The 121,896-nt window shown below is 40.0% G+C and overlaps 8 protein-coding genes, 1 non-coding gene and 1 pseudogene across 24 annotated transcripts in view; 5 read left to right on the plus strand and 5 right to left on the minus strand.

Annotated features, from left to right (window-relative positions):
• The window catches only part of ahi1 (Abelson helper integration site 1), a 10,443-nt gene extending 5,588 nt beyond the window's left edge, over nt 1-4,855 (minus strand). For both annotated transcript variants that reach the window (XR_013903930.1, XM_026151805.2), the window contains exons 1-13: nt 4,697-4,855; nt 4,300-4,378; nt 3,417-3,535; nt 2,567-3,147; nt 2,389-2,477; nt 2,102-2,288; nt 1,690-1,882; nt 1,511-1,606; nt 1,232-1,417; nt 982-1,134; nt 719-851; nt 401-524; nt 1-138 (exon numbers count right to left, since the gene is read on the minus strand). The exon at nt 1-138 is cut by the window's left edge and continues 92 nt beyond it. Coding sequence is in view for 1 of the 2 variants with exons in the window: in XM_026151805.2 (XP_026007590.2) it covers nt 1-138; nt 401-524; nt 719-851; nt 982-1,134; nt 1,232-1,417; nt 1,511-1,606; nt 1,690-1,882; nt 2,102-2,288; nt 2,389-2,477; nt 2,567-3,147; nt 3,417-3,535; nt 4,300-4,309 (2,009 nt within the window). In the remaining variant the exon portion in view is untranslated. The remainder of the gene's footprint in view (nt 139-400; nt 525-718; nt 852-981; nt 1,135-1,231; nt 1,418-1,510; nt 1,607-1,689; nt 1,883-2,101; nt 2,289-2,388; nt 2,478-2,566; nt 3,148-3,416; nt 3,536-4,299; nt 4,379-4,696) is intronic.
• Nucleotides 4,856-5,444: 589 nt separating this feature from the next.
• Nucleotides 5,445-11,364, plus strand: LOC113012459 (uncharacterized). 3 transcript variants are annotated; one of them, XM_080294203.1, is made up of 13 exons: nt 5,445-5,818; nt 5,933-6,052; nt 6,693-6,812; nt 6,968-7,087; nt 7,364-7,483; nt 9,219-9,427; nt 9,513-9,558; nt 9,639-9,772; nt 9,984-10,115; nt 10,222-10,336; nt 10,432-10,566; nt 10,651-10,776; nt 10,856-11,364. In XM_080294203.1, the coding sequence occupies exons 1-13, from the start codon at nt 5,530-5,532 to the stop codon at nt 10,906-10,908; spliced, it is 1,719 nt and encodes a 572-aa protein (XP_080150329.1). In that variant the 5' UTR covers nt 5,445-5,529; the 3' UTR covers nt 10,909-11,364. The 3 variants fall into 3 exon arrangements, with proteins under 3 accessions (XP_080150329.1, XP_026008477.2, XP_026008476.2); XM_026152692.2 differs by having other exon boundaries at nt 5,459-5,818; nt 10,881-11,364; XM_026152691.2 differs by having other exon boundaries at nt 5,463-5,719; nt 10,881-11,364.
• map7a (microtubule-associated protein 7a) lies at nt 11,216-17,514 on the minus strand. Of its 3 annotated transcripts, none has more exons than XM_026152688.2 (15): nt 17,043-17,514; nt 16,313-16,408; nt 16,132-16,203; nt 15,850-16,013; nt 15,643-15,742; nt 15,340-15,456; nt 14,970-15,097; nt 14,734-14,867; nt 14,413-14,651; nt 14,150-14,327; nt 13,906-14,074; nt 13,705-13,809; nt 12,870-12,920; nt 12,493-12,721; nt 11,216-12,079 (listed from the first exon to the last, which is right to left on the minus strand). In XM_026152688.2, the coding sequence occupies exons 1-15, from the start codon at nt 17,167-17,169 to the stop codon at nt 12,069-12,071; spliced, it is 1,920 nt and encodes a 639-aa protein (XP_026008473.1). In that variant the 5' UTR covers nt 17,170-17,514; the 3' UTR covers nt 11,216-12,068. The 3 variants fall into 3 exon arrangements, with proteins under 3 accessions (XP_026008473.1, XP_026008471.1, XP_026008474.1); XM_026152686.2 differs by having other exon boundaries at nt 14,970-15,121; XM_026152689.2 differs by lacking the exon at nt 15,340-15,456 and having other exon boundaries at nt 17,043-17,513.
• Nucleotides 17,515-24,883: 7,369 nt separating this feature from the next.
• LOC113012551 (otoferlin-like) lies at nt 24,884-42,574 on the plus strand (annotated as a pseudogene). Its single transcript, XR_013903927.1, has 36 exons — nt 24,884-24,994; nt 25,089-25,151; nt 25,259-25,343; nt 25,433-25,592; nt 25,669-25,855; nt 25,974-26,160; nt 26,294-26,517; nt 26,818-26,926; nt 27,159-27,336; nt 27,477-27,597; nt 27,683-27,783; nt 27,868-27,958; nt 28,049-28,165; nt 28,277-28,429; nt 28,542-28,731; nt 29,443-29,567; nt 29,673-29,807; nt 30,699-31,070; nt 31,167-31,328; nt 31,461-31,784; nt 31,863-31,893; nt 31,983-32,137; nt 33,420-33,492; nt 34,081-34,199; nt 34,297-34,434; nt 34,547-34,678; nt 34,963-35,090; nt 35,202-35,372; nt 36,224-36,384; nt 36,700-36,842; nt 36,960-37,048; nt 37,197-37,295; nt 37,402-37,643; nt 37,810-37,988; nt 38,233-38,333; nt 41,499-42,574. The product of XR_013903927.1 is annotated as an otoferlin-like (transcript).
• Nucleotides 42,575-43,430: 856 nt separating this feature from the next.
• trnaa-agc (transfer RNA alanine (anticodon AGC)) lies at nt 43,431-43,503 on the minus strand. Its single transcript has one exon. It is a non-coding gene; the product is annotated as a tRNA-Ala (tRNA).
• A 1,092-nt stretch (nt 43,504-44,595) lies between these two features.
• LOC113012201 (serine/threonine-protein kinase PAK 2-like) lies at nt 44,596-61,588 on the minus strand. Of its 8 annotated transcripts, none has more exons than XM_026152257.2 (15): nt 61,262-61,588; nt 53,254-53,441; nt 53,022-53,125; nt 51,371-51,518; nt 51,259-51,275; nt 51,049-51,159; nt 50,748-50,868; nt 50,580-50,643; nt 50,405-50,453; nt 48,458-48,570; nt 48,246-48,363; nt 48,055-48,154; nt 47,744-47,940; nt 46,610-46,747; nt 44,596-46,449 (listed from the first exon to the last, which is right to left on the minus strand). In XM_026152257.2, exons 2-15 carry the CDS (start codon nt 53,423-53,425, stop codon nt 46,363-46,365), a joined length of 1,539 nt encoding a protein of 512 aa, XP_026008042.1. In that variant the 5' UTR covers nt 53,426-53,441; nt 61,262-61,588; the 3' UTR covers nt 44,596-46,362. The 8 variants fall into 8 exon arrangements, with proteins under 8 accessions (XP_026008042.1, XP_026008039.1, XP_080150319.1 ...); XM_026152254.2 differs by having other exon boundaries at nt 53,022-53,128; XM_080294193.1 differs by lacking the exon at nt 61,262-61,588 and adding an exon at nt 57,887-58,022 and having other exon boundaries at nt 53,022-53,128.
• A 961-nt stretch (nt 61,589-62,549) lies between these two features.
• hltf (helicase-like transcription factor) lies at nt 62,550-73,616 on the plus strand. The gene is made up of 25 exons (XM_026151895.2): nt 62,550-62,680; nt 62,980-63,182; nt 63,314-63,480; nt 63,864-64,006; nt 64,101-64,186; nt 64,396-64,467; nt 64,703-64,894; nt 64,997-65,071; nt 65,165-65,225; nt 65,297-65,351; nt 66,090-66,157; nt 66,263-66,310; nt 66,732-66,842; nt 66,965-67,056; nt 67,171-67,314; nt 67,480-67,612; nt 68,145-68,280; nt 68,858-69,037; nt 69,209-69,324; nt 69,678-69,862; nt 69,979-70,101; nt 70,552-70,664; nt 71,742-71,922; nt 72,801-72,881; nt 73,036-73,616. The coding sequence occupies exons 2-25, from the start codon at nt 62,982-62,984 to the stop codon at nt 73,177-73,179; spliced, it is 2,907 nt and encodes a 968-aa protein (XP_026007680.1). The 5' UTR covers nt 62,550-62,680; nt 62,980-62,981; the 3' UTR covers nt 73,180-73,616.
• Nucleotides 73,617-75,319: 1,703 nt separating this feature from the next.
• gyg1a (glycogenin 1a) lies at nt 75,320-84,645 on the minus strand. The gene is made up of 7 exons (XM_026151896.2): nt 84,236-84,645; nt 81,353-81,488; nt 81,095-81,269; nt 80,777-80,939; nt 79,391-79,517; nt 77,505-77,739; nt 75,320-76,226 (listed from the first exon to the last, which is right to left on the minus strand). The coding sequence occupies exons 1-7, from the start codon at nt 84,375-84,377 to the stop codon at nt 76,056-76,058; spliced, it is 1,149 nt and encodes a 382-aa protein (XP_026007681.1). The 5' UTR covers nt 84,378-84,645; the 3' UTR covers nt 75,320-76,055.
• An 8,135-nt stretch (nt 84,646-92,780) lies between these two features.
• pls1 (plastin 1 (I isoform)) lies at nt 92,781-100,962 on the plus strand. 2 transcript variants are annotated; one of them, XM_026152097.2, is made up of 16 exons: nt 92,781-92,917; nt 93,234-93,324; nt 94,063-94,223; nt 94,309-94,438; nt 95,320-95,452; nt 95,883-95,964; nt 96,693-96,858; nt 97,339-97,481; nt 97,562-97,657; nt 97,828-98,023; nt 99,036-99,114; nt 99,532-99,646; nt 99,742-99,875; nt 100,008-100,131; nt 100,209-100,342; nt 100,437-100,962. In XM_026152097.2, exons 2-16 carry the CDS (start codon nt 93,255-93,257, stop codon nt 100,573-100,575), a joined length of 1,902 nt encoding a protein of 633 aa, XP_026007882.1. In that variant the 5' UTR covers nt 92,781-92,917; nt 93,234-93,254; the 3' UTR covers nt 100,576-100,962. The 2 variants fall into 2 exon arrangements, with proteins under 2 accessions (XP_026007882.1, XP_026007883.1); XM_026152098.2 differs by having other exon boundaries at nt 92,791-92,928.
• Nucleotides 100,963-101,881: 919 nt separating this feature from the next.
• Nucleotides 101,882-119,422, plus strand: atr (ATR checkpoint kinase). Of its 2 annotated transcripts, none has more exons than XM_026152282.2 (48): nt 101,882-102,085; nt 102,237-102,328; nt 103,350-103,502; nt 103,627-104,534; nt 104,632-104,774; nt 104,885-105,061; nt 105,266-105,432; nt 105,601-105,753; nt 105,840-106,038; nt 106,152-106,408; nt 106,504-106,700; nt 106,856-106,956; nt 107,216-107,387; nt 107,600-107,755; nt 107,849-108,043; nt 108,155-108,250; nt 108,417-108,506; nt 108,745-108,840; nt 108,945-109,075; nt 109,210-109,353; nt 109,750-109,843; nt 109,957-110,082; nt 110,480-110,686; nt 110,847-110,960; nt 111,070-111,185; nt 111,402-111,522; nt 111,608-111,745; nt 112,084-112,252; nt 112,577-112,743; nt 112,930-113,094; nt 113,445-113,536; nt 113,641-113,732; nt 113,835-114,012; nt 114,093-114,278; nt 114,430-114,589; nt 114,780-114,959; nt 115,138-115,280; nt 115,628-115,725; nt 115,846-116,075; nt 116,679-116,813; nt 116,916-117,116; nt 117,220-117,363; nt 117,705-117,855; nt 117,957-118,113; nt 118,307-118,460; nt 118,604-118,755; nt 118,842-118,947; nt 119,105-119,422. In XM_026152282.2, exons 1-48 carry the CDS (start codon nt 102,033-102,035, stop codon nt 119,276-119,278), a joined length of 7,830 nt encoding a protein of 2,609 aa, XP_026008067.2. In that variant the 5' UTR covers nt 101,882-102,032; the 3' UTR covers nt 119,279-119,422. The 2 variants fall into 2 exon arrangements, with proteins under 2 accessions (XP_026008067.2, XP_026008068.2); XM_026152283.2 differs by having other exon boundaries at nt 105,269-105,432.
• The last annotated feature ends 2,474 nt before the right edge of the window (nt 119,423-121,896 follow it).

A 121,896-nucleotide genomic window follows, 5' to 3' on the forward strand; every position in this document is an offset into this window, starting at 1 on the left:
CACACTCGTATCAGGCAGTCGTAGCCCCCAGTTACCACCAGGTTCTGGGCTGTAGGATGGTACCGAGCACTGTACACAAACGATGGATGAGGGAGCACCTTCTGGGCTGTTACTTGAAGCCTCTCTACATTCCACTCCCTGAGGGAAACAATGTAAAAATACAAAAACTATTTTATATAAAGAAAATGCGTTTGCTAGTTTTTAAATCAGAACATCACCAGTATTGTTGAGGCCGTTTCTCAAAAAAGCAATATATTACACACACTACAACTTAGGTAACTTTATTTAGAGCTAAAATATAATAGATTATACAAAAACTGAGTCACTACAAGAAACAGTGAAACCTCATTCACTTCTAATCACTTTTATTTAATCTTACATTGTACAATGACAAAGTTACCTGACAGTTCCATCAGAGGAGGCAGACAAAAGGCTGCAGTCATCTCTGGACCAGCAGAGATCATACACTATTTTGAGGTGACCATTGAAGGCAGCCAAAACCTTGCCAGAGGGAATCTCATACACTGAAATAAAAACAGCATTTTATTTTATTTATTTATTTTTTACCTGATTTTTTAAAAATATATATGCACAGACAAGGAAGAATCCAGATGTCATCAAAGAGGTGTTCGTGGCATACAAACAGCAAAGAAATTACCTGGTTGGAGTCAACAAAGCATTAGAAGGGGGACTTTTACACCGATGAGATGTGACCTACCTACAACAGGGAACGCATCTTTGTCAGCACAAGCAGCAGCCAGTATGGTTCCAGCGTGAGAAAAGAGTACTGTGAAACAGCCCATCTGACCACCACGAAATGCCAGCATTGGCTTGTTAGGAATTCGACAGATCTGCAACAGTAAAACTCTCTTTAGTTCTTTGACTGCCACTCTTTGCTACTTACCCATGTTCAGGCTAAAAATATGAACATGTATATTTGTATGTAATATTGATAGGAGCAGTTTAAACCCTTCTACAAACCTGACCAGGCAGCCTGCTCCATCTCAAGGTTAGAGGTTTGCTGTCTAGAGGTTGTGTCAGACTTCTCTTGGTGATCTCATTCTGCAGTTCACTATAGGAGGTGCTGCCTCTCTCCTCCTGCAGTGCCATCATAGACCGAATACTAGGGTCCACCTGAAGAACATAACCAGCTCAGCTACAACATACTCCATCCATGTACATATGAAGATTTATTAACCTTCCAACAACTAGACAGTAGCAGCTAACTTACATGCTCAGGGAGTTTAATGCCTTTTACTGTAACATAGAGGGTAGATGCATATTTGGTTCTTGGGTACTTTCTCCACCATTCAACCACCTCAACTGTTTTAGGTTGGCTCTTTGCCCGATGTGGAGGGCAAAAGAGCTGGAGACGAAGTTTACTGTCAATATTCAAGACACCATTTGTGCCAACAAGCTGAAAAATGGAGGGGCATACATATTAACAGGGGAGATTAAAATACAACCAGACTGATCTTTTCTTTCTAAATGATCAGATTAAACACATTACCTTCAGAAATGCCCAGGCAATCTTTCGGAAACCTCGATCATGCTTGTCAACATCAATGTTGGCTCTTGCTTCTTCCATAGTCACAAAATCAAGGATCTTTGCAAAACATTTCAATAAAGGAAATTACTGTCACAAATGTTAAAATATGGTTTATTAACTGTTATTGAAATAACTCTTACTTCAAAGAACAGTATGACTTTGGGGCCTTCGTCATGTTGTTGAACAAAGTAGCCAAAACGTTCATTGAAGATGATCTGCTCCTGCCACTCAGGGACGACTGATTTGTTCTTCTTGAAGTCATAAGGCTGGGTCATGATGGGGAGAACATGGTCAACGTTTTCCTGCTCATAAAATGAGGATACGGGGCGATGACTACAAAAAAGAAAAACAAATTGAAGGCAAAATGTGTTATAATTCAAAGGTTTTGGCACAGTTAAGTGGCTTATAAATACAAATATCTATAGATCGTGCCTAAATTTAACTGAAAAACAAGTAACCATGGTCCAATTATTTTAAGGTAAAAATTTCTAAATAAAAAATGTGCCCAGAAATTGAAACACACCACTAAACTTAATAGCAGAAATGTCTCACCAGTCTTCTTTCTTCACATATTGCCCTGTGGCTTCATCAACAACGTGGATCTTCACCATGGGGTGTGAAATCATCAAGTCGGTCTTGAGGCGGTCTGTTCTGTGAATGTACACTCCAAGAACAAGGTTGTCATCAAAAACTGGTTTCTGAGGTGCTTCTGACTCCGCTTCACTCTGGTCTTTGACAACTACAAGGGGAGAAAACAAAATATGAAATGCATCACCATCAACACCTTTCTTCACCTTTAACTGGAACTTGGTGAATCCTGAGAATTATCGTGCAATCACCATGTTTTTTCTTCCTCTTTTTCTTCTTTCCCTTGGATTCTGTTTTATTTTCCACATCAGCATCCAGGTCTGTATCTTCATCTTGATCCCTGGAGGCAAAAAAAGAAGTAGAAAGAAATCAAACACTGTTGCTTTATCACTAAATATAACTCCATAGTACACTAATAGTTATACACACCCTGCATCTGAATCTGTGACTACAGATTTCATCTTTTTCTTTTTCTTCTTCCCCACATCATTACTAAGCGTAACACTTTGTGAGACAGCACTCTCATCTTCTCCTTTGACCCTTGTCCTCCTTGAAGTCCTCTGGTCCTCCTTTACTATCTTTTGCTGGTATTCATGCAATAGGTTATCTTCTGTGTCCTCCTCCTGGCTTGCTTCTTTAACCTCTGTATCACCTTTGCTTTTTCCCTTTTTATTTTTCTGCTTTGGGGCCTTTCCACCTACAGAATCATTTGGATCCAATGGAATTTCAGACTTTGATGCATTTGCATCCTCTTGGATGTGACTTCCGATGTCCTCGGGCATAGGAGGAGAGGGAAGGTCCCTCTTACTTTTTCTTTTAGATTTTGATGTTTTAATCCCCTCTTGGTTTCTATTGTTGTTAAAATTAACCTTCTCTGAAATTTCTCTCTCCCTTCTTTTATTCTTTGTGTAGCGAGGGCTGCCCTCTTCTGGGTCATATGTGTTCTGGAGGATGGTCTCATTGTCTTCTGTGTCCTTCTCAAGGTTGATATTTTTTTTTAGATTCTGAAGCTAAAGAGGAAAAGGTAAAGAGGTGTCAGTACTTACAGTCTTTTTATTTTGTTATTTATTAAAACTTCCGCAATTAAAATATGTCCGACATGTTGTCTGTTTTGGAAGAAGGGCATCATGACAGCCTTGTTTACATAAAATGCAGAATCCACAAGGATTCGGAACTATTCAGAAATAGTTTTAAGACATGTCCTGCAAGTTCTATATGTTTTTGCCAACATATAGAGCATCTGATGTAAAATTATCAATAGAACACAAGAATGACATACCACAATAGTCTCCGGAGTTTCAGTGCTTTTCTTTTTCAACTTTTTCTTCTCAGATTCTGTGTACTTCTTGAAGACTTCATTAAATCTTTCCCGGGTTTTTGCCCGGTCTTCACTCTCACCTATAAAAGGGAACATTTTAAATAGATTACGTGACAATGCAGATTAGACTTTATAACATAAATAAGATTAACTACACGTTGTTGATAACACTTCTGTAGATTGATCAAATCTTTTTGCAAAACTTGTAACTGCATTTTTACGCTACTGCATCACACCAAGTAAGAGAAGTAAGAGTAGCAATGCAACAGACAGGGGGCAAGTGAGGTGAAGAAGAGAGTGCAGGCATGGTGGAGTGGGTGGAGATAAATATGAGAGGAAAGAAGGACACCAACAACATTTTGCAACATTTTAGTGAGACCTAATATGATGTATGGTTTGGAGATGGTGGCACCAAGAAAAAGACAGGAATCTGGGCTGGAGCTGGTGATGGAGTTGAAAATGTTAACAATGTTAAGGGAGTGACCAGAATGGACAGGATTAAAAATGAGTACATCATAGGGACAGCTCAAGTTTAAGAGTTTGGAAACGCTACCGAAGTTAACGAAACAAGACCGAGGGGGTTTGGGCATGTCCAGAGGAGGGGACAGCGGATAGATTGGAAATATGTTAAACATAAAGCTACCAAACAGGAGGAAAAGAGAAAGACTACAGAAAAGATCCGGGAATGTAGTGAAGGAGGAAATGCAGAGGGATAAGGAGAGATGCAGGCAGATGATGTACTGTGGCGACCCCAAATGGGAGCAGCCGATACAAAACGACATTGCTACTTTAATTTAAAGAACCTTCCACCATTGGAGTGAGGAGGGAACAGCAGGAAACGTACCTGCTGGCATTCTCAGACAGCGTGATGTTTCTCTTTCCGAGCGCAAAATGAGAATAATCCAGGACTTAAGACTCTCATTCTAAAAGAAATGCATGACAACGACGTTAAAGTTGCACAACAAAACCTCTACTGGGTTAGCTAGGTTTTGCTAGCCAAGCGTTTAATTATATAGTTTAGCACTCTAGTAAAATAAACCCGTATTAAGTCTCCCATGGTGTTTTTATTTGCTGAAGTCAGAGTATAGGAAAAAGTACAGTTTGTGTGAACCACTAACCTTAGCCACTTTAGCAGCTAGCTTGCTAAATGCGTCTGATAGCTCACTGACTTTACAGGGTTACTACATTTGGTAAGATAATATTTAGGAGCTTCAACGAACAGTCTGAGTATTAAAACAAACCTCGCCCCACAGAAGCAGTCCGTAAAAGTATGTATAAGAAGCAGAAGAGTTGGCCGAGGGTCAGCGCATGTATCTACTCTGCAGTGATTGTCCTGTCCTCCATCTTTAACAACAACGCTTCGACGGTTTCCAAGTCAACAAATCTGAAAAAGAGAGGCGGAGCCGGTCAAACGTAATCTGACGTACATACAAAAACAATAACCAATCAAGCTGAAGACAGAATTTCATAACAGAAATACATTTTCATGTTTTTTCTGTTATGATTAACTTCATTTTCTTCTTATTTTATGTCTACCTCTAAAAGCCTGATGTTTATCTGTCCATAATGTTAAAAATAGAAAAATAAGTTATTGCATTAATACAATTGCCACAAAAGAAGTATCCTATTAATTTATTCAAGTAATGTAATATTTTTACCCGTGTTGCACTTTTTTTGTAAGCTGATATATACTTTACGCAGTTCACATGGAATATCATACAATTCTACATCACAGTCACAAAGGCTTGCACACAAAGACAGAATACAATAAATTTGTAGCCTAGAACAAAAGAAACGCAAACGAAAATACGACCAACTTAATATGAAGGCTGCACAATTCCACAAACTTGCACAGCCACGAAACGCCTAAAATATTTAGATATTAATATTTATTAAGTGTCACAATAAGTTTTACTTTTAAAGTTGTGTCGAAATGCAAAAAAAAAAAGCTAGAAGAGCAAGATACTTTCCATAGTCTAAATTTACCTTGCAGTCACGTGACACAGCAGTAGGCGTGTCTACGTGCAGGTTGTGTAAAATAGACAGGTGTGGGGACCTTGTGCAAGATGCAGTCATGGCTTCAGGGTTTTGTAACACCTGCTCGCAGTTGTTGAAGGAATTTGCGGATCACTTGAGGAGCGCTTGGAGAGAGCTGGAGATCAAGATAAAGGAAGCTTTCAGAGAGATTGGACGGTGCAATTGCTTTAGGATTTCATCCGAGAGAAGGACGGCTTTTGATTTGCCTTCCTTACGCCTCAACTGTGGTAGGAAAATTGCAGCCATGCGTATTTTTTTTATGGAAATCGCAGTGGAAGAACAAAAACCGAGGCAGTGTGTTATTTGGAAAATTGAAAAGCATCAAAGTAAACGTTTAGACAGCAACTTCTTTAAACTTTCATACTGCATGTGCTATTACTCTTCAAAGTTGTACACAAGTTTATATGATCAATTCAATTAATCTCTTTCCCCCCTCCCAGACAACGAAACTCAACTTCTCAGCCAGGAAAGTCTGCAAACACTGAACAAACTTGCAACCTCAGAAAACACTGATCTACAAATGACTTCAGCCATGTATTATCTACACCTCAGTCATCATCGTGAGTATAAAGATTTCACGTTTTTGTTTCATCTGACAGTATTCCTGATAGCATTGGCTTGCAGATGATCAGCTGTTGTTTGCACTTCAGGTTTCTTCATAGGCCTCTATCAGTTACTGCAGAGATATTTTCTCTAACGGGTGTGACCAGCATGCAAATTTCCAACTGTATTTTTTCCCCAAGGTTGGCAGATAAAACGCCCACTTATGGACCCATGTGTTACAAAGAAGGAAGAATAAGAGGATTTTACTGTGGAATTCACAGTATGCTTTATTATAATCTGCCAACCAAGAGCCCTATCGTGTATATTAGGCTGAGGCTTCTTCTTTCAATACAGCATAGACAGTGTTCTGTAGTATGTAAATGGGTGACCAGGTGTTTTGTGTATAGGTGGCAGTTGACAGATTGCTGTGTTTAGATGCTTGAGATTATAGCACAACTCATGAGGGATATATCTTTTGAATTCATAATCAGCTACAAGTATGTAATTCAAATTTGTAACATTTAGCTTCTCCCAGTAAGACTGACTGACATACAACTACTATAAACTGGTCTCAACTCGAACATTGTTCATTCTGACAGCAAAAAATATGACTTAAGTTTCAAAATGTGTTATTTTTCCCTTGTTTGTGTGTTACAGTGAACTGTCCATTACCAGATGCCTTCATGGAGCCCATCGTGGCTCTACTTTTATCATCTGATCTCGATGTTCAAAAGACTGTCTCTCTCGCCCTTGTAAATCTGTTACTAAAGAATAATGGTAAGAGATAATAATAGTAAGATATTTACATTATTATAATTTTTTTTTAATTAATCCAGAATTTTAGTGATTTTGATAGTATGATTCTAAAAACTCGTGTTCTTTTGGATCAAATGGCTTATTTATCATTTGCCATTCATAAAATTTGATTTCAGTGTGTAAAGAATTGGTGATAGAAATGGGGATGCTGGTGCCCATAATTGAGTTGTTCCGGTCAGGTGATCCCACTGCTCAGTGTCACTCCTGTGCCTGTGTTGCCATGTTGGCCTCCTCAGGTTTGTACAGACCTTAATTTTTAAAGTATTTTTCGACACGGTTTAGAAAGTACAAACACTTAATTTTAAAAACTTATTATGTATTGCAAAATAAATAGCAGGACTTTCAGGATGGCAAGAGAACTGAAGCCTTATGAGAAAAGTAGTTATTTTGTTCCATATGCTTCTTGAAATGACCTCTCCTCTGTCTTGCTGAAATTCTGCTAATTTGTTTTGGGCCACTAGCACTCCAAATTGTCCCTGCATGCATGGTTGCTATTTCATCTTTCTTTCCAGAGTCAAATCAAGATTCTTTGATGGTTGATGGAATCATACCACTCTTGGCTTTAGCAAAATCTTTTGATCCAAAGGTCCAACGGAATGCAACTTGGGCTCTATTACACCTCACGCAGTCAGGTGGGACCATTTCATTTGAATGTCACTGTGCACTTACAGTTGTGTTTAGAAGTTTAGATACACTCATCATTGGCATCAATGCCATTGTAATTTAGGGATTACTTTGAACTGTTCTTTTTCTAGGAATGATTGTGCAGTATACATGTTTATTGAGTTTAAAAAAACAAAAAACAAAACAAGGAGTCTGTGCACAGTTTTGAATTTATTTGGGGTTTTGTCTAATCGACCCAGGGTCAAAAGTATAGATACAGGCTCAGATATACACACATCCTTACATTAGTGGAGGTACTAATGTTTTGTTAGATGCCCTTTAGTAAGTTGCACCTCAACCAGATATTTTTAGTAACCATCAACAAGCTTCTGCAATAATTCTGGATGGATATTTTACCAATTCTGCCAAGAGAGGTAGTTGAGTTTTTATTTGTTTGATTTCTTGTGGGGTTTGTTTGTTTGTTCGTTTTTGTTTTTAAATAGGGTTGAGGTTTGGGAAACCCACTCCAGAACCTTAATCTTAGCCTCCTTCATCCTTTCCAAAAACCAGTTTTGATGTGTGTCTTTGAGATCATTGTCCCTTTGGAAGACCCAACTGACTCCAAGTTTCAATCATCAAGTTGTTAATTTTAGGTGAATTTGAAGGTAGTCCTCCCTTCTTTATTATTCCACCCACTTTGTGCCATGTACCAGTACCACTGGAAGCAAAACAGCCCCAGAGTATGGTGATACCACCACCACCATGCTTGACAGTTGAGTTGATAGCCTCACCTTTATTGCTCTAAGCACACCTCTTGTCTTTGTGGTATTCTCTTTCTTGGTCAGCACCCCCTCAGCCCAACTGATGTAAAACTTGCTTCACATGAACAGTGATGCTGACGTTCCTGCGGTTTTCAGGCAGGCTTGAGCCTTGGTGGTTCCTGGGTTGCTGAACCAATTTCTTCTCATCTGAGGGTGATAGTTTAGGTCTTTTTGTTTTCCAGAGATGGGCAAAGTGGTGACAAATCCTAATAACTTGTACTTATGTACAGTTGTTTGAAGTAATGCTCTATAAACCCGCAGTTGACTCCAAGAGACCTTCCTAACTTGTGCAACAGTTCTCATTGTTTGTTCTTCACTGAGTTCCCAGGAGTTTCCATTGTTCTGAGTATTGGTCAGTCCAACATATGCTCTCAAACAAATGCTCCTTATGCAGGCAAAAAGAAACTGAGTTGTAGTCAATCATGATCACTAACAAGGAGTTAATTTGCCATGGCCTTAGGCCTAGAAGCTTGTTGATGGCTACTAAAACCATCTGGTCGATGTGTAACTTAGTAAGGGAGGATGTTTACCCATTACCAGGAAAGCAGCAGGACCAGACCTAAGCATTTCACTGCATATCGTACTGTGTATGACTGTGTACGTGACAAATAAAATTTGAATTTGATTTATTGGGGGTGTAATTATATATTTGAGACTTTATCTATACACTTTTTTTTTTCTTGGTGTGGATTAGAGAACTGCACCCAATTTGTGTGTTTTTTATTTATTTATTTATTTTTTTATATAAATCATTAAAGACGTATGCTGTACAGTCTTTCCACCCTGGAAAAGAACAGTTTAAAGAATTAAAAAGCCAAAGTTCCCGTGACATCCATGCCGATGACGAGTGTATGTAAATTTTTAAGCACAACTGTATTTTCCAGAAACTTCTCAATTTCTTCCAGTGTTACATTTCCTTTTATTTTATGTTTTTACTCTTCAGATTGGTCAACAAGGCTGTTATGCCAAGCAGGAGCGATTCCTGTTTTGCTTCTTCTCCTACAGTCCTCAGATTCAGAGGTTCAGTTTTATAGCTGCACTGCTCTTTGCAACATTTCTGCTATCCACGAGCATCACCCAAGATTGCTCAGAATTGGGGGTCACTATTTATCAAGGTCTCTTTTGACTCTTATGTCTTCACCTGTGAAAAAGGTAACTCTGAACATGAGTTATTTTAACTTAGTTTAAAGAAAATATATTTTTAAAGAGGGGAAAAAAAAACCAACTTCCTTTTCAGAATTCAGCCCAAGCGTGCCGGTGCCTGCAGACTCTTTCAAAGAATGGTAATAAAAATGGTATAAAAAGTAAATTCAAAAAAGGTATCATACCTCTGGCAGATGGTGTTTATTACTTTTATGTGTAGTTCTCATTCAGGACCAGCTGATGGAGCTTGACTGCGTGTTGCCTCTGAAGGCGCTGTTAAAAACCTCTACTTCAGTGTGGATTGAATCGGCACTAACGCTACTGTCTACACTGTCGGCACACCCGTCAAACACCGTATGTTAGCCTAAATAAATAATTAACAATAAAGCTGGAAGCAGTCCTGGTTTTATTATACAACTGCTTAGTGGTTGAGTATGGTTTTATTTTTGCATTGTGCCAATATTTATTGAAATTTTACTTTAGTGGCATTCAGTGTCACCTAAAGTAATTGCACAGTTTTTATTTAAATTCTAATATTGACAGTAGTTTTGTAATTTGATTCCAGGACATCCTGGTAAGTGAAGGACTATTGGAGGAAATTGGTCAGGTGCTTCATCATCCCAGATCAAACTCTGTTATAGTCACATACAGCTGCAAGATAATCACCAATCTGTGCACTTCCCACGTTGGTGAGCAGGTACTTGCAGACTACAATTCTTTTTTTCTTTTTGTTTTCCTACCTCTGCTTTATTGATTTGTCCAAGACTGATAAAGTTATCCTAAATCCAACCATTGTAATCTAGGCTGTGATGGAAAGTCTGTGCTTACCAGGACTCCTCTGTGCGCTTGTGTCTAACACCCTGTCAGATGAGACATTGCTTCATGTGACATCATGCTTGCATCACCTGATGGCCTGTGGTGAGAGATCTTGACTTGAAATAATGACTTATTTATTTTGAATGTTTGCGGTGGAAAACTTTTTAATAATCTATTACAATTACTCACTGTTTCAGATGTACTCCGGACAAAATTGTCAGCAACCATAACATCAGAAAAAGTTTCAGGCTTAGTGAAGCTGTCAGAGCAAATCAGAAATTCCCAGCTGGCGTACAACTCTGCAGCTATCATAAGCGAATTAGAAATGACTGGTAATGCAATGTGGCAAGAGAAAAGAATACCTTCCTTTTGTGTTTTTACGCTGGATGTATTAAATGTTTCTGTTTTCATTACAGAAGAGATGATCCGTTTGTTGAAGCCACATTACACTTCCATATCCAAGTACCTGTTGGGATTCCTCAAAAAGAAAGATGTTAAATTCCAGCAGCTTAGCGTAGTTACCATATTTAACCTCAAGAAAGGTTTGCATTAATTGCACATTTATTTAAGAACTGAAAATACTGCATAAAATTTAAACAGTCTGTCATTGTAAGAGTTCAGAGTTTCTTCCTGTCTTCCTCTGCAGATGGAGACTTTTCATCTCTGTTGACTAACAGTGAGCTAAAGGTTCAGCTATTGAAGGTGCATGCACAGACAGAGGAAACTAGACAGCTGCTTCAAATGATTCAGCCCCTTTCTCCATCTCCTGTCAACTCTGGACTTTCTCAGTGAAGTTACAAAGAGACGCGCACAGACTTTGCATGAACATAACCACGTTGCATGTAAAAGCTACATTTTTATATAATGTGTTGTTTTTTTTGTTTTGTTTTTTTGTTTTTTAGCCTGGGGTTTTAAAATGCTTGGTAGTTTTTATTTTTACAGTTTATTTATGTTTTCAACTGGAAAAACAAGGCGAAGACGTGGCATAGTATTAACTTTAATCAAATATGGCATATAATAGGCTAACGTGATAGTCATAAGCAGTACTTGAACTATAAGATCAAATATTGTGGCTCAGATACATCTGGTTTTGTTTTATGCTTTTATATTAATAAACTCTATGCATCAGACATTGCTTGTAAAGTGATTATGCAATATCAAACAAAGCAGTCAGTGCAAAAAAAAAAAAAAATACACTGTGCATTGTATCCTCTAAATTGGCACAAATACACACACAACAAAAATGAAGCACAGTCTTTGGAAACTATATTCCATAGCAGCTTTGAATTACATGATTGCTATACTTTACAAAATCCAAGGTTAAGGTACAGTGGGAATGCAGGAAGTCATCTTTTGCTAAGACATTAAACTCTTGTATTCTCTGAGCAAACTGCCACTTTTGCTATTCTAACTCCACAGTGACAAAACCGAGGAAGAAAAAGTGCAAGGGTGGCAAGAAATATCAGGAATAAGCAAAAAGCATACGGCATATTGTGACTGTTTAGAGTTCCTATTCCTAATATTTCAACAGAGGCAACACTCTCCTTAACTGATACACTACGTTTGCCAGCACAGTCTACATCTACTGCTTTTTGGATAGTTATTAGATCAGAAAACTGCTGTACTGAAAAAGCTCATATGCGATTCGCTTTATGCTTGTGCCACTGGTTACACACAGAAAAGTGACCAAATGCTGACATCCTCATCGGGAGGCAAGGTTATAATTTTACATGCTCTTTCAAAGTGCCGAAGGGGAGCAAAATAGCTGTGCAGCAGTAATTCTTGTGTATTCACCGGTCTCCAACAAAGGCTTTGAAAGTCATCCTGCAGGCATTCAGATGACCTCTAAAAAAAGCAAAGGAAGACGACGAATGATAGATATTAAATCAAAAACAGCAAATATAACATTTTGAAAGCAGCATTATGAGCATAGAACTGTTCACCATCAACCTGAATACGTTTTTTTCAAAGCTTGCATAACTTTCCCCCATTTATAACTGAGTTTTTATGAGTTGGTTGCTGCGGGCCTGCCTGCACAAATCACTGTGGATCATCAATCACGAGTGAGTGAGCCTACCTGTGTGGGTAGTACAGCCAATTGGGAATTAATATGGCAAATTATAACATGTAAATGAGTAACTGGTAACTTAAGGTGGGTGATTCTACAAACACACTCGCTGATTATTAGACTGATGGTTGGTTTCGCTTTCCCACCCTGAGGACAAGTGTTTTTAAATACTATGCTGGTTGTTTCTCACCTGCACGTTGGTGGGTCTGGATTTCCTCCAGGCCAGTGAGAGTTCTAAGAGACCTGCGTTCTTTGAAGGCCACAACAGGTAGCATATCCTCCTGACTGTTCAGGCCCAGCTGTGTGGTTTTATTTCCCACTGGCACCTTGGCTGTATCTTCTATCGTTCCATTGTGCACAGGCTGCGTGTTTTCCTTTGGTTGGGCATCATTTGACATAATCCTCACTGGAACAGATTTCTGTGATAAAAGACATTAATCATTTTAGTCAAGGACAAGTTGTGTGGCTTTTAAAAGTTAAACAGATTGTTTAATAGCTGATGCAGAATGTGCGTCATGACAGACCTGAGGCAGTAGACTTTTTAAAAAACGAAACACTTAATCTCACCGTATCTGGAGAATCAGTCCTTCTGGTTCTCCGCATGATCTCCTCAAGTCGCTGCAAAAGAAAACAACATTCACTAAAATACTTTCACTCAGAGAATACATTCAGTGTCTTTCATAAAACAGATTTTTCGGCACATCTTGTTTCCATAATAAATTTAAAAATGCTTACAAGTTAAAGGTAAAATAGTAAAACATCCACTTTTAAAAATACTGTTTGTAATATATTTTTTTGACAACCGTGGCAATGGCTAAAAGCTAAAATGAGGCAACTTTTATTGCAGAGTCTCCTGATGTTCCAAGGAACAAGGGTACCGATTTTCAGCCTCGTCCCTTGTGTACAGAAATGTCTTCGGGCTCTGTAAAACTCTGAAAGATATTAGTGATCACAGTGGATGAAATCTCCAAATTATTTAGAATTAAAAAGGTTCTTCTTAAATGGCTGAAATATTTTGTCCATGCAGTCTTACACAGAGTGATGAACCCCAGTCCAGCTTTATTTCTCAAAGTTTCTTGCTCTTTTTATACTCATTGATTTTTCTTCTTAACTTTATAAGTTGTCAGATTTTGGTATTTCGTTTTTTTTGGGGGGGGGTTAGCATTATACAACAGTGCCATTTTCAACATGTTGCAGGAATCAAGTTCAAACAATGAATGGAAACAATAAAATCTCAGTTTTTTAAGTCTTTTAAATATTTTCAGTTGCACAGTGTCCATTTTTATCATTGTAACTTCTTTTGCTAAGTGGGGTGTATTATTATTTTTTGATTAATTCAGTTAATGTGTGGCCCGAGCTGTATACAGAAATGACGGCCGTACTTTAAAATCCTAGTTGTCACCTTTTTCCTTGCTTGGCGCTCTGCCTCCTCTTTCTGTGCGAGCATTTCCCGCTCTTGTTTCAACTGCTCTGCTCGTGCTTGCTCTTTGGCTAGTTCCTCCTCTCTCTGCACAGACGGGTAAAAAACATTAAGTAAGAACGTGAATAGAAAACCTATCTACGAATATAATGCATGATAACAACAAACTTTTCTGTTTCCCACCTGTTTCTGCAAGAGGGCAGCTTCCCTCATAGCCTGAGCTCTCTCTTCCTCAGCTCGTCTCTGCTCTTCTTGCTCCCTTCTCCTCTTCTCCTCTATGAGACGCTGAGCCTCAGCCTGCTGTCGTGCCCGCTCCTCTGCCCTCCTGCGCTCAAGTTCTTCATGGCTCTGCCTGGATGTTATTTCTAATGTTCTTAAAAGCTTGCTAATGAATATTGTTACCATATACTTGGATGTGCTTTTTTACCTTTCAGCCTCCTCCCTCTGTAAGCGCTCCTGCTCCTCTTTCTCCCGCTGTAGTCGGGCCTCTCGCCTCTTTTCAGCCAGGAGACGTGAGGCTTCCTCTGGGTCAGTAGTTCCAGCTGAGGGGCGGGACATGACTTCAGGAGTCTGTGGAGCTGGACAAGGAGGCATTTTGGAGAGACCTAAAGAGAAATAATTTACACTTCACTATAAATATCCCAGAAACACATTGACACACTTTGTGCTAGATACATTTTTCTAGCTTACCTCCATCTCCTGCTGTTCTCTTTGATGTCACTTTGTCTTTGTCAGGCAAGTTTGAACTTGGAGTCTCCTGTGGATTTTTACCCCTCAGTTTCTCTTGCTGAGATTCAACTGATTTCCTGACAGGCCTGGAGTTAGCAGGAGAGAGGGCAGAGTTGCAAGCAGCAGCATCTTCCTCAGGGAGTGATGGGAGCTCAGGCTGGAGCAGGGTTGGCTGTTTGATGACTGATCTTTGTGAGGTCCTTTAAGAAAAATTAAAAGGGAGCATTTTGTTCACATTACTGCCGCTCTGTCTCTGATGCACAGTTGTGGCACTTTACCTACCGTTCTGATGATGGAGAGGATGTTCTGCTCGGCATCAGAGCTGATTTTACACAGACGCTGATGGTATTTGATTGAACGTTAGAGAGAGTACTTGAGGTCCTCTTAACAATGTTTTGCTGCTTTGCTGCTTTTATCTAGATCAAAAGAAAATGTTATTTCCGATTCAAAACTGACTGAAAAAAGAGACAGCTGGCTGATCGTAAAGATTTCTAATGAAAAGAAACAGCTAGCTGTACCTGTGCCACACTGATGCTTCTGTGCTGGCTGTTGTGAGAACCAGAGGAAGCAGATGGCCTGTTGTGGACTGAACCAGAGTGATGCCGGGGTTTGTGAGTGGTGGTGGTATTCATGGAGTGGAATGAAACTGCACGGCGACAAACATGGACAACTGAGCCAGTGTTTTGCGCCATAATTATGGCAAATTGGAGAGCAATGCAGAAACGGTGGGAACAGTGAAAAGGGTGGAAATATGAAGTAGTGTATCAGCAGAGAGAAAAACAGCAGCGTTAGAGACCAGAGGGCCCTGAGATATTAGTTGTTGTAGCAACAGAAGTTCCTTAATGTTAAATTAAAATAAGTACATTCTTCTGTTATGGGGGAGAGTACCTTGTTCTCCTGACTGACAACCAGCACTCTTGCTCCTGGCCAGATAAGAGCATGTGGGGGTAAGGAGACGACTGACCAGGTTCTTCTCCCATGTGGTCAGTGGCAAGCGATGTGGAACTAGTGTATTAATCAGTGTAAAGTTTTAAATGCAGCAAAAACAGAAGATAGGGTTTGCCAAGAATTGTTGTGTTAAGATATCGTACAGAGACAACAGATACTGCAAGCAGGTTGTTATGAGTTTAGTAAGATTATGTTAGAAAAAAAGAAAGGAGAGAGAAATGAAAGCACATTCGCCTAGCTTACCATTTTTAGTGAGTTTCCTTCCTCTTGCATTTTGACTGAGGCTCTGCTGGGCCTTTTGGCTCTTCTCGAGTGTCCTACGCACTGCAGATTCATATCGTTCCTTAATTCAGAAACACCTTTGAGTTAATTTTACTGAATTTAGCCTGAACAGTGAACTCATCAGCATTGCTGGAAATAAAATACTCGATATCCACCATCAAAACTCACTCTCTCCTCTTTGAGCCTCTGCTTCCGCTTCTCTTCCACAGCAGCACGCCTCCTCTCCTCTTTGAGCCTCTGCTCCAGGAGTTTCTTCTTGCGCTCCTGCAGTTGTTGTTCATAGTAAAGCCTAGCCCGCTGCTCCCGCTCTAACCTGCTCAGTTCCCGAGAGGCTAAGAATGAACAAAGCAGTACAACATGGATTTTTGTTTATGTAAATATTATTAGAAATTGAGGTAAGTGTACTTGCAAGGACATGTGAATATTACCATCATGTAGGGGCCCACATACCAAGTAGCTTCTGGTGCTCTTCTCTTCTTTCTCGTGCGGCTTTCAGCCTCTCGTCAACATTTTGTCCATTACCTGCCAGGATGCAAGGATACGATATAATAGCAATTTTACTTACAGAAGTAAAAAAACATGGCCTGACATCCTAAAAATATGACAGCGGGGTGAGTGTGCTCTCAAAAACCTGCAGCAGCCCGAGGAGTAACTGTGTTGCAGATGTTGACAGAACAGGTTGCTTTCTTCACTGTCGCTGAAATCGGTTTGTGATAAGAGCCATTTTCTGTCAGAGAGAGGAAAAAAAACTTATTCTGTAGAATATTCCTTCATCAAGGCTTTATTTTTTGTAATAAAACTCATACTCATTACACAGATACTTGGAATTGTCTCCGTCTGTAAACAGACACAAGTTTATAAAACTAAATTGTTTGAGGTGGCCCTTGGACACAAACTCAAATCAAATCAGCTTTTAAGAAGCTGTCCCAAACAGTGGTGGTTCAGGACTGTTTGGCCCCAGGGTCAGCTCCACATGAAAGAGCCTTTATAAATTGCCTACATATAAAAGGCTAGCACCTGATCAGTCCTCATGAGTGCAGCTGAATCAAACACTGTAAAAGGTTAAGATGGAGTGGCACACGTAAGACTGAAGAGTAATTAGTTTAAACAAGGTGTTTCTTTAGGGCTGTACCGTGTACTGGTGTTGTTAGTTTATTTTGTAATATGTACAAACAGATGCCTTGTTATTTAGTTCACGGTAGTCATGTGCAAAGATTTCTTAAGAGAGATGCATAATCTATACGATCAACTAATAATCGATATGGTGCAATGATCCTATGGTTCTAATCTACAATCTCTGATTCAATGAAAAGGCAGGTTTGATAAGATAATCATAGAAAGCGCAGAAAAAGGCTACCAACCTTCTGTTTTTTCATATCTGTTTCTCTTCCTTTGGCTTTCGATGGTACGTGTAGAAAGAGGTCCCTGCGATGGAGGGATGACACACTGTTTCTTCTGCACAGCCATGCTATGTACTGAACCTGGCATACCAATGCTCTCCCTTAAAAACCCCCTTCCTTTCTCTCCTCCTCCTCCTCTTTTGAATTTCTATTTCAAGATGCCTCTGGGTCCTCGGTTAAGTGTGCTGTGCATGGAACTGCCTCCTGCATCAGCTGCTTGTCCATCTGTGCCTCACAAATAAACAGGGAGAGAAGCAAGAATACAAAGCCTTTAGTTATACCCGTGTCCAATGGATTCGAAAATATTAAGGCAGGGTTGTTCACATTGAAAATTTCCTCCAGTCTCGTTCAGGATTACGAAAGTCTGAAGAGATTCTGAGCCTCTGTGAGTCTCATCTATAAAAAGGCTACTCCCCCTTTAAAGATCTCACCCTTGTGAGCTGCTCTGCTTTACTTTCACATAATATAGCTGTGTCACTTTAATTCCCCCACCTCACTGCCTGTTTGCTGGATGGAAGCAGGCAAAGGGATGCAGCATTTCCTGGAGGCCGTAAAAAATTGAAGCAAACCTCAGAGCTTGCCATCATGCATAATTACCATTGCATCACGGCTGCAATATCCAATGACATATATTGCCTGGACATTAACAGGCAATATAGTGATGCAGTTAGTGTTCATAACAGATGAGACGAAAATTGCCTTTTTCCCTATGATTCATCCTTGGCGAATGAAATAGTCTGGCCACTAGATGGCGGGCTTTCTTTAAAGAAACAGATTCAGCTATAGCCACCCAGATTTGACACGTGATATTTTTACATGTGACATTTTTACTTAATGGTTTGTTGTTGTTAATTTATGTGCTTTACCACTTGGATTTGTAAACAGTGCATTATAACTTAGCTGACCAGCAGTCCCTGTGCTACACTTATTTTTAACCTTAACCTGTCACCTCAATTTTTCTTACAAGTTTAAAAGATAGCAATGCCATTCAATAAATTTTCAATCTACTTAGAAATCGACTGAAAACAGAAAGTGTGTATATCTCACATGGATATTTAATTTAAGGCTACAACATGATTTAAATGCAAAGTTTGATACCAGAGTGTTGTTTTCTAATATTCTTTGTAAAACTGTTATTTATGACAAAGCTAATCACAAATGTATGAAAGCTTAGTGGCATAAAAATTGCTTACACGTTTTTATGCATTTAATCTTTGATTATTTTGCAAAGTTTATATGCTGATATGTAACTTTTTTAAAGTATTATTACAAAACAATAAATGAGTACAATCAAATGAATGCATTCATTTTACATTACAGCCTTGTGTTCAATAATCAATATTAGCTGAGAACAGGTTGTTTAACCTGCTCATTTCTTCCTTCCTAGTTGCCATCATAACATAAAACACCATTAAAGATGGAAATCATCTGCCAGCTTAAGCAAGAGATAATTCTCCATCCATGGTTAGCTACAAAAACACTAAGCTAGCATGCCTATTAGCTTACTTTCTTCATGAAGCTAAACTATCAGCTGAACTTTTTCTAAAAAGTATAAAACGTTTAGCTTTTTATTAGCAAATATCTACTGATAAATAGTTAGTTTTGAGAGAAAAGAAAACATTTTATAGGCATCTTACATACAACTGTTAGCATTAGATTTAGCTAAAATAAAGTCTATACTGTCTCTGAGTAAACTTAGAATGACCCAATCAGGAACCAGAAAAGAACTGTGCTGGTGCAGTTTGAGTTGAACTGTTAATACTACTACTACTACTACTACTAATAATAATAATAATAATAATAATAATGATATTGATAATAATAATAACTAGACAATGAAACTGTTTTTCACTAGGGTAAACTAATCCATATCTGTAGGAAATAATTACTAATAACACTAACAAGGCTGGCAATGTTGTGTTATGTGCATAATTACATGCAACTCCACTATTTTAGCTAGAAGGAACGACTGCTACTAACAGCTGCAATGAAAACAACTTTACAGCTTCTCAAAATGTATTTTTCTTTTCAAGCCCTACATACTTTATGGTGAATGTGTCCCCGTCTGGCAGCTTAAACATATAAACTTTCTTTTGTGCTCACTATAGAGACACAAATGAGTCCAAATTATATGTTATCTTGTATAACATATCTTGATTTGGATCAGAAAACCTTGCCTTTTGACTCTCACTCCAAAGGCTTTTAAAAAAAAAGTCAGGTATGTTTAACAGTCCTTCTAAATTCGGTCTCCTCTGCACTGTGAGCAGTATTTTGGGTATCAGCTGACTGTTAAGAGTAGTGAAAGGATATTTGTTCCTTGTCTTTAGTTCCCTTCCAGGTATGGTCCTCTTTTTTTCAGCTGTGTAGTGAGCCAAACACAGTACAGCCAACTGCAGTGACAGTTCTTCGGCCACCAGGTGGTGTTTCCATTCCTTTCTTGGGGATTAAAGAGAGAAACATGGTAAGATGCAAAAATGTATAGACTCTCCAAGCACTGTCCATGATGTGCTCACACAATTTGACAACACAAACGCTCTCACATGATTTTTGTTTGCCCATTATATGATAATAGGGTGTTTTATTATATATAGTACACATTTCTATCCACAGACATTAAAAATAATCACTCAGATTCTGAGTATTTCTTTAGTTTCTGAGGTCATATAGGGTCAAATACACCCAGGCCCTACGTGCTGACTAGTTAGCACAATGCCAACTCAACACCACCACCAACAATGCCCTGTGGCTGTGTTTCACTGGTCAAGCTTGCCAGAGTCGTCATCCAAACAGTCTGAAATGTGCCCCAACGATATAGTACACCACAGTCAGCTGGTGTCCCCACAGAGTCAGTGGAGCATGAATAAGATGTTGATAACCAATCTACAACCAACAGCCAAAAGAGGTCTTTGGACACTGGACCTACATGGGATAAGGTTGCATGATTGGTATCAATTCATTCTGTGACTCATCTGTGACTCATCCTAGACGACATTGTCAAAGGTGTCACTTTCTCATGCATATTCATAAGTGTTACCTAAATATTCATCCATAATATAGATAATGCTTTCTTTTATTGCACAGATATTGTGTTTTGAAACTCTTATGTTGTATAAAGAAGTCCACTTCAATCTGATTTTATTCAAGGCGCTTAATATTGCAAGGTCAAAACCCTACAAAATTAGCGAGAAATGCCCAACAATCAGATGATCCCCTATGAGAAAGCAATTGTGACAATGGGAAGGAAGAACTCCCTTATAACAGGAAGAGACACCCAGCAGCACCTGGATTAGCCCTCTGCTCTAACAAGCTAGAAGGTAAGAGGAAAAAGAAGAGAAAAAAAGAAGAGCACAGAGACACTAGAACAAAACAAAAACTATAGGAAATTATTAAGTCATGTTAATTTTTGTTCTTTGTCAAAACAGAAACACCAGCGATGGCAGACTGGTTTGGTCCCTAGAGTCATCTTCTGTGCTTAAAGTTGAATTTGATGACAACATCCATCAGAGAATGAGGTTAGTATATGAGACAGCAGGGGCAACCAGTAACTTTGCACTATTGGTGACACGGTTAGCTCTCCTGGAGGAACTAGGACATCTCCTCAACCCCTCTTAGCTGGTATTGAATCATGTAATTAACAGCAGAATCCCTCAACAGACACCAGTGACACCACAGGCTGGTGTCACTGAGCTGACACTTCCCACTGCGCAGGTGGGAAAAGAATATATCTGTTACGGATCTAGGTAAAAACAAGGAAGCTACTGCACAAAGTTAAAAACAGTGTTTTGTTTGAAATGCATTTACCCAAAATAGTTTCATACATGCATCACTTAAAATAGTCTTTGCATCATTTAATTAAGAGTGTTATCCATAGGCATTTTCCCCTATATGATAACAAAGATACTGTGTTTGTGTTATTTCCTGCAAGCAAATCTATTTCTTTTATTGTGAACAGCGATACTGCCTCTTAATGAGGTTGCCACATGCAACACTGACTGGGCCATCTAAATAATTTAGGGACTTGTTTCATCGGATACTAGGAACTTTAGACTTTGACGTATAGCTTACAGACTGGCTGTATGTGTAATTGATGAGATGATGAGTTGTACTTCAGCATGCAAGAGAAGTTGCATTGAATAGAAGTTGCTAAAGCATATCTCAGCTCGGCAAAATAATGCAACACAATCAAGGCTTTTGGCAAATACTTCTACTCCCCCTGTTAAAAACACATGCTGGTTCCTTAATCTTTCAAGTAAATAGCCCTAATGGTAAATGGCCTGTATTTATATAGCGCTTTACTAGTCCCTAAGGACCCCAAAGCGCTTTACATATCCAGTCATCCACCCATTCACGCACATTCACACACACTGGTGATGGCAAGCTACATTGTAGCCACAGCCACCCTGGGGCGCACTGACAGAGGCGAGGCTGCCGGACACTGGCGCCACCGGGCCCTCTGACCACCACCAGTAGGCAATGGGTGAAGTGTCTTGCCCAAGGACACAACGACCGAGACTGTCCAAGCCGGGGCTCAAACTGGCAACCTTCCGATTACAAGGCGAACTCCCAACTCTTGAGCCACGATCGCCCCAACAACAGAAATAACAACAGTGACTCAAAATTCAGGTCATCTTTGAAATTGCTCAAACTTAAATGGATTTGAAACGCAAGGCATTGCAAATATGGTTTGACATCATTTGGCAATTTCACGATGATGATAAAAGAAAATGCATGTGTGCCCCAGGACCAAATTGGGCGCAGCACCTTATTAATGATTAAAGGGCAGCATTCTTTCGGCTAGGATGGGCTGACATTTTGGTTACTTCCATGAAATCCTATCACTCGTTACACAGCAATATACTGATTACCCAAAGTTCACACAGTTTAAAGCACTTCCAGTAGATTTTTTTATACAACCCTAACTTATGGTAACACTATGAAAATCTTAGAATTGTCTTTATCTTCACATTGTAGCAAACTTGATTATTATTTAGTGCAACATACTTTCTAAATTGTACTTAAAACATACTTTCCAGTAGTGGTATTGAAGCTTTGCAGGCTATGTTAGGAAGATTCACTACAATAGAATGATCATGAACTATCTCGTTCATTTGAAATATTTTAGATATATTTATATATATATTTAAAAAAAGAAGCTTAATACATATATCCTTTGTAGCAGACAGAGCTTGTGTGGATTGGCAGACAGTGACGTCTCTCAGCGGTCCCTAGTTATAGTTACCAGTCTCGGGTTCAACACTCATGCACTATTCATTGGTGTATCACATCACTCCTGCCCAACTTTAGACTTAGACAAACCAAATTCTTTTCTGTGCAACTTTACTTTGTAGCCTTATTCTTTGTGCTGCGCAAATGTCTAAAATGTTTACGTAGTGTTTCTGCCATTTCCAGAGGGAAAAAAAGAGGAAAAAATAACAGCCTGCTTAGAGGAAGGACACAGGGGAATCATTCCTTCTGTATGGTATGTATGATCAGATTATTTGAAGTCCTTAGCAACACCAAGTTAAGTGAAAGATCAGCTGTACTGTGCAAATAACTTTGGCAATTAGGCCTCAGTGTTTTTGCAATATACTTGAAAGACTGTTTCTTTGATGAGGAACCCTTTCGTGGCTTGGTAGATTAGATTCAGTTGAGTTAAAAAAAAGTTATGTTTCAGAGCTGCAAAAATATTCATTCTTTTAGTTATTCTAAATTTTCTAAGTGTGCATCTCATAAGAGTGCTTAAGTTGGTATTGGTTTGAGCAGTTTGAAGCATTGATGCTTGTTTTATACATTCAACAGAAAGTGTTGTAATATATTGCTTTGTTTTTGGATATTAGTGAAAACTGAAAATATAAAAAAGCAAAATTCAAAACAGCTAAAAAAGGTGACACATGCTAGTTAATTGACACCACAGAAATCCAATTTTCCGTATATTTTTTTAAATCTCGGATAAATGAGGGGAAAATTGAATTTTCCATTGTCCAAGCTGTTAATCATGTCCTTACGTTTTCGTTTATCCTGGCACCTGCCCCACAGTGTGCCACTTCCAAAATTAATTATTTTAAGTGTATTATTTTTCACAATGCATGTGAAATGTATCCCCTCCAATTCATGTATTAAGGTCAGCCAATCTAAATAATTGAAAAGGCCCTTTTAAAGGGTAATCCGGGGTGTGGTAGTATGGTGACACCCTTCTTCTTACACACCTTCTGTGCTGTGTTCTGTCCTTACACTTGCTTTTTGTTTGCTGTTTGTTTTAGCATTTAATTTAAACAGTCCTAATAATTTAGCCTCTATCTGCAGCACAGGCCAATAGAAAAGTGCCATGGTTTATTCTGCTGTGGTTTTGCAGGTGTGTTACTGAAGAATGGGTTTGGTTGCTGTTTCTGGCAACAGAACATGCACAGAAAATATACAAAAAACAAAAAAACAAAAAACGCACAGACCATTAGTTCACTCATATTGATAAAAAGAAAAGTACAAAATTGTTATGAAATTTTTATTGTTTTATTTTTTTCACAGAGCACTCGATGATTGTCGTGAACCATGAAGCGCAGTAAGAACCGTGGACAAAAGGAGGACAGAAATGGAGGTATTGGCCATCATGGATGATTAGGTCAAAATAACTCAAAACCCAGCAACCACTCAAAATGTATTAGTATCCTGAATATAAAATACAAAATATCAGCTTTTATATGCCAATCTTGTTAACATTTCAATAGCCTAATAGCTATTTGGATATTAGATAATTAATCCTGCACTGTTGCTTCTAATTGGTAGATGTATCATATCAAAAGGTCAGCAGGATGGGTTTCAAATTATGTTCTATGGTTTCATCTCTCTGTGTCCTCTTGGTGAAAACAACTAGTATAATGTTGCTACTATTAATGGTGTAAGGAATTGGTATCAATCTGGGAAGGGTAGTATTTTGGCTTTATTTCCTGAAGTAAATACTGGACTGCCACTGTCACAGCAGTCAGGCTACCTGCTGCATTCTCTTTTGTCTCTGCTGGGAGAGGCTGAAGGTATTTTGGGGTCTTCTCTTGTAATGACATTCTTGGAATTAACGCTGCTACTAAAATAACACGTTTTCCTCACTCTGTGTCTTTTATTTGATCTACAGATGAGCCAGCAATTTTGGAGACAGAGGACCTGGATCGCCAGGGCATGTTCATGGGAGGAGGCGTGGACCCTGACACCATCTCACTGGCCTCAGTCACAGCTGTCACCACCAACGTGTCTAATAAGAGGCAAGAGTTCTGTAGTGCATGAACAGCAACAGAGATACACACCCTGGATCTCTGTTCAAACTGTTCAAACTGCTGCCAACCTGCAAAACCATTCAGAACAATAAAAATGAGAACGAGTGGACTGAGGAACAGTTTATCCTAGCATTTGCTTCCACTACTGAAGTTTCCACCTCACTACACACTTGACTATAAACACTTTACGCTAGCTAAGTTGTGTACAATGCCGCTGTGTTTATTTTTTATCTTTAGTTACTTACCTATTTGTATTAATTCTAATTATTTATTATTTTTATTTTAATTATACATTGTATAATGACAATGAAGATCATTTATTTGCGTCTGTCTCACTCTACATTAACCACATTCACATTGCGATGCAGGTCAAAGCCAGACATCAAGATGGAGCCCAGCTCTGGAAGACCAGTAGACTATCAGGCAAGGGAAAGTTGTTATTGAGTGTATTTATGTTTTTATATTTAATGTAGTGCTTCTTAAACAATAGCAGACAAACATTTGATTATTTAATTCCAGGTCAGTGTGACAGTGATTGAAGCCAGACAGCTGGTGGGCTTGAACATGGATCCAATGGTTTGCGTGGAAATCGGAGAAGATAAAAAGTACACCTCAATGAAGGAATCAACCAACTGCCCATATTACAACGAAGTGAGTCTGTCATTACATCATGTATAATACTTTATTAAAGTTTATTAAAAGGGCAACTGTGCATCATTGTCATTAAAACTCTTTTAATCTCCAGTATTTTGTGTTCGACTTCCACGTCCCTCCAGATGTTATGTTTGACAAAATCCTGAAAGTGTCTGTGAGTCGTCCCGTTCCTTATAGTTAAACGTAAAAGTCACTGATAGCAGTTCCTTTTCACAAGCGCACTAAACCCTGTGTTGTTTACTTCCCTAAACCAAACTATAGGTAGTGCACTCCAAAAATCTTCTGCGTAGTGGGACCCTGGTTGGAAGTTTTAAAATGGATGTAGGCACAATCTACTCCCAGCCTGGTAAAGAATTAATCGAGATCAGCTTTTTAAAAATATCACTACGTTAATGATACAAATGCATTAATAAATATGTCTCCCTTGACTTGTAGATCATCAGTTTTACCACAAATGGGCTCTCTTGTCTGACCCTGATGACATCACAGCTGGCTGTAAGGGCTACGTTAAATGTGATATTGCAGTTGTGGCTAAAGGGGACACTATAAAAACTCCACACAAGGCAAATGAATCTGAAGAAGATGACATAGATGGGTAAATAAAACACAGATGTATTCTTTTTTTTAACATTTGAAACTAGTGAAGAAAATATATTAACTCTCTATTTCAGGAATCTCTTATTACCTGAGGGGGTGCCTGCAGAGAGGCAATGGGCTCGTTATTACTTGAAGATCTACAGAGCTGAGGGGCTCCCCAGAATGAACACCAGCATCATGGCGAATGTGAAAAAGGCCTTCATAGGAGAAAATAAGGACCTGGTTGATCCTTATGTCCAAGTACAGTTTGCTGGGCAGAAGGTGAGTGCTAACAAAGCTGCCATGCGTTCGTTCCCCTATGTAGCATTTTTTTTCTCATCCAGCTCAAAATCTAAATCTCACTGACATAACATAAGTTTACAATGTGTGATTGCTACAGGGGAAAACATCAGTTCAGAAGAGCTGCTATGAGCCTATCTGGAACGAGCAAATTGTTTTCACTGAGATGTTTCCACCACTCTGCAAACGTATAAAGATCCAGCTCCGAGATTCGGATAAAGTGAATGATGTTGCGATAGGAACGCACTTCTTAGACCTGCGCACGATTTCTAACGATGGGGACAAAGGTGATGCAACTTTAAATGTTTGAAGAAATATCTTCTCCACAAATTAACTGCAGAAGATTTTCTTTTGACATGTCAGTTAGTTTTGCTCTTGCAAATTATTAGATTAAAATCCCCTTTTCTCTTTGTTTTTCAGGCTTCCTTCCGACTCTTGGGCCTGCTTGGGTGAACATGTATGGCTCCACTCGTACCTACACCCTGATGGACGAATACCAGGAGTTAAATGATGGACTTGGAGAGGGCGTGTCCTTCAGAGCCCGTCTGCTCATCAGCCTTGGCATGGAGCTCCTGGACACCTCCTCCCCTGAAATTACCAGCTCCACGGACGTGCAGATGGAGGGAATACCCAACATCTCAGAGGTGAATGCCTGACTGGATGGGCAGTCATGCAGATGGAGCCAACTGTTTCTCCTACTGATGGGTTATGTGCCTGCAATTACTGTGAATTATTAATAGTACCTGGTGTATTATTAATAGCTGTTTGCATCAATGTGGCTAAACTCAGTGGTATCCCTCATAATATGGGATAAATTGATTGTTGTCAATATGTAATGAATTACAGTGCTTTAACCTTTTTTTTTGTTTTACATTGATGCCACCTTTATATAAGTCTTTATTCTTAAACAGATGATTATACTTGTCCATTTTTTGATTTCACAGACCGCCACTGGAAAGGTTGAGGAATTTTTCCTCTTCAGTTCCTTCCTGGAGGCCACAATGGTTGATAGAAAGATTGGTGATAAGCCCATACACTTTGAGGTCACCATAGGTACTTTCCATCACCTCGTTGTCAGTTTTAGTGTTTAGCAGACTTTCTTTTGAGAAATTAGCATGCCTAATGACCTTTATTAAATATCTTTACACTGTTTTATCCTTTACTATATTAGAATAATAGCTGTGTTGCTGTAGTTTTTAAAAAATATAGAATCATATATATACTATTATTGTAGTAAGTACCGCATCTTTTATGGTTTAACTGTTAACATCATGGTTGTTGCCAGGTTATTATGGAAATGAGAACGATGGAGTTGTCAAACCAAAAACAAAGGGGAAGAAGGGTGATGGAGATGAAGAGGAAACTGAACTGATCAACAATTCCAGTGAAGAGGAGATGGACGACGATGGAGACCTGCAGTCAGTGGCAACAACCCCACCCATGAAACCTGTCATCACAGACCGGTCAGAGCAATAATATCACATACAATACAAAAGTTTTTAGTTCTTGCTTTGATTTAAAAGATTGTAAAAACAGTTTAGAAGTATTGATTTAGGTATTTTAAAAAACAACATGTTAGATACGCTCTAATTTTAATCCACAGAAATTATTTCCATCTGCCATATTTTGAGAGGAAGCCGTGCATTTACATCAAGAGCTGGTGGCAAGACCAGAGAAGGAGGCTGTATAATGCCAACATCATTGACAACATTGCTGATAAACTGGCAAGTCATGCATTAACTTAAAGCTAAGTTTGTCTAAGTCAACGCCAACATAATTTAAATCATTATCGTTATGTTGCTTTCATAGGAGGATGGGCTGAATGATGTGCAAGAGATCATTAAAACAGAGAAGGCCTATCCCGAGCGCAGGCTTAGAGGTGTTCTTGAGGAACTCAGCCAAGGATGCAGGTCCGTGGTTACAAACCTAAGCTGCACATGAAGTGTTTTTAATGATTGTAAACATTTGCACTCACCAAACCTTAACTCTTTCAGTCAGTTTCTTTCATTGGCAAACAAGGACCAGAGTCAGTCGGGCAGAACCAAACTTGACAAGGAGAGACTGAAGCTGTGCTTGTCGGAAGTGGTACGTAAACTCAAAAGAGTAATCTTTATTGTTCCCACCTATTGATTATATTTGTACTGTGCTAACTGCTGAACCTCTTCCTCCTTTTAGGAGGCCATTGGTCAGCAAGCTAAGACCATGAGGTCACAGGTGAAAAAAAGCACAGTGAGAGATAAGCTGAAGCTGGCTCAGAACTTCCTGTCGAAGCTGCGCTTTCTGGCTGAGGAAGTGAGATCTATGTCTATGTCTTTATTTACAAATAATCTTTTTTGGTGCATTTGTATGTTCTATAGTGGTTATTCAGTAACATATTTAAATGAGGACTCATTCTTATTGCAGCCTCAACACAGCGTTCCAGATGTTTTCATATGGATGATAAGCAATGGAAAGCGTATTGCTTATGCACGTGTCCCCTCTAAGGACATCCTTTATTCCAGCATATACGAGGAGAAGGGAAAAGACTGTGGGAAAGTCAAAACAATCTTTCTCAGGGCGAGTACCTAATCTATTCTGATACAAACTCCCAGTCTATAATGAAACTTTTCCTTATCTGTATTCTGTGTTCTTCAGCAGCTAAAGTGTTTTGTATTTTCCTCTTGTAAAGATTCCTGGTAAAAAGGGCTTTGGACCAGCTGGGTGGACAGTGCAATCCAAGATAGAGATTTATCTGTGGCTGGGTCTGAGCAGGCAGCGCAAAGACTACCTGAGTGGCTTACCTAATGGATTTGAGGAAAATAAGTTGTCCAGAGGACCCGGCTTGCCAGCCTCACCACCCATCAGCCTCACCTACATGAGTAAGGCCATTTTGCAGCTCACCTTACACCAGCTTTTCTCATAACAAATATCTACCATTCACACTGTGGCTAAAGGGACAAATTATACCCATTCACAGCTGTGTAAATTTATTCTTCAACTTTACTAGATTAGCTTTGTGAGAATCTCAGTTCAAAATTATCCTTTACCATATAGTTATATTTACTCTTTTTATGGCCTTCCTCGCTTTAAGCCAGCTTTCTTCTGATTGGCTGCAGGTGGGTGGACATGCTATGCTCACAAAATAGACTCTGTTTAGATTGTCATAGTCACTATGCTGTCACCCACTGGATAGTGAGGTCTTGTCATGAAGCCTTAGAGAGATTTGTATCTTGGTGTAAAACTGGTCTTTATGAGTGAGAGGTGGCTGTGACTGACATTAATCACCCATTCAATAGAAACTCATCAATCACAAAGTTTTCATTTCTTTAAGGTGGCCTTTATTGTCTTTCTGAACCTTAATAGTAACGAACAATCACACATAATTTCCAAACCATAACAGCACCTCCTGCTGGTCATTAGAGGGATTTGCTACTTGGCTTCTTTTTTTACACCTGGAAGCTGCAACCTGTGTTTTATATGGAGTGCATGGCAAAAAAAGAAAAAGTATATCTCTAAATCTAACGTAGGCAAGAATTACATATACTGTTATATACTTCTATAGTCACTTATGAGACTTTACTTCTCTGTAGTGAAACAAATCTTCCAGCTGAGGGTCCACATGTACCAGGCTCGCAGCCTGTTCGCCGCTGACAGCACAGGTCTGTCCGATCCATTTGCAAGAGTTTTCTTCTCATCACAAAGCCAAGTCACTGAGGTGGGCAAGATCAAAAGTTGTTTTAATGAGATCACCTTTTAGCATGAAATTTTATGTACTTGAAAACCTGTCCTCGATCACTTTAAACGTTTTGTCTTCTTGCAGGTGCTGGCTGAGACCCTCTGCCCCACGTGGGACCAGCTGTTGGTTTTTGAGAATGTGGAGTTGTTTGGGGAGGCCAGTGAACTGAGAGATGACCCTCCTATTATTGTCATTGAGCTCTATGATCAAGACACAGTGGTAAGGGTTATTTTGATATACAGAGGCCTCTCTGTTTATAATAATGTGGACAAAACCTCGACAGCAGTCTTACCATGATCCTTCATCTTTATATGTTGAAATGTATGACTAACCTAGTCACGAGAGACTAAAAGTAGCATGCGGTATACCCGCAATATTTTTATTTTTATGATTAAATTTTTTTTGCATAAATGGTTGTGGGTTGATTTCATTGAGTTTGTCTTTGTCTCCATAGCAACCTGACATGAATTATATCTGAAGGAATTTGTTTGCTGACTGACTATTTTATATTATCTCCTGACAAAAACACCATTGTTTTGGATGACCCTTTGGATAAGTAGAGTGTGGATTGGCTTGATGTACTGTAGCAGCACTGTCATGTGTGCAGAGTAGATTCCTTTGAAAGGCATGCAAGAGGAATAAGGACCTGATGGACCCTCGTGATTAACTTATCCCTGTTGCATTCCTTTAAGTAAAACTTGTGCTTTTGTATGTGACCAACAGGATTTTTGACTTTTTTATAACCACTAACTGCAAGAAAGATTAAGTTGCTTTTGTTCTTTTTTTTCTTTTTTCTTTAGAAACAATGATTAGATATTCACTCATTTTCTGAATGTGCATAAATGCATATCTGTTTTGCAGTTCACTGGTTATTTTAGGGATCTTTCATTGTTTACTTTGTCTTTTATCTTCAGTCCTTTTTATCTAGTGTGAAACATGTGCACCTTGAGCCATGTTTCTTCCTGCTAATGGGACTACTTACTTCACAATCAGCTCTCTAATTGCTTTTTTAAATGCACTCATTGTAATATAAACACTAATAGGGTAAGCCAAGAAGAGGATTTTTTAAAATAATCAGATTTTTCACTGCGTCTGGTCCTTTGCTTTCAGGGTAAAGCTGACTTCATGGGCAGAACCTTTGCTAAGCCTGTGGTCAAAATGGCTGATGAGCACTACGGTCCCCCACGTTTTCCTCCCCAACTGGAGTACTATCAGATCTACCGTGGAAACTGCACTGCTGGAGAAATGCTGGCAGCCTTTGAACTGCTGCAGGTTAGCTTTCCAAAGTACAGACAACATCAACCCGTGAGCTTATGCTTCCATCACTTCATTTGCTTCATAGTTCTTTATATCGTCCTTTAGATTGGCCCCAATGGAAAAGCTGACCTACCTCCCATAGATGGTCCTACAGATATAGACCGTGGCCCAATCCTCCCAGTACCACTGGGGATCAGACCAGTGCTCAGCAAGTACAGGATTGAAGTAAAGACTTCAGAATAGCTTTGACTGTTAACTGATGGACATTCACTGAAAGAAAGTAAAACATCTGTAATGTCAGCTAACCTTTCTTTTCTTTAGGTTTTGTTCTGGGGCTTGAGGGACCTGAAGAGGGTGAATCTCGCCCAGGTGGACCGGCCTCGTGTGGACATTGAATGTGCTGGAAAGGGAGTTCAGTCTGCCCTCATCTCCAACTACAGGAAAAACCCCAACTTCAGCACTCTTGTCAAGTGGTTTGAAGTGGTACCGTACTGGCACTATTGATATATTTTTCCGTTATGCATTTGCGTTCAAACATAGAACTGAAGCTTGGGTTGACTCATGTCAGCCACCACACCTGCTCTGCAAGAACTCACTCTGGATTTTGTGTGTCAGGACTTGCCTGAAAATGAGTTGCTTCACCCGCCGCTGAACATCCGAGTAGTGGACTGTAGAGCTTTTGGCCGCTACACTTTGGTTGGCTCTCATGCTGTCACCACTCTGCGGAAGTTCATCTACAGGGGAGCTGACAAGCAAGCCAACAACTGGTCCACTACAGGTATCAAATAACAGAAAAGTAGAATATATGTTTGCGCCACACAGTATTGTCTGACAGTTTGTGATGATGATTTTTTTTTTCTTTCAGAGGAAATTATTGTTGTCAGCATGGATTCTGAGCCTTCTTTTAAGAAAGTGGAAACTGTTGTCAAACTTGACTGTGTAAGTGTAACTTTTGAAAATTTGAAAATTATAGAGATAAAAAATACAAAGTAAACACAATCTGGTGTTCCTTTGTAGGGCTCTGATGCTGTGGTCAAAGTTGAGGTAAGTAGAGATCTGTACTTGCTTGATTTATAAATCAAACTGCATTATTTTATTTCACGGTGAATCAAGATGTCTCAAAGCCTTAATCAAAAGATCTGTGTTACTTTTATACAAAGGATGATGACAAGGATGGCAAAGGGAAGAAAAAGAAGAGGAAGAAGGGTGATGAGATGGAGGAGGAGGAACTTGACGAGAGCATGCTGGACTGGTGGTCCAAATATTTCGCTTCCATTGAAACTTTGACAGAGGTAACAAGCCTTCTTTTGACTGATTATATAATGTTAACAATGTTGCAAAGTATGATGATGCAGTACTACACGAAAGTTTTGAGTTGTGTCTCATTTCTTTATGTTTTGCTTACTGCCTGTCTTTTAAATTTTTTTTAAAGTGTTCTTGAGCAATAGTGCTCCAGGATTTCTGTGGGACTTTCAGAGTTTTTCTTTGGATATTGGCTGCTTTTTCACTTATTTAGAGTCCAGTTCTTCTATGTGACCATTTTCCGAGAAACTGCTTTTTCTTTATTTGGTATCAATGACCTATATAACATAAAAAGACCTAGGGTGGAACGAGGGATGAACAAGTGTTTTGAACGAAAAAGGCGTTTCCCAAAGAGTTATTAGCCAAAAACTTTGCATATATCGCCATTATGTGCAATGTGTCCTTTAAAAAATTATAGAAACTGGTAAAAGTGGAGGACAAAATCAAAAGCAGCAGGCCTAAAGACTATCGTCATATCATTAAGAAGTAGGAAAAAAGGCCAGCAAGAAATCACACAGAATCTGCGAGATGCATCTCCTTAGGTCTATCTATCTACTGCTCATTCAAGCCTCATCAGAAATGCTCTCGGTGGAAGGATGGCTGTCAAGAAGCCATTCTTAAGGAAGAGAAACAGGGAGAAAAGGCTGCGGTGTGCCAAATAACACAAGACCTGAGCTGAAAATCAGTAATAATATGTCTAATTTGAAGCTTTTGGATCAAATCATTGTCAGTATGGATCAAGGAGATCGGGAGAGAGGTACAACACTGAGACACTATCAGTCATGGACTGGCCTTCCCGGACCTCAACATTACTGATGCATTGTGGGATAATCTTTGCAAAGAATGGAACAAAAGGCAGTCAACATCCAGAGAAGAGCTTTGAATGTCCTTCATAAATCCAGGAGAACTATTCCTGAAAATGATTTAAAGAAATAACAAGAAATCTTGCCTAAGAGAGCTTTGGCTGTGTTGAAGAACAAAGGCGATCGTATCAAATATTAACTTTCAAGCTCATTCAATCTTTACAAACAGTTCTTTCTTTATATACAACATTTCTGTATTTGTTTTCATGTTTCAGTAAATCATTGCAACTATTTTCAAATTTCCTTTCAAAATAAAGGGCAGCTAAAGACTTTTGCACAGTGCTGTAGATTGAATTTTTCTTCAAGACATTTTTTTAGACTTAATGGATCTTAACCTTGATACTATAGCTGATAAGTAGGAGGTTTTGTTTGGTCTAGACAGTTAAGAAATAGAGCTTTACTCTTTCAGTCACTCAAGGCTCAAGAGGCAGCTCTCTCAGACTCAGAGGACAAAGATGACATGGACATTGCAGATGGTGGAGGTAAAAAAAAAAAAAAAAGAAACCTTAAATTTCTTCTTTTTGTCATCAGTTTTAAAATCCACTAATTGCATCTCCATATGTTTTTGTGTTTGCTGAATATTGTTTTTATGTGCTTTAATAAAAATCTGTGATGTTCATAGTTTGACACGTGTGCCTAAGTTTAAAATTCATCCTTTATTAGCTCACTAACTCTGTTGTTTTGTTCTACAGTGCAGTAGTGAACCTCATAGCCTTCATAGCCCAAGAATGCCTCCATGTAGATGCTGACATGAATCCAAATTTCCATTCGTAGGACAATTGCTTGTTTTCTTCTCCCGTACATGCATATTTGTCATATGCTAGCCATGAAAGTTGTCAATAACAAGACAGTGACTAAAAACACAAAGATGATGGAGCATGGCACACAATAAAGAATTAGCCAATACCTACAGCGTCACAATACCAAGCATTCTCACTGAACTCTATACTTCAGGAGTTCAATGGCATGCTTGCTTTGTACCGTAATGGCAACTTTCATGTGGAATTCATGTCTCGAGCGCTCTGCTCCTTCTCCCTGTCCCTGTGTCCTCACCACTAACCTGTACTCAGATATCAAACCTGATGACTCTCCTGTGAAAGGCACAAAGAAGGGAAAAGGAAAGAAAGATAAGAAGAAACCGGCAGTCGACCCTTATGAGAAGAAAAAGCCAAAGCTGGATGAGCTGAAGGTATACAGTTGTGACTGCGACATACAGACACGGTCTTAGAAAACAAGTCATTCCAAACCTAATTTATGTGTTTATATATACACTTATCTGTGTTCAGGTGTATCCTAAAGAACTGGAAGGCGACTTTGGTAACTTTGAGGACTGGCTGCACAGTTTTAACCTGTACAGGGGAAAAGCAGGTGATGATGATGATCAGAATGTGACAGATGAAGATAGGATTGTTGGAAAATTCAAAGTAAGGAATTGTCTCTTCTTTTTCATTGATGATGAAAGTCAAAGCTCTTTAAATAATTCTTTCATATTTTCCTCTGAATGCCCATTTCATTTGTATCGCTGTGTCAATTCAGGGTTCGCTGTGCATGTACAAAGTGTCGGATGATATGCCAAGAGACATGAACTTTGATTCCAACATGGGAATGTTTAATAACATTCCTAGCAATGATCCCATTAACGTCCTTGTTCGGATCTATGTCATCAGGGTAAGCTATGTGCTCTGCTGTGAATATTTATTTCAATATCCTGGGAAGAGGTCCTTTAGCTCCTTTGAGTGCTCATAGTCAGGTTCATACCAAGGGTGCTAGCTTGTGGATGGTTCTGAGCTCTGCATACGTTAGCTTTAGCCACTTTGCCTTTGAGAGTTTCTTTCAAATACCCACCCACATTTGGAAATGTTTAAGGCTGACTGGCTGGTTACCGGTCATAGCCGAGAATGCTAGACTTACTTATTATTATCATACTCAAATTTATCCATTTTTTTTCGTAGGCAACTGATCTGCATCCAGCAGACATAAACGGTAAAGCCGACCCCTACATTGCAATAAAACTGGGAAAAACAGAGATAAAAGACAAAGAGAACTACATCTCAAAACAGCTGAACCCACTGTTTGGCAAGTAAGTAATTTTAGAGCATGGCCTTATCTATACGATCTTACAAGTTTTTATTTTTTGTGAATATACTGAATTTTAATTAAAACCTTAAAACTAAAATCTGTCTCTTATTAGATCTTTTGATGTGGAGGCCACATTCCCAATGGATTCCACATTAACTGTGTCAATTTATGACTGGGACTTGGTGGGAACTGATGATCTCATTGGAGAAACCAAAATTGACCTCGAGAACCGTTTCTACAGCAAACACAGAGCCACGTGTGGTATCACACGCGCCTACGCAATGTAAGGATCACACAATCTGTTTGACTCAAGTAGCATTAGCCAACATGAAAGCAAAAACAAAAAAAAACAGTACTTTAATTTGTTCATTTTCAATAGATGCACTGCTCTTCACCACAAACTTTACTACAAATTCAATCAAATGAAAGCGTTCAGCTAGCTAACATTAAAGCTCACAGCCACCATTAATAGTTAACCTGTTGCTAGTCTGTCTCCATAGATGTCAAGAAAAACCTAGTTCCTGTTGTACTTAAAACTGCTTATGATAAAGTTTGGAGCAAAGACATCATGATTTCTCGAGAAGCCCAACTGGGTAACAAGGCAATTAAATTCATCTCCAGAACTGGGCAACTTACATCAAATCAGTCTGGATCAGGGGTGTCACAAGCCAAGGCTCGGGGCCCAGAATTGGCCTCGCAAAGGGTCCTAATCTGGGCCACTGGATGGGTTTGTAAAATGTGAAGGAGGCATACATTTTGTACTTTTACTTTCATACGTTTTACAGCTTTTTCTGCTGATAAAGACATCCACATGGCCAGTTGTACTTTACCAAAGTAGTTAAGTCACGGTTAATTAACATAAAAGTGGGCTGTGGCCCATGATGTAAAATGAGTTTGACATCCTGGTCTAGATGAATTTGATTTGTGTTAAAGTCTTCCTTTAATATTAAACCCAACATATCTGTGTGTGTGTGTGTGTGTGTGTGTGTGTGTGTGTGTGTGTGTGTGTGTGTGTGTGTGTGTGTGTGTGTGTGTGTGTGTGTGTGTAGGTTTTTTACAGTTTTAAAATGTCACCATTTACTTTCATTTGATTCTAGTTTTAAAAATGTTGTTTTTTTTAACCCTTTTTTGTAGCCATGGTTACAATGTGTGGCGTGACCCGATGAAACCCACCCACATCCTGGCTAAGCTGTGTAAGGATGGCAAACTGGACGGGCCTCACTATGGTCCTGCAGGAAGAGTGAAGGTGGAGAATCGTGTCTTCATGGCGCCAACAGAGATAGAGGATGAAAATGGTATTCAATGACCTTCTGTTTCTTCCACTTCATTTTCTCAGTAACTTACTAAAGAAAGGCAATATTGCTGTAGTGGGACATACTCTCTCCAATACTTGTTGTGTGCTTGTTTTCATGCTGGTACTACTGACAAACTGGTCTGATAAATGCCAAAAAAGTTGATTCTGTTCATCAACTTTTTGGCATTTACTTACCTTGATGATTGAGCACGCATCAAGTCTGATAAATGCTTAAACAGTTTAAAGGGAAAGCTTAATTTCATTTGCTAGCATTTGCTTTAAAAAATACATATATTTTTGTGATGATGTTTGTCAGGTCTGAAGAAGCAGACAGATGAACACCTTGCCCTTACTGTGCTGAACCACTGGGAAGAAATTCCACGAGCTGGCTGCAAGCTCGTCCCAGAACACGTGGAGACCAGACCGCTGCTCCACCCTGATAAACCAGGAATTGAGCAAGTGTGTAAACTTATTTAAATATAAAAACTTTTGATGAAAAAGGCTTGTATGTTGGAATTATCTTCTACAGATTATTTGCATATTGAAAAAAAAATCTCATCCTGTACATTTTTTTAGGGAAGAATTGAGATGTGGGTGGATATGTTCCCTAAAGATATGACAGCACCTGGTCCTGCACTTGACATTTCACCAAGGAAACCAAAGAAGTATGATTTCAACAGTCATCTTGCAGCTTTAACACACACAGTATAAAGTTCAAAACCATCTTAATGTATTTGACTAAATTATGCAGTTTAATTTGAGGTTTTTACCAATCACTATTGATCATTGATTAGTGTTTTTGCGTTTGTACAGGTTTGAACTGAGGGTCATAATTTGGAACACAGATGAAGTCGTTCTGGAGGATGATGACATCTTCACTGGCGAGAAATCTAGTGATATATTTGTGCGAGGGTAATAATGTATCTTTTGTTTTTTGTTTACTTGTTTATGAGCAGAAATCAGTCAAATCAGATTCCCGATACGGAAACATTTACAAACCCTCCCCCTTTTCTCACAGTTGGTTAAAAGGGCAGCAGGAGGACAAACAGGACACTGATGTTCATTATCACTCCATCACTGGGGAGGGGAATTTCAACTGGCGCTTCATCTACCCGTTTGATTACCTCATGGCAGAGGAGAAGATCGTCATCTCAAAAAAAGAGTCCATGTTTGCTTGGGATGAGACTGAGTACAAGATCCCTGCTCGTCTTAACCTGCAAGTGTGGGATGCCGACCATTTCTCAGCAGATGATTTCCTGGGTATTGTCAAAAATCATTAAGCTAAAAAACATCGCTACTCATAAGAGATTGTTTGTGAAACACCACTAACACAGCAGGCAACATTGTAAATTTAGGCGTAATGACATTAAGATGGCTTAACCTTCGTACTTATTCGACATTTACTGTAGAAAAAATGTCTTCATAGGTGCAATTGAGCTGGACTTGAACCGTTTCCCACGTGGCGCCAAGACTCCCAAGCAGTGTACCATTGAAATGGTGACAAATGAAGGAGAGATGCCCATGGTCTCCATCTTCAAACAGAAGAGGATCAAAGGCTGGTGGCCCTTTGTGGCCAGGAATGAAGATGATGAGTTTGAGCTTACGGTCAGTCACACCAAAGCACCACCTGAAATTATGGTTCTAAATAGGGAATGACTCATTTTTGTAATGCTAATGCAAGCAGTAAAGCACACTGTTTCGTAACATATCTCCAGGATTAAATGTGTAGTTAAACCTTTGTATGCACTGGTTCATACTGGTCTCACCCACGTTATTAAATGAGTTTGACATCTTTGCTTTAGGTAATAGCGTGAATCCACATCACTCATACTGTTTTTTGTCTTTACAGGGAAAAGTGGAAGCAGAGCTGCACCTTCTGACAGGAGAGGAGGCAGAGAAAAGTCCAGTTGGTGAAGGACGAAATGAACCAGAACCACTGGAGAAACCCAAGTATGAAGGATGTTTTCCTATCATCCATTCTTTTGATCTAATTTTTTCAGCGGCATGGTCCAGTATATTCTTTTGGCTTCTACATAAACCCCTCCTATAAACAGAAGCAGTCACATACTAAATGTTGTGTCCATGTACACATACCTTACATGCACAGATACATGCAGGTTTAAAGGTTGACAGTCCGAACAAACATCATTCAACAGGTAAGCGGAAAAAAAGAAAAACAGAGAACATAATAGATATAGTGGTAAATTGAATTGTTAAATCAATTGTTGTAAAAACAACAACAACAAAAAAAACCACCTGTTACACAGTCATTAAAAAAAACATAAAAAACAATATTAAACTTGCATAAAAAGCATTAAGAAATTTCATGAACTGAGGAAAGACAGTTGAAGGAATTTGCTTCAGTCAAACGCTGGACTTAGACCTAGGATCTTCTTTCTTTACATGGTAAGTTGCTGTTTCTTATCCTTATTTCTAACTAGAATTATTTTTCCCCATCCTGCTTTCTGCTTTATTGTTGTTTCAGGGAGTCCACTAACTTTCAAAGCATTAATTTAGTTTGTAGTAGAAAAACAGTAAAATGCTCCAAAGTCCTTAAAATCTGTAATACTGAACGTGCACATTTCTGTCCTTCTAGCCATCCTGACACCAGCCTTCTGTGGTTCCTCACTCACTAATGAGACCATTAAACAATTGTTCTGCACACAGTACAAGTGGCTGGTCATCAGGATTGTCACTGCTCTCCTGCTGCTGGCTGTGCTCACTCTTTTTCTCTACAGCATGCCCGGTTACATGGTGAAGAAAATGCTGGGAGCTTAAGATGTTCTGCACATGGTTCCAGCAGACTAATCTTAGAACCTCTGACTCACTCTCTCCTCCAAACTTCCTGTGCACTTTTTCTATTGAGCCAGCACTTTTAAACTAAATAAAAGCAATGAAGCAATACATTAAAATGTACAAAGTTATACCAAGAAAACAACATGCACTAAGAAAAGGATTCAGAAAACCATGTTCTTTAAGAAATCTACCAAATTAACTTTCACACACCCACGCTACAGTACTGTTTGGCCTGTTCATGCTGTTCATAAATCAATATCTTAATAATAGTGAAAAAAGTTGGTTGCCAGGTGGTTGCTAAGCATGTAAAATGCAATTTTTATGGATTTAAATGAGATGTTATTGTCATGAAAATAAAAGGATAGATTGGAGTTGCAGGCTTAATACACGTAAGTTTAGCTCATTGCTAGGTTAACAGGCAATGTGATGCGTCATACAGTAATATCTGGTGTAGATAAAAATCTGCAGGGGCACTTATGTAACAAATTTGGTTACTCGGCTCCTGATGATGTGTTTGTGGACAAAGAAAAACACACACACACGGATTTCTTTCAATATAGAGTTTTATTCCTAAAGTAGAGTTTTAATAAAAATGCTTTACAATGGAAAAGAAAAAAGAAGTATAGTCACTGGAAGAACGATAATCAAAAGCACCACCTCAACAGATGAAACAAGTTCATTTCTTCTGAGATATAAGAACTAAGCCTTGTGATGGATTGGCAGCCTGTTCAGAGTGTGGCAGCTGAAATTGGTTTCAGCAACGCTCACAACCTTAAACTGGACAAGCAAAGGAAAATGGATGAGTGGATCCATGGATAAGTACTAAACATATAATGCACCTGAAAAAATAAAACAGAGAGGTCAGCAGTCACTTCAGAAAAGCAGAAGCTCATTAACCCCCACCTAATACCTTTAGCAGTTGCTTAAGTATATTTTACTATGGTAAAAGTGGAAAGAAAAAGGCTGCTAAATACAATATGTTGAAAAGGTAGAAGAATTATTTTCTAGTGTTTCTATTGGTGGCTCAGGAGGTAGAGCAAGATGTTGACTAAGTAGAAGGTTGGTGGTTTATTCCCTGGTTGAATCTGTATGCCAATATATACTTGTGATACTGAAGCCCAAGTTACTCCTGATTCATTCATTGGAGTGTGAATTGCAGATGGCCCCTCCTCCCTGAGTCTGGTTCCTGTAAAAGAGAGTTCGTTAACAAACACCTGAATGCTCCAGACCAGCAAACTACCAAAATAATGCTTTTATAGAGGTGCTCACATTTGCTGATGATCAATTAGCCAAGTGCATTTTGACTAGCATCACCTGGCTGCTACTTAACTCTTAATTCCTATGGAATCAGTTATGGTGTTAAACAGGTAACCAGTAACATTTGCTTGTTATATCATGTGGGTATTTCCATCATGCAAGTAATCGATTATTTTGCATATATGTGGGCCACAATGGCTTTGGCTTCTTTAACGTCTTTTTACATCTCTGTACTCCACCAGCCGTCCAGATGTTGCCCTCCTCTGGTTCCTCATCCCCTTCAAAGCTGCGAAACACCTGATTTGTGACCAGTACAGGTGGCTTACCATCAAGATTGTCACTGCTCTTCTCCTGCTGGCCATCTTTGCTCTTTTCATATACAACATGCCTGGATACATGGTGAAGAAGATGCTGGGAGCTTAAGAGAAACAGCTGCGGTTTTTACCTTGTATTCTGTTGTGAATGGTTTCAGCTTTACAATATCATAAACTAACCACCGCATTGTTAAACAGGCGCTATCACAGTAACACTACTGATAATACTTATTACTTGAGTGTGTCTAATATTGTGTATTAATGTGTACAAATCATATTAGAGGGTTTTTTTTGTTGTTGTTGCAGTTTTTCTTGTTTGTTGAAATAGTGTTTTCTGTATTTTTAGTGCTTGTTTTTAAAATAACTGAACATTAGTCACCTTCATATGTTGTACTGGTTTAAAAGTGAGTATATTGTGTTTGAATTCAGTTTTTTGCTTTGCATCTGTGTATGATATTTTAAATTTGTGAATAAACTGAGATCTGGACAATCCATTTATCAGAGGGTTATGTCATCTCTATATGAATGCCTTCTTTGTTTAGTGCTCAATAGAAAACAAAAAAGAGTGCAGTGTTGTTTTGTCATCAGTGAGTATGAGGTTCAAATATGTTGGTTTTTTCTCATTTATATTTTTAATGTAGTACAAGCCAATTGGTGACAACCTCTAGATGTTCGGAAAGAAAATTGGTTTGTCAGTTATTTGATGTTATTTGTCTAACGCAGTGTTTATAACTCTGTACTCCACCAGCCGTCCAGATGTTGCCCTCCTCTGGTTCCTCATCCCTCTCAAAGCTGTGAAACGCCTGGTTTGTGACCAGTACAGGTGGCTGACTATCAAGATTGTCACTGTTCTCCTGCTGCTTGCCATCATGGCTCTTTTCCTGTACAACATGCCAGGATACATGGTGAAGAAGATGCTGGGAGTTTAAAAATAAACAAATAAACACGGTACTGAGTCTGTAATCCAGTGTTTTTGTATTTGGACTCTCTGGATTCTCCTTTATTTAATATTCAAAGATTTAGTGTATACACCTGGTTTTGCTTTTAGTTGTTTTTCTGGTTTGTGTACTATTTGTAGTTTCTAGTCTTGGCCTTGTCTTCATTTTGTTTGGTGTTCTCTTTCTGTCTCCCCAGTCAGTCTTGTTTCCATGTCTGTTTCTCTGTGGTTATCGTACTTCCTGTTTTATTTTGAAAATATTTCACCTTGTGTTCAGTGTGCTCAGTTCCACTTCCCCTGTCATGTTAGTCTGTATTAGTTCCAGTGTGTTTCCTCCTGTTTCCCATCCTCTCGTTATCCTGTGTGTATTTAAGTCGTCTGTCTTCATCTGCTTGTTTTTGCGTTGTTCTCTCTCTCCCTGTGTCTTTTCTTGTGTGCTGTTTCCCTTGTAATCTAGTTGTTATCTCTTAATTTCTTAGTTCCCAATTCCTAGTAGTTCCCCTTTTGCTATTGGGTCCTACCTCCACCTGTCACACAGTAATACAATGACATTTGACATATTATAAAGTTTTGATTACAAGCATATATACTATATATCATCCCCTTTTGCAAAAATTATTCTCATACCATATAATCTAATCCATTACTGTGGTGTGGTGGTGTAAAATATCATTGTTTCACAATGACGGTTATATTTGCTGAAATGATTACCATTAGTTTTAGTGTTGTGATTGTTGCTTCTCCAAGGCAAGACTGTCACATTTGTTCTGATTTATTGTAATATGAAAAGCTTGTTAAAGTGTGCAGTAATTTGTGTAGTTACGAAACAACAATAAACATTATTATCATCATCTGTCAGCACTTCTTTCCCTGGAGGATTAACTCACCCTTTCAAGAAAACCCTCGAAGTTTCAGCATTTTCTTTCACTGCATATACTGACCTGCATGTGCATGATCCTTTCCAGTCTATAACATTTTAAAATCTAAAATCTTTATTGTAAAACACTTTTAAAAGAGTTTAAAATCTCGCCACAATAGTGTTCCATAGCATGCAATGCGTGTCCAAGGAACTCTAAAATTATCAGTTGAGAGAGGATTCTGTATTATAAAGCTTCTGGCCTGTTTGCATCCATCCTGTAATGTGTGTAAATGCTCATATTTATTAATGGTTTCAATTCTTTCTGCCTTCTATTTCTATTCTTTTACCATATTTAGGGCAAATTTTTAGATCCAGGTCTTTATTTCCATTTTTCTTTCAGAATAAGAATCAGCACTTTATTCACATTTCATTTAACAGAACAGACAATCAATACCAAATTAATACCAACAATAACAAAATCACACAGATAATAAAAATACATAAAGCATATTTGTATTTCTTTGTATATAATCTAATTAATTAAACTACTTTGGCCATGTTGGTCCTCCATTTGACGTGTTCGCTCCTTATAATAAAAAAAATACACAAACCTACCTGAACACGTGGCTCTAAATACACGCTCATTTTAAACTAAATGAATATAGACAGAGGAGAGATCAATCGTTTATGAGTCTATGCTGCCATCTTCTGGTTTTCTGTGGAATTAACAGTAACAGTGCTATACACGTGCGACTGCTCCGCGTAATTCGCTGATCATTTGACACAGTTTGTTAAGAGGTCATCGGTTGCTTATAGTTAATGTATGAATGAAAATGAAAGAACAAATATTCAATAACAAAATTTAAAAAAAAAAAAAAAAACATTGGAGGATGCGGGCATCGATCCCGCTACCTCTCGCATGCTAAGCGAGCGCTCTACCATTTGAGCTAATCCCCCTGGCTGTACGAAACCTCACGTCACTTTCTTTTATCATTGCATCCACAGCCTCGTCTGCTTCCTGTTTTGAATCATCGGGTGTTTAACTCTTTATACAACACGTGAACGTTAGTAAACACCACAAGATAACTTCTGCAGAACTTCCTCACTACTCTTGTTATTATCTTACTTAAGTTTTCTGCATACCATCCTTTTTGGTCGTTTTTTCGTAGTCAAGACAAAAAATGCTAACAGTCACTTCAACTTTAGTTACATCTATGATTCATATTAACCGAGACACAAATCTTTAAGGCTCACCTTTATTATAATTTCTGCCGAAATTACACACGTTTTTACCGCATCAAGGATATGTTACAAGCAACGTTTCATTGTTTCCAGTCGTTGTCTAAACTTGAACTATGAAAAATGAGGTAGTAGAAGCCAATCGCAGCTGTTATTCCAATCACGCTAAAACAAACACTTTTTTCCCATTTTATTTCTAAATGATGCCTAACACAGGTCTGAGCATCTCAGGGTTCTCAATACATTATATGATTTTGAGGTAATATTTTATAATACGGCCATAATTTCTAATACTACAAGAAATTATATTTTCTAATACTATTATAAATTATATTTTCTAAATGAATACTTATATAGCAATTATATTTACCTACACATACTAAGTTAACTACACTAGAATAAGAGGGTAACAAATCAGGCTTTTACAGGAGATTTTCAAAACGACATTGTTGGTCAGAAACAAAGAAATCATTGTAATGTAAGTAAATTTAACTATTTTGTAATGAATGAAAGAAGAAGTAGTGCATACATAATTTGAAGTGCTCCTTAAATTTCAAAGGGAAGGAGACTCAAATTACACGCTAAGTACTGCGTAACTTTTTTTTGTAATCGTTGCAGAAAAACTATATTTCCCCATCTGACACTGTAAGCACACTTTAGTTTTGGGCGTGTGAGCTAAATTATGAAGTGGCTTAACCTTGTTTAACATCCAGTCATTTTACAGGAAAGGAGACATGCCTTACACTACTTTTCAAAATTACGTTTGAACAGTTTTTGTGAGAAAAAAAAGACTTCATCATCGAGCTTACATAAGCCTGCAATTATTGATGGTATTTATTTTTTCTTGCAAGTTGGTAAGGGAGAACAGTTCTCATCACATGTATTTTGGTAAAATAAAAGGATAATAGAACATCCATCATGCAACATCAACATAATGAGTATTAAATAAGGATGTAAAAAGGCAAGATTAATCCACTCTATAATACGGCCCCACCATGAAAAGTACGATGGGGAATCGCTGTTTGTCAAATTGCACACTGCCTAAACTTAATTATTTAACAATTTCTTTGTTTCTTGTAAAATTCTGACTGATTGCCCTCATATTCCAGCCTACCAAGCTATCTGGATCCAACTATAAGTATTTTTAGGTAAATAGAATTATATTGTAATTTCAAATAAAAAACACTAAAATTCCTTTTAATTACAGGTGAAAGACACCTTTAAATCGTGGGCCGTATTATATAGTGTTACTAATTTCTGAGCTCATAATTGCACAGTTCAGGAAACCAATGATGAGTTGATAAACAAGAAAAAAATTCTGGAAAAAAAACCCCTGAAATGCTCTTCTGTTATGTTAGTTACAAATATAAAACAATGTACATACTAAAAGCTGTTCACAATACAAGACACTACACAAATATACAAAATGTAAAAATAAAAAAAATCCTCCAGTTTAACGCTGTCAAACAACTGCATACAGCATTTCTGTTGCACTACTACCAACAATAAGGCATCAATTAGAAAAGACAAAGAGAAACAAAGAAAAAATGACGACAAAGCTTTCTGAGAAAAAGTGTGGCTGAACTGATAAGCTAAAAAGTATTGGTGATGCAGTAAACAGTGTTCAGATCCATAATCTGTAGGAGATCCTGCAGATGTGTTTTCATGGCAAAGCTGTATGCGTAATTTTGTTTTTTGGTGCCTGCAATACCCCCAACTACCAACAGAGGGCCGAAACATGAAGTGTGGACATTATTCATCTTCCAATTTAAGATAATTAAAAAAAGCAGACTGCAAACAAAAATATATAACAAAGACCCGACTTTACTGGAATGGGAATATTTTCATTCAGATACAGTACACTGGCCTTGTTTTTCACTCCATAAAGACTGCATTGTCCCATCCTCGGCCACAGTTTTAGCACACCATGATTTTTAAATGTCACATTTAAAAGTTTTGGATCCAGTTAGTCACAACGCACATGTGCAACCACAGCAGAAATAACCACAGAAACCAGCTGCATGGTCACATGGTAGAATGATAAACAAAACCATGTTGTGCTCCTGTCATAACACTGAGATCTAAAGAGAAGAAAATAATTTAAACGCGAAGCTCCTGGCATTTATTTTTCCATTTTAATTAGGATATGTCACTTTACTGACACAGTGTTCACAAATAAAAAGATCAATGTAAAGATAGCAATTTTATTAATTAAGCGTAAGGTTCACCTCTGTTCTGTTCTGGGCTTTTTAGTGGAACAAGTCGTAAACCAAGATTCTTTACGAATATGGCCCTCGGTGTCTAAATTAACAATGATAATGCATCGGTTATGCACAGATAACCAGTTTCAACATCACATACATACAAACACAAAACAAATGGATAACATATTATGGCTATATGCAGCTTTAGAACAAGGCACAAAGGTAAGATAAATATCTGTGTGGAAACACCGGGAAGAGTGGAGCAGCATTTTATGCCCTTTTGGAAAAAAATCATTAACACTAACACACTGCAGATAGTCGTCATATGTGGACCAGCAGGAGATGCTGGCTTGGAGTCTTTGCAGGCCAGGATTTAGCGATTGCTCCTGATGGCTTCCTTGGCTGCCAGGATGAGCGGGGTGAGGCTGGATAGAGGCTTCGCCACCTTCAGGAATGGATGCTGAATGGAAAAAAGTGGATATGTGAAATTTTATAAGTTAGGGGGTGAACTTAGATAACGGTGTACATAATTCACTGAGATGCATAAGAAAAAAAAAAAAATCTAGATTCAACATTTAAAGACATCTTGAATTTGGGTCGGATGAATAGGTCTTTTCTACCTGCAGCAGCTGTCTGCCTGACCCTCGTTTCTCCACGTCCATCTCCAGACAAAGGTTAAGGAAAGATCTGAACACAGGAGACAGCTTCTCTGGGTTCTGTAGCTCAGGGGTCCCATTGGTGGCGATTAAATACAATGCCTAAAACCAGGATAATGGCAAAGTAAGAAATGTAGGGCAAAATATTTTTAAGCACTAGTCTTTAAACACAAATGTAATTTCTTATAAATTGGATTGGGACAGTCAAAACACCAGATTTTTACCTTCACGGTTATTGTGATAAATTTCACATTATTGAGGTTTTTTTAAAGCAATAATGCTATCAGTTCAGTTATTTCCTATCTTTGCTTACTGTGTGTAATCTTTTGTGGAAAATCAGTAAAAACTGCCATAACTGCACAGAGCTGGATTGGATAGAAGCCAGACTCCAGTCATTACAGCCCTGCTATGAGCTCTGTAAGCCTTTCATATTTGACCAAAACTGCAACAATAACATGCTTGCGCTGACACATGCTTAGTGATAAGAAGGTGTAATGTTCCCCATGTTCATCATCTTACTTTAGGAAAGATTTTCCCATAAATTACTGTGCAAACAAAGAGAATCATCAACCTCAAGGTGGTGCTATAGGAAAAGTCAGAATTCTTCATTAAGGAATTGTTTTAAAAAAAAATGTTCCTGTCCATCTAGTAGATGCTGTCATATTTTTAGGTTTAAGTGAAGTGAAAAAGCGAACATCTATCCAAAAATAGAGGATCGCAAATGTCATCAGGGTTCAGCGTCTCAGCCACGAGGTTATAATGTAATGGTTTTCCATTCGGTAGTTGCTGAGGTATTTTAGCCTGGATCAACACGGTTGACATACTGACCAGCAGAATGTGCACATTTCCATCCACAGAGCTGTGACACATGTTCTATTTCCAACATCTTAAATGTCAGGATTTTCTCCTTTTTCTGCATTATTTCATTCTGAAAAAAATAGACTAACATTTCCTTTTTTATGATTTTCAAGATAAAACTTTAACAAAAAACTTGCAGCTTAAATCTCAGGTTCACATATTGAACCTGTAGTGGAGGTATTAGTGTAGGTAACTGTACAAACATCACAACAGGCATTGCTGCTCCTAACACACACTCACCCTGAGAGGATTTTCATTTAGGTATGGAGGCTCTCCCTCCACCATCTCTATGGCCATAATCCCCAGAGACCAAATATCCACTTTGGGTCCATAGGCTTTCCGGGTTACTACCTCTGGAGCCATCCAGTAGGGTGTACCCACCATGGTGCTGCGCTTGCTCTGCTCTGGGGTAATCTGAGCACAGAAACCGAAGTCAGCTGCAAAGAGAGAGAAAAATAAATTGAGATTAGAAGAAAAAGCAGTGTGTTGTTCTGTTCGAAGTATATTATCAATCCGTGGATGTGTACACATCTGCGTGCGTTCTCACTCACTGAGTTTGACTGATCCGTCCATCCCAAGGAGAACGTTGTCACTCTTGATGTCCCTGTGGATGACCTGGTTTGCATGGAGAAACTCCAGGGCCTGAAGGACCTGAACGTATGTAGGTAGGAAGATTATAATCCACCAAAATTGCAATAGACAAACTGTTTTCATTAGCTCGGCTGTCTGAGAAAGATCCTACCTCTCTGCAGACAGCAGCAATTTGAGCTTCATCCATACAGGTCTCTGTCACAACATCGGTTAGCGACCCGCCGGCCAGGTATTCCATTACCACGAAAAGCTCGTCTCCAACAAGGAAACTATAAACACGCACAGACGGTCGGATTTACAGAGCGGTCCACTCACAGCTGGTGTTGTGAGGTGTATTGTATGTTTTTCTGTGCAGCATGTTACCTGTCTACGAAGTTGACAATGTTGGGGTTCTTCAGCTCCTTCATGACCAGGATCTCATTGATAATTAGCTCCTTCTTTGGCTGCTTCTGCAAGTTGATTTGTTTGATGGCAACCTGCAGAAGACAAGATATTGTACATTTGCTTCAAAACACACACAAAACCTATCTGAGCAATCACAAGGTGCAACTAATTTTTTTCTGAATTTGGACAGTCAAATCTAGGAGATGTAAAATTGTAAAAACAAAAGAAAAAATAAACTGCTTTGTCAGCCATAACTGCAATATGAAAAATGTATATTCTTCTGATAAGGACTAAATGCTGGGGTTTGAAGTCTTGGCACAGACCCGGTAGTGTACTTGTACTATTAAAACACAGATTAAACAAATTTCATTAGCGATGGCTCATTTTTATCAAATCTCTCAGCTAGCAATGAGTGCGACAGCCAGCACGCCCAAGACTCGGCAGCATAAACCGCTGTAGGCAAGGACAAGATTAAAAGTATGATAAGCTTTCTGGTTTCCAGCTGTAGTCTGAGATTGATTGATTAATCACAAGATTCACAAGTTGCAAATGTTATTTGCAACTTTTTACATCAGAAATCTCTATAAGCTAATTCAGCAGAATGCCAGAATCATGAAATTCGATATCGAAATTAAACAAACTAAGTTTAATACAGTCAGTGAAGTACCACGTGTGGCTTTTGTGATAAGGCATATCAAAGTGTGTGCTGTGAAAAAAAGCATTTTTTTCCACTGTGATCTCCTAATATCTTCTTGGGGAAAAACCTACAGGGTGACGGAAACAAAACAGCAATATTGCAACATAGTTTAGTGCTTCTAACATATTAAAACTAGTGCTGTCAAAATTATCGCGTTAATTGTTAAGATCAACGCGAAATGTTTAATGCATTAAAAAAATTTAACGCTGATTTTGTTTTTTTATTAATTTCCTGTAATCTAAGACCTTTAAATTCATGAGCACCTCTGGAGGAGGGGGCAACAGTGTGCTATGCTGGCGTTTGGCCTGACAGAAATGATTAGAAGAAGAAGAAGAAGTGACACCATGCTACTATCTAGCTAACACTAGCTAACACACGCAAGCATGGACGAGGGCGGACTTTTGGGTGGAAAGTTTCTCTTTAAGAAGTTGCCTGATGGCTTGTTGGACAAAACGAGAGTAAGATGCACAATTTGCAACGCTGAATTCAAGTACCACAGAAGCAGTTCATCACTAGCGTATCACCTGAGAGCAAAACACCCAACTGAATCCACCTCTACGGGACCTCGCCAGTCTACGCTTCAGGAGTATGGTGCTTGTGGACGAATAACAAAAAATGTGAGAGAAAAGGTAACCAATTCCTTGGTTGTTTGGATAGCTAAAAACTGCCGACCAGTTAGCATAGTAGAAGATGATGGACTGAGAGAAGTCATTCGTGCTGCATCAGGAGATGAGTGTTACAATCTGCCCTCGAGAGGAACCATTGTGTCGAGACTGCACACTTTGTATGGGGACCAGAGGGCTCAGCAGTCCAGCAAGCTTGTGCAAGTAAGGAATGTCGCTCTCACCGGAGACCACTGGACTTCGGTGAACAACGATAATTACTTAAAATATAAAGAATAAAAAAATGTAATTGGAGCCAGGCTATTAATAAAGTAATTGAGATTAATCGCAATTAATAACAGAAAATTGTGAGATTAGTTAGTTAATTTTTTTTAATCTATTGACAGCACTAATTAAAACCACTGAAACTAAAGTGAGTATGTGCTGCGATTGTGTTTCTCTCACCTCAAGTAACTTCATGAACTAAAAAAACCCCACCAGAATGTGTTTCATAATATATTAATAACTTGTAAATAAATAATTAAATAAATAAATCCCAATCCAACTTCATTCTGAAAACTGAGGTAAATGTGAGGTAGACATTTTGGTAGTGGCTCCAACACTTACCTCTTGCCCTGTGGCAACATCGATGGCTGTGTAAACTGTGCCAGACGCTCTAGAAGTGAAAATTTCAACAATTACTGTACATAATTTATTCTACTAAACTTGTCATTTTGAACCAGCAACTTGCTACACATTCTCACATTTTTCAGTATACACAGTGGCCAGAATTAAAACTCACCCCTGACCGATCTTGTCATAGCGAGTGTATTTCTTCTTAGGATCTCCAATGCTCACAATCGTTCCTGAGAATCAGGAAAAAATAAATAAAGTGAATAGTGCTTCACCAGAGCCAAAAATACTGTTGGGCTGTGATTCATGATTTTTAGTGTGTGGGTGCTTTGCATACTTAGTTTTTCCATGATTTCATCATCAGTCATCTTTCTTGGCGTATTGTTCTGCTTGTCAGCTGCCTTAGAGGTGGCATTTCCAACTGGAGCTGGGATTGGTTCAACTGTCTTCGTGTACATCTGACACACACACAAAAAAATAAATAAATAAATAAAACAAACAAAAAAAACCCCATGAGTCCTGAATAAATACTAAACTTCGACTGAACCTGCTAGCAATTTTGACTATTAAATTCTTACAATATATTTATTTTAATTTACTGTCTAATTTTAGTTGTGAAAACAAAACATCAAACTCACTGATTTCGTGTGTTCTGGCCGTGGTGCCACGATTGGTGGCGGCGAATCAGCTTCATCGTCGTCGTCGTCATCCTTGCCTGATGGGGAGGTTGCAGTACCCTGCTTGCCTGGCTGCAACAATAAACGCATAAATAGCACTTTAGTCTGAATTTGCTGATGCAAATAAAGGCAGTGAATAAAAGTAGGAAAAAAATGAATGGAGCTACTCACCGACTGTGATCCTTTGTCTGAAAGAGACAAAATAATTCAAAGTTTAAGAACAGAAAAGTGAGCCTGCACCAAACCGTGCTTTTATTTATCTGCTGAGAAAAAGAAAACTAACCCGCGCCAGAAAAACTGAGGTATTTCTGTTTTCCACTGGTGGAGTCGAAGAACTTGAGAACATCAAGGACGGCCTGAGGATTTTGTTTCTGTTCTGATTTACTGATGTTGGAAGTTTGAAGGAGACGGGCCCACTGCTCTGGCATGCCCTGCACAAAAAGACCCACAGATACAATTTTTTTACAGTGAAGAGTATTTCATGCAGCTGGACATCCATTCTTTTTTAGCCAGTAGTTCCTTTCTCTCACTCTTACTTCCTTTAGCTTATGTCAATAATCTCTTTTTGAATAAAACAAGAACAAAAACAAAAAAAAGTCACCCGTCTTCTGACTTCCAGTTTTCAAGGGTTAAAGAATATAATACTTATGCTGACTCCACACAGAGGAGGGCATGAAATATTGCACGCCTGACCAAGAAATCTTACAGCAGCACAACAGGAAATTCCTGGGACTTTCCATGGCTCGTCACAGTGGAATCACTGGATCAACTTCTCTGGAAGCTCAGCTCCAGCTCTAGTTACACATGAGTGCACCAACCACCAAAAAACATCTAGAACATTTCTGAGTGAAGCTCCATGTGCAGGGGTCTTACAGTCACAAATGCATGCTACAAATTCGTCTTCTTTTTTTAAAAATCTCAGACAGCTGCAGCGATCTCATCTTGTCCCAGCAAGCACTGCAGCTGACAATCTCACAAGTTATCTTATTTACAGCAAGTATTTCCTAAGTGGAGATTTACATGGTAAACAAAGCTAGTCCAAATAAACCAGATCTTACAGAGATTAACAGTAATAACTTTTGCATACCACACTGAACTAACTGACAAATCTGAAGTTAGATTGCTGACATACCTAACCTATAATGGACTGCAAGTAAAAGATGTAATGCGATAATTGCATCTTTTACACAGCGACAGTAACTTTTAACTGCTTGCCTAGTATAAATCAGAAATCACTCCAATTATTAGATACTGAACCTGTAATTAACATGCTATAATAGAATTAATGCCTAAAATGTTTACATTAACAAAATGAATCAGGTAATTTAGTTTCTGCTCATACTACTGACTCTGAATCCACATAAGCACATATTAATAAACCAACTATGTTTAGAAATTATTTACTATTAAAATTTGCCTGTTCAACCTGCTCACGTCAAAATGCCTCTCGATGGAAAAATCATAAACTGATAAACAATTAGACCAAATAAATATATGATGTGGCACTGAGGAATGTAAAAAGATGACAGCATGCAGAGATCTCAGCTGTCTAATTAAGGGCTTTTTGCAGTGCTGGTGAAACTGGCACTGCAAAACCCGTCTCGCTTTGTTAGCCCTGTGACTGACTGCTAAGTGCCAACGATGGACGGATGGATGAAAAAAAAATTGACAACACAAACGTGTTTATTTTATTTTCATCTCATCATTTAACATTTTATCAATGAATAAGAAAAGCCATATTTTAATCAAGCCTGATGTTTACTCAAACATAAAAGAAGCATTCCCAGAGTCTTCCTTAAAGATATGATTACAGTTCATTAATTTAACACTCGATGTACTCTGAAGATACCTTAAGCCAAGGTATCAGTGAGATCAGTGCATGAATTAAAATCTCATTTTGCAAGTGAACACTGGTCATTGTTTAAGGTACTTACCGTGAATTCTCCAGTAACAGCATCAAAACCCACATGGATGGTGTGTTCAAAGTCTGATGGGGAGGAGATTTCAGGTCTGTCCTTATCCCGGTCCTTTTTCTTGCCTGCTGCAGACAAAGGTCAGAGGTCAAAGTTACATTCTTCCATGGCCACTCGTGTGGTCTTTTATTGTGGTACTGTGCAGTATATTAAATGTCTGGGTTTACTTATGTGTGTGTGCTCCACGTCTCACCTTTCTCTCCAAAGATGGAGATGATCTTGTTTCTAGGCTTCTTCTCCTCTGGTGCAGACGGAAGTGGCCGAGAGTTGTGATTGGTCGATTGGGCGTCTTTGACTCCTCCTTGGCTGCTCATCCTGACAGGGGGGGCGGGGGGCTTATCCTCACACACTCCGCTGTCACACATCTACACTCACCTCGACCTGCAGAATCAGGGTCCACAAATTTAACAGACATCCAGAAAAATCCACAAATTTCACAAACATCCAAAAAGCGCAGTGCACACTAAAACTGCGGTCCTCTTCTTCCTGTTTTTTCACATGTCGCAATACTTCTATTGCACGTTAGGCCAAGCTGTTAGAGAGAAATGGTTGCTGCTTCGAATAAAGCTTAGCATACGCCACACACAGAAAAAGAAGTAGCCAAACAATACATTTAGAAAGAAAAAAAAAAACTCACACAGACATAACTAATCCATCCATGCTGCAATGTGAGAATCGGCTCTGACTGTTGGAGCGAAGGGAACCAGCCAAATGTGAACAGGAAGCAACGCTGAACGGCAAAGTGACGTGCTGAGTCGGTTACAAATGAATGAGGAAGGAAAGCAGACAGAAAGAGAATAAGAGTGCGCAAATGAGTGTGACGCCAAATGGTATGACAAGTGTATAACAGGGGAAAAGACCAGCCCTAAAAAAGGGCCTGATCAGGGTAGTAGGGCCTAAAAACAGTGTTCAGACTGAACTTTAGAAGTTTGTTATTCCTTTCCTTATTTAGTTATATACTAGTCAAAAAAATAAATACATTTTATGTCATGAAATGTGTTTTCAACCTTTGTTTTGGTATGTCATTATAATCTCATAGAGAACCCAAACATATTCTGTTAGTTTGTTGTTTCAGTCAATTGGGTTTTTACTTTTTACCAAACACAAATGAACTCACTTGTGCAATTCAGAACTGGGTCAGTTTAGCACTTTATGTTGTCTTCAGTGCCACTGTGACTGACTCACATTAAAATCTGGTATTGGCATGTCGGCATGCTCAGACCGTTGCTGGTGGAATTCTGACTGGACAAAGCTACTGGGACGAGGTCTTCTAACCTATACTTCTGCCATTCATTCTGGATGACAAGCACATCCAGACACTTCCTGGCTAGCATTTAGTCCTGATATACCTCCTACTGAACACGCCTGAGATATGGCATGATGATATGTTCATTAGGGGCAGCCACGGCCCACGCCCACTGAACAGCTGCAGGTTGCATTCATCCAGTAATGGAGAGAAATTTGAGGAGTCCATGCACAGATAAAAGACAGTTTGGATCACATTCAGAAGAGGCTATACCATATATTTTCCATCATCAATATTTGAATAATATAGTGTCTATTTATAAAATCCATTTAAAACACAAACATGTTTCTTTTACATGTTGGATGGTCAAATTAACGACTGCCAAAGTCTCAAATGTTCAAGTACCTCCAGTGAGGCAAAAGCTCAGGATTCAGACTGTTCTAAGCACACCGTTTCAGACAGTTTCTGTACTCTTAGATCTGCATGATGTCAATGAAAGCACATGTCCTTATATGGTCATCTCAGACACACAAGTTGTCAGCACAGAAACCTTCTATTTGCAAGAAGCAGCCAATCAGAATAACGTTTAATGCTTCAGACAGAAGATGACCAAGGCTGTATATAATATAGATTAGCATTATTTTTAACTGTGAGTGATGCACTCAGAAAGTTATGCTGTTGAAGAATTCAAGAATATTAGTATTATAGAAAATGGGAGTAAGCAGAGGTACTGTACTTGTTAGGGCTGTTACGCTATGACAAAATATATCAAAACACTCGACTCCGGGTACACGACGCCCAGCTGAAAACACTTCACACAAGTTGAGTTGCACGAGATGCACAGAATTTGGTCATATCGCACAGCCCTAGTACTTGTTTATACATCCATGTTTCAGTTTTCAGGGAACCTCAGAAAAAAATTAACTTTTCTTACACCACCACATCTGAAATGCACTGTTATTAGATACTTTTAAGATCAATATTTTGCATAAAAGACCATCTCTTTAGAAATAGTGTGCAATAACAAACAAACAGGGACTAGAAATTGATGTAAGAAACTTTGTTTTGCTTCTTTATTGGCATGTACAGCATGATCATTAATCATTAAGCATCTCTTAATCTGTTGCATGAATAAAGTCCCAAACTATATAAAGCAACAACCAATGTCCGTATTTAACATGTGGCAAGTGCAAATTGCAGCTGTATTTTCTGTCCACCCCCCAAGTACATCTGACACATTGGTGCATTCATGCGTGTACCTAAATAGTCTTTTCACTCACCCACACATGCACAGACACATGTATATCATGAGGAGGCACTCCTAACCATCTAACCATAAAGAAGTGGCAAAAAACTAGCCAATCCAAGGCACAGTAGTAGCCGGCGAGAAAAATGTTTGCTTGGAGAATCACAAAAGGTCATTTCAAACGCTGGCTACAAGAGTAAAAAGTTTCTTAGTCATCTCTGAATTGTATTAACAACATAAAATTGTCTTATATATTAAGATATTTATCGTAGGGCCAATCTTCTTATGCTCAAAATAGTCAATTATTTTGGTCCCAATTTAAACACTACCACTTCTTACTTCCCCATAGGTACACATACTTGGGTTTATCCTAATATGGTGAAAACTGAGATTGCAGACAGACACGCGCAAACACAGAAACCCTGAACCTCAAAAGCACCTTTTAGGCTCTTGCAAAGCAAGAAGTTCGATCGGCTCTGAGCTGCTGCTTGCATTCTTGATGACATCACAGACAGGAAATAGGAAGCAAACAGAGGTTTCCTCACTTCCTGCGTCTGACCGCAGATGACACAGCTCGTACTAAAACAATATAACAAACGTGGCTCAGCTAGGTATACCTATGACCTCTTCTTTACACAGAAACCCTCCCCCTTGCCATAGAAGCTCTGCAGACTTGACTCGGTTGTAAAGTAAAATCAAAACACAGAAACTAAATCACTGGATTTCAACACTGATCCATTTCCATGATACATTAATCAGAGCCTTTGTGGGTATAAAATTAGTTCTATGTAACAGCCAAGCCCTCAGGCCCCAACATGGATACAGGCTAACATTTAACTGTCAAGGCTAAATACTTCCCTTTCTGCATAATGTCTGAATCACTGTACTGTAGGTGAGAGGCTTTCTCCTCTTCAGAGTGACTCAATGGATGGCTGTGTGTTAACTCTAGTTGGTTTTCACACTTTAGGTCAAGCTTTCTATTGTGGCAAGAGTAACATCAGCAACAAAGTCCACAAAAGTCCACCCACTCAAAATGAGGCACCCCCCTTGTGCTCTTTAAGCCCTGAAATCTCTTTAAGCTGTGAGCACTAACCTGTTTTGTGCTTCTTCTGCCCCTCAGAGAAGACCAGGTAAACAATAAAAACTGCTGTACTCCTAGTGGATCTGTGCACCTCTTTCTCTGGTGCTCATTTATCTACTTAGCTCTCGCCCTTTTCCTTATACCCCTCTCTCTATCTTTTCACCCTCACAGGGCAGGTCTTAGCAGGCTGCCTCATTCCTCAGTTATCCTAAAGTGGACAAGTGTATTCTTGCCCAAGCGGGAAAAACTAGACTCCATCCATCGTTGATATCCAATTCCACAGAAAATGTGTGTGTGTGTGTGTGTGTGTGTGTGTGTGTGTGTGTGTGTGTGTGTGTGTGTGTGTGTGTGTGTGTGTGTGTGTGTGTTGGGATGAATTTTGGGAGCAGGCTGTTCAGGCTGAGACACGTTGTCTCTCTGTAGGAATTCCATAGCCTGCAGGGCTGCAGCAGGAGCTGGGTGTGTTGCCCTGTTCATCACAAACACACAAGCCTTGTGCATACCTCACACACACACACATTCCCTGCCCTAAAACACACCCTCCTTCTGCCAATAGACGCTTCAATAGAGCATTTGATCGTGTTTCATGTAGCTTTGGGGTAAAACATAATAGGGTGGAGGTAAAATATCAATATGTCAGTATCACACTGCTTCCTCTTGCGGTACAATAATAAAACACAATGGTTAGGAAGGACAGCCACTATAAACCCAACAATCTGACGTACTAGAGTTACTGCTCATTCGTGGTGGAACTTCTCAAATGAAAAAGAAAGTGAAAAAGTGAAAAGAAGTTCTAGTACAAAAAACTCACAAGGGGAAAGATATCAGCGGAAAACAAATCAGCATACTAATAATCTGACATCTTTTCTTCCTGCCTAGCAGCTCCATTTTCAGCATTCCTTTATCCAGTATATCGCCTACCTTTGCACATGTATAAACCCTCTCACCCTTCCCTCTTTAACTTAATCTTCAAACCATTAAACCTGAGCTATACCTCTGATGCACTCATTTCTAATCCTGTCCATACCGGTCCCTCCCAGGAAAATTAGCATCTTTCGGTTAATCTCACCATCTCTAAGCAATCGTATTGATCGCATCATAGCAGGCCGCGCTACCATCTTGTAAATCAACCCTTTCACTCTTGCTTCTTTCCTTCTGTCATAAATCACTCTCAATTCTTGTCTCAACCTGCGCTTTCTTCTTCACTGTCCATTGCTTTGCATGGTTAAACCCAGGCATTTAAACTCACCCACCTTCACTACCTCTTCTGCTTGACCTCAACTGTCAACGTGTCCATCACCATCGCAAACAAGAAAGGGCTCAGTGCAGATCCCACCTCGACCTTAAACCCATCTGTCACTCCTCACCACTGTCTCGCTGTTCTCCTACATGTCCTGCACCACCCTCGCAAACTTCTCTGCCACTTCCTGATATAGTAATACAGTTCCTCTCTTGGCACCTTACCATATGCTTTCTCTAGCTCTATAAAGCGCAACCCCTGACCTTTTCTATACATTTCTATCAACACTTTCAAAGTAAACATTGAAGTTACAATCACAGAATGGCTGTATTACAATACCAACACTATTGTGGGCAACATGCAGTGACATTGTGGTGAGTCTCACTCCTAGCATAAACTGTGTTTGCATTTAGCTTTAAGCCTTTCAGCATAGCTTCAGGTAGCTGCTATTAGCATTTGCATTGTGCAGACTACTGAAACACACGGTGCACTTGTGTGTTTTTTACATGGCGGCATTGAGTACTGTAGAAATAATAATTTTAGACAACAGCCCAGGATCTAATGGTATTGAGCTTGCAATGATGTGAAACTGAAACAAAGAGAAAACTTTCACATTTAAGAAGCTAGACCCAATTGTTTTGCTTTTATGCTTTAAAAAAAAAATACAAAATTATTAAAGCTAGTCAGGTTTTCTTTCACCCAATCACCTAAGTTTTTAATTGAGCAGTTATTTCAGCTCTATTGAAATATGTTGCCTTTAAAATCCCGCCAAGCCAGCAACATGCCTGTGCCTATACCATTTCTATTCCTCATTCCCCACTCTCTCACTACATCAGGGTACTTTCTATTCTCTGTGGTTGGCTGTGATCAAGGGAAGCCTACTTCCTCATCCTGGAACTCCCTGAGCCACAAAGGGTCACAGGATCACTCTAGCCAACCAGAGAGCGGAGAACGCGGCCAGCAAGATGTTTACAGGAAGTGGACAACAAGTCTTTTGTATTCAGCTTCTATAAAAGGAAATTCTGTGGAGTACTTCCTGGAAGGAGTGATAATGAGTGATGGAAGGAGTGATGAAGCCATGCACACACACACAGCTTTCTTCCATCTTCCTTTCATTCAGTGACATAAATATGCAGAAACATACAGTTAGATGAGAAATCACACATTTATGTGCACCACACAGACAGACACACACACACACACACACACACACACACACAACACTGCATTTACGTTCTTCCTCTTCCCATTTACGTTCCTTCCCTGACCGTAAGTCTGACAGTAAATGAAGCATATACCCACATATGCCCAGCTGCACACCCACAATGAACACCTTATCCTGTTTTTCCAAACAGCTACTTCACCCCCGTGTCAACAGTTTAATGGCTCAAAATAATCAACCTGCAAGCAATCTGAGGGCTTTAGGCTTTGTATCAGGTACAGAACTAAACTCACAAATCAAAGTCGCAATGTTTTAGCTTCCTGCTCGACTACAAAAGTCAGTGTGGATGGAGAAATGACAGGCACAGATTTACAGATGTATAACACTTTTTGGCAAGCCCGGGTCACGTGACGCCCACATTGCTCCGATTTTCCAGGATGAAAGTTGTTTTGGCAAACACCTTTTAGAAAAAGTCATGTTTAGCTCTTGTTTTTAAAAAATGTCTAGAACTGACTATTTATAATTATCTGATTCATTTTTATACAGTCAGAATTGATCACGTGCTGGTTTACAGTGCAATGTCTACAAGTTTGTTAGAAAACTACTAAATTCGTGATTGTTCTTTATCAATTTTAATTAGAAACAACAACAAAAATACGTTTAAATGTCACAAAAATGCACTAATTAGGTTTAAATTTGACTTAAGTGTGTGATTTCTCTGCAAGTACAGGCTGTATTCATTTAAAGTAGGGCTGCCACAAACGATTATTTTGATAGTCGACTAGTCACCGATTATTTATGCGATTAGTCGACTAATCAGATCATCATCCACTGGACATAAAACTACAGCTTATTGCACCAGCAGCATCTGCTCTTATATAACTATCATTAGCTTACAGCTTTAAGCTTTTAAGGTGCTAACTAAAAATAAAGACAAGATGATAGTTTATTCAATTTTAATGAAATTTGCAGATTGTTTCGGTAAAGTTGAATAAACTCCTTGCTATCTAAAATATAACAGGACACCGGAGTATATTCTCCAGCATCTCACACTTCTGATAATCAGCTGTCTGCTTGACGTTTATTCAGCTGTGTAAAAACTATAACTTTAATCTCAGCCAAACCGATTTACTCAGGAACAAATAAAATACTAAAAAAAAAAAAAAAAAAGCCAAACAACAACATTTTTAATTTATCTAAGTGACTCATATATATTTAACCTGAGTCGCGAAAGACGGCGGTGGGTTTGAAAACAATTTGCCGGGAGTCCGGTGTTCTCACGGCGCTAGTGACCTAGCCCCCGGCTAGCTATCGAGCTAGTGGGTAACAGACGTCTCCGAAAACGTCGGAGCGCTTTTGAAAATATGTGGTGTCCTGATAAACTGAGCCGATATTTGAGGTTTACACAGCTACATTCTCGCCTGAAAATATGTTAAACGTTTATTTTGTGACCCAGAAAGAATAATAAGAGTAATATTAAAACTAACTAGCTACCGCCATTGTTGGAAACTAAGCTGGGCCGCGCTATGAATTCTGGGACCCAGCTGCTTCTTCTTCTTCGGGGTTTAACGGCAGCTGGCATCCTTGTACATGCAGTGCTGCCATCTTCTGTTTCAGTCCGTTATTACACTCTTAAATCCTGCTATTATTCCTGCGTCTTTTGCGATCTTACAAAGCTTCAAACGACACGTCGACTATTAAATCAGTCGTCGACGATTTTGATAGTCGACGTAATCGTGACTAGTCGACAAATCGTGGCAGCCCTAATTTAAAGTCCATCTTACTTAAGTTAAAAATGTGGTCCTACAGATGTAAACCACATTCAAGAGTGCAACTTCAACACCTCACTCTCGGTACCGTCATTACTAAAGCAGGTTTTGCTTATTTATAGACTCATTTTTGTAGAATACATTCCAGCGGTTTGTGTGAACACAGTCCCTGTAGACTGACATCACTTGGGTTAATTATTATATTGCTCTGACAATATGACAATGTGGCGAAGCCAGCCACAAACCCAATTCACACTGGTATTTTGCCTCCTGTACTTTATTACAGTTTTTTTTCAATCTCATCTAGTGATCAGTATGATCTAGTGCCTTCTCAGTAATTATGGAAGGAGATGCTATCCGGTTTGGGTGCTTCCTGTGCCAGAAAAAGATCTAACCGAAGCAAAAATGTTTAAGACAAGTGTTGCACTGACTAGTGAATGAAGAAGTCTTAACTTACCGGTTGCTCTCAACCGCAAAACTCAACCGCACTCCGGCCAAAACTACCGAAACTCCGCCCCGTGTCTGTTTGTTTTCAGTCCGTTTAAAGCCCCGATTTGACGCTGAGATTTCACGACAGTCCTCGCGGGTGCGAAAAACGAAGCCGTCTTTTATCACGCTACAGTTTGCCTTCTTTTCTCTCCCCGAGTGTTTTCAACTTGACTCCGTGCTCGGGCCGGGGAGGAACCTGACGGAGAGGAAGCGAAACAAACCGAGCAATCGGAACCACGCGGCTTCCGTAGTGTTTTTAGGGCAAAACTCAAAGGCGCGTAAACGCAGCTCCTGCGCAACATCCGTGGCAACCACACCGGAAACAACAGATCTTTAATTTTCAGAATAATACCAAAAAGGGCTGTTCTGATGATATAAACGTATTAATTTCTTTTTTTAAAAAGGTGTTGATTAACTCATTCATAATTCTAAAACCTGGCACAATGATCAAAAACAAGAATTAGAATTTATTTTGTGGTTTTTGAAAAAAATGAACCCAAAAAATACTGTCATTTGTTGTATTTTCTATGGTTAATAAAATATATTGGACTAAAATTATGATGAGATATTGAGCTGTCACATTAACAGTAAACGGATGTGTAAAGTAAAGTACTGTCTAGATCAAAGATTCAGGTTTTGATCCATCCCCCATTTTTTCATATTGTAAGAAAAAGGTGAAATGGTTTCTTTTAATTTCTTTAAAAATGCCATCAGGAATCGTTCTCCATGTTTCTTGAAGGACTTTCATGGCTCCTCTTTGGATAGTGGTAGATGATCCCACACTTTTTCAATAATGTTCTGGTCCAGGCTCTGGGGAGGCCAGCCCATGCTTTCTAGATGGTATTATTTGGTGGCTTAAAATCGGTTTGCACTTTTTTGTGTATCATAATTCTATAAATTTTGACAAGATCACCTGTACCACTGGGGACCAACACGCAGATCCTCCACTGTATTTTGCTGGTTTCGTTTCTGATTTCCTCTGTAGAAGTAGAGGGAAAAGAAAATATGTAGGCCCCAAAGCATGGTGGAACCTGTCAAGTGATGTGTATTATTTGGGTGTTTGGTTTTGGTGGTGGTAAAGCAGGATGTTGATACAGGATGAGAGGTGTCTTGAATAAGGTTATCGCTGTCTAATCGCTGTCTAATCTCTTTTTATTTTACAACTCATTTGATGACTAAACGTGAATGCTCTCATATAAAAATGTCTATTTATTGGGCGATCTTTTTAAACGAAATAATAATTTATTTTGAAAATTAGTACCGGATGTTATAGAGCAACTAAATCCGTTTTTACTTTTTGAATAAGCAGCGGATGAAAGTAGCTCAAACGTCAACAAAATACGTCAAAAACAACAAACTACAGTCTTCGCCGAGAGGAAGTTAAATAGTATGAACGATTTGTTTCATGTCGACACTCTGTAACAGTCTTTTATTTGTATGGACACACTACACATGCTAACTCTTAATAGCTTATAAGTCTGTGTGTAGGTATAGGTTGAGAAGCTAACTTTATTATATTGTTATTTATATTATAGTTTAATCCCACTGTTTACGTGCTATTTCTGCGTCTGCGTGTCTTCGAATTTAGAATGCGTATTTTCTGTCGTTACAGTCTGCAGCTTATCTTATCACATCAGTCCAGAGTACTCTGTTATCTAAACTCATGTTCTTTCATCTCTGCTGCAGTCATGCAGTTCAACCGCAGGTGGAAGTTTGGTTGGGGCAGGTTCAGTGAGGTGGACCTCTTCACAGATCGCCATGAATCCAATGCAGAGACTCTCTCACAGGCCATCAGAGCTGCAGCGTCTGAGGAGCCCGATGCAGACGGCAGCGTGCTGTTTGGTCAGCTCAAGGGAACCGTGGTCGGCCTCAGATATTACTCAGGGGTGGTGAGGATCAGTCAGGGTCTTTTTTTATTCCTCTAGTGGACAGAGGAGACAACACAGATCAGTTCTACCACACAGGTCAGAAACATGTGGAGAAACCTGAAAAGCAAAAGGTGTTTTTACTCTCTGGACAGGTGAACCAAGGGGAGATGGTCGGTTTAGTGCGGCAGCCTCAGAATCCATATGACCGCAACGCAGTGATGGTTGCCAACATTTACGGAAATCAAGTCGGACACATCAAGAAGGAGCTGGCAGCAGCAATGGCTTACATCATGGACAACAACTTAGCTAAAGTAGAAGGGTGAGCTGCTATGTGCCCGAAACTATTCTCCCTTTCAGAAAATAGGACTATCATTACTTGAACCCCTAAACAAAAGTACTCAGGTGTTGCAGACCACTAAAATCACATTATTAATCAAACCATTTACTCCTTTTTTTGTACATATATTCCTTATAGTGTACTGTTTTGGATAACAAATGTAGGATCCCTGGTTTGCTTCCAAGAGAAGAGACAAATCCCTTTGGGGTTGTGCAGGAAGGGCATCTTCCTGCAAAAATCTGCAAAACCAGACATGACATCGTCAAAGTGACATTGAGCTGAGGCGCATGTTCATTATTAGAGGATTAATGTTGGCAAATTGTAATTTCCTACATGTACTAGTACACTTCTCATTACTTTTTCAGGGTGGTATTCTCAGGGACGAAAAACACCTACACCATGCCGGTGATGCTGTCCTTCTGGGGGAAAGAAGAGAGTAAAAATTCTGTACTGGAACAAATGTCACGCCGAGGATATAAGCTGAACACAGAGGGAGGCAAACTGAAAGGTACGCCCTGCACAATCGCTGGACTTAATTTACTCAAATTTAATGTGTGTGTATGCTCGTGGTTCTTCATTTACCTGCATGCGTTGGATTTCAGGCGACAATCAGCAGTGGTATAATAGTCAAGATGCTCGGGCATTTTCATCCAAAAAAGGTGTGACCACTGCACTAACTGCCGACGAGGTAAATAAATTACATTAAACGTTTTAGTAGTACTCTGTAAGCCTTTATAGCTTATAATAAAATAATAATAATAATTATACATTTTATTTATAGGTCCGAAAACACTCAAGGACACCTTACAAGCAAATAAATAACAAACTCATGGGATGGACCAACATGTATCTGTGTTGAAAACAATGTTTTTTTACTTATATTTTTTTTCCTTTCAGCTAAAAAATGCATTTGATAACCTTTTCGAAGGGTTGATGGAGAGTAAGGATGGAGAGAAAGAAGCTGCTGTGGTAGGTACTTAATCTGTTTATCTGTTTTTATTTATTACCTGCTTTTGTCTGCAATATGTTTGTTTTTAAACTTCATAAACAACAGTTAAATGCAATGATTGAGATCCATTTATTTTTTTTATACTGGAGTTAAGGAAAGAGTTTTGTATTTCTCTCCAAGCTGTCACTACATTTTGCTTTTCTTTATATGGGAGTGCAGCTTTAGTGTTTAACATACAACCGTCTCTCTTTCCAGTCTGTGGCTACTCCCCTCCTGCTCCATCAGAAGCAGGCGCTGTCCTGGATGTGCGCTCGGGAAAACAAAGCTGCCCTGCCGCCGTTCTGGGAGAAGAGAGGCGAGCTATACTACAACACCCTCACGTGTTTCTCTGCCAAAGAGCTACCAGAGAGGGTTCGTGGAGGCATACTGGCAGATGACATGGGGCTGGTAGGTGACACACAGATAGACATATTAAACTGCACACATCACATGATCATATTCTAACAGCATCCACAGTCAGCGTATATTGCACTGTTTCCTTTCTTTTAGGGTAAAACACTGACTGTAATTGCACTGATTCTCACCAATTTTCACAAAGGAAAGCCGCTGCCTGTGGAGAAATGTGTAAGTAGGCGTGTGTTGCAGTCTTTTCAGGCAATATGCTTCATGAGTAACTTGTTTTCACCAATTACAAAATGTGTGTTTATATGTGTGCAGGTTGAGAAGGTTTCGCCCATTAAAGCTAAAACGACGTCACAAATGGCCCTAACACTGGAAGGTACTGAAAACTTTTAACACATTTTATGATTTTGTCGAAATTAAATAAAAGATGTGGTGTGTTTGCTTCAGGAAGCAGCAGTGCAGTTGGAGCTGGAGTGAGTGGCACATCAAGTGGTTCTAACCTGTGAGTGTATTATTGATGTACATTTCACTCAAATTATACAACCTCAATTCCAAAAATGTTGGGACTCAGCGTAAAATACATGTCTCAAAAATAAACTGGGACAGTGGGACAGGGCCATGTTTACCACTGTGGAGCATCCCCTCTACAGAACTGTAAACATCCATACACCTTTCAAATTAATGATGCCTTTCCCAATGTGCACGCTTCCAATTCCACAGGCACTAAATCTTACCCAAGTCCATGCATTGATTATAGTGGGAAAATAATGTCTGTTTTAATGCAGTGCCAGCTGAGGACCCAAAGATCACAGACTTCAATAACGATTTTTAGCCTGTGCACAGAGATTTCTCCAGATTCTCTGAATTTTTTGATGATATTATGTACTGCAGATAATGAGGTATTTAAAGTCTTCACAATTTTGCATTGAGGAACACTATTTTGAAGTTGTTCCACAATTTGTAGACAGTTTTTACAGATTGGTGACCCTCTGCCTCCCTAAGATGCTCTTTTTATGCCCAGTCATGTTACTGATGTTTTGCTAATTAACATAATTAGCTGCTAAATATTCCCCCAGCTTTCTTTTTAGTACCACTTGCTTTTCCAGAGATTTGCAAGTCATTGCATTGTGTTTTTATATACATTTTACACAGTGTCACAACCTTTTTGGAATTGGGAACCTATTTTCTGCACTATTATATTCTGTGTTAGCTCATGACCCAATTCCCCTGTGTGAATCAGTACCCAGGAGGAGGTGATCTGTGTTGATGAACCACATGCAGTGAAGGCAGCAGATAAGTCAGAGAAAAGTAAGAATTGTCATCTCCACATGTTTATTTTAAAACTTTTGTTTGTGCATTTGTCACTCACTTGCATTTTTAACCTGACTTAACCTTAACCTGACCACTTAACAGGTAAGAGCAAAGAGAAGATGAAAGCAACCAAGAGAAAACCAAGCAAAGGTATAACTGTAACCTGTAGAACTGTGTACTTGTGATGTGGCTCAGGAGGTATAGAACATCATCTGCTAATTGGAAAGTTGGTGGTTCGATCTATGGCTGCTCCAGTCTGCATGCAAAATTATCCTTGGTGTAGATACTGAACTCCAAGATACACAGATTTACAGACAGTGTATGTGAATCTGTGCAATGAGTGTGAATGTACGATAGAAAGAACTTTGGTAGAATGAATGGGCGAATGAGGCATGTTGTATAACTGTGAGTGCTCAGATAGAGTAGAAAAATGCTTTAAAAGAACCAGTCCATTTACTGGTGAGAAAGTAGATGCATGATTGCACTGAACTGATTTCTTGTTTTGCTTCTAAACACTCTTAATAATCATTTCTTGTGAGTAAAATTATTGACTTGTATGCTCTTGGTGCAGAGGGATCGGTGTTGTTTGAGGATCTGGACTTTGCTGCTGCTCTGAGTGGCTCAACATCTGGCACAGGCTCAAAGAAGAAGAAAACAGACAAGAAGTCCAGTCTCACTCAGAGTGAGTTCCAACAGTGCATTTTTATTGAGTGTTTTATGTTTCTGTTTCTGTTTAAAGAAATAGAACTTGGACAGTCATTTAATATTTGATTTGGGCTTCTCTTTATTTTTTTACATGTGCAGTTGCTGAATCCTCCATCGCTGAAAGCCCAGATGACTTAAAAGCAAGAACAACTCTCATCATCTGCCCCCTCTCTGTGCTCAGTAACTGGCTGGTAAGAAGGCACACTTTGAAAGAACTGTATTTTTGCATGCCATAATAATTGGCTACAATTAAAGTTAAGAAATGTGTAGTTTTTTTCATCATTTTCCTCTCTTCTTTTATGCAGGACCAGTTTGAGCAGCACATGGACCCTAATGTGAAGCTGAATGTGTATTTGTATTACGGTCCAGAGAGAAACAGGAGTAAAAAGTTTCTGTCCTCTCAGGATGTGGTGATCACCACGTACAATGTCCTCTCTTCTGATTTTGGGGTGAGTATATACACAAATGTGTTGCAGTGTGGACTGAAATATTCACACAAATTAAAACTGAAGATAATCCAGCCATTGGGTACATTTTTTTAAATAATTCATAAGTAACTGGACTGGATTTTTCTCCTAGGAGATCCCTAATGTACTATAATGATTTCCTTTCAGAATAAGAGTCCCCTCCATGGGATCAGCTGGCTGAGGGTTGTGCTAGATGAGGGACACATCATAAGAAACCCAAATGCACAGATGAGTAAAGCTGTACTTGACCTGAAAGCTCAGAGACGCTGGATTCTTTCAGGTATCCCATGTCTAAATACACACACAGATTTCAATAGATGACAGCGATGGTATTGCAGGGTTTCTACCGGTCATTTAAAAGTCTGAAATGAAACTCAAGGAGATACAAGTTTTAAAATATTTAATATTTTCTGTAAATTTGTTATAGGTATAACATTTGAAGATGAACTGTTTCAGACTCATAAAAATATAAACTTTGTTAAACCAGTTTTTAAAGTGTCTACTTGCATTTATTTGTAATGCATTTATTTTAATGTGTATTTTTGTAGACTGGCACAGTAGACAGCTCTAAACTAATACCATAATTGTGACTATTCTGTGCTGTTTCATTAGCGTCTTCATCTACAGAATGAAAATAACAGAAATTATGGTAATTTCTGTTACATCACAGAATGATATTGGTTTGATAGATCTTAATACCACAACTGTAAATACCCAAATAAACAAATCCTCGACGACATCACAGTACGCCATTATGTTTTTTGAATATGTAGTAAACAGGCACACTCATTCCTCTTCCTCCTTCTCTTCAGGTACTCCCATCCAGAACAGTGTGAGGGATCTGTGGATGCTGGTGGCCTTCTTGGGTCTGAAGCCCTTTGATACGAGAGAGTGGTGGAACAGAGTGATCCAGAGACCCGTTACGCAAGGAGACAGGGCCGGCCTGCAGTGAGTGCTCAGAGAGCCTTTAACTTCTAGACTGCAGCACCGCATCAATCCTGCAGAGGGTGCCATTCACTTAAGAGTAGCAATAATCTTTCTGTTTAAAGCCTATTTGCTTTGCTTGCGTCTCCTTACTTTAATTTTAATATTGTTTGTGTTCCCTACTCCTTGCTCATTGTTGCATTCCTTGACTTTTAAAGTTTTTCTTTGTCTAAAAAAAAGCTTAAAGCTCCAGGGTCTAATCTCTTGTACAGAGAGCCTCGTATCCAAGTTTTTAATCAGAATCACTTTGCCAGAATCACTTTCACGTTACTGTGAAAGATCCACGACAGACCTGACCACTCGTTCATGCTTTTCAGCATACTTTTACTATAGCTCTGCAGCTCACTGCTGGACATATACCAACAACAGTCACTCAGCACAGACTTTAAGCTGGCCTGGCGTGATTGCGGTTGCCATGCAGGTGCGCCCGCCTCCCCTGCAGTGGCACCGCAGATCATGCCCCGCATTTTATGTGAGGGTATGATAAAGTTGTTTTTTGTTTTTTACAGTATTAGTCTGTGATACTTGCTACTGTGTGCAGACACCTTCAGACACTAGTGAAGTGCATCACCCTGAGACGGACCAAGAACAGTGAGGTGAACGGGCGGCCTCTGGTGTCACTGCCTGAGAAGAAAGTCTACGTGGAGCAGGTAGAGCTCAGCCAACCAGAAAGGGAGGAGTACGAGCTGGCACGCACTGAAGGAAAAAACACCATTGGCAGGTACGTGTGGAGCGTGTCAGTGTACTTGCGCAAGCATGCTTGAGAGTGACGAGTGTTTTTGCTAAGACAGAAAGTACCTGTGTGAGATTATTTGACGGGACATGTGACTGTTGATTCATCCATTCATGTCAAATGTTATAATAAAATACGATTTTACGTTCATTTTTGCAGATATGTAGCTGAAGGTACAGTCTTGAGGAATTATGCTGATGTGCTTGCCATTCTCATGAGGCTCCGACAGCACTGCTGCCACCCTGACCTGCTGGCAAAGATGTCCTCAGATTTAGGTAAAATCTGAAATTTGTGAATTAACGAGATCAAAACTTTTGAAAACACCCGATGATCAACCTTATCAATGAGGAAACTCATTAGTGGGGATTTTGTTGTTTTTTGCTTGATAATTAGGATGTTTTTTACTTTGTTCTGCTGCTATCTTGAGCTCTAACGTGTTGAGTTAAAATATAAAGATACTTTAGGCAAACAGTTGACTTTGCTGGTAAAACCTTTTTCTTAACACTACCTGTTCTGAGATAATCAGTCAAACAAGTACTTGTATAATACAAACATTAGAAATGTTTCTCCTTTTTCCAATTACTTCGTTTGCTTATTTCTTTCCCTCCTCATCACTTTCTGGCTTTAGGTGCTGCAGCAACACCGGCAGAGCTGCGGGAGCGTCTCATAGAAAAGCTGCGGTTGGTGCTGGCCAGCGGCTCTGATGAGGAGTGCTCCGTGTGTCTGGACTCGGTCCGTCTGCCCGTCATTACACACTGCGCCCACGTATACTGCCGACCATGCATCGCACAGGTCATCAGCACTTCGGGACAGGTATATGTGCATCAGGCATTTGTAAATTAGCTGTCATTCTACATAAAACAAATACATATTCAGTTTCATTTAAATTCATATTCCTCTCTTTGCTGATGCTCCATATGTTGGCACAGGAGGTGGCGCACTGTCCTCTGTGTCGAGGTGAAATCAAGACCAGTGAACTGGTGGAGTTTCCACAAGAGGAAATGGAAGAAGAGAATATTACAAAGCCTGAGAGGTGGAGGACAAGCTCAAAGGTACTCACTTTAAGTAGGAGAAAATAACAAACGCACTCAGTAGACCCTAAAACAGGAGCCATCCCTTAAGCTTAATTTTCAACACATGGTAAAGCTTCAGCTAGTCTTCGCTTGCTTTTGGTACTGGGTACTTTTATATCAAACAGAACATGAACACAAACACTGGAATATAACCAAGGTTAAGGTTTTTCTGATTCTCAGCATGTGGCTGTTCATCACACCTTGTGTCATTAAGCCCATGGTGCACACATGGAAACTCAAGTGACTGCTAATCTCTAAGCAATCAGTGGTCTGATATTTTGTATATAATAGAGCAGATTAGTTCTCTTTCACAACTTTAGCTGAGGTGGTGCCAAAAACTTAAAGCAAGCAGGTAGCTCCACGGTTTTGATTTGGCAGGGGTGGAAAATGGGTTTGTTCTGTGCCGTGTGAAAATCTGTGTGTTTGCAGGTGCAAGCGCTCATGGGAAATCTGCTCAGGTTGCGATCTAAAGACAGCAGCATAAAGTGTTTGGTCGTCTCTCAGTTTACACGCTTCCTCACCATCCTGGAGACTCCACTCAGGTAAACAACACTAAGATCATAGATTCAGGATTTGCAGTGATTGCTGTGGCTTTGATGGAGGACGGCAAGACAATAATGACGTAAGCAGTATGAGTGACAGATGGGATTAAGTTGGAGAGGGGCTTACATCAGGGATCAGCACTGAGCGCCATCTTGTTTGTTTGGTGATGAGCAGGTTGACAGATGAGATCAGGCGGGAGTATCCGTGGACTATGATGTTTGGACATTGTGATCTTAAGTGAGAGCAGGTAGCTGGTGGATTGAAAGTCAATGGAAGCAAAAAAGAATACATGTTCGTATTCTCGTATTAGAGGGAGGCTGGAGGAATGGTGAAGATGCAAGGAGCAGAGGTAGTAAAGATGGATGAGTTTAAATACCTGGGATCAACCCTCCACATCAACGCACTGCACATAAGAGAGTGTAAGAGTGAAAACAGTAGTGAGACATGCTTTAATGTATGGTTTGGTGACATTGGTACTAACAAAAAGCAGTAGGCTGAGCTAAAAAATGCCAAGATTTATATTGGCAGTGACCATAATGAACAAGAAATGGTTATATGAGAGCAGTTTGGAGACAAAGTTAGAGAAGTACAGTTCAGGTACTTTGGACATGTAGCTTAGTGGAGGGTTAGTGGATAAATTAAACAAAGGATGATGGATATGGAAGCAGGAAGAAAAAAGGAAGACCTGCAGAGGACATGCAGAGAGTTGGTGTGACAGAAGAGGATGCTGGGGTAGGATGAAAATGAGGCGGATGATCTGCTGTGGCGACCCCTAAAGGGAGCAGCCGAAACAAAAAGGAGTAGGAGCAGCTGTGGCTTTGATGACCAGGGAAAAAATACAGTGCAATAAATAAAATTTATGAAGGAAGCTCTAAATGTGTCTTCTATTTCAGTAAAATTCAGCTAATCATTTCAGTTACTTTTACTATTATTAATGATTGCTTTAAAGCCTATTGATTTATCTGCTACAAGACAGAAACTAGCACTGAAAACATACAGACTGTGGTGTAAATGTAATTGATTGTATTAAATATTTTATTTGATTGGTCATCATGGAAGTGTTTCCTCCTCACCAGAGAGCATGGCTTCAGTTTTGTGCGTTTGGACGGCACCATGACCCAGAAGAAAAGGACTCAAGTCATCCAGGAGTTTCAGAGCTCAGCGGCCGACAGCCCCACCATCGTGCTCCTGTCACTCAAAGCCGGAGGAGTGGGGCTTAACTTGACCGCTGCCTCTCACGTTTTTCTCATGGACCCCGTAAGTACAAAGCCTGGTGGAAGCAGACATTCAACCACATAGGTTGGTGGCCAAAGACTAAGTTATGTAACAAATTGATAACATCTAGGAATCATGTTATCAAAGATTGAGATTTTCTTTGGTGTATGTAGTGGAGGTAGACTGACTGGAATAGGCGAGGAACAGGTCTCTGAACATTAATTAAAGTTTGTTAATCTTTTTTTAATCATTAAAAAAAATGAAAGGAAAAAAGAAAACAACACAAATACCATACATGGCTGTGTGACTAGGTCAGGACTTGGGCTCTTATCTCATAACTAAACTGATAGAACTGGTATGCATCAGGATCTGGCTTGCTTTACCACCTAAGGATAATGTTGAGGTAATGCTCACCGGTCATTACTTGTGCAGATGCCAACACTGTGCCACAATCATGTATATTCACACCGGATGGATGCTTGACTCACTGAAGTTTATTAATGATCAGTTCTGCTGCTTAAAATAATCATTAGTTAACTGAAATAAAGTGATGGTAGATTTTCTGCAGAACATCTGATCTTTTTCAGCTGTTGCAGCGGGGAATCCCTGTGGCTGCATTGATGTTTCACAGACTGACCTACTTGCACATTTGTACCTCCAGCCTAGCCCAGCAAGCTGCATTGGTTGCACCGATGTAGCTAGCAATGTCATGGGGGTTGCATCACAAGTCAAAATGGCATCAGAGTGCACCACTACTCAGCATTCATTACATCCCGTTAGATGTTTGTGCACAAGGATGACAAAGACGATCTCTAAGGATCTCGAATCTCGAAATCTATCTTGTCATAGAAGGTTTTCAGGAATAAATATTGCATATTTTCAGTTACCGTGAACTCTCTCTCTCTGTGTTTGTGTCTTAGGCATGGAACCCAGCTACTGAAGAGCAGTGCATTGACCGCTGCCACCGTTTAGGCCAGAAAAGGAAAGTTGTAGTCACTAAGGTCAGTAATTTGGCTCTCACTATTTATAGTATTGGAAAGACATATTTTGCTTTTTTCTGATTAGTGATTTTTTTTTTTTTTTTAATTTAAAAAAAGATGCTAGATTACTAGAGAACTAATCATGTGACCATGTTTGTGTTTTTTTTTGCTGCAGTTCATTGTGAAGGATTCAGTGGAGGAGAATATGGTGAAGATCCAGAGGAAGAAACAGGACCTGATGGAGAAGGCATTCGGATCCACCAACACTGACAGGAAGACATCTCGCATCGATGACATCGTAGCTCTGATGGAGCTGTAGACGTCTGGTACTGGACTTGAACTGAAGCGTTAACACGAGTTACAAACAATGATTTGCATTTGAACCGTAACCATCAGTTATTGTGTATTCGTTCGCCATGGTCAGGCATAGTTTCTGTTGATGATAAATGTGCTCAACGGTTTTTAAGTCACCATTTTGATACAAAGATGCAGGACGTACCACTTGGCAAGCATTCATATTATTCAGCTGTGATGTTTAGCAACTGCTACTCTTGATTTACATGTTTTAACAAGCCAATACTGTGCTGATTACTGGAAGCGGCTGATAAAGAGATTAAGGTTAATAATTAAAGGAGGTGAAGGTTGGACAAACCTAACTACCTTGTAACAGTTAACTTTTCAGTTTTCCCCATGCAAAACTGAACAGTTGTGAGAGTGTTTTTTTTTATGACTCTAAAATTAAAGAAATGCACATGACTGATGTAGTACATCTGTATCTGCTATATATAACTAAATACAACAGCTTCCAGATGTTAAATGAAAACTTAAATGAAGAAAAAAGGATCTGTGACACATCTGTTGTCACACCACGTAAAAGAAAAGTAGAACAAATGATGGCAGCATGTTCAGTAAACGTCTGAACCATCTAACCAACCTCTAAAATGGATTAGTTTCCAAAATAAAATGCAGCTTTAAATAGTTTCCAAATCTCTTAGTCAATATAAAACCAGACATTTTGGCTGTTTACACTTGATTCTCCACAGCCTTGACATTTGACAGAAATCAAATAGCACAGTTGCAGCACGACATCCAATAACAAGTACAGTAAAAATTAAACAACACAAGAGGTGGATTAAAGGTGGGTTTTTTTTGGTTTTTTTATTTGAGCTTTCAGAGGGATGTACAGCTAACAGCTGGGAAACAGGACAGATGTGCACTAACTCACAACCTAGAAAGCTACATATGGACTTCTCCCATAACCTTGCCAGCTTGTTTTAGGAGTGTTTTACAGCTGTGGGTAACAGTTTTGAGGGGCACTCGGCAGGATTGAAGCAAAGAGGGTATTGGCAACAGCAAGGGATGGAGTCAACGTTCAATCTGTTGTGCCACTAGCAGCAGTTACAGTAAGTGAGGTTTTGTAAACAGTGAACAGCAATAAGGCAGCTGGTTACACTACAGAAAGGAAGTAAAGAAGTTAAACCCAGTTAATGGCACAGACGCACTGATGCAAGTTTGACAGGGACGTACATGCAGGAGACGGATGGACGGTAACAGATGTCTGACGAGTGCGCTGTGGTTCAATCCCACGAAAACACAAGACAAACCTGACTGTTAACAAGATGTGGGTGGAAGCACCTCATTACTGATCCATGTTTTAACTCTGTGCCATGCAAATACAACACAACACGTCTTGCTCTAATACGATACCAGACAACACAAAGCTGAAGTCACAGGGAGCTGGTGAGTGTCAGAGGCACAGACAGGAACGCTCATCTGTGCACTCCAGTGAGGTGAACTGTCATGTAAAGCGGGATTTTAATAACTGTCTGCATATCTGCTTTAAAGTGGTTTAGACATAGAGGTTTATTGCCAGTAGGATAGATGCAAAAATCCTGAAGCGACTGCATTTCTGCTGAGCTGCTCAGATTTTCCAAAGATCAGGAAGACTCGGAACTGTGAGTCCGTTTTCAACAGGTGCACTTAAAAGGAACAGACATTTTAGGAAGTAGCTACAGCTTTTTTCTTTCTTGTCAAGAGTTTGGTGAGAGGATTTGCTCCACACAGCTGGATAACCTCGCTTAGCATGAAGACTCGAACTGCAGAAACAGCCAGAGCACAACTGACCAACCAGCACCTGGAGGTCCATCGATTGCAGTTCATTTTCTCATCATAAAATTCATCTGTGAACGCTAAAGAAAAAATAAAAATCAGCGTTTATGTATATATGTGGCTCAAGGTGCTTGGCCAAGAAAATTGATACGTTACAGGTTATAAAACAGAACCGTTGTTTCTTTACACTTCTGCTTTTGTAGGGAGTTTCCAATCAATCGCTAGTCTTTGTTAACTTTGGACACAGACTAGCAGCTTCCACTCAATATTTTTGACCTCGATACATCACTTGGCGATTGGGTCACATAACCTTGGGCAGGGAAATAGGATGGAAAAGAAAGTTAAAATTTAATTTAATTTTTTTTTTAATTTCAGTTGTAAAAAGCATCTCCAAAGATATTTTATACAAATTAATACATGTTCAGTCTCTACCCAGACTTTTAAAATGTTTGCATGGGGTGAAGCTGATGTCCACAACCTCTGTCTTTCATTGCTAATGTAAGGGATTAGTGAAAATACTGGATTAAGCTTTGTTTTTTTCAACATAACAAATACTCCATTATACTACTATACTGTAATACTCCAGATAGACAATACACATCTCTAGGATTCTTTAAAATATCTCTCTCTACATATTTTTTGTACCGTTAGCAATGCAACTAAATTACATCTCAGAATATACACAGCACTTAATAACGGGATAATAACGACTATTTGCAGTCTCTGTGCTAAGGGAGTTAGTTGGTCAGCTGCTGCTATAGCTTCACACTTACTATAAAACCATGTGAATCTTCTCCCCTAACTCTCAGCAAGAAAGTAATTTATCCTAAAATGTCCAATTTTTCCTTTAAGAGGAAAAAAAGTGGAAGGTGGAGTGCATGGGAATTTTGTTTTAGTCACACTTAACCCTCTGCACACTAACAGGATGCAGAGGTGGAGACCGAAATTTGCTCAGAAGCATTCATCCAGTCACCTGCCAATCAAGCCCCTGTGATTCACTGAGTGGTGGTTTACACTCCCACCTTCCACCCCCACCCAACCTCACAGAGCTTCAACTAGTGTCCGTCACGCTCCCTCGGTCGCCCACTACTTTAGGAAAGAGTTAAGTTTTTCCTCGATGTTGGCAAACGAGTCGTCACCCATGTAGTCGATCTGGCCCGCTTCCCAACGCTGCTTCCGCTCCGACGATGAAATCTTCTGAGGCACAGAAGGAGGAGAGGACACCGACTCCTCTCTTACATCCTCGTGAAGCTTACCCTGCATGACATGGAGAGTGAATGAATGAATCATCAAGTGAAACTAGAGCAATACTTTATAAGGACTGCTTTCCTCAAGCCCGGCCATGCTCCGCTGGAATTACCGCACAGAGGAATTTGCTCTTTTCTGGCCTTGAGACACGTTTGGTACGTGCAGGCATTTCTTAAGGACAGTAAAAATATAAACGAGACATTTTGCAGGAGATAAGAGTAGCACTATTTTCTGAGATAATTTATCATAACACTATAAAAATAAACAGTTCTAGATGCTGGATGTGCACTTAATAAACTGCATCAGGTGGAAGAATCAGGTAGAATTTATAACTTAAACAAATATTTTAATACCAGAAGTTGTTTCCTGATTCACAACAGTCTCAAATCAGTTTATTCCCCTTAATTTAGTTTTTTTGTTTGTTTTTTTTACACATCATAATCCTTTCAGACTATCATACTCATAGATATACAATTATGAGTATGAAGAGAAAAATCTTCAAATATCAAACTTTAAACATGCACTTTTTTAGTGAGATTTCTTGATACTGTCATTAATGCAGCTGGATCAAAAATTATGTCGAATTTCTACTCATCATTTAAAGTCTTCTATAAAAATGCCAAATAAAACAGATCCGAGTCCAGATCTAAAGAATTACACCACTATAGTCTTAAAAAGTTAGTCATAGCAAATGGAAAATTACGTTTCTCCTCCTGCTTGTCTGTATAAACATGTAAGTGTGACACAACATGGCACAGTTTCAGGCTGTTAGGCAAAGCCACAGGCTTTTGGCAGCGCTCCTTTGTGACAGAGCTATTTCACTACAGTGCTGTGACTTACAGACTGCACGGCAACTTCCTGCTATTCTGTGTTAAACAGTTGAAGGTCCCAGCACGGCTCACTGATGACAGTAAGCTATTCATGCAGTTGTGGCACTGCTGAGAGGAATGACACTAGCGACAGACATCGTCTGGTGCTGAGGAATGTGGAACCAATCAGCTCTTATTTACTATCACTATTATGACTAAACCTAGCATTTTAAATGCAGCTTTACAAGAAATTGAAACAATTTAAAGATTTGGTAATTGCTCAACATGACGGAATTTCACACTTAAAAGATATGTGCAATATAAAGAAGAGTTGCTATGCAATTAGAAGTTTTGAAACAGTCAGGAAATGCTGATTATGCAACATGCTACAACACCTAAAATCACATACATTCATAGTCATTAATGTTTCATCACATTCCCACCAGCCACACCCGAGACCCACAAACCGTTAACATACCTCATCGCTCTGCTCTATAAAGCCGCTGAGGAAGGGAGTGTCTCCGTAGGCCTTCTGCAGTAAAGGCAGCACAGATTTGGTGTACACCTGCCACCACATCAGCAGATAGTCAGGGTGCAGCACGCAGGGGTCAAGTGAGGACTGACCTTTGACCTCGCCACTCTGAGCATCGTAGGAGTAGTTCCACGGTTTCACTTTGCCCAGGAAGTGCACCACCTTCGCACCTTGGCCGTACCTGTGCAAACAAACAGAAGACCGTGAGAGGGGGAAAGGAGAGCGAGAGAAACATGCAGTGAGAGGGCTCTAAACACTTCATCCATCCATCCATTCTCTTCCACTTATTCTTGGGAGTGCTGGAGACTATCCCAGTTGGGATGGAGTGTTGTGAGAGATCAGTAGTCTAACACAGAGAGACAGACAACCGTTGACACTCACATTCACACCTATGTCCAAATTAGAATGTTGCACCAAATTTGCAACACACAAACTACAGTTTACAGCATGAGATTATTTCCTGTCAATTCTGGAAATGACCAGAATGCACAAGATTACAGATGAGTACATCAGAGGAACAGCTCGAAATTAGAGAGGCATGTGCAGATGAGGGATAGTGGCTATACTGGACAAAGGATGATGGATATGGAGCTGCAATGCAGGAGGTAAAGAGGAAAATCTAAAAAGGAGTTAATGGATATAGTGAAGGAGGACATGCAGAGAATTGGTGTGGGAGAAGAGGATGCTAGGGATAAGATGTGGTGAACATAGAAACTGTGGCTTTGCTGACAAAGAAGGGGGACAAGAAGAAGACATTTATTTTGAAGGGCTGAATTAAAATTATCACTGTACTTTTGTCCAGAGAATTTGTGAACTCCAGTAGGATTTTTTAAAAGTGGGAATGATCCAGTTTAGTCATACTGCAAACCAGTTTGAGACAACCTCCATTTCTTTCTTTCTTTCTTTCTTTCTTTCTTTCTTTCTTTCTTTCTTTCTTTCTTTCTTTCTTTCTTTCTAACTATTTGGACATGAACACAGCTTTGCTTCTGTGTATTGCTTCAACAGTGGTTTTGAAATGAAGCAATGAAGAAGTGACTTAAGGGTGCTCTTAATTCACTTTTCTTAAATTCAAGAGAAAAAAGTCCCTAATTATTTTCACAAGTTTAAAAGTCATTAAGCAACAGACTGACAGTTAGCTGTTCATGTAAACTCTCAACAGGGACCTAAAAAGTGAAAAAACATTATTGTAATCAGACCTCCTGATAGTGGAAACTCTAGAAGAGGAGAAAAAAATTGACTTGGATGAAAACAGGAGAAATATCAAGCAATGAGAGGGTTTACCCCAAGATTCAAACCAGCATGATGGAGTTATGTCGTGTTAGGACATCTATGGCTGCTAATAGAACTAGATGTTTATTGATGATGTGACTGCTGATCAAAGAATGACCAATGGATTCTAAAGTGTGTACTTAAAAAGCTGCATGACACACATCCTGCAACGGTTTCTTGCCACATTCCTATAAAACTCTACTAAACAGCAATTACATTTGTAAATCCAAAGATATGAATCAAGACGACACACTACATCCACCGATCTCCTCCAAAAGGACACATACGGTTCCGATTTAAATAAAACGGCATATATAGCTGCTCTAGTTCCTCTTATTCGAGCCAGGTTTTGGTAAAACTAGCGATCTGTTTCAGTGGCTTCTTGTAATTTAACCCCCAACCACTGACACACACACAAACACAAGACCTTTGAACTGACCTTGATGAAGTTTTATGTCACCTTAACCACATAATGAGTGCATTGAGTATTTCCTCACATGTTCACATCTACTAGTTTCTGCAGTTTTCAAAGAGAAACTGTGCGCATGTGCTTGCATACTAACTGTTTGAAAGCCGGTAGGTAGGAGTAGATGGCAATGCTGCTGAGGTTGTAGATAAAGGGGAGGTGTTTGGAAATATCTGCCGTCGCCCAGGTGTTAAAGTAACTGTTGAGAACTCCCTGATCCCCACCTGAAGGCAAAGACAAGCAGACAAGCATTATCAAATACACTTCACGATATAACGCTTTTAATTTAGTGTCTTTCTAATAAAGGATAAAGATGTTATTCAGTTTCTGGCATTTTCACCTCATCTGACCGCTCTTCTCTCACTGCTGTAATCCACACACACACACACACACACACACACACACACACACACACACACACACACACACACACACACACACACACACACACACACACACACACACACTATGGTAGATACAAGAATACCCACCACCATTGCATTCTGTACATTCCCACAGGCTGTGTCCTATCTGACATGTAAAAATAGAAGCTGAAAGGGTGTGCTGACAACGCTGTGGGAAGATACAATGAGTAACAACATATGGCAAAAGCTTTTTTAGATTTCTATGATTTAGCTATTTACTGAGTCACAGAATCAATTCTGATCATAGAAGTAGCTTTGATCTTTCGTCCACTTGATTTCTTTTTGTTTTTAATTGATTTGGGAATTGCTTTGGTTGCTACCTTAGCTAAATCATTGATTTTGATATGGGACTTCCTGAAACGACATAGTAAAATAAAAGTAAAAAGGTTAACAAAAATCTCTTCGAACTTAAACTATGCTGAAAACACTTATTCTGGTGCCATTTTCCATCACGTTCATACACTGTCCAAATAGTGGACAGTGTACGCAAACAGTTTATTCAGATACTCAAACTTGTTTATTCAAAGAAACCCTCTGCAACGAGTCATTCTGCGGACAGATAAGTCTGAGTTCCTATTACTTTCGAGAGGTGAGAGTGTTTAGTGTTCACACTAAATACCACCAGCCATTCCCACAAAAGGCTGCCTACAAGGCCACTAAGGAGACATTTGGAAACCACTTTTCACTGAAAAATATAAATATTTTTCTCCATCATGGTGCCAGGAACAGTGATCTCAACCATATAAGTTGTTAACAGCTACTCGATATATTGCAGCAGTGATTTATACAGATATTCATGATTCCCAGAGATTTACTTCAGGAATGGCTTCCTTTTGCTTGATGAGCATATAACTACAGCAATGAGGAAATAGCTCTCGTCACCTTTACTGTTGTTATAATTTGCAGATGAGCAGGTTAAATAATGGAAATTGTAAACTTTTTATCTGCAGTTTAGCTGTTAGAGTTTAAGCACGATAAGACAAGAAGGACCACAGCTGGCCCTTACTTTTCACTGTAGACGATATTATGTTTGGATGTATTTACACAGATTCACTTGCCATCAAAGCTGCCATTTTCACCACAGAATGTGATGAGCTTCTCGTGGGTCTCATTGGATGGTCTGAAGACAAATACCCCAGAGTTGAAACAATCTGGCCAACCAGGATCTGGAGCAGCAGATAACTCCTCTCTCTCAAAGAGTTCATCTATGTTGGACAGCACCTGAATGCATAAATATAGATGTATTAAGAATCATTTATAAAAACGGGAGAGGTTCGACAAGGAAAGTATTTTAGATGTCCACTGTGTCTTTACATCGCTACAAAAAAGAGCCAGTGCTGTGTGGTTTTTGTGCTGTTAACAGATCTCTTTCTCACCAGTGTGTCAGCGTCCATGAACACACACTTGCTGTACTGCGTGAGCGTCCAGCAGTGCAGTTTGGTGAACGTCACCCCCAGGTCCGGACGCTTCATCAAGGCCAGATGAGCTGAATCGCCTGAATCCATCACGTCCACCATATGCACCTCATCAAAAATGGAGCGCAGCACATCTCTATAGAGCAGACGGTATGATTTACATCAGCATGTATGTCACCTCTTATCCTCCGGTAATGGCTAAACAGCTGATGCTGTTACCTGCAAGGTTCTGCAACATGTGGCCCCACGAGAGCGACCAGCTTCCTGGTTGTGTTGTGGCTTCGTAACGACTGGCCGAGGACCATCGCTCCCTTTGCATAGCTGTCATTTGTGGCCAGTGTCACAAAAGCTTGGTCTGTTTGCGGAAACACACACATTCACACACTGAGCCAGAAGAATAATGCATCATAACATTACTGCCATAACTTCATGTGTCTTTCAGTCACAGGCTAAAAACCTTTATACATTCCGACAACTTTAAATATGAATGTCTTCAATACCATCTTTCTGCAAAAAGACAGGAAAAAGTGCATTTTATTATGTCAACAGCAGGTCCCACAGGTCTTTTCATTCAACTCTGTATTAAATTAAGTAAGAGGTGAATTATCCTTGAAGACTGCATTTGATTTCGTTTTATTTTCTTTAGTTTCTTAAGATTCTGTTTTCTTTTTTAGTGAAGGCCTTAAAAAGCTGCCCTTTTCACCACAACATTTACATAAATGTATATAAAAAGTATTACTGCTAATAGAAGCAGTATTACTAATTTTGAGTAAAACCAACTAAACCCGTGGCCCCGCTTCCACTTTTCCTCTAAAGCAGACATCAATTGAAGCCTCATGATCCCCTTCCGCAATTACGGTAATCTCCTGCATCAATACAATTCATTTTATCGAATTTTATTCATCCTAAAACCAGTTATGCAAAGGTCAGCGTATGATGAGTCCCTAGAGCATAAATTAGCAACCACAGGGGGCAAGCAATGTTGAGTGAAAGCAGGCCTGGAGCCAGCTGAGAGCATTTATCAAGCTGAACGTATGAGCTGTCGGGGGGCTTCTGGGAAACCTGACCCACGTGGCTGTGTTGTACAGTTGCTAAGATCTTATTCAAGGAATTCTAAGCGGACTGTTTCAGCGTACAAGAAAGGCTTCTCTCACCTACAGGGCAGTACAGGAAGCATGTGTTGCATTCTCACAGGGTTAAACGTGGCTACATGAAGCCTCGTGACCTCTAGGTATGATGTGAAGAATGGTGATTACCCAGTTCAAAATGTGAAGTCTGCTCAAAAGCCTCCTTTGTTTACGAAAATCACATTTGTCTTTATTTGATATAAACTAATCAGAACTGTTGCAATCAATGTGCAATGATTATATTAGATGAAAACAAGTATGGCTTTCTTTTAAAGAACACGTGATCCCAAACCTTTGTGTTGCAGTTGCTTGTTTCATGAGTAACCTGTACTGGAAGCAGACAATTGCATACATATGTAACTGTTAGTGTTACAGTGTTGTACACACATTATAATAGTAATTATATAACTATATGGTCCATATTAAATCGTTAGCCACATTAAGACTTTCACAGTAACACACAGAGAGACACTAAAGATGTTTTAGTGTACTGACAGGAAGGGGGAGGGGACAACTTCAAGCCTACATACAGCAGCGCACGTCCACATTGAGAGTTTACTGAACAAAAACAGGAAGTTAACAATGTATTTCTAAAAAAATAAAAGCACACGTAAGACACTGAGGGATAAAGTCTAGAGAAAATTGTTACCTGTTTGAGTAGAGGGGAGGGCAAGCCACAAAACAATCAAAAACAGACTGAAAAGGTTTACACGGCTTCTAAACAAGTATTACATTTTGCTGTGCACACTGATTTTTACTGAAAAAGAAAAAAATATATCTAAAAATGCAAAAAGCAGATTTGCAGATCAAAACTTGTTCAGTTTTCTGGCTATAGACTAATCACTGCATGGATACAGCCTCATGCTTCTCTACAAGTAGTTGTACAAACTTTTGGTGAAAAATAAAATACCAAAACCACTCACATTTGTGTACTGTAAATATGCCACCAGCTGGCTTTCAGTCTTGGTCCTAGGCTCATCCAACTCACTACAGTTTGTATGATGAAATCATGACTGTGGGTGAGGTAACACAGGGAATTCCCACATGCCCACCCTGTGAAATCCAGATGTACTTATCAGCTATGGGCATACTAATTAACACTAATAAACATCCATGTAAGACTAAAAATGTTAGCTGATAGGGAGCAACTACAGTAGTAATTGTATTTAAGGCTATATTTTGGTCTAAGCACCTCACGTCTCAGTATTCAATATCCTTATATTTATGCTGCTTGTATATATAAAGTAGCATAACTTTGAAGACCGATTGTTTTTAAATGACTTTAAAATTACAGTAAAGCAATAATGAAAAAACTGCAGGTGTCTCATCTTTTTAAGAATCCTTTTCATGCCTTACTGAGGCATATGTACAAATTTATGTGGCGTTTGAATGAGTCAATAAATTCAACAGTAAGAGCTTTGACTGTTATAACACGTGGTGACACAAGGTACACCTCCCGCTTTTCTAAACATTGTAACAAGTGTCTGCATATTTTGTGATAGTTTCGTCTGCTTGAAGTTTTTGGGTTGTTTTTTTTTTTTATATGGACTAATGTTGCCTGAAATAAAGGTGAATTAAAAAAACAACAACAACAACAACGGTTTGTTAGATCCGTAGTTGTTTGTACGTTTGTACCTTTTTAATCGCTTAAAACTACTCCGATTTTGAAGCTTGTGACCGGATGTGCTGCTTTTCACCATCGCCAGCTTTACTTTGGTCCAAACCTCTGCAGAAACTCATCAAAGCAACTCTATGACTACACAACCATTTAAACCACTAAATCGCAACTTCTGTGCAGCACATGAGCGTGGGAGCGGGTGCTGCAGCCACTCTAAAGCCCCAGAGTTTGACAAGTACGCGTTGATATTTCGGAGGATGCATGCAGTTCGTGCAGCTCAGCTCCGGACCGGTCCGATGCGGTGCGACCGGGTTCCGATGTCAGTGTAACGTCTGAGAGAGTCGGCCAGTCCCTTACCCGACATGGTGTGCTTAGGAGGGTCCACCCAAGGGTCGGGGGTCGTGATGGGGAAGACGAAGGGCTTGCACTGCGAAGGGCAGAAGCGCAGCAGCTGGGAGCAGTCCAACACAGGAATTAAGCCCCACATTTTCCGGGTCATGTGACCACTGACAGCCGACACGGCCCCCTACGTTTGTCTCTTTCCGTAAAACTTTATTTGTGATGGTCTTCATCACAGACAAAAGCCATCTTTTAAATTTTTTTTTAATCAGTTAGGTAATTAAGGATGGGTAAAAGCACAGCGCCATTAGTATAAAAATAGATTACAAATTAACAGATTAATAAAGACTAGATTAGTGTGTACTTAACAGTATTCTGTTGTTTAGGTCATTATAAGGGTCATATTTTATTTATTTTTTGTAAAAAATAAAAAATGTATGAACTATTAATATAATAATAATTAGACGGAAATGCGTTATTAGCTAAAGTACGAATACAGCACGCTGATTTTTCCCGATGTTGAGTTACGTTTTTTCATATGTTTAAAATAAAAATGAAATTAGAGAATTCATTTAAAAAAAATCAAATTAAATGGGGCAAACTATATAAAGTTTACAGTCTGACATTAATATGCAAAGGTGAAAGTGTAAGTCCCAAACATCATAAGTATTCCCATACGTCATCCTAAAGGAAAATTTAGCGTCCGTTGTCATGGAAACGATGACGCTGCAGTCCTTCGGGTGATGTCCATGGAAGAGCACCACTTTCACTTTGACATAATGACACCATTATACTCCCCTGCTGAGGTTATAAATGGGAACTGGCTTTAGTCGAAGGGCAGAGTTATTTCTGCCGAAATTCTCAGAGACAAAACTTCTGCTGAAATCAGGAAGTAACAGAGGTTTTTTTTGTTTGTTTGTTTGTTTGTTTGTTTTAGGTATTTTGTTCTGCAGCCTAAAACGTAGATGGCTGTGAATTTAAGCATGCATTAATTTTACGAATTTTGTGGGAAATTATGTATTTTGTGTGTTATAAGAGTATTCACCTATATATGCATTATAATATGCAATAATTATACCACTACACATTTCTTTTGTTGCTTTTAAATAAGTATATAAATATGTTCTCCACTTCAGTAATGCAGACAGACATTTGTTTTGCTGGAATTCTACCCTTGAGTATGACATGCTTAAGACTACACTCAAATGAGCAACATTTCATTACATTTCATACCTTAATAGAGTAACATTCATTAAGTTTATATATATATATATATATATATATATATATATATATATATATATATATATATATACATACTCCAATGTTGTCAGGGCTAATCATGCCTGATTGAACAAATTGACTCTTAAGTACATTTTGGTGATAATAGTTTCCAACACACAGCTTTTACAGGAAAGAATATCTGCAGTAATCTTACCTTTGCAGGAAAATGATCTGGTGATTTATATAATTCAAGGACACAGGGTAGTAACACAACCTAATTTAGGCTAAACTTTAATTTTCCTTACAGTCCTGACTACAATCCAGATTTTGTTCGAGGCCTAATAAGCCTTAGAGTGTCAGAAATGACCTTCGCTATATTTGTCCATCTTTCCAACAAAAACAGGGAGATCCTTTGTACTTCAGCTGCTAAGTAGTTGAGTGTCAGATGTCAGATCATTAAGACTGAAGCAGCACTGCCTCACCGTGGTAACACATCCTCATTACAATGGAACAAAGCATGAAAGGCTCAAACGCACACCTTTAATGGCGCTACTACTGTAAAATGAACAAAGTAAAGTTTCTGTCTGTTTTGATGCAATACATGTCTGCAATACATTCAATAAACATAAGTAACTGTCTCTTCTTTGTACTGGCGTTTGGGTGTTTTTCTAAATTTCCTTTATTCTTGAGTGCTTGAAAAAAAGACAGCTGGACAGATTTTTGGCTGATGAAGACCGTCCACCTCCCTTTCACCTTCTAAGAGGCTTCTTCATTTCTAAAAACAGCTGATGCAGAGTCTCAGGCATTAGTGCAGTTGGCCCTTTAGAGGTGGTCCTGAGGGTTGTTGACCCACAACTAAGCACATGAGCTGTAACATGAGCCAAAGCCTTAAAACAAGTGTGGGTCAGTGACCCCCAGGACATTATCCTAGTCAGGTACAAAATGCATTCGAATGAAACTGATAGGAGGCTTAAAATATTGTTCTAAGCATGAAATACGCTGTGTGTTTCACTTGATTCTGTTTTCATGCTGGGCTTCAGTTCAAGCACCAGTAGCAGTGAACAGACCATTTAGAAAATATCCACTTAAATAACTATTTCAAGCTTTGATCAGTATGTGTTTTGCCCCACTTTAATTAAAAAACTGTTTCTGTGTACAAGAGACAATTATGGGGAGAATGGTTGCTCTAATATGTCATATAATAGTCACACAAGTCAGTAAGCTGTCTCATTAGTGATACTTTCACAGCAACACATAAAAGTTAGTTACATTAACTATTATGAGCTAATAGTCCAAACATGTAAGAGTGCAGAATGTTGACTGCCAATGCACTAATTACTGAAGGGACATTTTCAAAATTTGGCCAAAGGGACTGAACTTGTTTGATATACACATTAACATGTGATAGATTGGCAACTATTTAAAAGAAAATGATGACAAATGATTAGACTAAGTCTACAAAAAGTGAGATTTGAATCTTTTAGTATTCTGATGAGCAAAAAATCTGGATTTTTATTGGATGTTGTCATGCCTGCATTCTGTGTAACAAATGAAAGTTTGATGATCTTTAAGAATTTGGGGCCTTAAAATCAAGTAATAATACACACGTAGCTCTTAATATCATTAGCAAAACAATAACAGCTGCTAAAGTAAAAGCAGCCTATAAGCCGCATGCTCAAATAATGCAAATAATTTGAATTTTAAATGTACCCTGTATTATAACTCCAAGCTATTTGAGTCTCTCTGTGTACTTTTGTATATCTGTGTGGCTTTTACTTGGTTCACCTTTTTGTGTATGTGCTTTTAGATAAAGTGAATAATGCAGGAGGCCCTTGAGAAAGTCTTTGATGGCTGGTACACTTTTACACTACCAACTAAACCAATACAGCAGCTCATACGTCAGCAGCTGACAGAGGAGTGCTTACCTGAGAGTAACCGGAGAGCACATCAGAGTCACCGAGTGAAAACAGGCCGATCAAGTGTCAGAGGAAGAAAAGACTCAAAGGGGAAACAGAATGATGGACTCCTTGGTCTGTGTGGATGCAGGGAGTAAATACTGTATCTTAGTGATCAGAGATAAAAATGCATTTAGTTCATCTTAGTCAAGAAGGGAAGATTTGTACAAACTTGTCTTTGTTCTGCCTGATTATGACACCGTATAAGTCTTTTTGACTGATACGATGGGAGAAATGGTAGAAGAACAAGCTCAGAGGTAAACAAAGAGAAAAGGAGAGAAGGAAAGTTTTTTAAAAAAAAAAGGTTGCAAGGACAGAACGAAAAGGGTTAATAAAAAAAACAGAGGGTGAAAAAAAGTGGTGTGGAAAGGAGAACACGGAAGAAAGGAGTACAGAACTGACCCTCAGCAAGCTGATTTTCAACTCTGGCTTTGCTCAGGATCTTAAGCCCTTCAGCCTGCATGGGACTGGGAGTAAGCTCATTATTTTTGGTCTTTTCTCACATTATAATTACAATATGCGACAACATTCTCAAGTAGTAGTCTCAAGTGAATTTTACTGTTAAAGAAGTGCAATTATCTCCAACACTAGGCTCATTTGAAATGTGAAGCGAGGAACATGTTTTTAAAAATTTGCAAGTGACTGAAAACTTTTGTAAAGCTAAAAAAGCACCTAGTTGAACATGATCATTAAGACTGTTCGAGTCTCACTGTTTGAGAATCTTAAAACGGTTCCCTGTATAAGTTGTGGACGTCACTGCAAGGGATCCGAATCCTTTGTCAGTGAAAACAGTTCGGGGCTAAATCAAAAGTGATCCAGAATCAGTGCAGACTTCACTGAGCTGGGTCGTTTGACCTCTGACTAAATATTGGTGCTTCTTGAGGTTAAAGACACGATTAATCCTGAATGATATTTGGAGCAACATTTGCTGTTATCCAGTTATCTTGGTCAGACAATCATTTTCTCACCCAGTGAGAGTCAGGGTGCTAAACTGGCCTACATGTATAGTCCAGACTGATAAACCAGTGGAAATATGGGGTAAGCTCAGAAAAACAGAAAAAACTGAGCCCAGCTGAAATCATGAAGCAAGTAACAGTGGGAAGATTTGGCTTTCAGAACGCTTACAGTGTTGGTAGCACGATAAACACCTGTCCCAACTTTTTTGAAATGTCCTTTGACAAGACAATTAATTTTCTCAGTTTTAATGTAATGTATTTTGCAAATTATTTCATTCTTTTTTATATGTCATTTTTACACAGTGTCTCGGGATGAAAAAACATTGACTGGACTATAGCAGGTTAAATTTCACAAATTCTGCAGCAATTTATTAATATATAAAAAAGAAAGCAGAGATCTAAAAAGATATAGATAACGATAAAGGTGGAATAAAGTTGGAATGAGGAGGAGGTAGCAGTGTTGTTGTGACGTGGACCATTTTAATCTAGGTGATGCAGTTGGCTCCGTGCCTCAGGTTACAAGGCATTGTGTGGCAATGAAGCAAGCTGTGCGAGCCTCATGTTTTAAACATGTCTAACTTAAATGCTAAATGTGATCCTGCCTCCTTAAAAAACAGCTGCAAATGCAAAATATAGTCAACATTAGGCACACATGTTTCACATTCTTTTCTTTTTAAACATGTGTTACAATTCAGTTCATTGTGTGGCTTCATGCTTGGTGGCTTTGTAAAATAGCCTTTGGTAATAAATATGCTGATTTGTGCAGCTGTTTCAATGTGACTAAATTTAATGTTTATCTCCTCCTTGAATCGCTGCCTTATTGTGGTAGAGGGGTTTGTGTGTCCCAGGGATCCCAGGGGCTATGTTGTCTGGGGGCTTTTGCCCCCTGGTAGGGTCTCCCATGGCAAATTGGTCCTGGGTGAGGGACCAGACAAAGAGCGATTCAGAAGACCCTAATGAAAAGAACATCAAGGGAACAGTTTACCTTGCCCGGGATAGGGTTACCGGGGCCCCGCCCTGGAGCCAGGCCCGGGGAGGGTGCCCGAGGGCGAGCGTCTGGTGGCCGGGCCTTAGTCCATGGGGCCCGGCCAGGCACAGCCCGAAGAGGAGACATGGGCCCATCCTCCCGCAGGAAGCGCCATGGGGGTCGGGTGCATTGTGTGCCGGGTGGCGGCCAGGAGCGGAGGCCCTGGCGGAATGACCCCCGGCTGCCAAGACTGGCAATAGGGACATGGAATGTCACCTCTCTGGTGGGGAAGGAGCCTGAGTTAGTGCATGAGGTTGAGAGAAACCGGCTAGATATAGTCGGGCTCACCTCTACGCATGGCTTGGGCTCTGGAACCAGTCTCCTGGAGAGGGGTTGGACTCTGTCTCAGTCTGGAGTTGCCCCTGGTGAGAGGCGGTGGGCGGTGGTGGGTATTCTATTATCCCCTCGGCTTGCTGCCGGTACGTTGGGGTTTTTCCCGGCGCCTTAGGGTCGGGGAACGGGTCCTGACTGTCATCTGCGCTTATGCGCCGAGTGGCAGTTCGGTGCTGGAAGGTGCTCCACCTGGAGACTCTGTTGTCCTGCTGGGAGACCTCAATGCTCACGTGGGTAACGACAGCGAGACCTGGAGACGTGATTGGGAGGAACGGCCTCCCTGATCTGAACCCGAGTGGTGTTTTGTTATTGGACTTCTGTGCAAATCACAGTTTGGCCATAACAAACACCTTGTTCGAACATAAGAGTGTCCATAAATGCACGTGGCACCAGGACGCTCTAGGCCATAGGTCGATGATCGATTTTGTAATCGTATCACCAGACCTGCGACCATATGTTCTGGACACTCGGGTAAAGAGAGGGGCTGAGCTGTCAACTGATCACCACCTGGTGGTGAGTTGGATCAGGTGGCGGGGGAGGACGCTGGACAGACCTGATGCACCTAAACGCGTAGTGAGGGTGTGCTGGGAACGTCTAGCAGAGGCCCCAGTCCGCGAGATCTTCAACGCACACCTCCGGCAGAGCTTCAACAGCATTCCGAGGGAGACTGGGGACATTGAGTCCGAATGGACCATGTTCAGCGTCTCCATTGCCGAAGCTGCTGCATTGAGCTGTGGCCGCAAGGTGGTTGGTGCCTGCCGTGGTGGTAATCCCCGAACCAAATGGTGGACACCAGAGGTGAAGGGAGACACCAGGCTGAAGAAGGAGTCCTATCGGGCTTGGTTAGCCTGTGGGACTCCGGAGGCAGCCAACAGGTATCGACAGGCCAAGCGGAATGCGGCTCGGGCAGTGGCTGAAGCAAAAACTCGGGTGTGGGAGGAGTTCGGAGAGACCATGGAAAAAGACTTTCGGACTGCCTCGAAGAGATTCTGGCAAACTGTCAGGCGTCTCAGGAGGGGAAAGCGGTGCTCTACCTGCACTGTGTATAGTGCTGGCGGAGCGCTGCTGACTTCGACTGAGAAAATTGTCAGGCGGTGGAAGGAATACTTCGAGGACCTCCTTAGTCCCACTGACACATCTTCCGAGGAGGAAGCAGAGTCTGGGGATGAGGGGAATGTCCCGCCAATTTCCGGGGGCGAGGTCACTGAGGCAGTTAAACAATTCCTTGGTGGCAGAGCCCCTGGTGTTGATGAGGTCCACCCCGAGTTCCTGAAGGCTGATGAGAGTGATGTTGGGCTCTTCTGGTTGACACGCCTCTGCAATGTTGCGTGGAGATCAGGGGCAGTACCCGTGGACTGGCAGACCGGGGTGGTGGTCCCCATCTTTAAGAAGGGGACGCTGAGGTGGTTCGGGCATCTGACAAGGATGCCCCCTGGGCGCCTCCTGTCATGGTGAAATGGAATTAAAGGACTCAGGTGCGAGACTCCTTGCAGAGTGACAGTGAATTTATTCACAGTGAAAAGGTGAGTCAATAGTTCGAGTCTGTAATCCAGAAAAAGCAGTGCAGTTATACGATGACTTCTCCCCGCAGTGACAGTGCTGTAATAATCCAAAAACCGCTCCTATGACTTCTCCCCGCAGTGACAGTGCTGAAATAATCCAAAACCGCTCCTTGTGCCGGCTCCTCCTCCGATCTCTGAATCCTGAGGGCAGATGAGAAAAGCACACGCACTGTAATACAACCGTCTCTCTTTCACAAGCTGAGTATACTAGCCACGATTACGCTACCCGGTTTAGTTCAACATTCCAGCGTTGGTTGTGACTCGACTGCACCGTTAAATAGGGCTGCTTCAGATCAGTTGTAGCCGGCGAAGTAATTACGTCCAGGTGCGACGCTTCCAGCTCCGGACCCACCCCTCGGGTCAGCTGCCGTGCCGTGCCACGGCTTCCAGAGGTACATGTCTCCGCAGCAAAACATATGCACAAGATGGAGAGGAGACACGACACAGTACACACAAACACCCCCAAAAAGTGGCAAGGTAATCGGTGAGGACCACCTAACCGTGACACCTCCTGGGTGAGGTGTTCCAGGCATGTCCTACCGGGAGGAGGCCCCGGGGCAGACCCAGGACACGCTGGAGAGATTATATCTCTCGGCTGGCCTGGGAACGCCTTGGTGTTCCCCCGGATAGGCTGGGGGAGGTGGCTGGGGAGAGGGAGGTCTGGGCCTCTTTGCTTAGGCTGCTGCCCCCACGACCCGGCCTTGGATAAAGCGGATGAAGATGGATGGATGGATAACTAAAAATTATATACTATCCTACAACTAATGGCTGCTTATTAACCAAAGCATTAAAAAGTTAAATGTTTATTTTTAGTGATGTGAGCCACAATGGTAGCAGTCATAGTTTAGGCATAGCTGCTAAAAAAAAAGGCCAGCCAGCAATGTGTGAAAGATAAAATAAAACAGAGCTTCCAAGTTATTAAAAGTACTTGATATCACTCTAATCTGATCAATAAACTGAAGATGAAAAGTCCAAAGTATAAAAGCAACAAGTCATGGTTTTGCAAGGTGTGCGCCACATTATCTCTGTACTAGGATGAGCTGAAATGCTGGGCAACTGTGCCTGCATAAAGCCAAGCTAACTGTTTGCCCATGCGTCCTTTCTTCGTGCTTCATGCTACATTAAAAGTCTTGTGAATTGAGACTGGTATTCAATTTTATTCAGGTAATTTAAGCATGCTTATCTATCACTAAGCAAACGTCAGCTCTAACAGAGAAGTCAGGGTAAAAAAAAAAAGTAATATTTCTATTGTCAAACTGCAGGCTGTGCATTTGGAAAACATTTATTTATATATGCATGTGTTTACCTTTTTTTCAGCTTCCACTACTCTGGGATGCACTGTAAGACAGGTGTGCGTTGACTGCAAATCAATGGCCCAGAAGGGGCAAACATTTGAGCTTCCACGACAGAGAATAACAGGATGAGGTGTTAAATGTTAACTGTCAGAAGACGCTTGTCTCAGGGTCCAGGCAGGCCAAAGGTCCATCGTGTGCCTCCACCTACTGACTCCTCCTAAAAGACATAATCAGCTCTCCGGTGACTCTACGATCCAGCTTCCTCTCTGTTCCGGTTTGAAACCTTGCAGAGCTCTGGAAGACTAGAGAGGCTTACTGCTCGAGACTCGACTGAGAGGGGAAACACAGGTAATGTGAAGGTAATTGTCCTTGACTTGTCTCACTTTGCCTTTTTAGTCCCTTAAGCAAAGACTCGGAGATTAATGAGGAATCTTTAACGTATTTTGGATGCTGATATAGTTATGGTTTGGACAAAGAGAGATGTTAGTTCAAATGAAACCTACTTTTTTAAAATTTAGATTTAAAGTGTATAGTAATTATATGTCTTTGCAGTAATAAAGTGTTACAACTCTCGTGTTAAGTTGTCAGGTTGATCAGACTTTGTGTCCGTTGCTGAAAACTGCCCTTGTTGTGTGTGTTTTGGGGTGGTGGGCGTGTATTTCAGGTGCACAAAGCTGCAGCTACTATGGACAGTCACATTATACAGATTTCCCGAGATGACTTGGAAGATCTAAAAGAAGCCTTCAACAAAATCGGTCAGTTTCGCACAGAGCCACGAACATGCATACACAAACACACAAACACAACACACACGCAAACTCTAACATGACCCTATAAAGGTACTGACAGTAATTCTGAACAAAGTAAGAGTTTTACTGCCATCATAAAATAAAAGACTCTTATGTAAGCCAGTTTTACTGCTTGTGTTGTACTTGTGTTTCACGTGTAATAAACGGTGCCAAATTTTATCAGTAACAATCACAGCTGCAGAGTTGCAAAGATCTTGATAATAATGAGTGGTGTAACAAAACCGACATTATCTTCCCATTTCTGCATGGCATAAAAATATCAAGCACAAAGGACAACAGGTCAAAGGCATCAAACAGCAATTTGGAGCAATTTAAAAATTATTTCTAACACCGTTCATCCTGGTCAAAGTTCATCTCTGACACTCATGTTTCTTGGAACCTTGAATGTCTGAACAAAACGCGAGAGAAATCCATCCAGTAGCTCCTTAGTTTTGACATCATCAGTGAAAACAACAAGCACCCATAAAGTGCCACAAATAGTTTTTGCCTCATTTTAGTAACAAACCAGAAGCCCAGGGGCCACTGACATGCAGCCCCAGTGCAATGAAATTTGTCCACATGAAACAATAAAGTTTAGAATCTATAGAAAAGAAAGTTTACAATAATAAACTTGTAATATGAATCTTTATTCTTAATGAAGGAAATGATTTGCCGTTTTTGTATTTTCTGTGTCTCTGTGTCCAGATATTGATAACAGCGGCTATGTGAGTGAATGGGAGCTTCAGGAGCTGTTCAAAGAGGCAAGCTTCTCCCTTCCAGGCTACAAGGTGCGAGAGATCGTCGAGACCTTCATTGCTGGAGATACAAACAAAGATGGAAAGATCAGCTTTGAGGAATTTGTCTCTGTAAGTTTTGGTACAGCCTGGGAGTAAATACACAAGTTTACACACCCGATTAGACATGAAGTAATGCATCATGTTTTGCTTTCAGATCTACCAAGACCTGAAGAGTAGACAGATCAGCGAGACATTTAAAAAAATTGTGTCACGGAGGGATGGGATTCGTTCTTTTGGAGGAACATCAGGAATCTCTAGCGAGGGAACCCAGCATTCCTACGCTGGTGAGGGACAGCAAGCTCTGTGTGTGTTTGCGTGCTTGTGCGTGTCCGTGTGTGTTAGTGATGAATTTTATCGCACCGGTGAACGATTTTTGTGTGCATGATTAGCTCCAGCTTGTAAAGCAAAGATGTTACTAAAAGCAAATACCTCAAATCTTAAATGACACCAACTGCTCTTCTGAAGGATATATTATATTATATTATATTATATTATATTATATTATATTATATTATATTATATTATATTACTGATGAAATCTCATTTTAGGGCCGTGTGAGCAGGTCTTTAAATCCACTTATAAGATATCCTTAATTGATCCTTAATTTAAAAGAATTATATAAAACATAATATATCAGTTATTACTGGATAAAAGGGTTTATAAATGTTAGCAACTGGACCTAATTTACTAGGAATTTATTTTCAGTATACGGATTATTTAATTTTTATTTATAGCTATTCTGTATCTCAAACCCTTGGTTAGTTAGTTAGTTAAATACAGCATATCAAAACAAAAACAAAAAACTAAAGAGGAAGTCCTTGAAAAAAATTGAATTTTTGGCTGTAATGTAGATTATTAAATGAATTATAATTTAATGTAACAGCATGATAATGTTTATTTGAGGTGGCACAAAACAACTGTAGGCTTCCCTTCGATTTTCCTAGCTGTTTAATTATTATTTTTTGTCTATTAAATATCAGATAATAGTGGAAAAGACTTCCCTGAGGCCTGTAGAGAGTTAATAGTCCATCTTTGTGATTTAACCGTTCAATCTAACACCATAATTTATTATAATAAACATCATAAACAGTCTACTAACCAGCTGAGCAGCTAATTGTTTACGCTCCTACATTACTTACTGCAGAAATTTATATGTGTGTTTAGATGAGGAGAAGGTGGCTTTTGTAAATTGGATCAACAAATCTTTGGCAAAAGATCCAGACTGCCAACATCTGCTGCCCATGGACCCTGATGATGAAAGCCTCTTTACCTCTGTCCGTGATGGAATCCTCTTATGGTATTAACACAAGCTCATGCACACAGGCAACCAAGAATAAGCGCCTCTATAAACATTTTTATTTTGCACTTTTATGTTGTAGCAAAGGTTAAAAGAGAAACGGTGTAATCTTGTTTTACTATTGTTTTATAGTGTTTCAGAGCGCCTTCCTGCTCACATTTTCTCAGTGGGTTTCTCTTTATTTTACACTTGTCTGCACAAGTATTTTACACTTGTCTTTATTTTACACTTTCACAGACGAAAGATAGCAAGTGAACTATCAGATGGCAGTCATAAACAGTAAATGCTGGATATAAAAAGGGGGAACTGGGAGCACTAAAGGGTCAGGAATCAAACTTGTGACTACCCAGTGCCCAAATCTGGGTATCTTAGACTAGATTCAGAATCAATTCATTCTTTTACTTGTTTAAAAAACAAAAATCTCTTTCAGCAAGATGATCAACCATTCTCAGCCAGACACGATTGATGAAAGAGTCATCAACACTAGGAAACCCTCTACCTTTCATATGAGAGTAAGTAGCAGTTCTTAGTGAGTGGGTAAATACATATATTCATATCACCAATCCATGTTATTTGCAAAGAAAAAAATAGCTGCACAATTTCTGCCAAATTTTAGCTGAGAGCATCTGTAAAACTATATCATCAGCTTGTTAACTAAATGCGGACTCAGGTTGCCAGATTCTGTGCAGACTAAAAGAGTCTGCTGTTGTTTTTTTTATAAGAGGCCAGCTTATGACCTTTGCTGCACCTAAAAAGTAAAAAGAAAGAAGAAGGTAGTAAAGGGAAATTCTCATTTAAGACACGACTACTTTAAAAGACCTGAATGTATTCGGTTAGATGTACTGTAGCTGGCACATGATAAGTCCTCTACTGAACATATGGATGTCAACTGAGATGACGATAGGTAGTAAATGTGTTATTGTGTTATTCTGAATATACTGATTCTCCCGGAATGTTGGACTTTGCAAAAAAGCCTGTAATATATTAACTTTTTACTGCATCGTCCTCTTCTTTTTCTTCTGCTGTGTTATATCTCATGAACACTTCTTCCTGGATGATATTTGTCCATCAGCAGTTCCATTTTCAGCTTCTGCTGATTTCTGCTTAGTTTCTTATTATTTGCAGGGTTCAATCTGTAGTCTTTATTTTCGCTGAGCTTTTAAAACAGAAACACTGCTGTATGACATGAGAGTGTTTCAGACTTTGAATTAAAAAATCTTGATGCAACGTGTGTTTGTAGGAGAATCTGGTCTTGGCCCTGAATTCAGCCTCAGCTATCGGGTGCACGGTGGTGAGCATGGATGCCCATGACTTGATGGCTGGAAAGCCCCACCTGGTTCTGGGATTGCTCTGGCAGGTTATCAAGATTGGCCTCTTCGCTGACATAGAAATCAGCAGGAACGAAGGTCAGCGCACACCTGCATGCAAACACACAACTTCACTTTTACAGCGCTCACCAATATGTGATGTAGTTCATGCAGGAGAGGTTTGAAATGTAAAGGTTTAGGCAAAACAGTGGAGCTTGTTAGGTTAAAACTGTATAACAGAGTGCCCATAACAGTGTTCATGATTATGTTTCTTTTCTCTAAGCATTCTGTAAGCATTTGGTGCTTTATTTGATTTTATTTTTATATGTCATATTATATTATCTGTAATCATACAGCCTCTAGGTACAAAAATATGTTACAAATTTTTGATTTTTTTGTGCTTTTTTTGTAACAAATTAGTGAATTCCTTTGCGCGTCTTCTTTACTTTGACCAGCATAACCACAACTGTATTACTTTTAATTGAGAGTATCTTGCTGCTTCTAGGTAAAAATGCAGTTTTTTATTAATTTCCTCTTTCTTGCTTTAACAGTTGATTAACTGCTGTTATGTGTTTTCAGGTCTGATTGCCCTCCTAGCAGATGGAGAATCACTGGAGCACCTAATGTCTCTCTCCCCTGACGAGCTGCTGCTCCGCTGGGTCAACTATCATCTACGCAACGCTGGAACGGAAACAATCAGCAACTTCAGCGAAGACATCAAGGTACCGTGCAGAATAAATACACACACACACACGTGAATACAGAGTCATCAGTAACCTCATCTTGTACTCTCCCACCGAAGGACTCACGGGCCTATTTCCACCTGATGGATCAGATCACTTCCTGTGAGGAGGATGAATTCCAAATGAGGATAAAAATTGACATGAGCGGTCTCAATGTGAGCCACAAACTTTTCACATAACAATGAGAAACTAATAAATAAAGCTAAATGTAAAGATAAACATTTCTGTTTGTCATTTTAACCTGTTTTCTTCACATTCTCATATTTACATAGCGTCTATACCGTTCTTCTATGCATACATGTCTCTGTGTGTGTTTGTTGTGAAGGAGTGGGATTTGGAGAAAAGGGCGGAGCTGATGCTGCAGCAGGCAGCCAGACTGGAATGCAGGCAGTTTGTTACTCCTCATGATGTCACATCTGGAAACAGCAAACTGAACATGGCCTTTGTGGCCAACCTGTTCAACATGCACCCCGGTCTGCAGAAGCTTCTGATGAACGGAGGCGATTTAGAGCACATAGAGAGTGAGATACATCCACCACTACATCTTGGCCTTACAATTACACGACAGAGTCATAAAATGCTGAAATGTACAGTACATAGAGGCATATTAGCCATAAAATGAGCATGGAGAAAACAGACGTAATGCTATGCTAGTTATACATGCCTGTCGCGGGGTCCTCTCCTAAACTTCTCCCGAACAAATACAGGCGTAGTCGGAAAGCATTCAGTGTGGATAATTTATTTATTTTGCCGGCCTCCCAGGTGCACAAAAAGTTATTTACAAAGAAAATAGAACTGACTTAAGTCAGCACAAACAAACATCTATATACAAAACACAGTCTGCATGTTACCCTCTCTGTAACAGCTCACTGGACAAAAGACTACAGGTGGGCCCTGACCGCCTTCTCTTATACCCCATAGCCCCTCCCACTAGGCGTAATAGTCATCTCTTTATTATTTCTTTTATCAAACCGTCTTTCCCCCTCAGCTTATTTCCTGCTGTAGTCCTACAATACATATATGTATATACAGACATTTATGGCCACTTCCCGGCAGCCTACAGTGTTTCACAATAACACCAAACAAACCAAAAGAATAATGCAGTTCACGTGACTCTTCAAGCGCGCGCGAACCCACTATTTAAACCCCGGAACCCCATACCATCGGCTTGCATAACCCCCGTATAATTCGGCGATCATAGCGAGTCTCCGCGACCGGCTTTATGGAAGGTAAGTGGGAAAATACGTTGGCCACCTTCTGCGCTGCTCAAACTATACCTCTCACCCCTTTTTGTTTATCTGCCCGGTCGCCGAAAAGCCGCGCAGCCCCGGTAATTGTAAAAACTAATGGTGGTGGTGCGTGTATGCGCCCAGATCAGCTGTCGGCGGCTCGGGACGGGGTGACTCCGTCACAATGCCATAGACCAATAATAAGCCAGAGATGATAATAGGTGCTTGAGTTTGTGGCAGACGTCCAGACTATAGATGAAGTCAACTGTATGATAACATGTATGATGTCTTCATATCATTCTAGGGGAGACCAGAGAAGAAAAAACATTTCGCAACTGGATGAACTCTCTGGGTGTTTCTCCACATGTGCACCATCTTTACCAGTATGTCATCAGTTATAAATAATCATGTTGACCATATCAGTTATTTAGGGTGAATGGAGCTGTAAATCAAGATCACGGCTTCATTTAATGAGGGTGAGAATGGATTAGCATGTGTCCTCATTTATCATTTCACTGAAGACTCCACAAGAGTAAGATATGGGCTTAGATATCCTAAATTTTAACGCTTTCCTCATGCAGACAGCATTGAAAATAATAAATCCCTTATTTAATTATAAGTGTAATTATTACTATTTGTTAGCTTTAAAGCACAGTAAAACATGAACTCCCCCTAAGGCTGCTAAAAGTCCATATTTCAACAAAAATAGAGATGACATGCTCTAAGTGTTCTCAGAGGTGGTCTTTTTTTTCCTTCTTCTTCTATTGAAATCCATTATCTGTGTCATTGTTTTTATCCAGTGCCCTGTGTGACGGCTTGGTGATTCTGCAGCTTTATGATAAGGTCAATGTGTTTGTGAACTGGAAGAAAGTCAACCGCCCTCCTTATCCTGCTCTGGGGGCCAACATGAAGAAGGTACTAGACGCTAACAAGCAGAGCTGTCACAATGACAGGAAAAGCACAGCAGTGGGAAATATGAGAGATGTTTTGTTTTTTTCCCTGTATCCCAGCTGGAAAACTGTAACTATGCTGTGGAGCTGGGCAGGGATGTCGCCCGCTTCTCCCTGGTTGGAATTGGAGGAGTAAATCTAAACGAGGGGAGTCGTGTACACACCTTAGGGCTGGTCTGGCAGCTGATGAGGAGGTATGTGCACGCAGAGCTGCAGGATGTTTTGCTTGCTGTAGTATATTGTTTGGTGAAAACAGATAGTCCATGCTTTGGCGACTGCTGCTCCTTGTATAGTTTCAGTTACCTGTACTTCTTACAATCCGCCAGGTACACAATTCAAGTTTTGTCTGATTTGGGTGATGGAGAGAGGGTGGTAGATCAAATCATCCTGGACTGGGTCAACAAGATGCTGAGTCAGAATAGAAAGGACACACAAATCACCAGCTTCAAGGTGTGTATCTTTGTTTGTGAAATGGTATGATATCAAAAGACTGTGTGCTTTAAACCCCTTTTTCCTGTTTTCTGCAGGACAAGCTGATCAGCACCAGCCTGCCAGTGATTGACCTGATTGATGTAATTGCTCCGGGGATGGTCAAGTTCCCCGTGGTGGCAAGAGGAGAAAATGGAGTGCTGAAGAAAGATGATAAAATCAACAATGCCAAGTAAGAAAAAAAACGTTTTTAAACTCCCAACCTCTTTGGATTTTTCGCTCTTTTCTAATTTCCTTACTCCTCTCTCCTTTTTTGCTGCTCTTAGGTATGCAATTTCATTGGCTCGTAAGATTGGCGCTCGTGTCTACGCTCTGCCTGATGATTTGGTGGAGGTCAACCCCAAGATGGTGATGACTGTGTTTGCCTGCCTCATGGGGCATGGTATGAAGAAAGCCAAAAACTGAAGTAGGCACAAACAACACTGAATGAAGATGGAAAAATATATTTGTATTTTACTTTTAAAAATTTTCTTTAAGTTTTAACCTTGCCGTGCGTACAAAACAAAAACAGTCTAGCATTCTCTATTATTCGTTTGCAAGAAAGAAAGCTGTAAATCTTTTTCCATCAATAAAGATTATTTTTTTTATACGTGATTTTATGGAAGATTGTTCTTTGCTTTAATAAACTTAACCAATTCTATTTACTTCTTCTGCAATATGAGCCAGAGATCCGGCAGAAGAAAAAGCAGAATTATACACACATCTGTTCTGTCAAATACATTTTATGTCTGTAAATGTTGTGCATTGAATATTGCTATTTAATTAATAAAGAGAATCTATCAAATGTACAAAGTACCTGTGAATTTTTTCTGTATCAAAACACAAGTAAAGAGCAAATTGGATATAACATGTATATTCAGAAGTGCATGAAATATAATTGAATCAAAAGCCATTAAAAGCAAAAATCTGGCTTTTCTACATAGCTTCTAAAATGAGCATAACTAAAAACTTTAAGGTTAAAAATACTTGAAAGATGGGAGGTGACAATAAACTGACATTACTTGATATTTATTTATTTATTTATTTACTTATTACCCATTTTCAAATATGTTTCAGTCTCCCCTTTAGATAGGGGGAAGCATCTTATACATCTTAAGTGTTTTTAAAAAGCTGCATGGTGAATAAAGGGACTGAAACACTTCTCTTGTTCTGTTGTAGTTTCTTTACCTTACAATATAAAGTGTTTTAATGTGTCTTTTGTTGTGACTTTGTACTATATAAATGCCATTTAACTGATTTAAGGAATTCTACTGTAATTTTGAATTTAGCAACTTAATTAAGATATACATTAAATTCTAATCACAAAATACATACAAATGCCTCATGAATAGTTAAGTAACACATTTGTAGGTAGGCATACACAGTTTCACAAATATTTACATTGTACTATTTTGTATTATACCCTCTTGTTACATATTATTTACTACTGCAATTGCACTACTCTTTTGCACAGTCTCAATTAGATTTTTTATTTCACCTTTTTTACTTCTCCTTTAAAAAACATCACTGTTGTGTATATTTTTACCCTACCTACTTTTTAAGACCTTTACTATGGGCCTGTGGTACCTTTACTATTAACATTTTTTAAACAATTTTTAAAAACATTTTCCTGCCGTAAAACACATACTTTAACGTTACTTTAGCGACCAGAGGGAGCATTTACTAGTTTGCGTTTTGTTTGAGCTTATAGACCCTCGCTGGCTTCCGTATCAAAACAGAAACGTCATTTTGGAGCGAAAGTTTTGGAAAGACTTGACAGGCAGAAGGAGACGTGGAGATGTGTACTGGTTAAAATGATTAGACAGAGCTATATATTAATGTATTAAAGAGTTTTATCGAACAGCGACACAAAAAGTTTAAAAATGGAAGGTCTGGAAATGTCTGCGATGATACCGGCTCTTCAGGAGCTAGCTAGGTGAGTACACGGCTAAAGTTGGCTAAGAGCTAAGTAGTTAACAGTACCACTTATTTGGGCTAAAGTGAGTCCTCGTCTTTACTTATTGAAGTCGATAAAAAACCTTTGCTTCGTCATGTCTCTGTGAATAACATCGTGCTGATATTTGCAGTGCGAGCGCTGCAGAGTACGGCCAGGTGGTACAGAAACCTCGACAGATTCTCTGCCAGTTCATCGACAGGATACTGACAGATGTGGATGTCGGTAAGCCGGGAATATCGACACATACTAGGGGTGGTCACCATAATAAAAGCCTCTGAAAGGACATCAATAAAAAACAAACAAACAGCTTTTTGGTGCACACTGTCAGACTTATCTGCTGAAACATTCCCTGAAGTTGTTGCTTACCATGACTACTATTCCCTCTTGTTAATATACTTCGCTGATTTCTTTTCCCTTTTTTTGTATATTTGTCAAACGTGCATGTTTTAGATCATTAGACAAATTTTTAAAATAGACAGAGATGGCCTAAGTAAATGTAACATGCAAATTATAAATTCCTGAAAAAATCCTGTTAAAAATAAATAAATAAAGATTGATGATGATGATGATAAAAATAGGGAAAAAAACCTATCTAAACCTGTGTGAAAAAGTAACTGCCCCCTAAACCTAATAACTGGTTGTGCCAACCTTAAAAGGAAGAACTGCAATCAAGTGTTGGTGATAAGTTGCAACAAGTCTTTCACATAACATCAGCCATAATGGAAGTTTTTCAAGCATGAGCGGTCTGTTTAAGGTCATGCCAAAGCATTTAAATTATATTTAAGCCTGTACTTTGACTAGGCCACTGCAGAACTTTCACTTTGATTTTTATGGGGGTTTTTTATGCATTTAAGACTTCCTGGTGGGTGTGGGATCACTGATCATTATTCGTGGTTCTTTTGTAACTTACTGGATGAGTTGTTGATACACTCTCTGAGCAATTTTGGTTGGCTGTCCACTCCTGGGAAGGTTTTCCACTGTTAAAAGCGTTCTCCATTTGTGGCTCATGGTTCTCGCTGTGGATCACTGGAGTCTCAAAGCCTTAGAAATGGTTTTGTAACCCTTTCAAGATCGATAGATGTCAATGACTTTCTCAGCAGATTCTTTAGATCTTGACATGATGTGTTGCTTTTTTAAGCTTTTTATCATTTAGTGACTTTTCAAGTTAATATTGCAAGAATATTTGACTTATCCTCTGTATGTGTACCAGCTCTTTTAACAAAGCAGTTGTCTTTTCTTCCAGTTGCTTTAGGGCTAAGTAAGAAGTCCACCTCAGAGCCAGCCTGTGTGATGCTGCTGGACTTTGTGCAGCACATAGTTAAATCTTCATCTCTGATGTTTGCCAACCCTGCCTGTCAGCCTGCTGAATACCCAGAAACAACACAGAGCTGCACTGGTAGGAAATTCTTCTCAAAATGCTGCCATAAGTGATTTCAGAAATTAGAGAAAATAAAGCTGAACATGTTTTGCCTTTTTAGTTTAGTCCTTTAATATCTTCTCATTCCTTGTCTTGATTTTAGACTTCAGTAAGTGGGTGGCGGTGCGTTTCCTTCGTGTGGCAGCAGCTCCAGGCTGTGATATCATCCATGGACGGGTCTCTGCTGTGTTGTGCTCTTTATTTCACACTCTGAGAGTCCGGGCACCATTTATCTTTAATTGCCTCATTCAGGAACTCATATTTCTGTCCCAGGAACTCAGCCATAACCTGTATGCACATATTTGCACACTTGCAGGACAGGGACATGTTTTGGACATTCACACAAAGAACCAGTGGCCTATAAACCTCAAGTGCTTCAGTTTATCCCCCCTCTGTTCCTCCTCATACCTCACCCCCTCTGCCCTTGTGCTCTCCTCACCTGCTGCCTTGGAGTCGCTGACACTCGTAACGATCAACATCATAACTGAGTCTCTGAGGGGAGTCATCTCCCGTCGTGACCTGAGTGTAGCCTGGGAAGCTGCATGCTTCATCCTGTCCAACGGGAACATCAGGCTGAGGAAAGCCTCCATGGTGATGCTGAGAACACTGGTGGAGCTCAGAGGATTTCCTGAGATGCAGGGCCACGAATTCTTTGCAGCCTACTTCCAGTTGCTGGAAACACATTCCTACTCTGCCACAGCAAACATAAATGAGAAGCAAGCTTACGAAGGAGAGCTGTTAAGCCTGACCCGCTGCGTGTTTCAGCAATCGTATGTTTCTCACTCACACTTTGAGCCCATCCACCTCTCACAGATGTTCGAGTGTGTTTGCACTCTTGCTGGAGCTGGTGTCAAGTTAGGTGTAGAAGTGACCGAGTCACTTTGCCTGCTGTTTAGCTTCTCGCTATCTGTAGCACCAGTTTATGAGAGCGCCGCGTTGCTTAGGAGGCAGCGGGTCACCGAAGTCTGCGGGACACTAGCATGCACCGTGGGGACAGCAAATCAAGCTGAAGTACAACTCTGTTCTTTGTGTTTCCTTTTAAATTATCCTTTTGATATCCATACAGTGTTTCCCTCTTTACAATATGTGCTATGCTTGTTGTTCGCAGTGTGCAGAAGGGTTTCTCCGAGCTGCCCTGAAGGCTGAGACAGCTTTAGTGCTGCAGGAGTGTAAAGATGGAGCAACACCTGCCAAGAAGTCTTGCAAATCTGCCACCAGTTCAGTCGGTAAAACTCCTAAAACATCCTCAAGGTGAGTGCATCAACATTTACTATTTGGCAATAACCATGAAAATCTCAAACAATTTTTTTTAAAATGTCTCATATGTCGTATTGAAGTAATGTCTGTGTCTCTATCTTAAGCAAAATGGACATGCGTGTTCACAGTAAGGTTTGGGCTGCATTAAACAGTCGGCTGGAGGAGCTGCTGATGCTTTTGGACTCCAGTTCTGCTAAGCCTGAGACCACCCAGAGTGCGTCTGCTCTGCAGGGACTGGCCCTCATTCTCCATCAGGCAGCCCTCTGCTCCTCACCCGTTAGGTAATTCCCAAACATACACCCGTGCTCTTACACAAGCCCTCTCCTTTTTATCTTTTTTCTGCCTCTCAGAAAAACTTTTTCTCTAGTTTTTTATTTTAATAGTGTTTAATATTAGAGATTGCTTACTTTCCTGGCTCCAGTTTGACATATGTCGTTCACAGTGATTAATAGCATATTATTCACCTCAACATCTCTTTGTTATAGCAGCTTGTCACCTCTCCTTTGGGTTCCCACTGAGACGCTGAGCAGGGCCCTGAAGAGCTGTCAGTCAGTGTTAGAAGGAGGATCTCAGCCTGTGTCAAATCGGAGCTACTTTCAGTCTGCTGTCCAGATCACTGTCAGGGTCCTCGACTCTATACTTTACCTGACAAGTAAGGATCTAAATACAAAAATACCAGATGTTTTTGGTTTAGTTTGTTGTCAAAATAAAAGTTGATGTATTTTCCATATTTGTTTGTGTTTAATTTGAAGATAGAAATCAAGCCAGATACACATCCTTTATTATAATCATAATCTTCTTTTTTTTCTTTTTTTTTTAGTGAGCAGCCAGAATGATGACAGGCTCCAACAACATGTGTGTGCTCTGTTGTCTCTTCCTTGGGTGTGTGAGAACAAGTCTGTCTCAGCCTATAAGACTTCAGGCTTCCCTTCCTGGTTGCTAGCCTTGGCGCAGAGACTCGGTTTCTGCTACTGTGAGTGTTCCTGTGTGCTTCTTTTTCTTTTAATGAAAACCTAAACGACTGCTTTAAAAGTCATTTAAAGACGTCTTTCTTTCCAGCACCTGAGGTCCAGGCCGATTGCGTGTCGCTGCTGGCCTTTTTACATGGCGGTGTGTGCGAGACGTGGCGCGTGTGTGTGTTTTCAAAGGCGCTGCAGAGTCAGGAGGAGGTGGTGAGAGTAGCAGCAGTCAAGGCTTTCCCTCTTCTTCTCCACCATCTGGGAAACATGCACTACAACCTCATTGGCACTACTTTGCTGTATGGAAACTCATACATTACTTAGTACTTGACCACTGATATTTTCTGTCTTTCTTTCATTGATATCATCAGTTACTTTGTTATATTTCATGGCGTATGTTTGATAATTGTAGTTCCAAGCTGGAGGACAGTTCGGAGCAGGTGAAGAAGGAACTTGCCAGGATCATTGGTCAGCTGAGCTGCCTCCAATCAGAGCTCTCCAGCCTTAGTGACATCCACACAGACTCCACTTGTCTTCCCAAAATCCTTTGCCTCTCTTGTAGTCTTGAAACAGATCATGCTGGGAAAGCAGTGCCATCCCTCAAGGCATCTGTTGTTAGACCCTTCCTACCATTGCTCAGACCACAAGCTCCAAGCACCGTGAAACAAGGTACCTTTTAACCATAAGTTTTTCACAACAGCTGATGCATTGAAATCAGTTCACAGCTGCTGTTTTCTTAAACATTTTATACATTTCACTGCCAGCTTTCCTAGAAGCTCTTCCCCACCTGTGCCAGCATGTGAATCTCACTGGTGCAGACAGCGATTCCCGAGCCGTACTCTGTGCCCTGATTGGTCTAATGGAGGATTCCGATCCTGTGGTTAGAACACGCTTCAGCCAATCAGTGCGTTTCCTGCTAGCAGAGACCACTAGAAACTCTGAGCAGGGCTCTTTGAATGAGGTGAGCAATTCTGACTCCAGTTTTTCTTATATTTTTATTATTATAACCTAATTATATTTTTATCAGGGTAAAATTTCACCATATTCCCCTCAATCAATATAGTTTAATGTTGCATGTTTACTTGTTTTTTGATGTGGTGTGTGTCACCATCACAGCTCCTGGTTGCACGTCTTAAAGAGGCATTCAGCACTGCTAAACTTAACAGAGATGATGACCTGCGTAACACTCTGATCCTCACCACTGGAGAGATCGGCAGGTATATAAACAGCTTTTTTTTTATTCCACAAGCTGTATGAGTTATAGTAATTGTTTTTAATGAATAATATGTTATAAGATGGGAGATAAAATTATTGACCTTATATACAGAAATAAAATGTTGTGTTGCTAGTTGTTATTAGTTTGTATTATTTTCATATCCACTTAGATGTAGAAAACAGATGATTTCTTTTGTTAATACATTTAAAAAGACTACTTAATGAAGGAAATTTCTTCATTCCCCTTTCCTCTTCTGTCAGAGCCTCTCAGGGTAGTTTGGTGTCGTTCTCTCTGCTGCGTCTGCTCCACTGTCTCCTGTCCAAGTCGTCCCAGGTGTCTGTAGCTGCTTACACTCAAATTCGAGCCCTGGCCACCACTAAAGGCTTGAAACTGCAGACACTCTTCAGTCAGTACAAGAACCCTATCTGCCAGGTATCTAGTCTTTTGTTTAAATTGGACCAAACCCATCCTATTCACCTGCTTATTATGAGTTAGATGACTTGCTCTATAATACTGTTATTCATAGTATATATGTGGATTTAATGTTTGAAAATTGCATTGGTTTAGTTTTCATTTGGTCTGTTTTAGATACTGTTTTTTGTGGAAAATCTACAGTCCATTACTATATCTTCTTTGCCTTTTAGTTCCTGGTGGAGTCACTACATTCGCGCCATGCGTCAGCCCTGCGGAGCACACCAGATCAAGGAACCGAGTCAGCCAATCAGAGGGAGCTGGCTCTGGATATTCTTGCTCAGATCGCGCATGCTTTTGACTTTCCAGACCTCCACCGCTTCCTCACCGTATGTACAGTCATGCACACGCATCCACACACAGATAGTAAGCACTCTTTATGTGATGTACATTGGTGCTTTCTTGCATGTTTGTTAATGCAGCGGACCCTCCAGGTGTTGCTGCCTTACCTAGCAGCAAAAGCAAGCTCTACAGGCTCTGCTCTCATTCGAACTTTGGCCATTGAGTTGAAGGCAAACAGGAGAGAGATCCTGATCAACAACTTTAAGTACATCTTCAGCCATCTGGTCTGTTCTTGCACAAAGGAGGAGCTGGAGAGGGCCTTTCACTACCTACAAGTATGAACAACTTTACTTGCATTTTACAGCTGAAACATGATTTAGAGTCATGTACCTGAAGAGGTTATCTTAAAAACAAGTTTATTTTTCTTCTCCTTCATGTTCTTTCAGAGTGAGACAGAAATTGAACTGGGATCTCTGCTACGCCAAGACTTCCAGGGTCTTCATAATGAGCTGCTGCTGCGTCTTGGAGAGCACTACCAACAGGTTGACACACATATGTGGAAACAGATTTTCTAAACATTAAATCTATTTCAAAATATGTGGCTTTGAGGAAATTATTCTGCACAAGGCCTCCTCTTGAATAAAACTCACAAATGATCTAAAACACAGACTCTAGTTTCTGTTCTCATAAGTGTTTATTTCTTTGCAGGTATTCAATGGCTTGGCAATCCTGGCCTCCTTTGCATCCAGTGATGATCCGTACCAGGGACCCCGAGACATCACCACCTCAGAACTTATGGTACTTGGCATCCTCTGCATTTCATATCAGTGTTTTAGTTTCTTGTCTTTTTGACATTTGACTAGACAAAAATGCTTTATGAAACAATTTAGGCTTCAGAATCTGTGAGATATGTTTTATGTAATTAATTTAAAACAAAAATGTAATTTTTCTATGCAAAAAAAAAAAATGAAAGAGATAATAAGCAACTAATCCTCTGCTAATTATCCATTAATGAATGTCTTGTTTTTATCTTTAGGCTGACTACTTACAGCCAAAGCTGCTGGGGATTCTTGCCTTTTTCAACATGCAGCTGCTTAGCTCCAGTGCAGGAGAAAAAAACCGCAAGAAACTGGTAATTGATCCTCTAAAATACCAGAATTTTAAATCTGATTGGTTAATTGTCCAATAAAGATCTCCTTGGCTCAAAGTGAACATGTCTGCCTGTTCTTCGTGCAGGTTTTGACAAGTGTGATGGCTCTGATGCGACTGATGGGCTCCAAACACATCAGCTCTGTCAGAGTGAAGATGATGACGACATTACGCACCGGCCTGCGATACAGAGAGGACTTCCCTCTCCTCTGCTGCCAGTCAGTACTTGTATACTTGCACATAAAGTCACATATTGTGATGCATTTATCTTTATTATTCGTTGGCATTTGCTCAGACATCTGTTTCTAATTCGTTTTTTTTTTTTATATACACTCCCTTTTCCTCTGGGTAGGACATGGGATTGTTTTGTGAGGAGTGTGGAGCCTGCACACCTGGGCCCCCTACTGAGTCACGTTATTGTTGCTTTGCTCCCCTTGATTCCACTGCAGCCCAAAGAAACTGCCGCCATCATCCGCTTCCTCATCCTGGACAACAGGTAGCAAACATAAGCACAAATGTGCACATTTGATCAGCGTGCAAACACAAAGACACATCTTTCGGTTACAGTTTTAACTTCCCTCATTAGTTAAACTGGTCAAAATGGTTTTAGAGTATGCAAAAGGATTGTGAATAATGTGGGAAAAGGATCTTATTCATTCCCATCTCATCCTCTTTTCAATCAACCAGATTTTTCTTGTGCACAACTGGTCTTATTTCCTTTTTGTGCTGAATGGACACTTGTGTAGACATACACAACAATGTGTAAAAGGGTACACATGGATGAGTATGTATGTATGCGTATGTAGGTACTTGAAAGAGTGTGTTTGTATATGTACATAGGTGTGGGTGTATGTGCGCTTTTAGATGCCTCACTTCTGTCATTTAATTACAGGGAAGAAGTCAGTGACTACCTCCATGAGATTTACTTTCTACCAGACCATCCAGAGCTAAAAGACATCCACACAGTAATGCAGGATTATAAAAAGGTCTGTATGAAGGGCACAACAGAAAGTAAAATGAATGTGAAACAAAAGGCTGGTTGACAGTGATCATACGTACAACACATTGTTGTGTTGTATTTTATCTTTTCTTCTTCCAGCTGGCGGCCAGCAGCAGTGACTTGGCTGCCGCACTGCAGCTCTCCATGAGAGCCGTCCAGCATGAGAACGTGGACGTGAGGATCCACGCGCTGACCAGCCTCAGGGACATGATGCACAGCAACCAGGTACACACTCAATGAAGTGCTACAGTGAAGTAACAGCTCCATGTTTGCAAAGAGAACTCAGAAAAGAATGCAAAATATATATAATGAAACCATTAGACTGCATCATTCCAAAATCACCGGCTGTGTTATCTTTTTCAAACGATTTGTTGTTGTGAAAGGTGTAAGCCTGAAAGTTGGGTCATTAGCATTAAGAATTATGTACAATGGATGTGTCCATAAATTAACATACTATAATACATCTTAGCACCTAAATTGGTGTTTCAGTTCTTAATTCTAATTCTTAGTTCAGTTCTTACTACACTTCTAGCATAGCCCATGTTAAATCCTCACCGTTACCCACAAATTTACTTTAACTTAACACATCTATAAATATGTTCCTCTGTTTTCTGGAGTGCAGGAGTGGCTGCTGCGGCAGGTTTGTGCGAGTGAAGCAGTGGAGCCGGTCATCTCCAACCTGGTATCAGTGCTGCTGAAAGGCTGCCAGGATTCATCCCCAGAGGCCAGGCTCCTCTGTGGGGAGTGTCTGGGGGAGCTGGGCGCCGTGGATCCGGGACGCTTGGATCTGTCGCAAACACACACCCACGGCAACCGCAACATCTTTGTGGTAAATAACTAACATAGATTGCAAATGTAATGATAATTATATGTGTGTGTGTGTGTGTGTGTGTGTGTGTGTGTGTGTGTGTGTGTGTGTGTGTGTTAGTTACTGTGTGTGAAGCAAAGATAACTGAACTGTATGTTTGTTTGTTTTTTCTCTGTGGCAGAGCGGAGTGGATGATCCTAACTTTGCCTATGATTTGCTGACTGAACTGACCAGAACATTTCTGGCGTACGCTGATGATGTGAGAGCCCAGGACTCTGCTGCTTATGCAATTCAGGTACGCAACAGCTTTAATTATTTGTGTTTGTTCCTCTATTGTATTTATTTATTTTTGCGGGGTTATGTTGAAATGTTTGTTTGTATTGGTGATTTTATATCCACTGTAGGAACTGCTTTCCATATTTGAGTGTCGCGAAGGTCGAACTGACTCAGCGGGCCGACGTCTGTGGAGAAGATTCCCCGAGCAAATTCAAGAAATACTGGAGCCTCACCTCAACAGCAGGTCTAAGTTTACACCTTCGTACACACATAGTCTCATTTGTAATGGTCTCAGAATTCAGGACTTAAAAATCCCTCAGACGACAGTTATTTTTCCTCTTCTCTCCTCCCTTCTCCAACATTTTATCTTCTTGCCTGCAATCTTTTAGTACTCACTAAGTCCTTCCATTTTTTTAACTTCTCTTTTTGTAAATCTGTTATTTTCTACTCTTACCTGCAGATATAAGAGCAGTCAGAAGGAGGTGAACTGGTCTAAGCTGAAGAAACCTGTGTACCTCAGCAACAGAGGCAGCAAATTCTCTGACTGGTCAGCCACCTGGGCTGGATACCTCATCAGCAAGGTTAACCCATCTCTTTTTGAAGTTTTTCCCCAGCTTTATCTTGTTTTCCAAGCCAGAAGTTAAGGGAAGTTTCTTTGCTCTCCAGGTGAGACACGAGTTGGCCAGCAAAGTGTTCAGATGCTGTAGTTTCATCATCAAACACGACTACAAGGTCACAATCTACCTGCTGCCTCATATTCTGCTCTACATGCTGCTGGGCTGCACTCCTGCAGAGCAACAAGAGGTGAGGACACATCTGAACCACCACAGTAGTTCAGTTGCCTCCATCTCACCTGATCCCTACCATCCTCCTCTGTCACACCAGCCCCTCTGCATGGCCTCATTCACTGCATCCATGAATCCTCTAATTTACTTCTTTCCTCCTGCCTGGCAGCTTCATATTCAGCATCCTTTGTCCAGTATATCCACTATCCCTCCTCTGCATATGTCCAAAACCACCTCAGCCTTGCTTGTCTAACTTTGTCTTCAAACCGTTCAACCTGAGCTGTCCCTCTGATGTCTTCAGTTCTAATCTTGTTCTAATTCTCATTCCTTGTTGTTCCATTCTTGTTTCTGTCAAAGGTTACAGAGGAAATGCTGGCTGTGCTGACAGAGGGAGATGGACAAGCCGAGGGGCTTGCCCAGAAGACGGCCTCCAGCCTGTCACAGCTGAGCACTCAGACTGTGTTCAGCATGCTGTCACACCTTACACAGTGGAGTCGCCACATCCTCTACTCCAAACCCAAACATGGTAAGAATTCAATTCAGTTCAATTCAGTTTTATTTATCCATAACAACAGTCGCTTCAAGGCACTGTATATTGTAAGGTAGACCCTACAATAATCTACGGACTAATGAAAAGATGCATAGCTTCAGTCACTGTTGAAAAAGATGTATTTACTCAGTCAACTCTATAGCAATTTATATTGCTATTATTTACATGATAATATTGAGGCTTTTATGCATTATTTGCATTGAACTGTATAAGAAAATAACTAAATAAAATTCAGTTCTCCTCATTGTTCACTCACCTTGTTGCTTTAATAAAGTAAAGAATTATAACATGATATTGCAGAGAGTGGGGATTATCAGCGCGTGGTGGCCTTCCTGAAAGATATCCCGCAGGATGTCCTGGCCAAGGCCTCTCTACGATCCAAAGCGTACACTCGTGCCCTCATGCACTTTGAAGCTTACATCCTGGAAAATAAAGAGAACATACAAGACCATCTCTCATTCCTGCAGGTCAGAAAACAATTTGGTTATTAACCATTAAATAAAAGATTGACTCAGGACTTTTGACTGCATTATAAAAGTTATCTTGACAGCAACGAGTCCAATAGTACAAGTGCACTTGTCTTTTAACCACTCATCCAATTAATCTCTGTGGTGAACTTTAAGCTCTGTGATGTACGTGATTGCTTGCCACAGACGCTGTACGCTGCAATGCACGAGCCGGATGGAGTGAGAGGTGTCAACGCTCTGAGGAGGGAGGAGCCATCACTCCAGGAACAGATACTTGAGCATGAAAGCATCGGCCTGCTCCGTGACGCCACCGCGTGCTATGACAGAGCCATACAGCTGGAGTCAGACCAGGTACCCAAACACATGTAGTCCATAAACATGTACACCCAGTTGGTGCGACTGAGTATTTCAGTGGTGTGTTCAAAGCCACTTTAATCACCTTTCTCCTTGATTCTGATACTTGGTTGGGTTGAAATTGATCTTGTGTACCTGTCTAAATGCATTGAGCTGCTACCATGTGATTGACTGATTAGTTATTTGCATTTAAAATAACTGACATGCTTAATAAACCGGTAAGTGTACATATACTATGCCAGTTTTATATGTTTTCTTACAATATGTTATTTATGATATCGACATAAAAGATAATTAACTCACTGTTTTTTCTTTCTTGATCATTTCAATTATCGCTTTGTATAAAGATCGCTCACTATCATGGAGTGATGACCTCCATGCTCGGCCTGGGACAGCTGTCCACAGTCATCACGCAAGTCAATGGAGTACTGGCCAACAAGTAAGAAAAATACATATCAGTGTACATCTATTTCTTATTAAATGTAATTTTTAAAATTTAGGTTAATATAGGTTTGCCTAATGTAGCATTGTATGTCCATTTAGGCACCAGTGGAAGTCAGAACTCAACACCTACAGAGTAGAGGCAGCCTGGAAGCTTGGAAAATGGGACCTGCTGGAAGATTATTTGAGTTCAGGTAGTGCAGAAACACAGCATGTATTTGCAACATCTGAAATCACTGGTGACTACATGCTGCATGGATCTGCTTAAAGCATAGTTTTCTATTCTGTGTCTCCAGACCAGCAGTCCAGCACATGGGGTGTGCGGCTCGGCCAGTTGCTGCTCTCAGCTAAGAAGCAGGATGCTGAAAATTTCTATGAGAAGCTGAAGCTGGTGAGGAAAGAACAGGTCGTCCCTCTGTCTGCTGCCAGTTATGAGTGTGGAACCTACCAGAGAGGATACGAGTATATTGTCAGGTCTGTGGATGTCAGCTCAGTTTGGAGTCAAGTGTGTTGTGTTTTAATAACTTTCTAAAAAAGCTTTTACGTGTGTTTAGACTCCACATGCTCAGTGAGTTGGAGCACACCTTCACTGAGCTGCTGAAACAGAGACAGGGATCCGGGTCCAACCTCAGCCAACTGCCTCCTCATTGGTCAGATCGGCTGGAGATGACGCAAAACTCTTTCAGGGCCAAGGAGCCAGTCCTGGCTCTCCGCCGTGCCCTGCTCAGTTTGGGAACGCAGTAAGGAAACATCACTTTTTAGTTGCACAGATTTTAACATGCTGTTTTTCTGAAACACACACATTAGAGAAATCAGTTTAAAATTTCTTCTTAATACAACATTTTCAAATCTTTCTGAACTCACATCTGCATGTATCATCTCACTCTGCAGACCTGTATGTCAGGAGCTGGTTGGGGAGTGCTGGTTACAAAGTGCCCGGGTTGCCAGGAAAGCAGGACACCATCAGACCGCCTTTAACGCCCTTCTCAATGCAGAAAATACAAATCTTGCTGAACTGGTCACAGAGAAGGCAAAGTGGCTTTGGTCTAAGGTATAACCAGGCTACAAATAAAACCAGCATTCAATATATGATGCAAAACTGTATGCAAATTATTCACATTTGTACAGGACCAGAAAACGTATTTTCTTTAGTGTCTTCCTATCTGCAAATTAGATTTTCATACATGTGCATAATCAAATTAAACTAATATAGCCTAATTTGTCTGCCTGAATGTCATCAGGGCGATGTCCACCAAGCCCTGATTGTCCTGCAGAAGGGTGTGGCTCAGTGTTTCCCTGAAGATCAGCCCCTGACAGATCCTCGCAGTCTCCAGACTAAAGGCAAAGCCATGCTGCTGGTGGGGCGCTTCATGGAGGAGACGGCCAACTTCGAGTCTAATGCCATCATGAAGACATACAGGGTTGATATATCTACACACTTTTAAACTAGATTCTGAAAATGTTTCATAAAAAGACAAAAAAGTGAAAAATGCAATGATGCAAATGTCAGAGATCACCCTCACAGTGATGTGGCACCAAAGCAGATTTCTGCATCACTTGTCTTTACCTTATGTGTTTTTTGTTTTGTTTTGTTTTTAGGATGTGACTAACCTCCTACCAGAGTGGGAGGATGGTAACTTCTACTTAGCCAAATACTATGACAAAGTCATGCCAATGGTGACAGATAACAAGCTGGAGAAACAGGGTAATCTGATCCGTTACATCGTCACATTCTTCGGGAAGTAAGTTCTTGTTCTTTCTGCTGATTTGCAGCCCTGTAGACCCAGAGTCTCCAACTCCAGTTCTCGGTCCTGCAGCTTTAATATGCATCTCTACTCCAACACAGCTGAATCAAATGGTTGGATTAATTCTTCAGCATGCCATCAAGTTTGCCAAAGGCCTGATAACAAGCCATTCATTGATTCAGGTGTGTCGGAACAAAGATGCATCTAAAAGCTGCAGGACAGTAGCTCTCGGGGACTGGAGTTGCACACCCCTGCTGTAGACTACAATCAGAGCTTCTATTAGCTACTTCACAGCTGTTAATTTCTTCATCAAACAACACACTTATCAACTTTCTCCCTCCTAGTGCTCTGCAGTTTGGAAACCAGTATATCTACCAGGCCATGCCTCGTATGCTGTCTCTTTGGCTGGACTATGGAGCTAAAGTGTGTGAATGTGAGAAAGGTGGGCAAATCACACAGGGCAGGGAGATATTTCTAGTTTCAGTCTAATTAATTTGCAAATTTTTAGCATTTCATTGGCTTTTCATTAACACTTGATATTATACCTATTCCTTCACCTCAGCTGGGCGAGCAGACAGACAGATGCGACAGGAGCTGAGTAAAATCAACACAGTAGTGAGCGAGCACTGTGCTAAGCTGGCGCCGTACCAGTTCCTGACCGCATTTTCCCAGCTGATCTCCAGGGTGTGTCACTCCAGCGATGAGGTCTTCAATGTCCTCATGACCATTGTGGCCAAAGTGTTCCTCACATACCCCCAGCAAGCTATGTGGCTAATGACTGCGGTGTGCAAGGTGAGAGAAATGAGCCACCCCTCATTTAAGATTGATGGTGATTTCTATAAACATGGAAATATAGCCTTTGTAATCCTAATGAGCTTGAAAGTCAGTATTTGATATATCCACTTTTATTCTTCAACACAGCCTGAACTCTCTTAGGCAAGTTGTTTTGTCATTTCATTAGGTAGGATTAGGAATATTCAGGAATAGTTCTCCAGGCTTCTTGGAGGACATTCAAAGCTTTTCCTCAGATGTTGGCTGCCTTCCATAACAGATAATAAATGCATCTCTTCTTTTGTCATCCACTTATGTAGTAGCCACTGTCTAAACAAACCCTTTGAAATCCCTCCAGAAAGCCTGGGGAACTATTGCTCAAGACCACTTTAAGAAATTACTAGAAGGTCTGGGTCTTTGGAAGCAAAATATAAACAAATGAGGGGTGACTATAAAGTTTAACATTTGCAAGTCTGTTTATGTGGGGGGTTTTTTTTAATTTGAAATGTTATTTAGCAGATCAGTTCAAATCAAAATTACAATTTCTCTGTTAGTTTTTGTAATCAACTGCTTCTGCGTCCAAAATACAGCATTTATTTATGTCTGCTTTTCTTTTCTTTCCAGTCATCCTACCCCATGCGCATGAATCGCTGTAATCAGATCCTTAAGAAAGCCGTCAGTCTTAAACAGTCCCTGGAAAAATTCATTGGAGATGCCAACAGACTGACAGACAAGCTTTTGGAGCTTTGTAATAAACCGGTATACACGCCCATGCACAAATACACTTCAATAGTCTATGACTTCTCAATCCTTAAATCATCTTTAGGCAGGAGTAGAGATGTTTCTATATGTGTCTTACAGGTGAATGGTAACAGCACCACCCTCAGTATGAGCATTCACTTCAAGCAGCTAAAACGTTTGGTGGAGGAGCCGACATTCAGTCAGATCCTGATCCCTCTGCAGTCTGTCCTCATCCCAACGCTGCCCTCCACAGGCGGGGAAAACACACAGCATGATGCTTTTCCTGGACACTGGGCATACCTGGATGGTTTTGAAGACAGTGTAAGAGAAAGAGGGTGTTAACTATTCTGACCGGCCGCCACGGTATGTTTAACATTCGGCAGGAGTTGATTGACAGTTACAGAAAATAATCTTGTTTGTGTAGGTGGAGATCCTGGCCTCTTTGCAGAAGCCAAAGAAGATAAGCCTGAAGGGTTCGGATGGTCGGGGTTACACCATGATGTGTAAACCTAAAGATGACCTGAGGAAGGACTGCAGACTTATGGAGTTCAACTGTCTCATCAATAAGGTATCTGGGAGATTTCATTCAAACTAAATGGATATATAGTGAGTTCTGGCCATAGAGCGACTTGCATGTTAGGTCAGAATAAACAAACTTACTAACTTTTAGAGGTTCAATCTTATTTTATGTGTTGTTCTGGCCTCAAAGTTAAAATGAAATATTAGCCTCTTCTCATAATGTGAATAAAAACTGAACCTTTTTTTTTTCTTTGCAGTTAGGAGCTCATTATGTAGCAGAGCTGTACTAAATCAATCAATATGTGTGCAAATTACATGACAATACTTGAGAAAATGTGAGAAGAACAGCATTTATATGTGCTTGTTTGTACTGTGTGTGTACTGTTGTAGTGCCTCCGTAAAGATGCTGAGTCCAGACGGAGGGAGCTACACATCCGGACTTATGCTGTGATTCCCCTCAATGAGGAGTGTGGCATCATTGAATGGGTTAACAACACTGCCGGGCTGCGGCACATTCTCACAAAGCTGTACAAAGAGAGAGGTATCCCTTACTTATAACACCTACAATCAAAAACCTTTTCTTTTTTTTTTAAGTAAATGTTAGGAAGTAATTAAGTTGTTCACCTTTTCTGTGTTTTTAAGGTATCTACCTATCAGGTAAAGAGCTCAGGAAGCTTATTCTTCCCAAGACAGCTCCCTTTGAGGAAAAACTGCGAATCCACAAGGAGGTGCTGTGTGCTCGACACCCCCCTGTCTTCTATGAATGGTTCCTCCGGACCTTTCCTGACCCCACGTCATGGTATGACTTTCACTACAACACTGCTATAATTATACTCCTGGAAGTCACTGCTTTACCAGAAATGTTAGTCATTTTCATTTAACATCTTGACCACATTTGAAAGAAGTTATTTCAATTCAGAATTTTTCAAAAATCTGCTTCAAGTGTAACTTAAATCCAAGAATAAATCTTTGGAGTATTTGTGTGTTTACAGGTACAGCAGTCGTTCAGCATACTGCCGCTCCACTGCTGTGATGTCCATGGTGGGCTACATCCTGGGTCTGGGAGATCGCCACGGAGAAAACATCCTCTTTGATTCCTTCACTGGAGAATGTGTTCATGTAGACTTCAACTGCCTCTTTAACAAGGTTTTATTTTATTTTTTGCCTTAGATTCAATAAAATATTATTTAGGAATATTCATATATTTATTATTTATTATATGTATCCTTAACACCAGTGCATGTTGTTGCTTTTAAGTTTGCCTGTGCTTTTCTCTCCTTTTCCACTAGGGGGAGACATTTGACGTGCCAGAGGTTGTTCCCTTTCGTCTGACTCGAAACATGGTGCATGCTATGGGGCCCATGGGCATCGAGGGCCTCTTTAGGCAAGCCTGTGAGGTTACGATAAGACTAATGAGAGACCAGAGAGAGCCACTCATGAGGTACATTCACATAAAAAGTATTAATGTCAAATTCAACCATTCATAAATATTAAAAATCTGTTTTTGTTTTTAATTTTTCCTGCAAGCGTGCTGAAGACCTTCCTTCATGACCCACTGGTGGAGTGGAGCAAACAAGCCAAAGGACTATCAAAAGCTCAGGCCAATGAGACAGGAGAGATTGTTAATGAAAAGGTGGGCATGTTTCTTGAATTTTTACCTCTTAAATTATATTTACTTGCAAATCTAAACCAGAGAGACTTTATTAATCCCAGAGGAAAACTGGGCTAAATACAGCACATTCAGGTTCAATAAAACCTAATAATGTTTGTTCTTTACATTTCTCTGCTAGGCTAAAACCCACGTGTGTGACATTGAGCAGCGCCTGCAGGGAGTGATTAAGAGCAGGAATAAAGTGCTGGGTCTTCCTCTGTCAATTGAGGGGCACGTCCATTACCTCATACAAGAAGCCACGGATGATAAACTACTGTGTCAGATGTATTTAGGCTGGGGTCCTTACTTGTAGAAAGAAAAAGCACTCAATTCAGAAGATTATAATGCAATCCAAGCACTTTTGACTGTTTGTTCCTGAGCCTTTTTCCGTTTTGAAAACATTGAAAATGCAGCACTGTTGTACATTCCCTTGTAATAAATTATTTTGTTGGTTAAATGTGCTGTAGTGTGTATCTTCTAATCTCTTAACCCTCAAACTCTCAGAGCTAGACAGGCTTGTCAGCTGATTGTTTTAATCCCCTGTCTCCTGCTGCTTCTTCACTCCTGATTACAGCCAACTGGCCCAACTTTTTACATAAAAGCACCACTTAGAATTAAATGTCGGCTTAAAAAGCTGAAAGTGGACTGGGTGAAGGTGTGAGTAAGAAGTAGGTAGTAATTTGTTTTTGGCTAGCAATATTTTTCTTATCTAGTGATGAGTTCAGGTAGTCAGAAAATCACTGTATTTGTAATTATTACTTTTCTTTTTTGTTAATGCTTGGTTGTTGTTGCAGCTGGCTTTGGGATAGATCAGGATGAACTTGGTTGTATTTATGTATTTGCATATTTTTAGTGGGAAAACACTTTCCAAGATAATTGCATGAGAATATACTTTTATTCGGAATAATCTGAAATGGAAATGTATTTGTGATAATATTTATTATCACTTGTAATCTGTTGCTGTTGTCAGAGACGACCGGTTTAGCTCGACGATGCTGTTATTTTCCACGGTTCTGGAAACTCATATTAAAGACATCCAGCTCGACAGAAGAAGCGCTCGGGATTGTGAGGAGGATAAACTGTCAACAGACTCTAACCCTATATCAAATTCTACACTAATACATTAAAATACCAGTACTGATGACCAGAGTACACACCTGCAACACTTTTTTTTCTTTCGTGGTTAACATCAAGAACAGACAACAAAAGTCAACGTGTTTTTAATTTGGATTTTTTTTTTTATTTCATTGTAATGACAATTAACTACAAAGTCTCCTGGAGGTGTTTTGAAATTTAAGGTGGAGGGCCTGCAGGACCTCTATCTTAAAGTTCAAAACACCAATTTTAGAAAATTCCAGCAATCAAATGATCCCTTATGAGCAAGCACAAGGCGACAGTGGGGAGGAAAAACTGCCATAAAAAGCAGAAACCTCAAGCAGAACCAGGCTCATGTAGGGGCAGCCATCTGCTGCGGCCGGCTGGACTCGATGGAAAACAAAAAGGAGACACAATGAAAATATAGTTTTTTAGGAAAACTATAAAGGAATTTGATTTGACACTATGATTGATGATTCAAGACCGTTTTTGGATCACTTCTGCTTCGAGATTTTGCGAGAAGCAAGGCAGTGGAAAAGTCAAGGTCTTTAGTCATCGCTGCCCATAAAACAGCATCTGAAGGGTTTCATTAAAGCTTTCTTCAATGCTGAAAAGAACCTGGCAACTCTGGACTTTTGGCGATAACTTGTGGGGACACCCAAATGGATTTTCAAGAGCTTCAAAATAGCCTCGTCAAATGAACTATCACATGCCAAAGCAGCATCCATGATCCTTTCTGGGGAGCCAAACTCCTTGATGAGTCCTTTAACCAGGTTTTTGGTCAATCCTCTCACGTCATTTTCCAGACGTGTTGTAGACTCCGCGCTGCTGATTTCTGGTTGCACCAAGTTTTTGAGACGCTCAATGATGTCAGCTAGTGTTACGCCATCTGGAGGAGTGAGACGGCCTTTTCGCCTGTTTTTGGACTTCTCGAGAAGTCCAATTAAAAGAAAGTAAACAAGGTTTTGGGATACTTCCTCCACTTGAGCAGATGACACTGACGCTTCTGAGAGCTTTTCCTCTACGTTTTCTGAGGGTTTGTCCTCAGAAACTCTGTCCTCTGACTTTTCAGACACTTTCTCATCTGTGGAGGGTTTCTCCTCAGACTTCTCAGAGGGTATGTCCTCATGTTCTTTGGAGAATCTGTCCTCTGACTTGTCAGACTGTTCCTCCTCATCCTTTTTGGAGAATTTGGCCTCTGATTTTTCAGGCAGTTCTTCCTCCCTCCTCTCGGGAACAGGTGTTGAACTTAAACGAGAGGATGTTGAGCATTTCTCTGGAGACTTGGCCTGCGTTTCCAATGCTTAATTAGTGTGTAAGAATATTGCAGAATCTGCTGTGCTGTGTACTTTGTAAAAACCATGAGAAGGGCTGGCTGAAGAAGAAATGATAAATGTCCTTTTTTTTTCAAGCCTTCTCTCGGCCTGGCTTGGGGGGCGGGGAGACGTGCACTCGCCTTTCCCTTTTGCCTTTTCCTGCTCCAGCTAAGTCCTCCGCCTGCTCCACATCTCTCCTATTACCTTTTATTAGGCTTGCACTCATGCCTTTGTCTTTCACCACTTCAAAACTGCGCCTAATTCAATATTACCTTCATATGCTCTCTTTGCTTTTCGCCTTCCTCACTACACTAAGTACCATTTTTTAACGCTGTGTACTCACTCTTGCTAAGTACATGTGAACAGATCTTGAAGAAAAAAAACAAAACAAAACATACTTTTCTTTTCTCTTTAATTCAAACCACTTTACAGAAAGTACAATTGTTTACAATGAACAAAGAAGTAGGTAGGTTTCCAATGCTTAATTAGTGTGTAAGAATATTGCAGAATCTGCTGTGCT

This window comes from Astatotilapia calliptera, chromosome 19 (assembly GCF_964374335.1).
Source record: "Astatotilapia calliptera chromosome 19, fAstCal68.1, whole genome shotgun sequence".
In the NCBI taxonomy this organism is placed as follows: domain Eukaryota; kingdom Metazoa; phylum Chordata; class Actinopteri; order Cichliformes; family Cichlidae; genus Astatotilapia; species Astatotilapia calliptera.

Bases quoted from the DNA above. Each gene is read 5' to 3' on its own strand.
- LOC113012459 (XM_026152692.2), top strand. From the start codon at position 5,530: ATGGCTTCAGGGTTTTGTAACACCTGCTCGCAGTTGTTGAAGGAATTT. The intron at 9,559-9,638 runs GTAATAAAAATG...TTTTATGTGTAG, and splicing joins GCAGACTCTTTCAAAGAATG to TTCTCATTCAGGACCAGCTG. The intron at 10,567-10,650 runs GTAATGCAATGT...TTTTCATTACAG, and splicing joins AAGCGAATTAGAAATGACTG to AAGAGATGATCCGTTTGTTG.
- map7a (XM_026152686.2), bottom strand. From the start codon at position 17,169: ATGCCAGGTTCAGTACATAGCATGGCTGTGCAGAAGAAACAGTGTGTC. The intron at 16,409-17,042 runs GTTGGTAGCCTT...TCTCTCTGACAG, and splicing joins CAGATATGAAAAAACAGAAG to AAAATGGCTCTTATCACAAA. The intron at 16,204-16,312 runs GTTTTTGAGAGC...GCATCCTGGCAG, and splicing joins TACTCCTCGGGCTGCTGCAG to GTAATGGACAAAATGTTGAC.
- LOC113012201 (XM_026152254.2), bottom strand. From the start codon at position 53,425: ATGTGTGACAGCGGAGTGTGTGAGGATAAGCCCCCCGCCCCCCCTGTC. The intron at 50,644-50,747 runs GTATGCAAAGCA...CCTGATTCTCAG, and splicing joins TGAAATCATGGAAAAACTAA to GAACGATTGTGAGCATTGGA. The intron at 48,364-48,457 runs GTAACATGCTGC...GCGTGTTTATAG, and splicing joins ATTGTCAACTTCGTAGACAG to TTTCCTTGTTGGAGACGAGC.
- hltf (XM_026151895.2), top strand. From the start codon at position 62,982: ATGCAGTTCAACCGCAGGTGGAAGTTTGGTTGGGGCAGGTTCAGTGAG. The intron at 64,187-64,395 runs GTAAATAAATTA...TTTTCCTTTCAG, and splicing joins CTGCACTAACTGCCGACGAG to CTAAAAAATGCATTTGATAA. The intron at 66,843-66,964 runs GTGAGTTCCAAC...TTACATGTGCAG, and splicing joins GAAGTCCAGTCTCACTCAGA to TTGCTGAATCCTCCATCGCT.
- gyg1a (XM_026151896.2), bottom strand. From the start codon at position 84,377: ATGACCCGGAAAATGTGGGGCTTAATTCCTGTGTTGGACTGCTCCCAG. The intron at 80,940-81,094 runs GTGAGAAAGAGA...TTATGCATTCAG, and splicing joins TCATGGACGCTGACACACTG to GTGCTGTCCAACATAGATGA. The intron at 79,518-80,776 runs GCAAGTGAATCT...CTTTGCCTTCAG, and splicing joins TGAAAATGGCAGCTTTGATG to GTGGGGATCAGGGAGTTCTC.
- pls1 (XM_026152097.2), top strand. From the start codon at position 93,255: ATGGACAGTCACATTATACAGATTTCCCGAGATGACTTGGAAGATCTA. The intron at 95,453-95,882 runs GTATTAACACAA...AATCTCTTTCAG, and splicing joins CGTGATGGAATCCTCTTATG to CAAGATGATCAACCATTCTC. The intron at 96,859-97,338 runs GTCAGCGCACAC...ATGTGTTTTCAG, and splicing joins AGAAATCAGCAGGAACGAAG to GTCTGATTGCCCTCCTAGCA.
- atr (XM_026152282.2), top strand. From the start codon at position 102,033: ATGGAAGGTCTGGAAATGTCTGCGATGATACCGGCTCTTCAGGAGCTA. The intron at 110,083-110,479 runs GTACACACTCAA...TCTGGAGTGCAG, and splicing joins ACATGATGCACAGCAACCAG to GAGTGGCTGCTGCGGCAGGT. The intron at 111,186-111,401 runs GTCTAAGTTTAC...TCTTACCTGCAG, and splicing joins GAGCCTCACCTCAACAGCAG to ATATAAGAGCAGTCAGAAGG.